The 123,916-nt window shown below is 34.7% G+C and overlaps 1 protein-coding gene across 5 annotated transcripts; it reads left to right on the forward strand.

The window, feature by feature from the left end:
• The first annotated feature begins 9,212 nt into the window (after positions 1 to 9,212).
• On the forward strand, positions 9,213 to 116,251 carry LOC149805273 (uncharacterized). Of its 5 annotated transcripts, XM_089949010.1 has the most exons (11): positions 9,392 to 9,524; positions 19,553 to 20,880; positions 33,814 to 33,897; positions 46,464 to 46,621; positions 69,235 to 69,283; positions 71,210 to 71,312; positions 74,727 to 74,850; positions 86,314 to 86,434; positions 93,416 to 93,528; positions 108,778 to 108,929; positions 111,038 to 116,251. In XM_089949010.1, the coding sequence occupies exons 3-11, from the start codon at positions 33,843 to 33,845 to the stop codon at positions 111,153 to 111,155; spliced, it is 993 nt and encodes a 330-aa protein (XP_089805136.1). In that variant the 5' UTR covers positions 9,392 to 9,524; positions 19,553 to 20,880; positions 33,814 to 33,842; the 3' UTR covers positions 111,156 to 116,251. The 5 variants fall into 5 exon arrangements, with proteins under 5 accessions (XP_089805134.1, XP_089805148.1, XP_089805136.1 ...); XM_089949008.1 differs by lacking the exon at positions 19,553 to 20,880 and having other exon boundaries at positions 9,213 to 9,524; XM_089949014.1 differs by lacking the exons at positions 9,392 to 9,524; positions 19,553 to 20,880 and adding an exon at positions 11,074 to 11,367.
• Positions 116,252 to 123,916: the final 7,665 nt, after the last annotated feature.

The following is a 123,916-nucleotide window of genomic DNA, read 5'->3' on the forward strand; positions in this document are numbered from 1 at the left end:
AAGACATTGATTTCTCAGAAATTCCAACAATGGAAAGACCCAGTGACGTGGCAATTTTGGCGGCATTGGCTGCCAGAGGAATTAATTCCACAAATCTGGAAACATTTTACAACAAAGCGAGGGGAATCTACATCCTCTACCCCAAAAAGAAAGAACTTCTATTAAAAAAAGGAAACATTATGATAGGAGACAAGGTGGCAAGGGTGTCATCACCACCCCCAATCACAAGATTGGTGGAGAAGAAATTTACGGAGATAATTGTCTCCAAATTTCCTATAGAGATCCCCTTGGAAGTATTCCAAGTGGGTTTTCATAAAAGAACAGGAATAAAACCCATAGGGATAAGAAGAGACTCATATAAAACCTTCCCAGGACTATACAATGGCAAGATAGTGGTTAAGGTAGAAGCTAAAGATACTCCGAAAATACCAGAAATATTTAAAATGTATGGCATTTTAGTGCAAACCTGGTATTGTGACTGCCAAATGTCCAGGGCTTGTGGAAAATGTGGCGCAATGGGCCATAGAACATGGGGATGCAAACGACCTAAACAACAGCCACAACAAAACAACACAAAAACATATGCGCAAGCAGCAACACAAAACATAGAACCAGAAAACATAGAGGACATGTTTTTGGATGAAAATCCAGTATCACAAGAAACAGATACTCAACAACAGGACTTGACACAAACAACATCAGTAATAACAACAACACAAGAAACAACACTGCCACACACTTCTGGAGAAGCAATGACAACAACATCACCAGATGAACAGCCTCAAAAAGAAAAGAGTATAGAAACAGCACAGAATACAGAAGAAACGCAACAAATGACAACAACACAACTTAATGAACAGATACAAAATGAAAGAGAGCAGACATCTGAAAGTGAGGAAACAAACATCCCTAAACAACAGCAACAACAAAAAAGTTAAGAAAAAAGACAACAAACAAAGGAAAAATAGCATCACCAAAAAAAGAAACCCCAAAAACAAAAAAGCAAATTGAATTGCCTGGAACTAAAAATATTAAAGAAATGCTAAAAGAGATCACACAAATCCCACAATGTATTCCTAGTTTGCAACAAGAATCGACCAAGAAAGCCACATTACAAAGCAGCAAGAACAAAATACCCCAGGACACCCACTCTGCTACACCAATCCAAACAATCGACAAAAATGCCTCAGATAAAATGACCAAACCAAATGCACGAAAAAAGCAAAGCCCAAAACGGACAGCAAAACAAAGTGGAAAAAACAACAGCACTTACCAAAATGAATCCACATAAGAAAAAACACAATAGTGTTTAACCATACAGATAGACAGTACAAATAAATAATATTTAAATTAAAAAGATGTAAACTCAACAAAAAAAAAAAGAAAAAATGGATAAACAGGAAAAATTAAAAATCATATCAATTAATGTAAATGGTCTTGATTTTGAAAAATCAAAATCTTTAATTCAAATAATTAAATCTTATATCATTTGCATACAGGAAATACATAACAAAAACAAAAAATAATACAACACATAGAAGAACAACTCGATGCTATATTTATTATTGAGAAAGATCCAAATAACCCGTTTTCAGGAGTTGGAATAATTATTAATAACAAAACACCACAAAACAAATGGAAATTAATGCAAGTACCAACTGAATGCAAAGGTAGAGTCATACATATCTACACAAATAAAACAAATATTATTAATGTTTATGTCCCCCCCCCACCAAATACAAGCAAAAAAGAGCATTTCTTTGCAGATTGTCTAATTATATACATGCATTCAATCTAGATAACTTAATAATAATTGGAGACTTTAACACAATAACCAGCGACCTTAATAGAAAACAAGGTATCACCAGATCCGAAAAAAAATTTTACACTAATAATGAAAGGTGTTATACAAAATCACAATTTAATAGACACTTACAGATTCTTGCACCCAACTAAAGTAGAAGACACACATATGACAGAATTTACAGCTTCAAGAATAGACCAGTCATATGTAACAAAAAAATCTACAAAATTGTATTATAAATAGTAAAATTTTAGAAGAAAAAATATCTGATCAAAAAGCCATAATGCTTGAAATTAAAATATTATCCTCAACCAAATGGGGAAAGAATCACTGGAAATTAAACAACTCAATACTAAGTTTACCAGGATATCAAGAAGAAATCAATAACTTTTCTAACAATTTAAAAGGATATAATATTTATGAACTGTGGGAACAGATCAAACAAGAATACAAAAGAATTAGTCAAAAATACTCAAAAATGCAAGCAGAAAATTATAAAATTATTGAGACAGAGTGTATAAAAATAATAAATGATAACAGAACAGGAAGAAAAAGACAGAGCAAAAAAAAATACACTTGAAGAAATAAATGAAATAAGAATTAATGGAGAAAAAATAAGAGCTGGTCTCTTTCAAGACATATATAATATAGGAAAAGGTATATATAAAAGAGAAGAAATTAGGAGAATGCAAAGGAACATAACTAAGTTAAAAGATAATGATCAGGAAGTAGAAGGAAAAGAAGCAATTTTAGAGTATATAAGAGACTTTTATGTTAAACTTTATACGTCACAAAATATTACTGAAGAAACAATAACAAATTATACAAAAAATTTACAATTCCCAAAATTAAGTGAAATTAATAAAAATGAATGTGATGACATAATTTCAGAGAATGAAATAAAAGAAAGCAATTGATGAACTCAACAAAGATAAATCTCCAGGTCTTGATGGCCTAACAGCTGAATTTTATAAGAAATTCAAAGGTTCAATAACACCACTACTAAAATCATAATATAATAACATAATTAAGAAAAAGGAAATGACAAAAAGTATGAAAAATGGGATAATAACCTTAATATATAAAAGCAAGGGTGAAATAACAGACTTGAAAAACTGGTGCCCAATATCCTTATTAAACCTTGATTACAAAATTTTAAGTAAAATATTCACAAATAGATTAAAAGCACCTCTAGAAGAACTTGTTAATATAAATCAAACATGCGGAGAAAAAGGTAGGAATATTCAAAATAATATTTTGTTTATTAAAACCATAATAGAATACATGGAGTCAAATGATCTGTCAGGTGCATTAATTCTCTTTGATCAAGAGAAAGCATTTGACAGGATAGAAATCAATTTTATAATACACATACTTCAAAAATATGGATTTGGACCAGTTTTTATAAAGTGGGTTCAAACGTTATACAACAACATTGAATGTATTGTACAAACAAATGGGGCTAGAACAAAACCCTTCCCAGTAAGCAGATCAGTAAGACAGGGCTGTCCCATATCTATGTACTTCATATTGAAGTACTTCAATTAGCAATACAAAAAGATGAAAATGTAAAAGGAATAAACATACCCAACATAAAAAAGAATGCAAAACATTCCAGCATGCAGGTGATTGCACAAATTTTCTTACAACACATCAGTCCTATCAATATCTAATAAAACAATATGACCTTTTTGGACTTGCTTCAGGATCTAAAATAAATCATGCAAAAACAGAAATTGTACTCATAGGAAAATGGAAAAATAATCATCCAGAAATTCCACCAGAAAAAATTAGACAACGTGCAAAAGTTCTAGGAGTATATTTAGGGCAAAACAATAAAAGTCTAAATTTAGAACAAATTAAAAATAGGATTATAAAGCGCACAGACACCTGGAAAAACAGATACTTCAATATAGTAGAAAAAACACATATTGCTAAAACATACCAATATAATTCTATATGGTATGAGTTTGATGTAATTGACTTTGAATTATACTACATTAAAAAAATAGAAAAGTTAATATACAGCTTTATATGGAATAATGGAATACAAAAATTATCTAAAAATACACCAGAAAGGAAAACACCAAGGGGGACTAACTGTCCCTAACCTAAAAATAAAACAAACAACAAACTATATAGAGAGATTTAAAAATTTAAATAATGAACCAAAATATTACTGGCAAGCCATCTATTTATATTGGTTTGGTTTCTTAATGTCCCACAGACAAGATATATACCAAAATAATAAACTTGCCAAAATCATCAACATAGACAAGCAAATGCATTAAAAGAATATAGACATAATAAGGAAATATAGGTAAAAAAGAATAAGGAGGACCACCAAACAAAATAGAAATACAGAAACCCCACATAATATGGAAAGATGTTTGGAAAAATTTTGAAAACATTAAAGGACCAAAGAATAAAGCCAAAATATTTGAATATATTCATGATGCATGGTGGACTGGCGAAAAAGCGTTTTTAAGAAAAATAATCAGAAATAATCCACCATGTCCAATATGCAAAACACAGTTTGATAATAAAAGACATATTATATTATTCTGTAAAAAATTAGAAATACAGAGAGAAAATATAAAACAAAAAATAATAAATAAAATAGGTTATTTTGAAGATTCCATCTTACTATACACAAATTTAGTTAATGATAAAGATTTATATAAAGAAGTAACCAACTTCATAATTTTATCAATCGAAACCAGGAAAAGCAAAATATGGCTTACTGAAAATGAATAAATAAATATATACAAAATAACAGAATAGGGAAAGCTGTCGAAAGATGAGCTATCTAAAAAGAACCCATAACTGTATATTCACAACTAGAATATGGGAAAACCGTTGAAAGACAAGCTATCTAAAAAGAACCCATAACTGAAATTTCATAGCCATACTCGTGGGAAAGCTTAGGCTATCTAAAAAGAACCCATGAGTAAACACCTTTGCCACCTTAACTTCAAATAACACTCTACTGTAATAGAACTTTCCTAATGTACTCTATTCCAAATTTAATTTATCCAAAATGGAATTGATCACAAAGAAGAAACAGAAGCAGGGCTCTTTAGGTGATTAAGCCATTGATAAGATGTGCACTTTAAAAAGAGATCACAGGAAGAGCCTTGTAACTGTATTTTAGAACTTATCTGAAGCATCCAACAAGTACAACACAAAATTCAAAGCACAATAAAAGAAAAAAACTTCTCAAAAAAGTTTAATAATAAGAACAAGAAAAAGGCGTGTGACTGAATAGACATATTTCACATCATGTCTGAAATCACAAACATATAGAAGGTGCTAAGGTACCTCAGTATTGAAACTTCTAATATTAGGATGTTTTCAATCACGTCCACGCCTTTACAAATTTCAATCCATTTTTCTTATCAAGCTCGGTACTGTATAAGCATTATGATGCTATAACATTACAACACTTAAACCAAAACAATGTAGTATAACTTGTGGTGTAGCTTTCATTTTGCCAAAACTATACCAACAAATCCTTTTCTTTGATCTAAAGAATACAAGATTTTTAAATTATTAGAGCCAACAAATATAACACAAAATCCAAAACACAATAAATGAAAACTTTTCCTAAAAAAATTCTTAATAATAAGAACAAGAAAACGGCGCGTGACTGAATGTTTTCAATCACGTCCGCGCCTTTACCAATTTCAGTCCGTTTTTCTTATCAAGCTCGGTACTTTATAAGCATTATGATGCTATAACACTACAACACTTAAACCAAAAACAATGCTGTATAACTTGTGCAGAATTCAATTTGCCGAAACTATACCAATAAATCCTTTTATTTGATCTAAAGAATACAGGATTTTGAAATTATTAGTTTTGCTCGAAGGAAAAACACTTCCTTGCAATTCACTATTGCCAAGTATAACTTTCAGTTTGCCGAAACAAATAGTATCCAAACTCTGCACATAACAGCATTGAATGAGGCTCATCTTCCAAATAATTTAAAAGGAATATCCATAATAGAATAAATAATCCTCTTTATATAACCTCATATATAGATATGATATTATTCAATGACAAAAAAGCAATGATACAAAGCGGAATAAAATATGATGTTTTAATCACGTTGGCGTGATGTTGATTTTCAATCCCTACAGATGTGCTTAGGTACTTCCACAACAGAACTGAAGACTTAAACACGCTACCTACATGTTTTCTATCACGTCCGGGTGATAGAGATTTTCAATCCGTTTTGGGATGCAAAGGTATTTCAAAAGTAACTATGAAATGACTTGAAACATACACCAGAAAATTATACAACTTTACTAAATCATAGTTGTAACTAACAAAAGAATAACTTGATAATTATGCCATCATAAATGTGTACTCTAAAGAGAAATTACTAGAGAGAGATGTAGGACTAACACAGAAAACTTCAATTCCTATATCAGGTGCGAAGGCAATTTCAAGTAAAAGCTTAAAGCACAAAACAAGTCCGCGTGATGGACGATTTCAATCCTCTTTCAGGCAAAGGTGCAACAATACAAAACTAATTGGACAACAATATGCCACGGCATATAGAAAAACTAGATACAAATAACAAAATGCAAATCATACACTCATGATACAAAGATACTATGCATATAGAAACTTTATTATTTTTAACACATATTTTTGGATACGATTCAAAATTATACACCGACAGGATTAGATAAGAAAACAAACTATAGAAGATCTGACCTAGATAGAGCCGTCCATACACGAAAAAGGGGACACAATACAACAGAACACACATAAGCACACATCACATTGGACTAAAATGACTCTGGCAGAGTCACTACTCCATATTAAAACAACAGGGGAAAGGGAAGGATAACTACCCTGGGACTTAAATAGTCCCCGGGGTGGATAGTACTCCCCTAGGTTTAAAGTAAGGAAGGGTAGAATCCAGGCCCAATGCCAGCCCAGGTATAGGGAAGGGAGTACAACCGACCAAACTTTATTGTGATAATTTAAACTCGATCATATGATGAACAAAACATAGACTAACCCTGACCAAATTTTTATCTTTATTCTTTTTGGAGACAAACAAACTTATAACACCTTATGGGTGGACAGGGATACACAAAGCATAAAACATCATTAGAAAACCAGGGTGTCACTTCTAAGTCTTAACCAGTTAAATATGTTGGGGATGAGACTAAGAGGTGTCAACATAGTAGAATCCTCTACTCTCGTATCTTCAATGCTGTTCTGTACGGACTTGCTCGTGTATGTTAGATCATTGTGGACCATTGTCAAGATGACGGATACAAGTATTTGGAAGAGAAGAATTTATGTGGAGAGGCAAGGCTGTTTAAAGAGGGTTTTGATTTACGGACCAGAATTGAGACAAAGTTTGAGGAAAAGAAGGAGACCTAAGCGATGCCCTCTGTGTTAACGGAATAATGTTAATATAAACCCAAAGGCCCTTTTCAGGGCCCCGTATTTGCCTCGAAAAGAAATTGACTTTTTTGCCTAACCCTACAAAAAATATTTTCAAATGTTGTATCAGTGTTTTGTCGGTTGTCTACTGTTTGTGTTATATAAATCTCCGATGTTAAATTTCCATTGTCCCTAGACAGTCCCACCATGTTAAATTCCCATTGTCCCTAGACAGTCCCAATCCATTGTCCCTCTATAGTTAAATGTAAAAATTTCCCATGTTAAATTCCCATTGTCCCCAAAGTACAAACCACCTATTTTAACGTTAAAGTCCCATTGTCCCTAAAGGGTCCCACAGTCACTCCCTCTACACTACTTGCGACCTTAATGGATTTATTAATAATCTTGTAGTATACAACGACGTAATGCTGGACAAACAAAACAAATCCAGCTCGGATATTTTCTCGAGGTAGGCATAAAAATATAGATGTGATTTATGTTACTCAATGATACACACAAATACCTAAGGGGACGTCCATTAATTATGTCAACAATTTTTAGGCAATTTTTTACCCCCCTCCCCCCTCCCTTGTCAACAACTGTCAAACTTTCAGTGACCCCCCTAATAAAATTTTACCCCCCCCCCCACAAACTAACAATATTTTATACGCTGGCTTTTATGCTAAAAATATGCTAAAAATAGAATTATGGAAATTAAAAGGTCTACAAATAAATTTTAATACATTTTTTTACTTGTTTAACAGATTTCAAATTGACTATAACACTTTGAATTCATGAAAAAATCGAGAGTTTATATTCTAGCTTCTATCATCTTCCCATAGGGAAGCCAAATGTTCCTCAATTGTTATAATGGGCATAGTGGCTGATTTTTTGTAAAAAAAATAACACTGTTGACGTCAATTTATCTTGAACTCCCCCCCCCCCCATGTAAACAATTGTCAAACTTCTTCAAACCCCCTCCCCCCATTTTGTTGACATAATTAATGGACGACCCCTAAAGTGATCAGAGATAACTAATATTTTAGTTGTGTTTAATGGAGTCGATACACATAATCTGCGAAATGTTCATCAGACTTTGTGTAGTGGGGATATGAATATGATTAAGTTCAAAACCTTCTTTTCAAAAGCACAATCTACTCCACACGGATTTATAACAATAAATTTACACGATCCCATACCAAGATATCGTCTAGGTCTTGACAAAATATTGGTTGATATAATAATGATTTAATTATAGCAGCAGAGAGGGTGTGACCTCAATGAAACGTCCGGTGGGTAAACAAAAACACACATACAAATCTAGAAAAACACTAACGACAAAGATAAAGTAAAAATAAAAAATAAAAATAAAATAACCCAATTAGAGAAACTCTCGGCAGAGTTAGAAGCTTTGGTTTAGCGTTATTACGCTTATATATTTTTATTTTCGTATGAGGTTTTAGTTTTCAAAATGACGTTTCAGCAAAAGGTCTGTTCACCCTCTCTGCTGCTTGGGGCAACTGCTACTGACTTAAGATATGTCAGAAAATCTTAAGAAAATCATTTTAAAGGCCTGTGAGAACATAAAAGCTCATACAGTCCCCCCCCCCCCAACCACTCCGCACCATGCTACGTGAAGTGTGGTCTCCCTACCAAAAAAAAAATAAAAAAAATACCGCACCCCACCTCCAAAACTGTTGATCACAATGAAAACAATAATTTAGTAAGGCAAGTTTTATGAAAGCCATTTGAGCAAGATAAGTGTGTACTGATAGGGCACACAAATCAAAATAAAAAGTGTATTCTATGGAATATGCTTAAGTTTGTTAAGTTAATGGCATCAGGCGTGAACCTTGTACGCTACAATCTCTAGTATCTCTGCAATACATCTTATCTACAATACCTCAGGCACGTAGTTATTTATTATGAACGTGGCTGGACTAACTGCGCACGCATCTCATATATTGTGTTTGTCCAATCAATTTACTCATAGGGCAGAACATAAAAATTGAAGTTGGTAACATTGTAAAAGGCAGTATACTATGACAATGCAGATATGGGAAATACGTCAGTATTAACAGCGGAGCGCGCGTGACCATAGTATTTACTGTAAGAGTCCGAATCATAACAAATAATTCGGAAAATCACATCGTTGGAATGGAAAATGTGCTTAGAAAGAGGACAGGCGGCAAAATAGAACCAGCGATGGAAAAACCTGCAGACGACACTTCGTTCATGTCTAGCGTGATAAAACTGGGTGTTAGTGCTAGCGCTGGAGTCGCGTTCGGTGTTTGCACGGAAAAAGGAAAGGGTAAGGATACATTGCAGTACTTTTAAAAAGTATTGTGTTCTTGCATATATAATATGCAAAAGAACAAAGTCAATAGATGATATATACAAATTGTGAATTGGATTTGCCTTCGACTTTTTGGCATCTGAATGCAAGGGAGGTAACTCGTACAATCTTAATGGTTACACAGTCAAGGTCATGTTTCTAAGGGCAGCGTCGCATTTTATGCACAGGTGGTTGTTGTTGTTCTAGGGTTTAACGCCATTTTCAGCACAAGATAGGCTATAAATGGCGGCCAATATAAATGGTGGAGGAAGAACCCTGGAAAACCCAGGTAAGAACCACTGACCCACGAGAAGCTACTGGCAGGCTTTCTCACGTACCCACGCTAACCGAGCTTTGGACTCGAACCCACGCAGACAGAGGTGAGATGGCAGTGATCCGGAACGGTGCGCGCTTTAGACCACTCGGCCACTCGGGGCCTCTATGCACAGGTGGTCGACGCGAGCTTGATGTTGAGAAGAAAAAAAAAAAAAACACAATGATCTGAAGAAAAAAAAATAGAGTGTGAAAAAAATACCTTATATTACCCCCATGACCTGTTCTGACATTGGACCCTCTCTATCATAATATATGAGAGAAGGTATGTAACTTCCAAATACTTCGTTCCACCCATGACCCGTGATTTCCTTCTGCTATTTCCGTCTTTAAAGGCACACGACCATACTATATAGCTTGTTTTACTCCTGAGATATTTTTTTATTCATCAAGCACTCATTCACTTTTCTGCGTTGTACCAAACTGATGTTACGGGCTCCGAAACGTGCGATTTTCGCAGATTGTTTACTGCTGAGACAAAGTGCATGCACATGTGAAAACTGGTGAAAAGAGCCATAAGTACTGTGTTTGCGATTCTACCATGCATCCCTTTTTGATGTTGTTGTTGTAATGGGGTTTACTGCCATTTTTCAGCACAAGATAGACTATACATGGCAGCCAGTATTAAAGGTGGAGGAAGAACCCGGGAAAATCCTGGAAAGAACCACCGACCCCTGAGAAGCTAGAACCACCAACCCATGAGACGCTATTGGCAAGCTTTCTAACATACCCACATTAGCCGGCATCCCTTCTTGAATTACAGAACAGTGCAAGATGCAAAAGTAAGTTTTTACTTACCATTAACTCGATTCAACTTTAGGAATTCTGTTCCAATATATGCAAGAATTAGACATTGTCTTCTTCACTGCACATACATTGTATACATGTTACTCTATTTTCAAAATAGGTAAATCATGTGGCACACACATCTATGCCAAAATATGATTGGCTCAAAAGGTTATACTTAATATCACATGAGGTCGGACTTGTCACAGCAGTAAAAATTCTCGAAAATCGCACGTTTTGGTGCCCCTAACTTTAGTTTGGTACAAAGCAGAAAAGTCAATTATGGCTTCATGAATAGAAAAACATATCAGGAGTAAAACAAGTCATATAGTATGGTTGTGTGCTTTTAAAGATGGAAATAGCAGAAGGAAATCGAGGGTCATGGGTGGAACGAAGTATTTGGAAGTTACATACATTCTCAAGGGCCCCAAGTGGTCTAAAGCGCTCTCCTTTATGGTTCACTGCCATCTCACCTCTGTCTGCTCTGATTCAAGTCTCGGATTCAGCCAATGTGGGTATGTGAGAAGGCTTGCAGTGTGTCGGTGGTTATTTCCGGGGTTTTCCCAGGTTCTTCCTCCGCCATGTATAACCTATCATGTGCTGAAAAATGGCGTTAAACCGCACAACAACAACATTGAACAACATACCATCTCTCATATATTATGATAGAGAGGATCCTATGTCAGAACGGGTCATGGGGGTAATCTAAGGTTTTTTTGTCACTTTGTATGATCTTTTCCTTGAGATTATTTTGTTTTTCTTCTCTCAACATCAAGCTCATGTTGAGCACCTGTCATTTTATGGGTTAGGGGTGCTCAACAGATGCCAGGCCAAAAGATACCGACGCATTATTTCAGATGATTGTCAATTACAAAATTCTTTGAATAAATTATGAACTTATTTCCCAAATAGAAATTATCCTACATATATAATTGATTCTGCTCTGAACAAAGCCCGTAATCTTACTCAGCATGAGGCTTTAAACACAGCAGAATGTAAAATAGAGAGAGATGTAATTCCTTTCACAATACAATATAATCCTTCATTACCTAATATAGGTCATGTAATTAATAAATATTATAGTCTCCTTATTTTATCCAATAAAACCAGCGTCAAATTACTTTTCAAAATTAAACCAATTCTCGCTTATAGAAGACCCAAGAATTTGCAAGATTTTTTAATTAGAACTAAAGAGACAGAAAATAAAAAAATACAGTTTTCATCATCTAAATGTAACAGACACCGGTGCTGTCAATGTGCAAACATAAGAGAAAGTACTTCTTCCAGTAGTGCCAATACAAAAGAGGTATTTTGTCTATGTGATAACACTAACTGCGTATCAACTGATGTGATTTATTTAATAACCTGTAAAAAATGTAGCATGCAATATGTTGGACAAACACTACAACAAGTTTCTAAGAGAATGAATAATCATCGCTTTCATATAAAAAAATTTATAGAGATCTTAAGTTTTCCTCTAGTATTTCAACACACTTTAACACCAATAATCACTCTCTACTTGATTTTTCTTTCATGCCAATAGATATTGTGCATGGTGACATGAATAGACTCATAAAAGAAACTTATTGGATTCAGAAGTTAGATACTCTGTATCCTAATGGACTTAATGCTAATGCACTATATTAAATTGTATAATTTAAATTGATATATTGTATATCCTTTATAACAATATGATTATATGTATGACTGTTTGTCTCTATTTTATTTTATTATTTTACTAATTCAAGTTTCATTAGAGACTTGTGTATCTTTTAGATCCTGTCATATGTAATTGTTATGATGATGCATATCATTTATGATGTTACTTAATGACGTGATTGTTGTTTTAAAATAAAAGACGTCATCCGTTACTTTCAAAACATTTCGTGGCTGAAGAAGCATATATTAAATGCTAAACTAGTTGCACATAATTTTCGGCGTTTGTGTTGTTTTTTTATCACAACTACAGATATTTGGAACTTCTAAGAGAGTAGTGGATGTAAGGTCAAGTTGCAACATGCACATTGAAGAGAACATGGTATACTTCTATGTTACTTTCATGTACTGTGGCTGAAATTTCTTTGGATATTGTACTTGTGGAAATTGTACACAGTTATTTATTATGACTGGTCCCTTGTGATAAAATCGGCCTTAGGTGGTGCTCATGAGTTTCGTATTTTGCATATGATAGGGTTAGAATTTCAAAGAAAAATTTCCTCTAGTGTCCTCACTGGTGTACTTAGACTAATTCAGGCTGATTTTTTAGCACACAGGAGCAGTCATTTTAGTTCGCTGTGTGCTTAGATCATTTACAATTTCCACAAGTGCAATATCCAATGAAATTTCAGCCATAGTTCATGAAAGTAACATAGAAGTATATCAAGATTCTCTCCATTGTGCATGTTGCAAATGTAAACAACTTCACCTTACACCCACCACTTTCTCAGAAGTTCATAATTTCTGTAGAGCACCCCCTTAATCAGTTTAAAGTAGACAATCTTTACCAGGTATTAAAATAGGGAAAATGAAATATGCTGGACTAGACAATGCCAGCTTTTGAAAGTAAAATGAATGAATTATCAAATACAAAAATGTATTAAAAAAAGACTTATCAGCTGTTTTTTTTTTCTTATATAATTTACCTCTGAAGTCCATGATGTGAAAATAATCAAGCAGAGCCGGCAGTTTTTTGAGAGGTGCACATCTGAAGTAAGACCAAGTAGTATACATTATAACCCGACAATTACACTCATCAATCATACACCAAAATAAAGGGAATTAACTGTTCTTTGAACAGTACCTAAGATATACAAGATCTTTTTTAAATAGCCAGTATAGCCATTGAGGAAAACCATTGAAATAAGAAACTGTACAGCACCACTTTAGGGTGCAAGGAACAGTTTTTTTTTTACATGTACAAATTTAAAGATTTTGCTTTCTTTGAATTGCATTTTTGGCTTACTTTATCTGCTCAGTGAATTTCAAAAACAAACTGTCCATTGAAGAGGTACTTACAAGACAAAGCCATGTCCAACATTATTATCCCAGATTCAGTTATGGTTAAAATCTTCAGGGTTTTCCCAGGTTCTTCCTCCACCACTTACACTGTTATGCAGGCTGACATCTATAGCCTATCCTATGCTGAAAAATGGCCTTAAACCCACCATAACAAAAACAACAACAATAACTGTCTATTATGTCAATGTGTTTTACTTTTGTCACTCAAAATATTTAGTGACAACCGCTCTCATGGCCTAGTGGTTAGAGCGATTCCACCTCAGATGCTGGAGGTTGCTGGTTTTGAACCCCAGCAGAGTCATAACAGAGACTTATAAAAATGGTACTAACTGCTGCCTTGCAAGCCACTCAGTATTAAGAGGTTAGTGTTAGGACTAATGTGACTGGGTGGGACATGATGCTAATTAGTGTCTGCAACATGGTACCCCTAGCTAAGACATCACTATAAACTGCCACACTGCAGACATAATATGACTGTCAAATTGATAAAGCTTTGTTTAAACTCTAAATCACACACACAGACACTCAGAATATTTAGTAAATGTTGAATAAACTGCTGTAATTATTTTTATGAAAGAAAGAAAGAAGATGCAGAGAATAAAGTTGTTAGTTATTGTGCAGATAGCAGCTCCCACACCAAAACTGCCTACCCTTCTGCACATGAGATCTAACTCGGGTTAGTCTCGTGCATTTTAACATGCAAATTAGGTAGAACTCACGTGAGCAAATAGATTCTAATAAGAAAATCACATGTGCAGGAATTGTTAACATGGGTAAGATCTTGCTTACGTGAGCAAGTCTACACGTGAAAATTCCATACTTATGAGCAAGTCTGCTCATGTGAAAATGGCATGCTTATGAGCAAGATCTCACACATGAGCAACATCTTGCTCACATGAGCAAAAACAACAAAAAACAACTATAGTATTTAGTTTTTATTAAATACATACAACCTTTACATGAATTAAATAGTGGAAGATAATATTCAAATCTGGTAATCATAAGCATATTTGAATTCAGTTATTGATCTTTTAATAAGGTTTCTCACAAGAAAAAAGACAACTAGTGCATGTGTGTATGTGTGTTTTGGTATACTTGCGAGGACCCAAGTTGGGATGCACACCAACGTCTAGAGACTACATTCTGAGGACTTACACACCAGCCCTCGAAATGATTTTGTGGAAGATAATTGAGAATGATCATAAGAGGTGAACTATGTGTTATTTTGAAAGTCCTCACAATGTTGGTAATGTCTGACAGGCAGTTACACTCCGTGTTTATATTTCGCACAATTTGCGGGCTTCCTCTGGTGGTAGCTTGGAGTGCTAACGCTAAGCCAGTCAGAAGATGTGTGCCTTCTGATTGTTGATCATCCAGTCAGAACATTGCTTCTGTGCATTGTCACTGCAAATTTTGTATACCAATAAATACATCTTATAAAAATAATTACTAGTATTATTAGTGATTTTTAAAAAGAAATGTTTTTGTAAAATGGTAAACTGGTGATACTAGCAGAAAGTGTGATATTTTAAGCCTGGTGCGGCTGATGTAGTGCAGTATTTGTGGCGCGTGATTTGGTGTGTACATGGATTTTGCTGCTTCGAGACTTAATGCACCTAACTCTGGGAAGATGGCAAGATGTACTGGATCAAACTGGTAAGAAACAAATAGATTCTTTATAAAATTGTTTATTGTATTTGTCCAAAAGAGCTGTTTGTTCTTTCATTAGTTATCATCTGTGACAACTTGCTTGTAACCCGTTCTACCAATGCTGCACAAGGCCTCATATCATTGCTTATATTTAACTATGTCATACACATAGGATAAAAAAATATTATGACAGTGAAATTGTAAGCAATGATACAAGCCCCAGTGCAAAGGTCTTGATTATTATATTCCCATGTCAAAACAGTTCACATTGATGTCAAGAGTTGGTAAATGAAGAAGCGGTTCTCTCTCTCTCTCCCCCTCTCTCTCTCTCCATTTCCTTTTCAACTTGGTTGTTGAGAGAGAAGCAGAGCAAAACGAACTTTATAGTACAAGAAGAATATTGTGCTTTTTGTTTTTTTATTCTGAAAATGAAAAAGAAAATTTAAAATAAAGTTAAATAGGCAAGGAAATAAAAATGGAATATCCCTGTGTCAGTACCTGATACCCTTGAAAAGTAAATGGTTGGTCCCTTTCAAATTAATACAGTTTTCATTCTTGATGAAATCCCCCAATAGAAAATAAGGCTCTGTACATGACAGACTCGTTGATAAACAAACTTGGTTACTATAGTCTGAATCCTGACTTGGTATCTCACAAGCAGGAGTGTTCCAAAATCACATTCTAATGAACTAGTCAGCTACAAGTAAGACCTAGTGATTCTCAGGGCTATGCCAGTTGAGGTTCCTTATCTCATTGCTGCTACGGTAGCCGGATTGGTCTGAGTATTAAGGGACGAAAACATACACTGGCACTCTTCTACTAATTTCTGCCCTTCCTATCATTAGTCTTCTGACTGTCATATCAGTTCCTTCTTTACTTTATCTTTGACCACACACCACCCGTTGCTTAATAGTCAAGTGTGACTGTGTAGGCATATTTATAGATAGATACAGCTTCCCATTTGTTTGTACCCCGCCACCAATTTCAATAGCAAATCTTTATTGTAATAAACAGTGCACAGAACTTAGTCATTTCATTCATTGAATTTCTAACCTGACTGTGACCCGAGTGGCAATAACACCGGCATCCTCTGCTTAACGGTCTTTCCATACTATCCCAGCAGCATATTGTATACACTATGGGTGAGTCTCTTTTCCTCAGAGAGCATTGTGATGTAGTTTATCCTATTCAGTAGCTGCTGGATAATTCCATAAAATTACCATAATGTTGAGAGTTTAGTTTTATATCTCTTTCCACTCATGAATATAAACATTATACCACTTGTTAAATCAACGGGAAAGGCAAATTTGTATTTGTAATTTTTTGTGTGTGCTTGATTTGACATAAATATCGGAAGCAGTATTTTTCTTCTGTGTACATACATGTGTAGTCCCGCATATACCACTTCGCTAAAGATGGAATTGTCCATGAACCGGAAATGACTGACAAGCATGGCCATCCTTTAAACTGAAAATTCGTTTGAAGTGAAATGCTCAGATGATAACTTTTAGGGCCACCCTGGGCATAATCAGGTTTGAAATTATTAATCAGTAAATGAACTGATTAAGTTCTGAGCTTCTCTGATCTCATTTGTGCCTTTTGCTTTTTAAATTGGGGGAGGATTTACAAACAAACGGAGAAGTATATTTAGACTATAGTTTAAGCTCAATTTAGTGGAACTTGATGTTGTTATTGAATGGGATGGCCATGTCCGCATGTGATATGTCAGAGCACTTTCACATCAGCACGTATATTCCTGCAGAAAATTAATTCTCAAATTTGGAAAACTCTGCTTATTGCTATTTATACTTCTACACTTCCACACTAAAACCTAACAAACTTTATTTGACCTTGGACTATCCCATACATATATATGGTAGTCGGCAGCATTGCCATTGCTATGAGTCAGCTGTGAGACTGCAGAGTTATGGACTGTTATATGTGCTATTGCCCTGCTATTATATATATGATTAATAGTTGGCCTAGATTGGAAATGAGAAGACGTCAGTGTCCTGTGCCTTAAACATATACACATATTATCCACACACAGAACTAGGTGATATTTGACCATAAATATATAGTTCCCACATACAAATCTTGGTGACATCATCCATAAATGTATGGCTCCCAAACTACCCAAGTTAAGATTTGTTGAACTCCGCGCCTTCACACAAGTCTATTACTCCCCGTGTCACCGTTGTAATATATGCTCCAGTAGAAAACAGTGTTTTAAAGGAACAACAGTAGTACATAAAAAACTCACTTTAACATTCCTAAAGATTTTCTTATATTTATTATAATTTTTATTAGGGAGAGATTTTGTCTCGAAAGTAAAAATAATAAAATTTGGGGAAAATCATGATGGTACATGTATTATAATAAAATTGCTTAATTTGTAGTTAAAAATAGCCTGTCAGATTTAGCTTGTGACCTGTTTTTAAAAAATTAATGGGCTGTGTGCATATGCATTCATCATAACTCATTCCTCAAGAAGTGCAGATAATCATAGACAAAAGACAAAGTTACAGGAGAAGATGTTGATTTTAATTTATTATCATTCTTACCATTATCTTGATTATCTTCAAAGAAACTAAATTATATAGGTCAGATTAAGTTAAATGTTTAGATTCTGTTAAGGGATTGTTGGAAATTGACTTTTAAAATAAAATTGCTTTTATCATCAGATGCTATACATGGCAACCAGTATAACTGGTGCAGGAACTACCATGGAAGAACCATTGACCCACGAGAAGTTGCTGGCAAGCTATCTCAAGTACCCACATTAGCTGAGTCTGAGACTCAAACCCATGCAGACAGACGACTCAAGGCCCCTAAAACAAATATAAAGGACACTGATACAGCTTTGAAATGTATTATAAAGGTATTTACAGTAGCAAAGAACCACCTGAGAAAATCAGTTACAACAGCTCCTCATGGAACTTGAGATTTCATTACAGTATTCTGAACAGTGTTACTGATGTAGGTGTCCACTGTCTGTCACATTATTGACACATGTTCAGTAGCTGTTTTAGGCAGAGGTTGGTTTGCCTCATTGAAATAGTTACTAAGGACTTTGATGAGAACATTACAGATTCAAAACAGGATAATTAGTGTAATAGATTTTTTATGGCAAGTAACTTTTTGTCATTGAGAGATTCATTCTCATGAGAACTGGGAGTTTATGACTTTGAGTCAAAACAGTGCATCATCAGAATGGGGTAGGATGAAACTGTTGTATCTGCTGTTTTTAGACCATGATTTCTTGTGTATAAAGCACATTAATTTAGCTGCAGTATTGAAACTTATACAGCATAGTGTTAGGAACGATTTAAATTACAACCTGTGAGAAGACATAATAAAATGCCCTTGAGATTTTGGAATTAATTGTCAAATGACTCTTTAGTTTGGAAATCTGTTGAGAACCCTGCCTCTGTGATTAAGGAGGGCATACTTTGTCAAAACGGTAGCATGATTGTTTCTTTCTTGAGATTCCTTATCAATGCTTTCTACAGAATCAAATGAATAGTGTTATGATTTAAATCCCAATAATCTAGAATTACGGACAATTTAAAGGCCTGAATAAGTTAAATCCAAAACTGAGGGTGTTGCTGTGTCAGCAGTAGTTTGTAGAGTGTTCACATTCCAACAGTCTTTTGTTGAATCACAGTAGTATAATTCCAGGTTTGAATTCACTATGTATCCGAGAGATGTTAACAATTAAACTTGTTTACTTTCTTTTACTGGAAAGAACTCAAAAACATTATGGCTGTGATTCTGAGGTTAAAACATTTACATTTACTATGCTTGTAGATCATCTGGTAGCTGTTGCTGTTAAAACAAATTAATAGTATGTTACAATAATATATTTGTCAATGTGAACTCAAGACCCAAATGTTAATGTTTCCTATTGTCAGTATTGGTTTCTTTACATTGTTTAGAGTTGTTCCATTTAAACATACATGGTACCCGGGTAAGGCAGTGTTATAAAACTATATGCCATGGTACTTTGATTTCACAGAGTTCATATTAAAATGATAAGAAAATTCTAAATTGTATCTTTGGGCGAGTAACCACTTTAAAAGTGCCTTCCCTGGGTTCCATGTATGTTTTAATGGAACAGCCCTTACATGGTAAACAGTTGAACAATTCTTATTTCAAATGGTATCAATGTTTGGGGAATGTAAGATCTGAAAGTGAAAGGGAATATTTTGTTTTAGGTAAAAACTGCAAGTCAAGTGTGAAAGCAAAAAGGAAGAAAATGACTAGAATACCATGGTCTTAGGAGGAGAAGGCAGCTGTAGAAAGACAGCTGGGACAGTTTATAAGAACTGCTTCACTACCAGGAAAAGCAACATGTAAAGAGGCAAAGAAGAAGGAACCTATTATGGCAAGGTGTTCATGGAGCCAGATTAAAGTCTATTAAAATTCAAAATTTAAAGCTATATTAAAGCTAAAAAAACCTATACCTGCAAAATTCAAACAGATAAATATTTGCTGGCCTATAACTTGGTACTTTTGGAATAGAAAGTCTCTGCTTTGTCATGTACTCCAAATCAGCCTGTGTATAGATTATGTAATTCAAATTGTGTTATCGTTCATCGTGTAATTTTTTGTTACAAAAAAATATATATATATTTCTTCAAAAGAATGGAAAATAATGCATCAAATAAATATCATTTTGGAAAGAGATCGCATGATAAAAAAATTTGCAGCCGACATTGAGAGCGATTTTAAAATATCTATATGATTTTCTATATTAAATTCATGTGCATCAGATGTAATTGTGCTAAAACAGTATGCACTAGTACTATATGTTGTTTTAATTTGATTACATATATGTGCATTAGAAAATGACTAACCATGACAAAGACAGGTATTCCAACACATTTTTCTTCTTGCACCACATGATCAAATAAAATATTTCCTGATATGAGAGAGAGGTTTGTGGACAATTGAATTCTGTATTAAGTTATTTGTCAATATTGATCATACTCCTGTACAAAGGCAATGCTATATTTTATTCTCACTTGATACCACTGTGTCAACAATTCTTTCTAGTTTTAATTATGATATCCATTGTCTCAGGAACAAAACAGCTTTGCAGTGTTATTTACATGCTAATTAAATACACTAATGCTTCAGTCTAGTCGTTCCAGTTAAAACCTGTTTCAGGTTAATGTTCTGCAGTTCTGCAGACTAGGTCAAATCGGGAAATTAGAGTACCCATAGGGTATTATGAATACAATACCATGTAATGCCAGGTGCTTACTTGTGCACATTTCTGAACCAGTGACACATTTTGTACTAGAAGTCAGAAATGTCATTCAGACTAACAACTAGCCTGAGCAAAGTTGAAAACCACATGCCACTTAACTACAGGAAGTGTACATGAACATACACTTATTCGTTGGGAAAGGAGAGGTCATTGTGCATACAAAGAATCTTACACAAAATGATTCAATTGTTATTTTCCGAATTTGACCCATATGGAGTCTATATGGATATAAATATTGTGAATATTTAAATTTGAAACTGAAGGATTATGGTATGTATTTTTGTTATACATTTAATGTTTAGTTTATTACTGTTTTCTCTTCACAAGTTTCAGATAAACAGGGCAATAATGTACAAAAATAGCATGAAATACATACCATTAATATTCATGAAAATGGAAGTTTCTAAAGTGCATTTCACAGTAATGCTAATTTTATCATATCTGTAACTCATTAAATTTTCAGGTCATCTGTAGCTAAAAGTAGATAATTTCTTTTAAATATTTTGTGTGAAACGAATTTGGTACTTTTAGTTACATTTGATGGTGCTGATCTGCAAATTTATGGAAAGCTCATGGTGCTGTGTGGAACAAACAGCAGTGAAAAGACAATTGAGGTATTGCTCTGGAATTGTCTTATACTCAGCATCTACTTATATATGGATGAAGGATAGAAACTGATCAAAACGTGCAAATTCTACTTAAACTTCACCGTGACTTATAGGCCGACAAATAGAGTAGATTTTCCAGTTGTGTTTACAATGTGTTGTTAGATTTCATTTTGGTTATTTGATTAATTTGCATTCAGGGCAAGAAAGTTTAAATTGGTGTTCAGATTTATAGTTTTGTTATTTGTACCTTTTCATATTTTTCTTAAGCAAATAATTTTCCTGTCAGTGAAGTAGTTCATATAAATTTGTCTTTCATTGAAAAAGCATTGAAAGTATTACCATGTTTCAAACATGTAAATTTGAATATTTCCATTAGAAAATAGAGTGTTGTCTCTGAAGTCAAGCTTGCTTCAGTATAATTATTCATTATGGTTTCTTAACATGCTGTTTAAATTTGCTTCATTTTACAAATATGCTTTTCCTGTACCTTTTTTCGTATTAGTCTTAAAGAAGTTTGCATTTTAATTTCTTTACCCATAGTAGATTGAGATATATATATATACTTTGGTAAGAAGTATACAACAGTTTTGAAATGGGACATTGCATACCTTAAATGCAAGTCTAGTACAATTTTATTGCTTCAACCTAAGTTTGAATGTTCTGAAGGCAAAACTTATTAAACATCTTTCAGATGAATCTGTTTATGCAACTGTTCTGTTTGTCGGATGTTTAAAATGTTAATCAGCAAGATTATGTCACATCCATATTCTTGACTTGTATTATGCACCTGTTTTAAATGTGTTCAAAGATCTGCTGCCCACGTCTCATTTTTAATAATTCTTTTGGACTTCTTGAAAAAAATCTAATCAGAATTATAGTGCAGATAACTTAAACTTTGTTTGCTTCTTTCTCTAATTATGTAAAGATGAAATTATTTAAATTACTCAGATACATTTACACTTGACAAAGGAAATTGTCTTGCTTCTTGATGTTCCTTCCAAAAACAAATTGTACAGTTTGACATTTCATCAAGTTTGGAAGGAACTGCCTTATCTGATTATAATAGAGATTGTCCATGCAGATAGTAATGATAAATAAGATGATGTTTTCATGTAACAATGCAGCAGTATTGCATATGTCTTCCTGTGATGCCATTTTTGTCAAGACTCCTTCACCTTAGATGGAAGTTGATGTCCTTTCATTCATCTGTCAACACCCTTTGATTCCCCTCAATGGTACAGTATTTTACTTTCTTTCACTTTAATACCATTGTAACCAACTTTTGAATGTTGTTCATGAGTGGGCTCAATATGCAGGCTGTGGCCAGCTTCTTGTATTTATTCAATAATGACATACATATTGAATGAAATGACTTTATTTGGGTTGCATCTTTTATATTAAACATTTTTGTGGAGATGAACATTTACTTTATGCAGTGAAATCTGTGTCATATTCATACATGCTCATCTGGCTTAATTAAATTATAATGCAATTTAACCATTTAATGTTTTTCTTTTTCTTCTCAACTTCCTACTATTATTTATTTTTAATTCTTTGGTTTCAAACAGTGTTGGATAGGTGGCCAAATTAGCTCAGTAGGTGGATCGCTGCATTTCGTAATCCAGTGGTTATGAGTTTGCTACACTGGAGAGGAAGAACAAAGCCTGACTTTACATCCTGAATAAGAACACTCTGACCATATTTTTGCCTTTGGAAAGTCTGTCTTTATTATGTTGCTTATTTTTCAATCTTTAGCAATCTGAAATAGCATGCACTTTCTTGTTTCAAAATAGGTCTATCCAGTTTCCATTTTGAAATTCCTAACCTGTGTTGATGTACGTCAGGTACCAACTCATCACCCCTCAATATACATTCTTTAACCACATCATAATTAACACTTTGTTGCAATGACAGTGAAGTGTAGATTTTATTAGCTTTGCCAATAAGTACACTTTGTGCAAATATATTTCAATGCTTTCTTGGCCATATTGATCTACTTCCTCTTCTCTAACAATTGATACTAACCTTTTATTTATGATAGCATCAAAACACATGTGTGCATGTAAAGGGAGGGTCACTTTTCACTTTTCAGTTCTAATTTTTTAATCTAAAATGCATTTCCCCTTTTTCTTTTCTCTCTGTATTTTCATCTCTTCTTTTTTATTTCCATTTGCCTATAGACCACTCCGGTGGCCTAGTGGCTAAAGCGTCAGTCCTGGATGGGGGGAGGTTGCTGGTTTGAATCCTGGCTGAGTCATACCAAAGACATAAAAATGGTACAGCTTCCACGCTAGGTGCTCAGCATTAAGAGTTTAATGTTGGCATTTGTTATCCTGGTGTTAGGATAATGTATCTTTTTAGGACAGCAGCATGATACCCCAGTGCTAGACATCACTATATACTGCCACACTGCAGACATTGTAGTAATATGACTGAAAAATTGTTAAAGCTATGATAAATATCCAATTCACACACATACACACACTCCATTTGCATATCTTCTCTATCTCTCTCTCTGTCTCTCTTTCCTCTTTCTGGAACTCCCTCTTTCTGAAATTGTGGTGGTCTTTCCTTCTTCAAACGAATTCCAGTAGTGATGCAAACAAATTCCAATACTGAACTCGATATGTCAGTAGCCTTGAATGTGCTAATGTTCCCAGTCTTCATGTATGGGGTGATATAATCCAAAACTTCTTAAATCAATTCAGTACAATTCCAAAATAGTGATTTAGTCTAAGAAGTAATGAGTACCTTGAAATTCATATGAATAATTTAAAGAAATGAATCCTCTGAATGAAATATTAACTGAAATGCAACCTAAATTGAGTCCTCAAAAACTGATGTTAAGACATGCAATAAAGAAGTTCTGTTACTTCTCCCAGTGTACACTCCCCCAATTTTTTTTTTTAATAACAGAACCAGGGTTATTTTGAGAATATTTTAAGTTTTAAACAAGGTCAGGTCTCTTACTAAATCTTCAGTTAAGAACATGTAATGCAGAAAGTACACTTGGAATTCCCAAGAGAAACACCAGTGTCCTAAATTCAAATTCAAGTAAACGTTTATCTCAAGTAATAATGATCTTAATATATAATTTAACATCATAGATAAATATTAGTTATGTGTTATATTGTTTACACAAAAATAAGAGTTTTATCAGGTAGGCATTAAACTCAATTACTGACCAAGGCCAATATCACAGTTTAGAGATACGTAACAAATAATCATAAAGGCCAACAAATACAAATTAAATAGACATCACAAGCATTGTTAAATGTTTTTAAAGTTGCATTTTTATATGTCAGCGGTATCAAGAGTCTTGGCTACTTCCCAGATTTATATTAAGAGAAAAAATCCTTGCATTGTACCACCTGTATAATACGTACAAGGATAAGCCACCACCAGTTTTGCTTTTATTGCAAAATACCGCTGAAACAATGGATCTTTTGAGAACAGTGAAAAGGAACCTGAATTTTACAGCATTATGGGGTTCCCCAGCTACCATTGGTCAAAATTTTTATTTCAGACTGAAATAGAGTATGTCTTTAATGAAGGAGAACTGAGAAAGTGAATGGAAATTTACAACTGTACAGAACTCCACTCCCTTCCTTAGTCCAAAAATGATTGGTGCATACTTTAAATCAATGAGGAGGGGAATCCCTAGCACTTGTCATATTCTTCTCAGGTAATGCCTTTTTCTGCGGTGGTACTTTACAATAAAATTCAATGAAATTGTTCAGATATTCATATGCACGATCAATTTAAGTGAACTATGCTCATTAGATTTATCATACAAAAACGTGAAGATAACACATTGTAAAGAAATATTGCCTGCTGGTATGACTCGACCTTGAGGATTGCCATGAAAGTTTACCACACTTAGTCTAATTGGTTCTAAATGAAAATGATGCCACCCAAACATTCAACACAGCATCCATCTTGACAGTATTGTTCCCTCTACTCGAGAGTGGATAGTTGCACCAATATGAGATTCTCACCAACATAGTCTTCTAATGTCTTGGGCCTAAATTAAAAGGTGCCGATCTGATGTTAAGTATGGCCACCATGGTAGGCATCTTGAAAATCATTTTCTGCCCCATAATAGAAAGTTATATAGCCATCGGGTCTTCACGGAAAAACGTATGATGTCTTGTCTGTTCTAAACGAAAATGGTGTTGATCTGATGTATAATATGGCCACAACAGTGTTCCTTTGGTCCTATTAGTTTGATCTTCTTGGAGGAGAGATCATGAACTTGTTACGATATGTGATCTGAAACTGTTTTAATGAAATATATTACATGTAAACAATTGAATATTGATAATGTCAGATGTTCAAAAAGTAAGAATAACAAATAACTGAATCTGATTTTATGCTCTCCCCCTCACCTATCTCACACAGTTTTTATAGTTGTAAATCTCGTCATCAGTTACTGGAATAAGTCATCAGTTTGATGCAGAATATAATAAACACTTGTATTATTGTTATTAGGACTTTCAGAATCTACTTGCCTGATGCCAGGAAGAAGTTCATATTAATCTCAGGCATTATCCTGTGGGCAGGGCAAAAAAGTTAAGAGAGGTCATGTACAGTTAGTAATTCTTGACGATTTGCAATTTTCATACTTTGCGATCTCCCAAAAGTACATATATCATCACCTTTGTGTATGATTACATATATCACAATCTTTTACATAAAGGTCCACATTTTCTATAATCAGTCTATCCCTGTTAAAATGTATAATTTCCATTTTGTAATCCATGACATGAAAATTTGAAGCAAGTTCTGACAACAGGTGCTATATATTTATATTTTATCTTTTCAGTTACATATATATATATATATATATATATATATATATATATATATATATATATATATATATATATATATATATATTTTTTTTTAAAAATAACATGGCTTTTATGGTGTTGGTATAAAGTAATTTGATATACCAGTACTGTTGGTATATCAATTTGTGATCCACCCATGAAGCAGTAATATGTATATATATAAACATTCTTGCAATGGCGCCTTTGCTACTGTGTTCTGTCCACTTATTAATCACTAGTGACGTATGAAAATAATGATACAAATATTAATAATCCCCGTTTTCTAAATGAATACACGATTTCATTGCTATCCTTTCTGATTGTGAGGGAGATAGAGAATTTGGGATGCATGAAAACTTTGAAATTGAACTTAAACCAAGTACCATACAAGAATATGGTTCGTTGTAACGGTATGTGTGCACTTGCCTTGGGATTTATATAATCAAAGATAGAAAGTTACAAACCCTGTCGACATTATGCAGTAAATTTCTTGGTTATGTGGTACTCATACATACTATGATGTGTGTTTGTGATCTGAATTTTTAACGTAGCCTTAGCAAGTTTTCAGTCATATTCCTACAATATCTGCAGTGTGGCAGTTTATAGTGATGTCTTGCACTGTACAATCATGCCGCAGACATGTAGCACGATGTCTCCCGCCAGTCATATTATCTGCATACTAGGCCGACCAGTCCTAACACTACCCTTTTAATGATGAGCACCTAGCAAGGCAGCAGTACTATTTTTATAAGTCTTTGGTATGATTCGGCTGGGGTTCTAACCCACGACCTCGCGCATCCGACACGGACGCACTAACCACTAGTCCACCAGAGCGGTCCATACTGTTGTGTATGTAATGTTTAGTTGTTTCTTAAGCCTATTATAATGTTCTAAAATCGGTTATTATTAATTAAATATGAAAATGTCCAACCTCCCTCTCTCTATGTCTCTCCCTCTCTCTCTCTCTATCTCTGTACCATTGTAGCAAGATACGAACAAAAATCTATGAAAAGACGAGCTCATAGGAGGATTTTTGTTTGTGTCATCCCAAGATGCCTCTGGACTTATGAAAGATGGTAAAAGTTAATTCAAGCCGACCAAAGGGTGAGAGAGAGAGAGACAAAAACAGACAGAGATAGAGTTTATTTTCGTTAGTACTGTTATAAAGGCAGAATAATGATTTAGATCAGTGGTAAATATATTAAAATATTTGAGTTACCTCTTGTTTGTTCATCATTTCGCTTGGTTTCTGTTCCACACTATTTTCATACGCTGGTCCGTGAAGGGCTGAGCGTTCATGTCAATGATTGAGCTAGTCATGTGTTTGTAGTGCTCTACTTTCTTCATTAACACTAACTTTCATTTTTAAATTATAAATGTCTTATTTTGATATTATCAGTGTAAAATGTAGAAACTCAAAAAGAAAACAATCAACTTATAAAATTGCGAAAGTGATTTTAAATAGCAACAAAAGGCACATACTGCATTTTGTTGTGAATACATTTGGTACAGATGCAAGTAGTTCTTTCGCTCGGTCAATACAGTTGCCTGTGGTCAATCTTAAACTCCATTCAAAGTGCAAACATGTATTTGCATGTCATGTAAATGAAATATATGTACAATATGTACGCTGTATCAATTATAAACCACTCGTATAAATTTTTCATTAAAAGGATATTTGACAAGCCTCTTTTTCTTTTAATGAAAAATGTATACATCTCGCATATACTTGCACACATTAATAATGTAACTCGTGTGAGATTTATTTTACAAGCATGCCTAATAAATAATTATTATAGCCATTTATATTTCTTTAAATGTCTACTCAATCAACCTAAACACTAGCAATCTGTTTGTCATCTATTGTATGATTGTTTACATGAAAATTATAGAAGGCTGATAACTCTTTATTGTTTCATAAGAAGTAAACGAATTAAAATAAGTGTACTTAACTCCTTCTCAAAAGTCTGCTTGTCAGAGAGAGTTTAAATGCATGTCGCCGACTTCATGGTGACTATATGATTATTGTTAAGCAAATGGATAAGCCAGTGTTCTCAATTCATTTAGTTCTAAGAACAAAATATTATTCCATAAAGTCTAGCTTTCATTACTGTACATGTTGATCTGGTAGCATATCTAGGCATAGAAAAGTGAATTTAATAATGGTTGCAAAAGCAAATCAGATGAACCCTTTAGATGAAAAAATATTTAATGTTTCAGTTCAGTGTATTTTAACTACCCTCCCATTTCTATCTATACTCTCAATTCTAAGTATTTCAAAACCATAATATATTTATCTGTGTATATTCACATGCATATATATATATATATATATATATGCATTCTAACCATTCCTTTCCGTCTCGCATACATATTTATCTTCATTTATTATTTACACACATCTTTTTGATAACTTTAATTATGGACATATGATTTTAAGGCATAAACAAAATAAAAATTAACTGTAAAATGAATGGAACGCAATTTCCTTAACTTTCCGTTTTATTCTGCCTAATATTTAAACTTTAGTTGTGATATATTGTCATATAATGAGTCAAACACAGATTTTCTAAAGGCAACTTCAGTTCCAGTTAATTTGCATTGGGCAAACTGTCTTATGACATTTGTGTTGCTTTGGTGTTAACCTACATTTTTTAGAACTCACATTTTTTATTTTAATAGATGAATTGGCAATTTAGATATGTTTGATATTCTTAAAAATTTTTTTGCACTATCTAGACTTGATGCATATTTCTGCTATAATGCTATTTCACATTTCCCAACTGGATGGTAATTTTTTATTGTGTCAGTAAAAGTGGTTACAAAGTTGCAAAACAGTGCCTGAGGTTTTGTTTTTGGCAAAATAACTTAAACTTATATTTTAATAAGATTTGAAAATTTAAGCTCGAGTATCGGTTTGTCTATCGTTTTAACTGCAGATAAATTAGTTACTATGGTTTTAAATAAATATCTTCTCATGTTTTTGCAGGACAGGCGCAATAATAAAAAAAAATATTCAGGTTCTCAGGTTGATGGTAGTCTTTGATTGTGTGTAATTAGTCCTCACAATGACATCCTCACAATGATGGTAAAGTAAGAGTAGTCCTTGTAATGTTTAAAGAAGTATATGGCAGAAATGAAGTGATACAGATGTTGCCTGGCTTACTTTCAAATTTCTAGCATATACTTTAATTTCTTCTTATGGTCCTCAAATTGTAGTCATATGTCAAGGTTCTCACAAGTATATGAATACATGTGTGTTTGTGTGTGTGTGTGTATGTATGTATGTATGTATGTATGTACCTGTTATATTTAACACATCACATTCATTCTACAAACTTTAAGGTCATAATGAAAGATACTGTAGGAAATTTGCTTCACATGTGACCATTCTTTACTGTTCCAGAAAATTCAAAGTAAACAGAATGTATAATTGACATTCCTGCTTCTGAATTCCATCATGTATACCCATTCATATGCCAGTCTGCAACAATATTTTCACTTTGCGATTGTTCTCTTTGAATCAATGCACTTCCTTTGACCACGAATTTAAGTTAGCAGGCTTTGTTTTGAACTGTTGAAAAATGAAACCTGAAATGGAAATGAAAAAGTTGGTAGAAGTTTTTTTCTGATCATGGCATTTGAGACATTCTGTAAGGTGGATTATTGTAGACTCATTTGACAAGGTAAAGGCAAAATATATAATTGTAGTTTGGATTAGATGGCACTTTTAACACAGTGTCTGTCTCACACTGTGAAAATAGGAACCAACCAAGGACACACTTAGGCAGCCAACTGAGCCTGAAAATGCATCCCTTGGACTATGAGTCTAATGGCTCTACCAATAGAGCTTCCATAGTTCAGTAGCAAACATACAAACTGCACTATTGATGAGATACCTGCAAGTCACATCGCAAATTCCAAACCTGACTACTTCTGGATAAAGATGCCAATGGGTACCCGGATATTTTCCCGTTGATAATAACCCAGGTAATAAAACAAACAATCAAGTACCCGTTAAAAAGGTGTTCCAAATTCAGATTGAGAAAGACTAATGATTACAGTTTGAGGCTGTTGTCATGTACGCATTTTATCATCATCATAGGGGCTCATATGGTTGCTTACAATTTACTTGTCATACATGTTCTATAAATAATACAATCCTTTCTTGAGCAACCTATTTAAGAACCAACAATGATATTGCAAGCTTGACCAGCCTAACTTCGTGCTTGTCCATGGTTCGTGCGCCAATTTTCTTGTGACTTAAGCACTCTTGTTTTGAGATCCTGATGACATTAACTGGATCAATACCTTTCGTCAACAGCGACAGTAAGTATTGATTAAAAAATGTTCGACAAAATAACATTTAAATGCAAACTACAATTCAACTAAACGAAAGCACAATATATAAATGTCCAGTTTAACTAATGCCATTTTTGCCTCCAGTTTGTGGCCCTGGAGCAAGTGTTGGCTGTTCAAGTCAGGGCCGCTGTTCACATGATTGTTTACTGGACCCATTTTATTAGCGGGAAACCCAAGATATATTTTTGGTCACAGCAAAGGCAACATAAAAACTTGGCTACCGTAACATGCACTACTTATACCATGTTAGGAAGAAAAAATGAACGAGAAGGACTTGTTCCCCACGTATGATTTAAGTATTTTACAGATCTTTTAATAACCACTCTTGTATGCAGTTTCTCTGTTACATGTACTTTGTATCTGGACTGAGTCTGGAACCCAGTACTGCTGGTATGTCACACAATGAACTTTAAAAAAATTTACTGAGATATTTACATGATAACCTTAAAATAAAAAAAAATCAAATAAAATTCATGTGTGTAATTGTAAATAAGTAAATTGTAAGTAACCTTGTTACTTGATAACCTTAAAATAAAAAAAATGAAATAAAAATTCATGTGTGTAATTGTAAATTTGACATCAAACACTTCCAAGAAAACAGACGGGTTATCGAATGTGAAAGCACTTGCCCTAGATTCATTCTATTATGATACTATACACTAGCAGACCAGCCTAATTTGAAAATAAATGGCGACAGATATCATAAAAAACCCAAAGAAAAAACAAAACAACAAAAAAATGGGATGTATCAGTGTAACTGATGGATGTTATATGACTGAAAAATGTTAGAGAATAAGGATTTTGTTAAACTTAAAAACGTGTTGCACCTGACCATCATTATGGAATGAACCATGGCAGGCCAAGGATAATACAACAATCATCATTTGTGGACTTTACAACTATTCGCGAAAGTTACTGTAGACATGTACACTAGTTGAAGTGAGTGTTTATAATGCACAAATAATTTATCAATTTATTTTGTCTATTCTGTATTAAATCAACTAATAGAACAATATGAAATTTTATTAATTAATGCATCACATTTTAATTGATGATCATAATGTTGGTGGTGATGGCCATGCTCTGGAAATCAGATAGCCTGATGACCAGGGCCCCTCTAATTTCAGATTGGATCCCACCTGTATTCTAAATGGGATGCCTATTGTGTTTGTCGAAAAAAATCTTATTTGCCTGAGAAAATGTCAAAGGTGCACAAGGAAATGAAGAGTTTTATTTTTAAGATGTTAAAAGACTAAATTATTAATATTTATCCCCACGTTTGCCTCTTACTCTTATGAAGATAGTAGTCAAATCTTATTTTTATTGAAAGCTACTTTTTACCAGTAGTTTCATAATGAGATGGAGTGAAACAATTAATCAATATATCAGTGTATTGATACCTTTTCATGTCAGTATCCATATTGATGCAAGAGGTGAAGAATTGATATAGAGTGTCCGATACTTAACTGATAAAAGTTACTTTAATCGTCAGCAGTCGTGAATAATTATTAGTTGCTTGCCTTTTTTATTCTTTTAATCAATATTTCATGTGAAACAGCCATTGCAAGCACATGCATTCATTTCTGTCACTAATGAGGAAAAATTGTTACTGTCACGTGCTTGCCATTTACAAATTATCTCGAGGTGACCAACTTGGTTAGAAATAAGCACCCACTCCACCTGAATTCCACGTTAATTATTGTGTTTCATCAGCATATTGAACATAAATAAAACATTTCAGATTCATTCCCAATATATGATTTTAGTACTTTATTATCATTTAATAACCACATTGATGTGAAGGTTATCTGTTGCTTCGCATCTTATCTACTTGTATTGAATTTGAAGGCTAAACATGGTTTGTCAAACGGTGAAAGATGTTGCATGCATTTATGACTGTAGTTATTGTTTATGTTCAGAACAAAACAATAATCATCAATCAGAACTATGCTAGCAAGTTCATTGTGTGACATACCAGCAGTACTGGGTTCCAGACTCAGTCCAGATACAAAGTACATGTAACAGAGAAACTGCATGCAAGAGTGGTTATTTAAAGATCTGTAAAATACTTAAATCATACGTGGGGAACAAGTTTGGAATGTCTTTTACACTGATATATGTAGTCAGTGACAACATGCTGATGGGATGAAAAAAATTAGCACAGAATTGGCAAGAAGGCAGATTCCATCCAAACCACATGACTCACATCAGTTATAGCCACCTTGTTAATTTGTAGAAGGGTAGTGGGTGTTTACAGCAATTTTCTTTATCATTGGCATAAACAAGTGTTTAGCCAATGCAGTTATTTTGCATCTGCAGGAAGGACAGTGTGAAGGATTTGGTTGTTAGTCATCTCCACTCCCATACATGGACTTGTTATAGATAAGATTTCCTTGCACAAGTTAATTGTACTGTTTTCTTTTATTCTAAAGATAACGCCTTCATGCATTCCAGATTTAAGCCCCCACCCCATGTGTTTCCTATTGCACCGATTTTGAAATTAGGGTAGGTAGGGATAGTTTAAAAAAAAAGTAATATATATATATATTATAATGATTACTATATATAATGTACCAAGCGCTAAAATTGTTAAAGCTATGTACCAAGCACTAAAATTATTAAAGCTAAGTTCTCAAAAATCCAAATCACACGTGATCACGTGAGTTATGTGCCTGATGAAACTGAGCAGTTTGAAATGGCTAAAAGTTTGAATAAAAAAAGTATGTTTGAATTTTATGTCTTGTCAAGGATGAGAATGGCATATGAACAGATGACATTAAGTTTCTCAGTCTGTAATCTGCATACTGGAAATACAAATATTATGTCAGCACATAAATGACACTACCCTAACTGGCAGATTTTCTTAAGATGAAAAGACCATGAAGTTCATGTGTATTGATCATGTATCATATTGTAGGCTGTGTATCAAGAAGAACTGTATTGATATGTGACTGATGTATATTGTTTCATCCCTTACAGTGAGAAAATACCAAATTCCATTGTCATCGTCAATATGCCAATAACTGTATAATCATTCTGATTCAGCACCCTGTTGAATTTCATTGGTAACTTCTCTTTGTTCAAATTTTTGTAAGGCTTTTTTTTCTTTCTTTTACATGAGCCAGTGATGAAATAAATGCTTAACCTAACCAACTAGTAACAATATCTTGACATTAATGTTTTTATGAACAATTTCCAAAATCCCCAACATAATTAAAAATACTTGGCAGACAAAGCAGGTTTTGTTAAATTTTAATTCTCCCCATTCCATATCATACTTTTAGGATGAAAGTAAGAGACGACATTTCAGAATGAGATGATCTTTTCATTCTGTACATTTTGCTGGTTTGGGGATGTTTGCTGAGATGTTATAATAATCTCTTGAATATATGTATTTACAGTGTTTGAACCGCAAGTAATACAAGAACAGATGTTGCTAAAGAGATTCATCATGCTAAAGATGTTCCTTTCTGCAGTTGTGTCAGGTGAGTAGACTGTAACTTAGAGTAGAAGCTTTCTGTAGTAAAAGACCCTGCTTCCAGGCATCTCACTTCCTGGTCCTGGTGGGAATCACACTGCTCAGTCATGAAGGTGTTTGATTTGTGACCATAATGGTGCTAGTTTGATATCCCACCATTGGATAAGTCCAGCCTGGTGGGAATCACATGGCTCGGTTGTTAAGGTTTTTGATTTGTGACCATAATGGTGCTGGTTTGATATCCCACCATTGGATATGTCCAGCCTGGTGGGAATCACATGGCTCAGTTGTTAAGGTGTTTGATTTGTGACCATAATGGTGCAAATATGATATCCGACCATTGGATGTGCCCAGATTAGCTAGGATGGTGTGTCATTGGACAAGACACTTTACCTACCTGACTTCACCAAACCCAACCTGTCTGGTACTAGACTGTTAATTTTCAAACTTCGGTCTACGTTTGTCTGTTTTACTTTGGAGTGGGGTAGGGTTGTTGAGAACAATTGCTTTTGTCTCATTCCATTTTTAAGATCATGCAGTATCTTTAAAACCAAGTCATTATGAGCTGGCTTATTAAGTTTATTATTACCAGAAGCAGTGCTATGATGACCTGAACTATTTTTGTAAGGAAATGTGTGATAAGAAAGGGAACCTTGTTTTAAAGGTGCACTTTTACTAAGTGGCATATTTTGCCACAAAGGTCACACAACTGACAACCTGTTTTAGCATGTTATCTTTGATGTAAAAGTAGATGGAAAATAAATTTTGAGGCTATTTTAAATAAATGCAAGAAAACATTTTGTATAGCAGTAATGTGGTTCCACAATTTGATTCTGGTTTGATCAAAGGACAAGGTGCATTTCTTTCTACAGAACTGTATATTATTCTTTCTACAGAAGGATTCACTGTCCAGTCTCTGGCTTTCTACTTTATGATTTCCTTTGTCCATTGTATGGTGGATGTTTAATATAATTATCGACCTTTCCATCATAACCCTTTATCTACCACTTCTACATTTATTAATCATCTGCAAATAATTCCACAACCCCCACTGCCACTTCTATGTGGTGTTGATAATGTTGTTTATGCAGTTGAAGTACCAGATGTAAGTGATTTTTAATCAGATAAGGTGAAGACCAGAGTCCCACTTGCAAAATCAATTGATACTGGTTTAGCGATTGAACTTCAAACCATTAAGCAGTGAGAAGATGTTTCTCTCAAGCTTTTTTGTGAATGGTAAAAAAGCCTATTAAAGATTATGCCAAGAAGATGTACCAAAAGCAAGATCCAAATGGTATGATACCAACACCATGGATATGCAGGTATTTCTTAGGATCTTCAATGTCATGAGCATTATGCAGATACCCAGAAATTCTGTTCTATTACTGTTTTGAGATGTACCACTCATAATTGTGTAACTAGAAAACGTGGATTTCATTCATATTTTGTATGTAAATAATGCCATTATTCGATTTATTTGGTGGGATTCAAAACAATTTACATGACTGAAATTTCTTATAGCAATATATGAAGTTGGAAATCTATGCAAGGTAAGTTTTTTTCATTGAAATCAAACAATTACTAATGGAATAATGAAAATAACTGTAACCATGTTTCTAGTGTCAGTTTCTAAAGTCTTCGATGACATTGCTTTAGTATTCAGCCCTAAGCAACTAGCCTTAGCTGTCTCAGTGTCTGGTATCATAAAACTCAGCAGTAGTCAGTTTGTACAGCAGCTGTAATAACTCTAATCAGACAAGTCTGTGCATGAGCATCCTTTCAAGATGGAGTCCACAGCCTCATGAATACCGTAAGACCTGGTGACCTTCACATTTCTGATTTTTCCCCTCAGGAAGTATCTCCCATTCTGCTTGGACAGGGAGGTTTTAAAAATGTTCACTCTATTTGGCTTAGCTTTCCATTTGCTTTTACCAGTCATTGAAGTAGTTTCCATCTACTTAACCCTTTAGCTATGACTACCGCATCTAAGCGTCACCTGTAAATAGCTCCTGAACCCCACTGATGCATATATGCAGTGTCGATAAGCCTAGTTTGCTACCCCAGCGTCGCTTATGTGCGTATAGTTCAGCAGAAATAGCGGAGAACTTGCCCCATGGAGAACTTGCCCTGGGAGAACTATCCCAGGTGTCAGGAGAAGTCGCCCCATGATGGTCGGAGAAGTCGCCCCACTTCGCCTGGAGAAATTGCCCCAAGGATCATATATATTAATTCTGCGATATTGCCACATGGTTGTGAAGGCTTTATTTATTGTTGTTTTTCTTCAACTTAGTAACTTATTAAATCTATAAAATTTTCAATTTTTCGACTTTTCCATTTGATCAACTCCGCTTCTGTACTTAACGAAAAATAAGTGTTATCTGTCCCTTTTGCTATGCTCTTCAAATCAATAGATGCATTTTATAAATTTGGATAGGTTTTCAGTATATGAATTACAACCTGATATAATGGGTCATCCTGGAAAATTTAAAGGTAAATTATGGTCAGGATTTGTATGAGTTTTGGGTAATATGTAGAATTGAGGTGTATGTGTGTTAAGAGGGAAATTAAGTATCAATTTCATCATATATGGAATTCTTATTTTTAGCGATCTGATTATTGCAAGTTGAATTTTTTAATTTAATTTCTATTGACGGGTCTTCGTTAATATGTTTGTAGTATTTTTCATCATTTAATTGACATTCAACATTAACATAATCATCTTGATTCATAATAATAATAATAATAATAATGTTTGACTTATCCTTTTTTAATTACTATACTGTCATCATTAATTAGATTATATAAAGACTTAATTTCATCCTTAGAAATATTACTGTGATATTGCTTTTTATGATTACCAGTTAATATCTCTTTTGTGGTTGCGTATATAAAAAAATCTAAATATGAATCATGTAAAAGATGATTTAATTCTGTTATAAAAAGATAATCTGGGTGAAAAGTTTTGGGGTGACTTCTCCAACCAATTGGGATGACTTTTCCAGATACTTGGGGCAAGTTCTCCATAGGGCGAGTTCTCCCAGGGCAAGTTCTTCGCATACCGTTCAGCAGTAGTCGAAACCCCAGTGTCGCATCTATGCGGATGTGACGGCTATGTTAACTAAACGTTGATTGGTTGAAAGTACAGAAGTTTACATATTTTGACTATTATGACCAATGAGAGAACTGTTTACTCAACATTTTAATACAAGTATGAAAGCTAAGAGGTTAAATTTAGACACACTGTCGGGGATTTTCTGCACATTACGAAACACATGTAGTTGAGATAAAATAAGATGGATTCCGATTCAGATATGAGCAACTTTAAAGGGTTCAGTGTAAGTGATATGGAAGAGTTTAATGGATCATTCTTAGAAAATGGATCGGATATTGATATTAGTCCCGTTTCAACACCAGATGCAAGTGATTTTTAATCAGATGACGAGACTGACATAGTCCCACTTGCACAATGGAGTTATGACCTCGCCATGTTCGAGATCAATGATTTTGATTCTCATTTGGTTCAACAATCAAGCTTGGACTAAGCAATGAGAATGATTTTTTTCTCAAGTTTTTTTTCTGAATGTCTGGTGGAAAAGCTTGGGAAAGAAACAAACGATTACGTCAAGAAAATGAGGAACCAAAAGCAAGACATGAGGCTGAAATAGTATGAAATCAGCATCACAGAGATGTGGGCGTATTTTGGAATATACATCTTCATTTAAGGGTGGATAATGACTGTTTTGAGAGGTATCACTCTCAGCTTTGTAATATAAAGTGGAAATATATGAATAACAGACATTAAACAAGGTAAGCTGTTTTTTATTTCACTGAAATCCAGCAAACACTAATGAAATAATATAAATGTAACCATGTTTTCATTGTCAGTTTCTGTAGTCAGCCTTGATGATGCTTTAGTATTCAGTCTAGGAACCAGCCTCAGTAGTCTTAGTAACTGATATGATAGCACTCAGCAGTAGTGAAACTGCACAACAGCTGTAATAGCTAAAGCGTTAAGGTAACGGGATTCCTATCCTGCAGTAATATGATGACTGGTTGTTCCACAACAGCCAGTTAGATGGTCATTAGTTACGATGACATAGTCTCAACTTGATTTGTTTTGGTTGAGGCTACGAACTGATCCCATATCATGTAATGGAGCAAAAAAAGTCATGACTAAAGTCAGAAAAACAAACAGTGTAGAAATCTACTATAAGTATGATCATGTTGTGAAAGAAGTTTGGCTTATTTTGAATATACAGTGATGCTGCCTTCCACGCATGCGTCTGAAAATTAACAAAGGGTCAACGGACGATTGAGACGCAGGTGTTCTGATGACAGAGATTATTACAGAAAATGTGAGCTTTCTGAAGGATTTAATTCTGAGTGAAAAGAAGAGGAATTTTACTTACCATCCACATACAAATGTCAGTCTTTGTAAATATATTAATTACTAGCGAGTGGCCAAAAATCCATGAAAGATAGATTTCGAGACCATGCCTCGTCTGGTATATCTCCGTTATCAGAAATGTCAACAACAAAAAAGCGGATATTTCACAACATACAGAACTCATGCTAGATGTCAGGATATGTGGATTATGATATAACAATGCACTGTTTAGATGGTTTGTCAATATGGACAAAGAATTTGTTTATGTAACAGTAGATAAATTTCAGTGTATTTTATATCCAGTTTGCAGCTTCCTTTCATGGGGCCTCTGAATTTCTGCACTCCAAACCAATGGTTGTATATAGAAGTTTAAACAACCAACAATGTCGGCAACAAATAAAAAAAGCCACATGGTATGTTTTGCAGCCAATAAGGAAAAACAATCCAAGTTTGCGACATTGGTGAAAACCTACGCAATCCCAGAATAAACTTTTTATGCATTTTTTCTTCTTCTTAGCTTTTAAGAATAAAAAAAATACTTTTTTGTGTACGAGAAAAATACTTTTTCGTGTACAAGAAAAATAAATATAAAATTTCAGGAGCCAAGTCACGATCATCTTGCATTATTCATACGTGATCTCTTCCCCAAAATGATAAGCCACTTGTTACATTTTTTTGGTACTTTTTAAGAATTTTTTTTGTGCACAAGAAAAATATATGTACAGTAGTCCCCCTCTTATAAGGCCACCCCTAATGCACCAGGAAAGTGGCCTTATAATGCGGGTGGCCTTTCTAGAGGGGGATGACAAATGTGAATAGTAAATACATATGAAAAAAGTCACAAGTGCATTTAATTTTAAATATTTAATATTTTAATTAAAAAATCACATGAATGATGTGAAATAAATATAAAACAAACTTTGTCATCATTTGCAAAAGAATGCTATGAATAACCATTGATAGTTTTAAAACTGTCTTTATAATTATGTTACAGTTCACATCATCTGTCACTTTGTTGGTATCACTCTAAAAAAAAAAAAAAAAAAAAAAAACCAGTCTCGTCACATTAAAAATACCCTTGCTGTCATATCCCCTGCATATTTTGTTTAGTCTTTTGTTCCAATCTTCGACAACTTCATTATTAACATCAGCTGATTCGCCACTAATGACAGAACTCTTGATATTGTGTCGCACTTGAAATCTGTGCAACCATCCGTTACTTGCGATAAAGTCGTCATATTCCAATTCAGCTGACAAAATTTTTGCTTTTTCTTGTCTTTCAAATCAGCATACAAACGTCTCCTGGCTCAAACAATCTTCCTTTCTCCGTCCATTTCACCTTTCCACTTCTGCAGAATTGTTTCATTATCTTTTATGATATTGTTTATCTGAGTCTTCCTGACGTTATTTTTCTGCGCCATCCCCCCCCCCCCCGTTGAATAACTTTCACGTTCTCCTCTAAACTGAGAATTTTTATTTTTCTCGATGACATATTGATCTTTTTGCAGTATGTTATTCATGTTGCGAACTACAATACTGATAAAACAATTTTGTATGGATCTAAACAAATTGCCGTGTTTTTAAAGTAAGTGATCTTGTCACGTGATTCGTTAGTCGCAGTCTGGTACCCTATTGCATTTATACATTTCTTTACACAAAACGGCTTCGATATGTACCATTAACATCACGCAGATTTGACCTCGCGGCCGCAAGGATTCGTAATTTTGACAATTATTGTCAGCAGTAATAGCCACTGATTACCAAAGTGAACAAGCTCAATATCTTACTAAGGGAAGCCATAAAGGCTATTAAACCATTTTCCTGCTGACTTGGGTATTGTACATCGATACTGCCACTTCTCAGCTGTTACTACTGTTCGATAATTGTAATCTTAACAATTATCACAGTGACTAAACCGGACATCTTATGATAACACAGCAGTAAGGCTAATTGGATAATATGTACGTACCCTTTTGTATGGATTAAAATTTGAGTCTTTCTCGGTTTTTATGGAATAAATTTGGCTTCTCGTGAGGCGTAAATGATATAATATTAACCTTAGTGGTAAATGTACTTTACTCAACACTTCTTTCAGTAACGAAAACCTGACATCGGCAAACAGAAATCGGATTACTTAACATACGTCATGAATACAATACTGGTTCTGGATACATATTCAAATAAAATGCGGCCGCTTGTGAGGGGTAAATTTTATAATTTTGCACTAATATGCTGGCCGCTGGTCGCGTTAGGCGGGTGGCCTTTCGCGAGGGGTACTTTTGAACACAAACTCGTCGGTGCCAACGGATTCTGGCCGTAAGGAGCGGGTGGCCGCTGGTCAGGGGGGCCGTTCAAGAGGGGGACTACTGTATATGAAATTTCGGGAGCCACTCCATGACCGTGTTATATCCGAATTCACATTATAACGGAGCGCGCTATAGCGGGGTCACACTGTATTAAGCCCTAACACGATAAAATAAATTGGCTAGTTTTACACTAACCTCACCATGTCCGCCATGACAGATAACACGAGACTCTCGCTGTGACCCCTATTTTAAGTAAGGCTTGCCAGACCATATTTGGATATTCTGCACTATGTTATTATCAAACAAGTGGCGAATAATGGCTTCTTGGTATAATTTCAAGGTTGCCGATAAACCGTATTTACTTTTAATGTGCAGAATTTCTGACTCAAACCGTGCCATATTTTTACTACAGTTTGTTTATGTTTCCAAATAAGGCCTCGATGTCCTTATGGCACACAATCAAATGAGGCTGAGAACGGAAGTAATCATTATTTGAACTAATATGGCAGACAATCTAAGCAAAAATATCAGATAAAAATGGTAAATGAGATTTTACAACTGTTTCTACAATGGTTTTCTATACTTCCAGTATTAAATAAGAGGACTACTCATTTTATTGGATTATCTGCTAGGAATATGTTCAAATTGTTGATATTAGGTTAAAAGAGCACCGGATGTGAATCACACCAGGCCTGCTCCATTGACACGTATATGCTCATGTTAGTACCCTGTCCACGAGGTAGGAGTAAGGGTACTAATATTAGTACTATATGGTCATCAGAAGATCTGGCTTATTGTTGGTTTACCAGACTGTCTTTTACCCGACCAAGAGAAACTGCAGCTGAATTTCCTCACAGAAAAAGGGGTTAATCCATGTCCGAGTAGACAAATCTGGCCTTGTTGGAGATGCTGAGAAACCAAAGCTCATTGTTAGCTTGTCTATATCTATTCCTTGGAACCATGAACCCTGCAGTGGACCTGGTTTCCCTTGGCAGATTGTATTAGCACCCCATTCAGTTTCTTCTAGCAAACTTGAAACCACATGAGGCTCCTGTGATAGCACAGATTTCTCTGGGACCAGATTTCCACCATTATCTGACCAGATGGGCAAATTGGGACTGCCCTGAACCCAACTCCTATCTGTTCACAGATGTGTTAAATTACAGGTTGGGTACTTATCCAGAGCCAGAAGGGCTAATTCTTCAAGGTTCATATTCCCTGGAAGAATCTGTCAATGAACAATGTATAAATGAGGGCAGTGTTCTTAGCCCTTTAGGGGTATGTTGACAGAACAAGAAATTGCTGTTCTCCACCAGCAACACATCGTTAGTAACATACCTAAGGCTAAAAGGAGGCATACATACCCCTTCTTTCTGCATGGAGTTTTGGAACCTCCTTCCCTGGCAATCTCAGAATGTATCACCCTCTGAATTTGCCACATTCCTGGCAAAATGAATATTTGGCAGATAGTCTGTCCAGGAGATGCAAGATAGTCCTCCCAGAATGTGTTTTGCAGCAATCCATAGCTGATTCCACTGTTCACACTTTTGGGATGATCAACTTGTATGCCCAGTTTGGGCTTTGTAATTCCTTTGGATGCCTCTAAAGGGAGAAGAAAGGGTGAGAAGCATCTTTTTCTTCCTGTAAAGGGCTTGACTGATATTTCAGCCTCCATTATTTTGAGGTGGATTGTCATGAAGGTCAAGAAAGTACATCAGTGAGAGGCATCTTTTGACAGATCACCAAAACCCAGCAGTCGTTAATCCATTCGGGTAGTGAAAATTACCATGAGTTGCTACCATAACAGTTAAGTGGTTGTGAATCAGAATTGCCATAACAATTAATTTATCTGTTTATTGTGACTATTGAGTACCTACCAACATCCTGCACCTGACCAGTACACTAAAAGATCCAAATAGACGGGTTTTTAACCACTCCTATTGCTCATAAAAAGTTATAGAACAGCAATTTGAGATTGTCATTGATTGTTTGTACATTTTAGTGCCTTTCTTTATTTGTTTGTGTCTTTTTAATGGGGGTGAAATGATACACCTGTGCCACATATTGATACGATTCACGATATACAGCTGTGATATGATACATATCGATACACATATAAACTTAATGGTCTTTCCATCTTTGGAAAGTAGATGGTACCCTTTTATGTATGTTGACATACTGGTTGTATTTCCAGTATGCAGATTACAGATATACATAATTGTCATATATTTATATGCAAGTCTTAGCGATGACAAGATAACAAAGATACTTTCAAACAGACTGCCTGTTGGTTGTCAGTGAGTTTGTTTCAGCATTTTAGACCATTTAATGGTGGCTTTTTTTAGCTCATGTTAGCCACCAGATCCTTTGTTTTGCATGGCATCATTGCTTTGAAACCATCTTATTACTAATTTCTTGTCTCACTTAAATTCGGAAAAGATTATGATGTTATCTTAAAAACAGAAGAAATAATGAATTTCCTCGTGCCAAGAAATCTCATCTAAAACAAATCTAGGTAATGAGGATGAATACCAACAAAATCTATCACATTGTACTTCTGCAGATATGTAAAAGACTATTGCGGCCACAGGTACTTGTATTTGTTAGTAAATTAGGAAAACTGCTGACAACACCCATTCCTATTCTATATTTATTTTTTGTAACTTACACAAGGTGATAAACTTGAGCAATTTGTAATCTGCCCTATTGCTGATTTTGTGCTAATTTTATTTATTCCATCGGCAACTTCATTCACTGGCTAAATATCTCTGCATAAAAGGAGAAATTCCAAATTTGTTTCCCATTGACAGTTTAAGGAGAGAGACTATCAGGATTTTTTCTTTAGGGAGACCTCCAATGTGTCAAAGAAAAAAGAGACAGTGAAAAAACAAGAGGGGAGGAAAAAATGGCCATAGTTCATTATTTACCCAACATTTCAGTATGTCTCTCCACCTTCTCCACTTTCTTTGAGCTCTACTGAAATCAACATCTTTAGTTGTATAAGCATTAATCCAGGTTAATTATGTATTACCATACTCTGTTCCTTATCTGTGTATGAATATTGTTCTGTGCTTTCTTCTGAAGGGGCATATATGCATAGCAAACTTTGTCAGCTTGAATATGTTGGAAACTGATCATTATGACAATTTTCCAGAGCTCAAAGATATTATCTTTTGGCTACATCTGCTCCAAAATAGGACTTCTCACTAACAAAATTAGCTTAGTAAAATCAGTAGTTTGCCAAACTACTATGCCAGATTTCTTATCTGTAACATAATGCTATAATTAGGGCTTTTAGTCCATAGATGCCATAGTATGCTTGTGCAGACATGTATTCAAATAAATATTTTTATTTCTTAATTTAATTTTTTTAACCCTTTTTTTATTCAGTTTAGTTTAATCCTGATATGGATACATGGTTTTGTAGCATTGCACACAATATTTTGAATTGTCTGTATTTTAACTAGGCTCAGTATTCTGCCCTTTCTACATTTAATTTCGAAATACCTCTGAAAGGGAGATTGACTGTCGTGCCATCTGTTTTTGTCCACCCAACATTTGTATCTGACTCATATTTAACATAATTTTTGGACTTTAAATAACTCACTGCTATCTCCATCAGCACTTTCCCAGATCCAATAGTCTGATATAGTTCATAACGTTAAACATAATTGTCATCATCACTATCATCAGCCAGTATATGCCTATGTAAATCGTAATGAACCATGCTGGGAATTAGACATTTTAGGGATTCTAGGTGGCCCGTATTTTAAACATGCATTTGTAAAACTTCATGGAAGGTTCAGACTATGCCATAATAATGTTTATTCATGGGGACTGTGTGCCAATCAAATTTAATTTAACAACCATTCATATCATGCTTTACAAACCCAGTTAGTCAACAGTTGCCTTCCCGAAAAACAGACGTTGTGAGAAGAACAGTTAAATAAAAATTGTATAATTCGCCGAGCACATTTTCATATGCAGGACTTAAAACTAATTTTTGAGTGAGTTTCACGCACATCACTGTTTCCAAGTTCATGAATTGATACAAATTTTGCATGCAATTGCACACCATGACAGCATCTCAGTTTAAGTTCATTACATATCAATTAATGACTTTCACACTAAGTTTTCTGTTGCTTTGCCAGTACTTCCTTTCTGGCACGCAGGCAGTAAAAGCTACAATAATTTTTTATTGGTGGTTATTGTTTTATACTAGATGGGAACAAGCAGTAACCACAAATAAGAATTCAGTGTATCATATGAAACTGTGTGACACACCAGGAGTTTAGCTTTCAAATCAACCAAAAGTAAACATGATACAATCCATCAAAGAAACTTCATGTAAAGTGGTATACATGTGGAACATGTTTGAAATGTATAGTATATACTGAATATGCTGAGTTAAGATAATTAGCATGGAATGGGGAGGGCAAATTACGAACCATGTCACTTTGTGTTAGTTTGTAGACAGTGAGCGAGTTTTCTCAATAGTAGTTTTTGTTTTTACTAATAAAAAGAGTGCCTGTGAATCAATGCAGATTCTGTTTTAGATGAATTCTAATTTTAAAGAATAACAAGGCAAACTAATAAAATAATTATTGATGACTACAGAAGACTTACATAATGTATATATGGTAAGTATCGTTTTGTATCGATTCTCTGTCTCTTGTATCGATATGTGTATCATTACAGCTAAAGTACTGATACATTGATATATTGATGAATTGTTTCACCCCTACTTTTTAGTGTACTTAGTGTATTCTTATTCTTCTCAGTGCTTCTTGGCAGTGTTTAGATGGCCCCGTTTCAGGCTGGTGTTGACCAGTTGATAAAGGTCTTGCTCACCAACTCTATGAATAATGAACTGTACTGAACAATGTGTTTTAATAAACATTTAATACATTGTACAATGACAGTTGTAAACATGTTAAATATTTGTAGGGTGTGCAGCCAGCACTGAAATGAGAAATTAGATGATGACAAGAGAGTGTGCAATTGCAAATATGATATAGAGAAGAGACTTAGAAGTTACTAGAAATGACTTAAAAATTAACATAAACAGCTGAAGTATGACCCAGGAGACAGTGATATGACTTTTCTGGTATTCAGAAAAAAATGAAATGTCATCAGGTACTCATTAGTTGATAGGTGCAAAAAGTGTCATAAATCATCTCTGGAATCACACAATGCAGACTTGCAACTCATAATAGCAGAGGTATAATACATAAAATCAAAGCAAAATCGATCTTCCAAAGCAGAGCAGATTGTCGTATAGAGATCTGATGAAAATGAACACAAACTTTACCTGGTGCTATTGTTAGATTCCCTCCTTCCACCCAGCACTGATGTCCCAGTAGTGGTTCATGTCCTTGACTATCATTTTGATTACCTTGAGCATCATGAACTGTACATAACTGTACAACGTGTGATGGGCTTTTTGGATGTATATTTAATGGTTTGTTTCTATATTAAAGTTTTGTCGCATTTTGATTTTATTGATCATTAGTTATGCTGATATGCATCTTATGTGGAGATGTTATGATAGTATTTAAAGAGTTTTGAAAACCTGACATGAAGCAATTGACAGTTCTACACTACAATCGATGGGATATAATGATAAAGTGTGCAAGTACATTGTGTGACATAATGTAACTGAGGATGTATCCATTACATCTTTTTAGCCTTAATGCCTGGAGTGACCGAGTCTGAAGTACACCAGTACTGTATCTGTATGAAGGCATCTCACACAATATACTATTAAAAGATGATGTGTTTGTGTATGTAAGTTGCAAGATACTTTATTCACTGTGTACTTTAAAGATTAAAACAGCTGAATTGCCCATCATGTACAAGATGAAGTTTTGTTCCTTTCAGGGATGTTTGTTATGTCCTTACTTTCCATGCTGCCATTTACAAGGAGGACATTTCTCAACATACAGCAAGCATTTGGCTCTAGTCTGCGAAATAAAGGAGTCCTGACAGTTTTCACGGGTGGACTTATCTTAGGTGTTGGGATGACAATATCTGGAGCAGTAAGTACAAAACAAACAAAAGTGTTCATATATAGAACTTACCTAGTATCAGGATTTATATTAAAGTGCAGAAAAAAATTCAGTTTTTCTGATATTTTTTGTGAAAAGTTTGAAATGTTAAATTAAAATTTTCTTGCCAAGCAGAATTTATTGTGTCACAGGCTGCCAGATAAGGGATTTGTCCAACAATGAAATGTTAAATTTTTACTGAAGAAAGTCACTTTCACCAAAGAAAATACGAATGGAGACCATTTGTTACAGCTCTTTTATAATATACTTTACTGTAACACAGTTCTGGATATAATGTGATAATACTATGGACCCCATGATGACCAAAATCATACCAATATGAAACAGTTCGATATCCACAGACAGTTTGATATCCATATCTTTTTTTATATCAGAAGTATGAAAACCAGTCTAGCATCTCAAGAGGAGAACATGGTGGCATTAAAGCATAGCCGCTTAGCGGATAGGCACACAAACTTCAGACATGATTTTCTCCATTTTAAAGTGGAATTTCACTTTACTCCTGACTTGAATCTGATTTTTCTTGATATAGTCTGTTTTTTTGTCATCTCTAATTCTGTTTTTTAAAAACAGTCTGTTCAGTCTCATTCTGCAACGACCCTTGTAACATATTCGTTACATGTATTAGTTAGCTTACAACTCTCGTAAAGAGTATTTTGAGTGGTCAAAAGTTTAAATTCATCCAATGAATATTCATGTAATGGAAACTGATGGCAATGGAAAGAAGAAGCATGCTTGCAAAAAATGGCTTTCTGAGTTGTTGAGAGAGACCATGACACAAGAAGTTAGATAAAGGTTTAAAAAACTTTTGGAAATGGGAATGGCTGGAGTGAAACGTCAATGAAAATTTAGTTGGTCAGTTTATAAGAAAACTGAACGCTAGAGGACTGGCATTTTGTGACCTCTGTTCTATGTTAATTGTGGTTGGAAGAGTTTGGAACGGTACCTACAAAAGAAGCTGCATATAGAAAAATTGAAGCTCAGAAGGCATCTGGAAAAAGTGCAGTTAATTACTATAAGAAGAAAGATTTCTTGTATGAGAGAACAGATATAGCTCTGTCAGAATATGTGCACTGCATGTCGCCAATACAAGCACCAGCTTGAAAGAAAAAAGGCTCTCAATGAGAAGAAAAAGAAACGATTGCACATTGGGCCCAAAAAGGAAGGCTAAAGAAATCTTTGCCAAAGCTGCAAAAAGAGCTCGACTGGAATGTCAACAGGTTGTGTCCATTGGAGAAAAAGACCAGTGAATGTATGGGATTATTTTTTTATAGCTGATGTACTTGGGTGTTTATTTTACAGATTTGTTATGAAAAGAGAGAAGTATAATATATTTGCTGCAAAAATTGAGAAATTATTGTGACTTAATTGCGATGTGAACACTGACATGCACATGAAATAACTTAAGCACCAATAGTATTGGAGAACAGATTCATGTGATAATAAATATTGTGAAATTATTTAAGTCAGGTTGAAAAATTTTGGTAAGTTTGGTAGTTTTTCAAATGATTATTTTGTCATCTATTATGATCATAAGTTGCGCCAGGAGCAATTTTTTATGATTGTAAAATGCACTTTTGGTCGGGGTTCTTTGGCCCCTAGACCCCCAGATCAAGGATGCTGCCCCTCGAGACCCTGTGGGGGAGGATCCCCAAACCCCCCTTGCAAATTTCAGCTTTTTTTGTGCAATACCGAAATCATGTCTGAAACTTAAACATTGTTAAATCAAATTATACCTGCATAAAATTGATATGAAAATTATATATTTTCGCAGAAATTGTGAGTATTAACCCTTTAGCTACTACAGCTGTTGTGCAGTTTCACTACTGCTGAGTGCTATCATATCAGTTACTGAGACTACTGAGGCTGGTTCCTAGGCTGAATACTAGAGCATCATCAAGGCTGACTACAGAAAATGACAATGAAAACATGGTTACATTTACATTCATTATTTCATTAGTTTTTGCTGGATTTCAGTGAATTAAAAAACAGCTTACCTTGTATAGCGTCTGTTATACATATATTTCCACTTTATATTACAAAGTTTAGAGTGGTACCTCTCAAAACAGTCATTATCCACCCTTAAATGACGATGCATATTCCAAAATATGCCCACATCTCCATGATGCCGATTTCATACCATTTCGTCCTCAGGTCTTGCTTTTGGTTCCCCATTTTCTTGACATAATCGTTTGTTTCTTTCCCAAGCTTTTCTGTCAGACATTCAGAAAAAAAATTGAGAAGAAATAAAATTGTTCTCATTGCTTAGTCCAAGCTTGATTGCTGAACCAACATGAGAATCAAAATCATTGATCTCGAACACGGCGAGGTCATAACTCCATTGTGCAAGTGGGACTATGTCAGTCTCGTCATCTGATTAAAAATCACTTGCATCTGGTGTTGAAACGGGACTAATATCAATATCCGATCCATTTTCTAAGAATGATCCATTGAACTCTTCGATATCGCTTGCACTGAACCCTTTAAAGTTGCTCATATCTGAATCGGAATCCATCTTTGTTTATCTCAACTACACGTGTTTCGTAAAGTGCACAAAATCCCCAACAGTGTGTAAATTTAACATCACAGCTTTCACACATGTATCAAAATGTTGAGTAAAGTCCTCTCGTTGGTTATGATCATCAAAAATATGTAAACTTCTGTACTTTCAACCAATCAATGTTTAGTTAACACAGCAGTCACATCCGCATAGATGCAACACTGGGGATTCGAGTACTGCTAAACTATACACACATAAGTGACACTGGGGTAGTAAACTAGGCTAATCGACATTGCATATATGCGTCAGTGGGGTTCATGAGCTATTTACAGGTGAAGCTTAGATGCGGTAATCGTAGCTAAAGGGGTTAAAATTGTTATGTTTTTTATCTGCTGAAAGGCGATAAAACTAATGCGTTGATGAAATTTGAGCTGGTACTAGTGATTTTGATTGCCAGTCGCACGAGCACACAAAATCTCACAACTGTCATTTTCAAATATTGTAGAATTTTTTTAAAAATGAAAGTCGTTTACTGGTTGTAAATAAAAATACAAAAATGAAAGAGCACAAAATTCTCTATACTTATTTTCAGACCTACTTCCAGAGTTTTGTTGTATCACATGACTATCACGTTGACGTATGCTCTCTCACACAGGGAGCATACAAAGCAGGGAACCAGACTACTCTGCTTGATGAATCAGACTGCCCAAGTTTCTTTTAGTTGTTCTCGAAATAAATATGTTGAGAATTCTGTTCTTTATGGTGTTTAGAAAAGGTATCAGACTTTCATTTAATATAATTGAAACTGTGTTCAACGACATTAAAAAGGAGTTTTTGTTGATATCATGTGCCTATTGGACTTACAATATCATTGTTTGAGAGTTGTGAAGTCATGTGACTATTAATCGCAAATGGTGAGTGCCATGTCAGGTTTCATCTATGCTGAGTTTCATCTAGTCTGTCAGCGGATTAAAGACATAATGAAAATAATACCTGCCATTTTTGAGAAAATAGATAATTTTCCTATTTCATGCAGGTATAAATCAATATAACATAATTTTAATTTACTAGGCCCGCTTATAAGCTATCTTACAGTGGCAGCAGATTCCAATTTTTTTATATATAATTGCTCTGAACCCCACACTCCATCCTAAATGTCCAAATGTGAAAAATGGGGTTGGAATATTTGGAGGAAACCCAGATTAGAAAAATGTCAAATCTCTGAGCTGAACTTTGCAGCGAAACTATTATACACTGACATTTAGCTTGAAGCATTGGTTTCAGATCTGAAATAGAACACAGGAGAAATGGGAAAGTGTCATCTCTTTTATTATGTATTAAAAAAATGATAAGAGCCCATGTATCAAAACAGGTTTTGGGACTGGTTTATTGAACTACAAGAAGACCAGTTGATTTTACAGAAAATTCAGTCATTGTTTATTCAACAATATATAATTTTGAAGGTCTGTTTTCAAAATTAAATCAACCCTTTTGTAAATGTCTTTAAATGATGGAATTTTTAACCAAACCATCTTAAGGACTTTAGGTTGGTTGCAAAATCTTGTTTGAGATTTTATTGGCAAACATAAATTCACGGTTAAACTGTTTTCGTTACAAGCTAAGATTCTAATACTTTGCATTTATTTGGTGGTTTTTTTTTATACTGTGATAAGAAATGTTTGCTTTGTATAACATGCACAACTATTGCTCTAGAATTCTTTAGAATTAAAGGTTTGAAAGGAAACATAATAATTTATGCTCATTATGTTGTTTCCATATAGCAACATAATGCGGGTCAGTAAAGTAAAGTTAGGATTTATATTCTGTACATTGAAATGGCTTTAAATGCCATTATATAGGAATATAGTCAGATTTGTTTCCTGTGACTCATTTTGTGGTTTTGTACATGATCATATTTTCTGACATATGTTTTCAAGAGTCTTGAAAGAGAAACATCTTCAGATTTGGAAAATGCATGTTTTATAATCCAAAATGTTCTTTAATTCCATTCAGTAATGGTCATATGTTAACCTTGAACAATTTAATTTCATCCTGGAAAACACCTGAAAATGACCTTGAAATTTATATTTATAAAAGCAAGCAGAACCGTGTAATTAGTTGTTGACCTTTAGGTTTTGATGATGCCACATGAAAACTCTAATCCTGCCTAAGTGTAATTTTGAAATACTTTATATATAAACACCGATTTGTTTTAAAAAATTTGCCATAATTGGAGGTAATTTATTTTGCTAATATTACTTGGAATACAGTCAATGTTTGCTGTCACAAATAACATCCTGTCAAATTTGATTTCCTTTCTTGAAACACTCCATTTAAAATTTATATTACCAAATAACAGTATTTACAAAAAATTCAAGTCATAGTAAAGAACAGATAATTTGTGGACTTATCATAGATATCATATCTACACAGTTTGTAAATTGGAAACAATGTTCTTCAGTCGATAAAAATTGGCTCCTCATCTTTGAATACATAGATTGTTAATCTTCAAGAATTTAATTCAACCTTAAAATTAGAAATTTAGAAGGTATAATTGTGATTATTATCATTGTATGTTCATGTTATAAATAATATAATGGTTCATCAAATTGCTCGTATCTTTAAACAGGGGATAAACATGAAAATTTTGCTGGGGAGCACTTTCTTATTAATTTGGTAGAAATATGAATGTCTCAAGATGAAGGCCACTTAATGATTTTTCAACATAATTTTTGACCGCTTTGAAAAAAAACTTGCCTTTACAGTTTTACCGTATAGCATATTATTTTTTATGACTACTGTGTAATTTGATAAAATGTTCTGTAATTGGAATTCAGATTACTGGTAGCTGATTTTAGCATCATCCATATTTTGGTATCATCCATTGAAAACAACAATGGTCATTATCATCATCATCTGATGAAGATGATGATAAGATTGAATTTAGGGCTGATCCAATAATATATAAGAAATTATTATTGATTATAAAATATAAAGAAGTTACTGCTGACCAAGGATTATCATGGAACATGAAAACAAGCTATTTATGTATTGTATATAAGTAGTGTAATCATGCAAGAGTTTTGCCCAGAAAGACACTGTTCATTTGTTGTTGTGTTTTTTTAAAAACAACCAAAAATCAAGATACCTGCCTTGTTTCATTGTTGACATAAAGCCTTCCCCAAATTTTAAACTGAATTTTATGCCAATATATTTTAACCCCAGTTTATTTTATTGTTAAAAAAATAGAGACGTAATAAAATGCAAGATGAAGGATTTGTTGGATCTGGTTTTCTGGTGGGGCTACCTCTCTGATTTAGGGTAAGTAACTGACTTTGATCCCTCATTGCTTGTTCAACTCTTTTGACTTGGGTAGCTAACATGAGCATATTTAACACCAACTAAAGTTTGACTGAAGTGTAAATCTGCTTATGATCAGTTTGCTTAATGATTAAAGGATGTAATGGGGGGGGCCCGAGTGGCTGAGTGGTCTAAAGCGCTCACCGTTCTGGATCACTGCCATCTCACCTCTGTCTGTGTGGGTTCAAGTCCAAGGCTCGGCTAGCGTGGGTACGTGGGAAAGCCTGCCAGTAGCTTCTCGTGGGTCGGTGGATCTTCCCTGGATTTTCCAGGGTTCATCCTCCACCTGTTATACTGGCCGCCATGTATAGCCTATGTTGCGCTGAAAAATGGCGTTAAACCATAGAACAACAACAGAACAACAAAGGATGCAATGGCATTCATTTGAGAATCACTTCTGTATTTACCATATATGTTGGCACACTATTTGTTAGGACACAATAAATTAATTTTTAAGTAAGTTTTGTGCGCAGTGTATGTTCTGAGACACATCATGTTTTTCCAGTCGTAAGTTGTGGGACACCTTTTAGATCGTTTGAAATTTGCATGTTGTACAATGCACTCCAACATAAATTATATTTTTAAAAAAATCTGAAACTGTATCTGAGATAAAACTCTTTAATCCACTGTGGCATTGTCTCTTAAACCCAACCCTTTTCCTGCACACCTAATTAAGTGACTTCCGGAAGTATTTGTTGTATTGTTGCACTGAATTAAAAGCTGACCTCTTTTGTATTACCACGTTAGTTATGTCTTTTGGATCAAATAAAGGAGGTGGAATAAAAGAAGAGTTAAAAGGTACCAAAATCTTACTAACTTAAAATCTAGCAGCCCTGGTCGTAATTGTCAGGTGAACTTGCTTCATTTGATCAATCAAACACTTATAAATGTTATTGTGTATGTAACATAAACACCTTAAATTAACCAACTCTTTCATAACTGTGATCAAAGATAACAAGGCAGCGAAGCGAAATGAATACTTTGTAAAATAAAGAGCTTGATTTCACAGATACGGACCATTGTGTGCAAGCAAGTTTCAGAGAATTCTTGAACTGGCACTTAGAGATATCCTCAAGGATGATAAGAAGTTTCATTATTACTTCCAATGAAATCATGATATCAATATTGTACTAAATGAACAGTCCAAAAATTGAGTTTTGACATAGACGATTGTCGCATGAAATAAATGTTGTGTGTTTTTGAAAAAAAGGAATCTTGTTTGGTGGTGCATCAACAGTTAGTCTAGTTCCCTGTTCTGTGGACTCCCGATTTGGCAAGATAATATTAAACACCACTAAGGGAACCAGTCTCACCAGGAAAACAAAAAGCAGTGACGTATTACAGATTTTTTCGCATACACGTGTATGTTGGGCATTTTGAAAATAAATATTATTTAAACAGAATGACGAACAACTTATTAGAAAAAACGCGTTGTTGAAAATTATTATCGATGTGATTGTAAAAAGAGGATTCAGTCAATAAACAGCCCAGTTCCTTAACGCTGCCTGCCCGCCCCACCCCCACCCCCCGGGTTGTCTCTATGTCAAAGCAATGTTTTTCAATTTTTGGAGGTCCCTCAGTAACTTGCACTTTGCTTATAGTGCAGTCTATGCTTGTGGATCCTGTTATATGCAAGTTATCGAGGGAGAGCTGTACTAGCTTTGAGTAGCAGATACTTTTGTTTTCAGGAATGTTGTGGGGAAATGAATTCAGTGGGATTCTCACTCCACATGTTTATCCTGTATGGAGTGTATATGAACAGACAGTTGTGCAGCACACCTGTAGAGGGAGAAAGAAACACCCTTCTTCCCTTGTTGTTCATTGATCCCTGGAGTGTATAAGATCTTCCTCTGCCCTAAAGAAGAGTACTGTCCTATTGGAACAGTTTCTTTTTTAGTCCTGTGTGACTTGGATTAGAACTCTCGGTCCCAGGAGAGTATGGAACTAATCACTCCTCAATCACAGAAGTATATGAAATCTGTCTCATAAAATCAAGAGCTGTGTTTCACGTGAAGAGTCACAGAACTCTGTTAGGTTATGCATTCCAGGAGCTCCCATAATCCTAAATCTGATTCTAGGGGCAGTCCCACCACTCTCCATGAAAAGCTGAGCTGAGAAGCCCTGTCTCCTTTCAAGTCTGCAGAGGAACCAGGTCAATATAGTCCCTTGGCCTTCCTTTGGGTTCTCATCCTTCTCCCACCTGTCAGTATAGGGCAGGAGGATGAAGAGATAGTCTTTTGATGAAACAGACTTGTGTCCAAAGTCTTTGGGCATGGAACACAAGAAAATCCTCTGCAGTTATAGAGACTCTTGGGACGGACACATCATGACCAGATCTCATCCCTTATTTGACAGTGGTCTGGGAGCTCTATCAAAGATTTGTTAGGGACCATTAATTCACCAGGCAACATGAGAGTTGATCTGTTTCTCCCTTTACACACAGCATCCATGATCCAGCTACATGGTTCATTCTCCAGCTTAGCATCATAAGCTTTCTCCTTGGATCCTGGGTTATTGGAAATAGGGATTTGGACGGGGTCCTGGGCTTGCCTTCTAGTCACAATGTTAAAGGCAATACAGCTTCAAAGACTGGTTGATGCACAATGTCTTCAAAGAGTACCTCATACAAGATCTGTCAAGGTGCTGGTCCATAGTGACTGGACTAGGACTCCTTCCAAATTTAGAGAAATCTAAACTAATCCCTTTACATAATTTCATGTATATAGGTATGAATTTCCTCACCAACCTCGGGCAAGTTTGTGTTCCACTGGACAGGATAGACATAATCCTGGCTGTCTTGTCAGCACTTCAGACCAAGATCTCGTTGCATTGCCTATATCTATCCCTCCTGGGGATCTTGAACTCTGATAAGTCTGGTTCCCTTGGGAAGAATGTACTAAGTTGATGGACTTGTTCATGACTTGACTAACAACTAGCTCCTGTTTTATGTCTCCCTAGTTCCAGATCAGGAGGCCTGGGCAGTGGATGCCTTCAGTCAAAGGTGGGATCATCTGATCACTTATGTCTTCCCACCTTTCAGAATGATTCTGCAATCACTCCACAAAGTCAGGACCTCCATTGCTCAGCTCATTCTTATGGCCCCATCGATTGTGGCTCAGCAATCCACTTGATCCATTGGTGGACCAGCCCAGGACATTACCTCTGAGGAAGGACCTGCTGTTGCAGCAAAGAGGGTTTCTTCTCCACAACAGCCCCCAGATTTTCCACCTTTATGCTTATCTCAAGCAATCCGTCCATGATGACAAGTTTTTGATAAAGGTTGCTAACTGCATCATCCAGGCTTGGAGACTGTCCCTGTCCAAGGTCCATGATGTATTGCGGAGAATCTTTTGTGATTGTTGCTGTAGGAAATGCATTAATTCTATATGTCCCTCTATGAGTGCAGTTGCAGGCTTTTTCCTGTCAGAAGACAGCAAATGTTTGGTTTCTACTATTAAAAGCTATTGGTCAGACCTGTCCAACACGTTTGAGTTCTCCAAGGGTTATTGGTTCAGACCCTCATCTTCCTGATCTTGTCAAGTATTTTGAGCTGCAGAGACTGGTATCCCTGCTCACTAACTTCTAAATGGAATCTCTTGTTTCTGTTGTGTGCTTTGTCAAAATTTAAAAAAAAAAAAACACTGGATGAAGTTTCTTTCTCAAGCCTTACTGGTAAAACTGTTTTCCTGTTCTCCTTTGTGACTGTGAGAAAAAGGATTGAGTTTGATGTCTTGTCTTTAAAAAAAGTTGTTGACAGTTGAATGGCAATCTGAGTCTCTTTATCTCCTTTGTCAATGGGGGATTTCTTGGGTGAAAAGCCTGCTTTCTTTGGTAGCCCCATGTAGACAGACTGGTTTTGGATTCTATCTGTTGTAGATTTCTAGAACGTATCTATGGAAAGTTTTGATTGTGAGCTCGAACAACGGGACTTGGTAAACAAGGCAGTAGTAACAGGTAAGTATTACTTGTTAAAATGAATTTTATTGCCCCCACCATTACAAATTTGGTTATTTACTGTATAGACGCGCGTATAAGCCCATTTGCGTATAAGCCAAACACCCACCTCCCAACTGAACAGGTATAAACACTAAAAAGTGCATGACCCACATATAAGCTGACCCACAACGCAGAGACATCACTGTGGCGGCAACATCAAATAATTGTATTGCAAGATTGAGACTGGTATTTTTATTTTTTCCATTTGCTGAGTACGTTTTCATAACAGTCGGTGCTTCAAAGGTAATCTGTTTCCTTTGAAATTTCAGCAACCTATTTTATCTGGGTACATTTTTAAAAAGGAATTGGCCATCGTTTGGACTATTCTAGTTACTGTCCCTCCATGCCTATTGAATAAACCAATAAGTAAGATGTATATTTTTTTTTGTTGACATTTGTGGTAGCAGCATGATGCTGCCTTCCACGCATGCATCTGAAAATTAACAAAGGGTCAATGGACGATAGAGAAGCAGGTGTTCTGATGACAGAGATTATTACAGAAAATGTGAGCGTTCTGAAGGATTTAATTCTGAGTGAAAAGAAGAGGAATTTTACTTACCATCCACATACAAATGTCAGTCTTTGTAAATAGAGTAATTACAAGTGAGCGGCCAAATGTCACATGAAAGATAGATTACGAGACCATGCCTCGTCCAGTTGATCTCCGTTACCAGAAATGTCAACAACAAAAAAGCGGATATTTCACAACATACACAACTCATGCTAGATGTCAAGATAAGCGGATTATGATATAACAATGCACTGTTTAGATGGTTTGTCAATATGGACGAAGAATTTGTTTATGTAACAATAGATAAATTTCAGTGCTTTTTATATCCAGTTTGTGGCTTCCTTTCATGGGGCCTCTGAATTTCTGCACTCCAAACCAATGGTTGTATATAAAAGTTTAAACAGCCACCAATGTCACCAATAAAAAAAAAGCCACATGGTATGTTTTGCAGCCAATAAGGAAAAACAATCCAAGTTTGCAACATTGGCGAAGACCTATGCGATCCCAGAATAAACTTTTTATGCGGTTTTTTTGTACTTTTAAGAAGAAAAAAATACTTTTTCGTGTACAAGAAAATACATATAAAATTTCAGGAGCCAAGCCACAATTGTCTTGTATTATTTATATGCAGTCTCTTCCCCAAAATGAATACAAACATTTTACTGGGTTTTTTTCGTACTTTTTAAGAAAATTTTTTTGTGCACAAAAAAAATACATGTATATGAAATTTCTGAAGCCACACCACGACCGTGTTATATCCAAATTCGTGTTATAACGAAGCACGCTATAGTGGGGTCACACTGTATCTCCAAAATACAATAATGAAGTTTCAGAAATAGTCCTTCAAAAATTATCCTAATACTGTTAAAGCCGAGTTGTAGTTTGCTTTGATGTAAGCGACCTTACACCATACCTGTCAACTCTCACACCGGGTGACAACAAAAAATAACTCCCGAATTTTAGGGTCACTCCACGCCTACCTCCCGATTTAATAATATCTCCCGAGATTTTCAGAGAACTCCCGATTATTACATTATGTCTTCAACTTTAATTTCTTCTAAAGAGAAAAGTCCTACATAAATAGATATATCGTACGCAATCCATGGAAAGCATGTTCTCATATCACCTGTGAATATAGTCCTACATGTAAGACGTATAGCATGTTATTTATATTTTAGTGCTATGACACTGACACCCAAAACATAAATATCAGCGTCGAGGTCTTGCATGTATGACTACAGTGAATATTATCGTGACCAAAATAATTACTTTACCAGAAAGAATTGACTTCTTCACTAAATAGGATGTTAAGTTTAAACATTATTCACTTAAATTTATGGGGCCCTGAGTGGCTGAGTGGTCTGAAGCGCTCTCCGTTACGGATCACTGCCATCTCACCTCTGTCTGTGTAGGTTCGAGTCTCGGATTCGGCCAATGTGGGTATGTGAGAAAGCTTGCCAGTAGCTTCTCGAGGGTCAGTGGTTCTTTCGGGGGATTTCCCGGATTCTTCCTCCACCATTAATACTGGCCGCCATGTATAGCCTATCGTGTGCTGTAAAATGGCGTTAAACTCTACAACAACAACAACAACAACGTAAATTTATGATTTTTTTCATCTACAACAATACAAAAGTCAGAAACTAAACCAGAACAGAAAATAAGCCACAACAATAAAATTGTCGGCAATTAATTTCAATCCAAAGAATGATCACCGTGAATGCCGTAGCTCCATTCCCACTAAAGAAACTTACATGAGTGAGCACCTGTCATTTTTATACTGTATATATGAACGTTAATTACCACTGTTAACTTGAAAGAAAGAAAGAAAACATATACCACACAGCATGTGTCCTCAAAAAATTAATTCAAAATATGTATGTTTTATAGTAGACAATACTAAATGCTTTGCGAGTTGACAATAAAGGAATAAGGTCAGATTTACGAGGGGAAAATAGTTATCACATGTACGATACCGTGAGGCTGCCTATTTTGGTACCTTTAGTTCAATAAAATTGGTAATCCTTTATTTCTCAATCAATTGTTGATGCTTGCATAACACAAGGTAATGTAGAACATGGTTTCTTTGAATCGTCACAGAGGGCCAGTCATTTTCACAAAACAGTTGCATCAATAAGGATTAACTTTTAATTAGTCACGCTGTCTTTTTAATTAGTCATGCTGTCTTTCATGCTTGATTATTTAAGACTAATCTTTAGCTATTGTGCAGTATGGCCGCAGCTGACCAGAATGTGAAAATAGGGCATGTCCTGTTGGAAAATAACGCATGGCAGAGGGAGAAATCGCGCGTCCTTTGCGAAATTTCGCCTATATTAGACTCGCATACATTGGACACCATAGATCCCTGGCAAGGATCACACTCTATAAGTAAGTTCTGAAACCAGCTAGGGTTGAAGAGCTGTTATAGCAATCAAATAGGAAGGTGTACAAAACCCTAATCAAAATTCATAAACCATTTTCAAAATTTTGTTTCAATTTTTACAAACCCGATGAACATTATGGGGGAAACAGGTACTCATAAAAACCACTTAGCTTTTGGCAATAAGGGATCCTCTCTATGATGGAATCTGAGAGGGACCACACCAAAAAATTAGACTCGGAAGATGGATCAATATTTAGTAAAACAAGGCTTTAAAAATGCCACGAAAAGCCTCCCTATTTTTGGCAATTACACGTCAATGTACTGGTATAGTTGCTGGTCAAAATTCCCTTTTAACACAAGCAAATTTTGGGGTTTTAATGATTAACTGGCCTGTATTGCTGTCGGAAAACGAAAGATTAATCCACCAACTATCAACAAAGGAGATACCAAGACATCAAGCTTTAAATTGTTTGGAAAGTTTGATGTTGTTCGGCCAAAACACAAAACTAACATAGATCGGTGATGATCTTAGTTGATCGATAATGACAATTTTAGACTTTATTATTACCACTCTTCGTGAACATGTAAGTTATGCTGGTTATGTGCCTTGTACAATTAAACATGCGTACCTTTTCATAAATATTACCTCAGTTTCTATGATCACTTATATCACTGAAAATGAGTAACTCGTGAGCACATGATTCAACTTAAATGAAACAACTATTAAGGACTTGCTGAAATGTTATCTGGAAGAATGCAATTTGGTCAAAACAATGATTAAAACAAAACCTGCGTCTAATTTGTTTGAGACGGATTTAAGTGGTGCTATGCACACTTTGCGCTGTATAAGTACTGTACATTAGAGTTCAACGTGGTCTCAACCGGCCCGTGAATTTTGAAGTCGTGCTGGAGAAATCAGAAAATATGCACATGCAAAATAATAACAAAATCAATCATAGTACTTGATAACAGTTCAGTAAGTGTCATCGAACATGATTTTTTTTTACATGCATATGTATATTAAGAGTTAATGTGTTTTTGCGTATTTTGTGTCACAAGATTCATATCCTTTACAGTAGTCAACAAAAAGACGTTAAAACTGTCAAGTTTAGACACTGGCCTGCAGATAAGCTGACCCCACCCCCATCTTCGAAGCCTTTAATTTTTCCTAAATTATTCAGCTTCTATGCGAGTATATATGGTAGTCAGTTTTAGTGTTGGTAAACTTTAATGTACACAGTACACTATGCATATGTAATGTCAGAACAGTGACATCAACCCCACCCTGATTCAGATGTGTTCATTCAATTAGCTGACTTCTTCCTTTTCATGTATGATGAGAAGACATTAGCTCCTATCACAATTGGAGTGTTGTTCCATGATTCCTGACACATTCAGACATCATGGGAGAGAAAATGGTCACAGCATTAAGGATCTTTCTGACTTGTTGCCCAATTTAAACTAATCCCAGTCCCATATTGTTCACCTTGTTTCCCAGATGGATCCTTTCCTGGGTCTTGACCTTTCTTTGGTTTGAGCCCCTTTTTTTATCTTTTCTCAATCTTTTATAATATAAAATTTGCCTCATGATAGTTAAAACTTCAGCATATGCAGTAAGCAAGCTGCATGCCTTGTCCAATGGATCTGAATTACTTGCAGTACTGTTTCATTGGTTCAATTATAATGATGATGGATCCTGGTATTCATCTCCAGGAACAAGTTGTCATCTACAGGCAATCAGAAAATAATCATTCAGCCTCTCATTTTGATCAGTCCATCAAGAGTGGTGGAGCAGCAGGGTCTGGTTCAAGACTTGGGTGCTATCTGAGTTACATGGAGAATTCTTTAGTACCTGCCTATGGCTCATCCAGCTTATCAAGATGGGAAAGCAAGACATAACCTCTCATGCACAAGATGCATGTCTGTAGTGGGTATGCAATTTGTGTATTCTGAGGTCTCTTGGGATCAGATATGCTTCATAAACATTTCATGACATTTCAAGCAATTTCAGTTAGTCTAGCATTAGAATATAATGTTTCCATTCATGACCTCTTGGAGTCACTTGGCTGGCATGCACAGTCTATCTTCTGCAACTTGTATGTGATATGGCACATATGTGATATCACTATAAACTGCCACACTGCAGTCATTGTAGGGATACAACTGAAGTTTTTTGAAAGCTACATTAAAAATACATCACACACACACATATGTGATTCCCTAATGATTTTTCTTGATATGTACAATCTGTTGTATGATAGACAATCAGGCTCTTGCCCAATCATTCATCTGAAACTATTCTTGCTAGTATAGTTGAAAAATGGCTCAGAGCTTTAGATAATGGAGAACTGTTAGATTTGTGATGGTTAATTTTAGGAAATCTTTCGATCTTGTTGATCTTTATATTTTGCTTGAAAAATTGAAACTTTACAAGATCACTACAACTTGTTAAATTGGTTTAAGTCATATTTGAAATGAAGAAGACAGAAAGTTGACATAAATATTCTCATGTCATACAAAAAGCTTGTGAGATGTGGAATATGTCAAGGATCTATTTTAGGGCCACTACTATTATTTATTATGCTTAAAAATATTGAAGCTTATCTCTTTGCTGATGATACCACCTTGTATGATATTAGCTAAAACTACTGTTGAAAGAAACATAATGCTCATGTAAAACTATCTGAATGGTGCAATCATAATGGAATGGTCATTAATTTAGACAAACTAAAGTGATGCTGATAACCACTCAACAGAGACATGACATAAGTAAAGATAATATTCTCCACATCCATTTTAATGAAGCGGAACTGAAAATTGTTACACAAGATACACTTTTAGGAGTTAAGTTAGTGACAGTATGTTATTGTCGGAGCATATCAATAATATTACCAAAAGATGGCTAAGAACATCTGGTGGTTATAAAATAAATTTAAAAATTTTTAACCTTAAACCACAGGATAATATTTCACAAAGGTTGTATGCAACTGCATCTGGACTACTGCAACATCATACTGGGTAATGCTTCAAAAACAATTTTGTTAATAGTGGAAAGACTTAAAAAAAAAAAGCAGTCAGAATTTTCCATAACAGGAGTTAATAATGTCCACGAATGTATCAAGGATTTGAAGAGCATGACTGTGTATGAACTAATATATTTAAGAAAAGCTAAATTTATGTATTAAGTTTCTAATCATTGTATGCCCGACTTTGTAAATTATGTGTTCAGTAACAGGACAAATAATACAGTTTATAATCTATCGTTGCTATGCTCTATGTCATCTAATGACTTTCTTCTTCCTAAGCCCACCCCCAATATTTATAAAATTAGTTTGGCTTTCATGGGTCAATTCATTTTGGAAGAGTTTACCTAAAGATGTTAAAAGAAGCATCATCATTGCCCTCCTTTCATTACCAATGATTGAATTGGATGCAGTCCAGATATTGTCTATAACTGGCCAACTTTGTGGTATATTTGTATCATGTATATATTATGTAAAATGCATTTAGGTGTTCACTCTATGTGTGTGTGTGTAAAAAATTTTGATCATGCTTGTTGGTGTACATAAGGCTCTGCATGCTTAATAAATACGTAGTATCATCAATTTTCGTGGGGAACGAATTTTCATGGTTTTTGTTGTTGCCCCGAACAACGAATTAAATCCCCAATGAAAAATGAGCCACGTAGGATGATTACCCCCTCCCCATTTTCTTACAGAGATTATTTCTAGAGATTAACACAGCTACTGGTATTTGATAAACCAAGGTCAATACTGTAATCTGGTATATAAATATTAGCTTTTACATGTTTATTTTATTTTTTATTTTAACCTTTTGAAACAAGAATTATAAATCATTTTATATTGTTTCAATGCACACGTTCAATAAGGTATCCGATAGCTGTAATTTTACACTCACTGCCATAAATCAATATGAGAGGTAAGTAAGGATGGAGAGAAAATAGAGAAAAGCATAAGCTATTCAAACAATAGTAATCCTGAAAATGAAAGAAAAAATAATAGAAAATAACAATATATGAAAATTAAATTTAATACTTATTCAGATTGATCCTTCATTCGAATACAACTGTTGTTGAAATGTTTAAATCCTTCTGAAAGCACATTTTATTTTATCCATGCATTTTTAATCCAAAAGAACAACAATCCTGTAAAATATACTATAACTATTTCTTGAAACACTATTCTTAATGAAACATTATGTATATACACTTAACTACGGCAGAGTATTAAAGCTCACACTTCACAGATTTTTGGACAAAGCCACTGTATCAGCATCGTGTCAATCAAGTCTCATGGTACTCACAAATGCTTCTCAGGTAAATAATCCCCAAATTGCTGAGTTAAAGAAGTCCAGCTTTCTCAAAACCACTGATAATTAGGTCCGATCTTTCATCTGTCTGGTGCCCCCCCCCCCCAAAGATCTTTCACTCAGTGTCGCATGAGCTGCAATTATCCATTCAGCGTGAATTAGCTTGATTTATTAGATTACAAGATTTACTAATACTGTGCACTGATAATCACCATTAACATCTTCTGTAATGGCATCCATGACATGTTTAGCATACTGCTCGTGGAAGTGTGACTTTAATTCTTCTTTGTACTCTTTATTTACCGTCAAGTCTAGTGGTTGAAGTTGGTCTGTACAAGAGGCAGTCACAAATATTAGCTGCCTGGTAAGCAAGCGCATGCACCGTGTTCGTAGCTTCTAATCTGTTAGGAAGTCCAGGAATGGGGGGGGGGCTAAGTTGAATTCTATGATTCTTAGGCTTTATTGGTGCGGTCCCTCTCAGAATCATCATAGAGCAGCAGGGAAGTTGTACAGACCAGTGGTTCCAGACCAAATAAGCCTTCCTACGAGAACATTTCCCGTAGAAGCCTCAGATTTCAAAAATAAGCCTTCCTACGAAAATTAATTTGCGTAAATTCACTCCCGACTGCAATTTTTTGTGTGCAAATTCAATGATTCCAAACAAAGATTTTAGGGGGGGGGGGGAAATTTATTCCGTCGATGAAGTTTGCAAGGTTTGGCTGCCTTTTCATGAATAAATTTGATCGAGACCGATTCGATATCTACTACGCGGATCATGAAGATTAATCGTGATAAAACCATGCGGTATTGCCTGGGCGCGGCTGAAGAAAATTTTAAATTTGTTTATGTCCATATCGCCGTTGCACCAAGTCTGATGAATATTTCTCAACGTGTGAGTATCAACGCCATTGAAAACGGATAAGATATTGCAATTGTCCCTAATTACCTTTGGAATTTGTGTATATCGCTGCGTCACGTAAATCACATCGGTGTTCTTGTGTCGGCCACGCGAGAATATCCTAGCTGGATTAGTTTGCTTATCCAGCATAACATCATCGAAAACAACAAGATTATTAACATCGCCATCTAAATTTTCCACGGATGGGGTTTCATTGATGTCTGTGATGAATTCGATTGTGCCTTCGTCGGTATTGTCGCTGATTTCCTTTAGCACTTGATAACAACGCTGATCATCAACGGACGGTGCAACCAAATACAATTTGTCCCATTTTAGCCATCGCATTATCAAATTTAGCAACAACTGCGTCTTTCCAGAACCAGACGGGCCAATAATTATCATCCTTATCGAATTCGGTAACACCGCGTTGTGTTTCGCTTGCTCGCGTCGCTTCGTGGCCGAAAAATCAATTACATTCATGTTACTAAAATACATGGATCTATATTGTGTTAAGTGTCGCACTCACACAGCTACGATAAATCCAATCGAAATTGTCACACGCAATAACAGGAACGCAATTGCAGGAGAATGCGAAGTTTGTAAGACACGCAAGTTTAAATTTGTAAAAAAAAAAATAGAAGAACCGGAGGAGACATTACCGCCTCCATGAAAAATCTACCCGGAACTCCCTGGGCGAAATATCCCGGAGAAAAGCATCTGCCAGGATGCTCATCTCTCGGGATATCCCGTCTTTCTTTGGGTGAAAGTTCCTGTGGTTTCCAGTTTGTCGATGTTGGTTCTGGAGGTGGGGGGCGCCAAATGGGGCGTTCTGCAGGACTCCCCCTTGGATATAATGTAGGAGAGAGAGGAGGATGGCGAAGATCAAAAGAGGAGGAAGAAGAACTATCACTCTTAGGTAATTGTTCTGAAGGGAGGTAAAAGGAAGGGGAGGGGATTATGGGGATTAACATGTCACTCGCCAATGTAGGTGACTGAATTGTACTTCTCTTCATTGCTTTATATTTATTAACATCCAATAAAAATTTTGCAAAATTTTCATCATAATATTTTATTAGTTTTCCTGAACCACCAAAATAAATTATCGCCATCCAATCAATTTCTTTGACTTTATCGGCAATATCCTTATTCAAAAAAAATCTTTTATTTTCCGGAGAATCATCCGCAGCCATCTGAATTTTTGAATCATAGTTACTGAGTAAATGCAACAAGTTCTTTTTCAAATAATTATCAGCGGATATGTTAGGATTAATTACAAACGAACTACTACCCACAGATGGTTTATATTCGCTTGGTTGAGTTACTGATTCCTGATCACTCTGATCTTTTTTCTTTTTTGATTTTCTCTCCTTTTTCTGAGGTGTAATTTTTTCTTTTGGTCTAGCTCCTAATTCTTGTGGTTGAATATCTTCTTCCTGTGGTTGAATATCCTCTTCCTGTGGTATTACTTTTCTTCTTCGTGTTTTAGCTTTTTCTTCCTTCTCCTGTTGTTTTCTTTCCTTCTCCTGTTGTTTTCTTTCTTCTGCTACTTGCTTATTATATCTTTGTGTGTCTTTTGCTGCTTCTAAAAATCTCCTGTAGCGCGGATCCGTTACCGTACTCACATGTGTTTTTCCCGAGTAAACTTTATATACCATGTTGTACCAATTATCACGAGTTCCGTATCTTTTTTTTCCTATTGCAGTCAAATATTCATTTCGAATACTAAACATATCTTCCGCAAATTGACCAATTCGATCTATGGAATACAGTGTCGAGAGCGGTCGTGATATTATTTCCCATCCCTCATCGGTGAAATTTTCTCTTAAATTCTCGATACTAAACTTCCCCTTTTTTACTCCCGGTTTTCCTCTTCCAGGTTTTCCATTACTTGCTCCAGAATCAATTGCAGGTTGTTGCCCTTGTGCTGCTGCTGCTATTGCTAATAGCTCGGGTAATGTTCGTGATTGTTCCTCAATACCTTTCAACATGGGAAAAATTCCCTTTTTCCTGGTATCTGGATCTTTTTCGTCACCAAATACAACTTGCTCGATTGTTCCGGTAACTGGCTTCAACCATTTCGATGATTCCTCGGCAATTCCATGTTGCACATCTTCGTAACCACGAACATTTCTCTTAAATAATTGTTTTGTCGGGATAAGCTTCTTTAATGCCGCTAATTGCTCTCGCGCTAATCTAGCAGAATGAGGCTCTCCAACTGTACTAGCTTTCGGACTCATATTATTTTCAAATATATTGTTTTAATGCGAGGTAAAATTAGGATCCGCAGCCAAACCTTGCAAACTTCATCGACGGAATAAATTTCCCCCCCCCCCTAAAATCTTTGTTTGGAATCATTGAATTTGCACACAAAAAATTGCAGTCGGGAGTGAATTTACGCAAATTAATTTTCGTAGGAAGGCTTATTTTTGAAATCTGAGGCTTCTACGGGAAATGTTCTCGTAGGAAGGCTTATTTGGTCTGGAACCACTGGTCTGTACAACTTCCCTGCTGCTTCATAGAGAGGACCCGCTATTGCCAAAGGATTAATTATTTTTATGTCTGTATGTTGTTCCATTAACTGTGGTTGTGCATGTGTGAAAACAAATAGAATTTAGAATTTAGATAAATTTTTATAAATTTTGGATTAGGGTTTATGCACTGTCCTAAACTAGTTGAATTCTACCATACTTAAGCCACTGTGTTAATGCCATGATTGTCAGAAAGTACTGATGGTGAAACTTGATGGATAGTGGTTTAAATAAGAGATCATTCATATGTACTTTAATAACCGATTGACCTAGTTATTGTTGGCTGCATCAGCTTCCTTTGATGTTGAGCACTCAAATGAAAACATGGTGAAAGTGATTAATCTTGACAGATGTTTTATTTGTGCTTATAGAGATGGAGGTATTGTTTTAGTGTTATTGGCTGCATCAGCTTCAACTGACGTTACTCACTTGGTCGGAAACACGGTGTAAGTATTGAACTTGCCAGGTCTTTGATTTGTGCTCATACAGGTGGTAGTATTGTTTTAAACATTAAAGTGACTGCCGTTTGCATCTGCATAGTTTTATTCTTTTGTATTCTTTATTTTGGGTATTTGTGGAGGTTAAACCATGAAATTAAATACCTACTAATATGCAGACTTTTACAGGCAAAACCACGAATTTAAGTACCTTTGAAAATGCCTTTTTTAAAAATACTAAACCACGAAAATTGAGCCCAATGAAAATAAATGATACTACAGTACTTGGTTCCTCTTGAATGCACTAATCTATTATACCTTTTCTGTACGATGTTTATTTCCCAGCTGTATTTTATATATTTGCCTCTACATACATAGATAATTCAGGGCCACATAGGAAATTAATTTTTGTACTGATTGCATCACCCTCGTAAAATGCTTTATTATTAATATTATATTAAAAGAATCCTATTGATTTCATGTTCCAAAGGTTAAAAGTCAAGGTTACTTTGACACAAACATGATAAATGGCTTATGTAGCAAAAATTAAGTATTTGACATGTACCTTAACCAAAGTTTGTGAATGCTTATACTCTGAGTAAGAAAGAAGCCTTTTGATTTTGGGATAAGTGGTCAAGGTTGTTGTGACTGAAAGAAGACAAAATGGTGTTAACTTGGTACCTTTTGTTCTTGACTAGACAATTTGACCAAGGTTTATTGAGGATTTCTCGTTAAGGTCAGGAAGAGGCCAGATGAGTTGGTGGTCAAAGGTCTTTGTCATTATGATTATAAGAAAAAGGTGTTTTGCATAATGACTTGTGTTCTAGAATAAGTTCCTTGTCCATTAAACTTTGTGAATGGCTTGCATTTAGATAAGAAGGAAACCTATTGATTTTGAGTTCTAAATGTCAAAGATCAGTGGCATGGTGCAGTATGTATTATTAGTAAATGTGGCTTCTCTGCAGCAAGTTTAATTCAAGACAGCAAATACCTCATCCAAAGGTGAAAGTCAATCTCCAGAGTCAACCATGCCCAACTAGTTCATACATTGGGGACAATGAAATATGGGGTAGATTTATACTTTACCAATCATACTAATCTTGATGCTGTGGTGAGGGAAACAAAAATACATGGAAACATTATATGGAAGTTGATAATGCTACTACTACTACTACTACTACTGCTACTAATAATAATAATAATAGTCATAATAGTAATTGTGAGGGAATAAAGTGAATACAAAAAATTTCTTTCAATTTCTTATCAAAGAAATATATGATTACTTACAAAGACAGTCTGATTAAAATTGAAATCTGACATAATGGAGATCTGACAGGAACCGATAAATGTCCATGCTTAGCTGACCATTGGCATTCCCTGTTCAGTTATATTTAGCAGTCTATAAGATAAAGATTTGCATTTTTCAATTGATAGCATTGTCATAAGAAAAAATGTTTTTGAACCATATTTTTCTCCTCCAGCACTATGAAAGCTGTGAATCTAATTGGTGAAATCAAAGATCAGCAGAACTTGACTTTGTATCAGATCTACTTATTGACAAGTCAGTCTCAGCTTTAATAAATTTTTCATAGACAAAGAATAAGCAAAAATTATAGCAATTTCAATAATATTAATTTTCTGCAGTGTCCAGGTATGGTGTTGTCACAGGTGGGAGCAGGGACAAGCAATGCAGGTACAGTACATGTAAAAATAATCTCTATTGGGTCTGTAATAGCAATGAGGGAATTCTGTGGAGGTTTTACAGTATTTGACCTCTGCAAGGCCATCTCCTAATAGAACTCTTTGACTGAGATTTACTGGATTCAGTGCCAGTCCCTAAAATCGTTATTCTATAAATTCTTTGATTGTCATGGGTATAAATTTTCATTGTTTGGCATAAAAAGACCATATTGTTTATTATTGTAATGTATTATTATTATAATATGAATTATTTTAAATATAACATGAATGGCCTCAATGACATAAAATTGACATCAATTGACTGACTGGTCTAAAGTGCTTGTCTTTACAAATCAATGCCATCTCATCTCGTTCCTCTTGGGTTCGAGTCTTGAACTTGCCAATGGGGGTATGTGAGAAGCCTTGCCAGTAACTACCTGTGGGTTGGTGGTTCTTACCATGTTTTTCAGGGCCTCTTCCTCCACCAGTTATACTGGCTACCATGTAGAGCCTATCATGTGCTGAAAAATGGTGTTAAACCCTCAATGTCAACATAATCATGCTCTTAACCTAAACACATAATTGCCACATGGTAAACTTGTGTATACTAGCTTCTTGGAGACCAATTAAACAGCAGAAAAATTGTATTACTATTATATAAATCTTAGTTCATTTTGTCAGTGGTATTCATTGTGGGGACTTTATCACAGTATCAGAGCTTGATTTCATGTATGTTTGTGTGTATCATGTTTGTCAGTTCTTCCCTAATTGCTTAAAATACCAATTTGCTTTTGTGTAGCACCTCGGAACTGTAAATAACATTGACTTTATCAGATCATTGCAGTATATCTCTCAGATCAGTTCCTGCACTGTTTGTCCTACATATTATTTAAATGGCAGCTTGGGTTCATACTGTTTGTAGTTGGATGTTCATTATGTATAGGAAACATATAGTAGAGGTCTCTATCAAATAGGTTAGGGAACTCAGGTAGCTCAGTTGGTAGAGTGTTTGACTCATAATCCACGGGTTATGGTTTCATTACCGTACAGGCCAACCAGGGTCAGCTGCCCAGTTGTGTCCTTGGGAAAGACTTTGTTGTTTGGTTTTGAGCACATCATTGGCTTTATTATGCCATGGAAGGGGAGCTAAGTGCCTTTCCCAAGTAGGCACTTAGCTCCCATTTCTTTGGCATAATATAGTCAATAAAGATCTGGAAATGCCATAAATCAAAGGTCACATTTTCACAGGTAATATGAACTCTGCCTTAGAACCTTGCAACCTGAATTCCATCTACATCCACTGAAAGAGAGTGTTCATATATATGGTATGTTTTATGAGGATGAGTAGATGGCAATGAAGGTTTTATACAGCGGGGATCAATCAGAGATTAAAATCTGCAGATATTTGCTGCTGTTTCCATCTCTAGTCAGCTGATGAAAGTTTGACAAGAACTTTCAAAGGTGGACACATTTGCTATACACAACAGACTTTAGGGTTAATTTCTTGTGAAATTTAATAAACAATTTAATTATGTTTCTAACAATGTGTACGTTTTGTGAGCAAAACTTTCACAGGATTCAACAAGTTTTGTTAATTTCATATAAAGTTAGCAGGAGTTAAATACTTTTTGTTGACAACACGTTGATAGGAAGCTAGACACATCAGTCACTTTTGTGCCCCTGTCACTGTCATCACCATATAAGGTTTTGGTTAAATTTCTCCAGCAATGCATGACCATTGACTTGACTTGCAGGTCCTGGCCTTCTCGTTATTATTCATACTTTAATTAAATTCTTTTATCAAACTCTCAACAGGAGTCAGTAGATTGATGCCTTTAGTATTATACAGTAAGACATGTTAGTAAAATGTTATACTGATGTCACGGTATGAGTTATGATGTAAGCATAACATCTTATATTAATTATTTTGTCCTTGCAGGTTACACTTTGTTAGGCTGCTTTGGTGGTGCACTACTATATGGAGTTGTGGAGCCACTAATTACTCGATTACTATCAAGTTCTCATCAGCTGAGACACCAGTTGTAAGTTCTGCTTCCAAAGATAAACTAAGTATGATTCACTTAACTGAGCCTACCCTATATAAATATCCCTGAACCTACACCATGTTATCTTGTAATGTCAACAAAAAATATTGGTCCCAACTGTACCCTATTTTCACAGGCTGGCTAAAAATGTAATACAAATTTGTACCAGTTTTCCTACCCTTTTTTTAAGTTTTGTTCACTCCATTCCTGGTTTCTTCCCCCACCAAATATACAGTCTGCCATGTATAGCCTATTGTGCAGAAAAATAGCATTTAAACTCCAAACAAAACCAAAAACTTCTACACACATTCATCCCAAGGTCCAGTTGATCCTGAATCAAAATGGTGCTACACAGACATGCACTATGGCTACCACAGCAGCCATCTTGAAAATTTTGTTATCACCAATCCACCCGAAGCAATAGTCGTATCAAAGTGGAGTTTCTCTAAAAGAATTCTTATAATAAATGTAATTCTGACATCCAATATGGCTGCTGTGGCAGTCAGTTTGAAAATCTTGTAACCACTACTCCTACATGGAAAGTCATATCAACATGGGGTTTTCGCCAGAAGACTTCTCATGATGTCTAGTTGGTCCAAAAATGAAAATGGTGCTGATCTGACATCCAGTATGGCCACCACAGCAGCCGTCAGGAAAATCTTGTTATTGCAACTCCTCCAGAACTGAAAGTTACATCTTGGGGTTTGCACCGGAAGACTTCTTTTGGTGTCTAGTTTATCTTCAGTAAAAACTGTGACAGTCTGATATCTAATTTGGCTCCCACAGCAGCCAGCTTGAGCATCTTATTTCTACTCCAGTTCTGTTTCTCATTGCCAACCATAGTACTTTTTCCCCACATGGTAAAGAAAACAAAATCACACAAAAATCACATTAAATATTTACAATATTACCCTGATATTAAAACAAGTGCATAGGAAATGTTTTCTGGGTCCTAATTATTTACAGAAGAACAAAAAAAAATATAGGTTGAAATGACAAAACAATCAAGACACTAAAGCTGCCTACACATGTTGCATTCACTCCTTTTGTAATATTATTAGTTGCTTTGTAACTAAATTGCGTACTAACCATATTATAAAATAAATAATGCTTACAAACAGTGTTTTTCATCCTCATTTCATTTCAGATTACTGTGCAGCTTTTAGCTCCATGACATGACCAGAAAAATACATAACTTGCAATGCAAAGTACTACATTGCAGCAGAACAAATATGATTACCATAAGTTTGAAATTCAATAACTGTTTATCTAATAAATGTTTCCTTTATTTATTAATTTCTTTATTTATGGTTGAATTTAAATATTTAGAATTCAAAAAGTGTTCCTTTTCTCATCAGAACACATTTAGAGGACATATATTTCCATAATAATTAAGCTTAATATATGTTGCATTTGAGTGGTGATATTGTGAGTACCAGGACTTAAAGCTTATGTGAATTCATCTTTATAACAGTTCATATCTGCAGTCTTAAGCTCTTTAAGTACCATAAATACATGAAGATTATTTCATCTTCTCTACAGAGCCCACATTATACTCCACCATCATTTCCTTGGTCCACCTCTTAATGTATTTATTTTGAATTTCGTTTTGTTTTTTGGGTGGGTGGGGACATGTCCTGCTTGGTATATATTTCAATCTTTTATTGTTTCATATATATATATATATATATATATATATATATATATATATATATATATATATATATATATATACAGTGTAATGACAGGTAATTGCTAACTACTGTCAGTTTCTTATCTCGTGACACCTTTGTATTCCCAATATTCCCAACATAAGTGTCAGATCTTTGAATTTAGAGTAATAGCCATGTTTAGCAAGAGCAAAGATCAGACCAAATGTAGTCAAACTACAGGAAGTGCACATGCACTTACTGACAAAGGGTGATATTTTAATGGGAATGGAGACATTATTTTACTTGCAAAGAATTCTTGTAATTAAACCAATTGAAATGTATATAGATATAAATATTGTGAATAATTAACTTTAAAATGCCTTTTGCATAAGCACATGGTAAAAGACCCACTTAGTGGAAGTTCAGTATAGCAACGTCTTCTGTCAAGGAGTGGAGATTATTTCTGAGATTGAAGTTTTAAGAAAAAGACTGAAGTTCTATATGTGACTCCCTGTTATGCGTTGGGGTGGGGTGCTCCCAATATTTATTTGAATTACTGTGGAATTTCCACCCTGGCTCGTTTTTGTAGGAAGTGAAATTAGTGATAGAGAGAGGTAAAGCTCCAAGCCCCCAGTCAGCAATACCGACAATTAAATTAAGAACACAAGGGTGAAATCCAAAAGAATAACAATTTAATACATAATACAAATTAAACGATATTAAGTTCTCAACCAATCTGCTTCCTCTCGACCATGTGACAACCTATTTCATCACGTGATTTTAGTGTGAGATGGCTTTCCCCTGTACTTGGTTTCTACTCATCTGAGTTTACTACGCCAATTGCTTTCCTCCTTCCGGCGTTCTCCGATTCTTCCTGTCCTCCTCCCCTTTTGTCTTCCTTTCTCCTCCTCCTTTTCTTTCTCTCTTTCCTTCAACGAGGCTTGTTCCCCGCCTAATTCTATTCTCTATTTCTCCTTCTGGCATTAACCGCCTATTTCTATCCTGTTTGAGACTCGGGATGTCACTACTCTGTCCCCAAAAGCTTCCTTTATGAAGCTTTCTGTCCTTAGAATGTACTAAGAGTTTTCCCGCCAAATCACGAGTGGCTCCCTCGGAGTGAGTATATTCTGCTTTACCAGTACGATGGCTTACAAATCACTAATTCATTATCAGTTCAAAGGACTGTTAAGTTCTGGTTCGAATTGATGGCCCCACCCTTCCTCAGTTCTGATTGGATATCAATTCTACCCCAGTCTGTCCAGCTTAACAGACGAGCCTCAGGCCATCTGTCAAGCGGAGAGATTTACAATAGCATCGAGGGTCCTTTGTTCTTAGAATAAAGCTTTTAACATCCATATGCTAGTGTTAACACCTAACGAAGGGTGCTTGTACAAACAAAATCGCTGTAACAGTGCAGGGTCGACAAACTCATTGCGCTAACCCATTCCTTTGTTCCTGACTTACGTAATCGCGGGCAGGCAAATGTGACAAAGACATTTAGTTTTTAATCGAATGCTACATACTTTTTCTTCCCCACATAAACATATGTATCATTTGTCACATATCAATCCTACTGCATTATCATCTTTGTTAAAGCTCTTGTAAGTTTGGCTTCAGTATATATTGTAGGTTGTAGCAGGGTTTGTAAGTGAGATACCATGTTCAACAATTGTTAATCTATTTCTCAATGCTGTTGTAATTTTTATATTAAAATTTTTACGTGCAATTAGTGAATGTTTTCACTGTGTCCATTTTTCAGTTTGGACCATGCGTACGGATCTCCATACTTTGTGACAGTCATGCCTATAGCTGTGACTCTTGCAGCAGTAGTGTTTGGGCTGGAGATTTATTTCCCTTGGAGGATGGAACTTGTTGATCATCAGGTGGGTAATTTTTAGAGTGTGCCACCAGTATAATAGCATGTGTTTTATATAAAATACACTTAATTTTCAGCAAGGGTATTGCCAAAATTAATTTCCATCAATATGTTCCTTTGCGAAAACCACAGAAATTGGGCACTACAGATTAAGTGCTCAATACAGCAAATACTGTAATGAAATTTATTTTTGCATCATTCTATTTTCCCTAGTTGAGAGCATTTTTTTTATTTATGATTGAATAATGACTTTAAATTTTGATACTTGATTTGATAACTGGATATGTGCAGAATAAATGTTATTAATACAGCACTATTCAGCTGTCAAATCCCATAGATAAAATATATATAATCTGTATTATCTAGTTTTTATTCAGATATTTTAATTATGTATTTAATGCATGTTTTTGATTTGATTTGTCTAATGAGTAGACAAAATTTGCTTACGTATGGCACATCATGACACCCATGTCCATTCAGTCCTGTATAAAACAAATGGACTCTTCCATATCTCCAGGACCATCATGGAGGATAACATGTACATAGTGTTTTTTCTGCATGTTTCAGATGAGTAGTGTTGCTGAACTTGTCAGTACACATGGTTGTCAAATCATTTGTGCATGAAATGAATTAGGCAATTTTATCTACATTTTGAGATGATCACGTGAAAATTTAATGAACTACGGATGTGAATATCATTTGCAATGCAGAGCTGAAGAAACTATAGTTGGGTCTAACTGAAAATGGTTCCACGCCTCCTAAATGGGTGGTTAAATCAACATGGGGTTTTGACTAAAACAACTTTTTATGATATCTAGTTGATCCCAGATGAAAATAGTGCTCTATCTCACAGCAAGATGGCAGCCACTTTGAAAATCTTATTGCTACTCTGCTTAAATTAAAGTAATAGGAACATGGCTTTTCAGAAGTGGTCTTGATATGATATCTGGTTGGCCTTAAAGGAAAATGGTACCAATCTGATCTCAGATATGGTGATGACGGAAGCCATCTTGAAAGCTAATCACTGCTTCTCATAAAATGGAAAACATTGAGTTTTTACCAGAAGACTTGTTATCATGTTAAGTTGGTTCTGAATGAAAATGATGTTGATCTGATAACCATTATGACAACCATGGAAATCATCTTGAAAATCTTATTATAGATACTCCTCTAGAATTGATAGTCATATCAGCATAGGGTTTTCATCAAAAGACTTACTATGCTATATAGTTGGTTCTTGTTGAAAACCATACACGCAGACATCCATTATATCAGCTACAATGAACATATTGAAAATCTTGTCACAAATTTCACCTGAATAGATAGTCATATTGGCATGGTGTTTTCACAGAAAGTCTTTTAATGGTGTCCAGTTTGTCCAAGTGAAAATGGTGCTGATCTTAATCCACTATGGCTGCTACAGTGGGTAATTTGAAAATATTATCGTTCAAGAAAATCAGAGATGGTTTCAACACTTGACAGTTTAAAAGAACAAATGGTCTTGTCTAGATCCACTATGGCTGCCACAGCAGGTAATTTGAAAATATTATCATTGAAGAAAATCAGAAATGGTTTCAACACTTAGCAATAAAAATGAAAAAAAATCTTGTCTTGAATTCCTGAAAATACTTTTCAGACAGTAGAATGTCAGTCCTGATGAACTTTTGGTTCTCACACACTTTAGCATCTGGTAATAAAAATGTATCGTTGTATTATCAAGGAGGGTATTCTTATCTCGGGCAAAAGGGATCATTGATGTTTTCTTGCTCCAGTGACTTTGATGGGTATTTCGAATATGCTTCATAGGGGCAGGCAAAACTTGTCATTTTTGCAGAATTTGTTTTAAAGAAGGGTTTTCACGTTGTACTCTACATATGAGATACTATCAATCATCAAATTGAAATTTAAAGCTATATAAAATAAGCCCGAGTATTAAGAAATCATGATTGAATTCTTTGTACAGATCTTTGTGAAATCATTATTGTTTGTGGGTACCAGTTATGGGATTTTCTTGGGTCAGCTGGACCATGACTATAATGTTGCAATGAAAGTTGGACAATGTTGCCATTTTACTCCTTTCCTTTTTAAAATGCAACCTTTATGTGATGGAAAAGAATCTCTCAAATGTGCTTTTTCCTATCAAGGCTATTTAAAGGGCCATGTGTGTATATTTACAAATGTATATGAAGAATTCTAGATTATTGCTTAATTTTCTCTGGGTTTGTTATGTTAACATTTTTGAGGATATATTTTCATAGGTCATGTCCATCCAAGCATCCCTCCATTCCCACTTTCACTGTTTTCTGTCAGATCAGAACAAAAACCTACAATAATTGAGGAAATGTGATCATACTTGGTATAATGCTACATGATGAGTAGATGACCAGATAAGTTTTGGACTCCTGATGCAGCCCCCAGTGCAAGAGGTGATGGGGGTTAACGGTCTGATTGTCATAGTTAATACAGACTGTTCTTGTAACCTCAACTCCATCTACCCTGATTGAGGGAGGGTGATCAGCTTAGGTATGATTTTCCAGAGATGCTACCATGGCATGTAAGTGCACAAATCATGCAAATATTGTACAGATTTGTGCACTTGGAAAGTAGTGATGCAAGAGAACTCTCACAAATTAGTTCAAAGTAAAAAAATATAAAAATGCACCCTTAACAATATACAATTTTTATTTAACTGTCAAGATAAACTGAATTAATAAGAATCTTACAAAAATTTAAAAGTTAGGATATTTATTTGATCAGAATGTAGATGTTAAGTTAATACAAAAGGATGCTTGGAAATCCTGCTAATTTTTTATAACAAATTTTTTATAACAGAAAAACTTGTGTTCTAGAAGGGTTCTGCAATAGATGCCCTTTCGTCTTAATTGTGTGTATGCAAACTTTGGTCCATTTTTGGAATGGGAGACTACAATCAACTATGGTTGAATGAAGAATTACTGAGACTTCTCAACTTCAAGTCTGTGCTGGCACAAATGTTCATGGTGAATGACAGAATGAAAAAATTGAAGGATGAAGTGTAGTTTCTTGACAAATGGAGGATGATAAATCTGAAAGAATGTTAGAAACCAAGTTGGATGAACTGCCTAAGAGACCAAAATTTGATGTAAAGTTTCAGAAATCCTTGCTTTTATAGTAAAAAATGGTCGCAACACAACACTAAGATGGGAGATATGTTGTATAATTTTTGCAAAAATTATAGGAAAAACAACTTGTTTACATATGAAATCAGTGTTTGAACTTTATAACACCAATGCATGACATACAGTCACCAGATCACATGCATTTTGCATCCATAAGACATTGCCAGCAAACTGTACAAAACAACCATAAAGAACAGTTTCCCAACTTGTTGAAGCTGATTAAGATAGCTATGCTTGGACTCCTTCAAGATGGCAGACTGTAAGAGCTTAGGCCCCCTCCAAAACAGAAATGTGTTTCCTGTTGCAATGGTTTTAAAATTAGTGTAGGCAGGTCTCTCTTTTGTTAACATAATACATGTTACCGGTAATGTGATTTTTTGTGATTATTTTAAAAAAAAATTTTTTTGTTGTTGTTGTTGCCATGGTGGGGAAAAAAGGGCTATAGTTGGCAATGAAAAATATGGATGGAGAGCCAACTGGGAAAACACATTTTGTTTGCCTTATACAAATGATGATGATCTGCCATCAGATATGGTAACCATTAATAAAAACGTAAACCTGTTAATCTTTTCCCAAACCAAACTTCACCAAATTTGTCAGAAAAAGCATCCTTACATAAATGTTTTCAGGTTTATACAAATGATGCCAGTATGCCATCAAATGTGACCACCATTACTAAAAATCCAAAACTGCTTAACAGAATTTGTCCACATTTGACATAAAGCATCATGGCATAAAAGCTTTAAAATTTGTTACAAAATTGTGCAAAATTGTGCAGATCTGCCCTTAAATATGTCTGCATTTTATTTACTTATTTAACAGGATTTGGCCATATTTGTGAGCATCCTGACAAAAAAGTCCTTTACATTTCTTGCAAATAATGCTAATTCACCATCACATATGGTTACAGTTATTAGAAGTAGATAAATCTTGAAATGGCTTTTTCTCAAAAACCACTCAACAGAATCAGACTAAATTGACAGAAAGTATCATGGCACGACAGGTTTTCAAGTTTTGTAAACCAGTTTACCATCAATTATAGCCACTAGTACTAAAAAAATAAAAACCTTTAAACTGCCTTTTTGCAAGAACCACTTAACAGAAATTGACAGAAAGCATCATGATATAAAGAACATTTAAATTATGCTCATCCAATATCAAATGTGGCTGCTATTACCGTATTTTCGCGCATTTAAGACGCACCTAATTATAAGACGCACCCATATATAAGACACGGGTTTTGACGATTTGTGTAAAAAATATTTTACATAAGACGCCCACGAATATAAGATGCACGCGGCCTAGCCATCTGCCGCACTGAGCAATTTATCTCCAGTGGTTTCCTTTCCTTTATCATAAATGAAAATTTGTCCAATGTTTCATCACCCGTCGGATGTAAACAAGGCTTCATTACCATTTTTAGTTGAGATCAAAGAATTGTCTGAGGCAGGACCGCAACGGTTATCGCTTATTCTTATCTTCCGCTGGGCCAATAGCGGATGGGTTGAGTACCTGGTATCTAGATTCTAGAACAATAAACGCCAGATGTAAAGGCGGCTTCATTGATCTGCTAGGCCAAGTCTTCACCGGGTGGGATTAGTACTGTACATAGACCAATAAATGCCCGATGTATGTGGTTAGCATATATACCGGTAAACGTGGGAACAGTCTCTTATTACCGGTATATATAAATGAGTGATCAATTTGCTTAGCATTTTTAAAATTTATAAAATTGTCACGATGCCGAAGTGAAAATCATATATGGCCGACTTTAAATTAGACGTCATCAAGTTTGCCAAGGAGCATGGCAACAGAGCTGCTGGAAGAGAATTTAGCTGCAGCGAGAAGAATGTACGTGATTGGAGATTGGAGGAAGAGGAGATTAAGAAGATGAATCCAAGGAAACGAGCTCGTAGAGGTAGAAAGGCAAGATGGCCGAACTTGGAAGAAAATCTAGCCAACTGGGTGCATTTGCAACGTGACAGTAACTGTGCCGTTTCAACGATAGCAATCAAGCGATTCAAGTTTCTATGAATTTGAAGCCGAAACTGATGACGATGAAAATGAAGATGAATAGAACAATACAGTACATTGATTTTTGATCAAGTCAAACACTATTTAGTAACAGTTTATTATATTGTGTTTAATAAAATTTTTAAATATATGGTAGAACTGATTTTCATATTTAAGTCGTATATTGAACAAATTCTTGTCTTGTTTTCTAACTATTTAGTCTTGTCTTGTTTTCGAATGCACCCACCAAAGGTACTGAAAATTTAAGTATCTTTGAACCCAACCAGATGTATAGGTAATATAGCCACCGTAGTTTTTGCTGTGATAATTAATAACAATAAACAAAACTATTTAAACATACTATAGTATATAAATTTAAAACATTTACTCCTACTAAACTTAGATCTGCAATAATTATACAAAACATTGAAATGAAAGGATTTGAAATTTGAAGTGGCCTGCATTGGATTGGTACACGTGGTAATTACTGAACACTTACCCAATTGTTTTTACAACTAGGAATGAAAATCGTGAAACGTGAATTTCGACCGCAATAATCGTCCTTCAATATCACACACTGTACCGTTCGTTCGTGTTAAAAAATACTTAGATAAGACGCCCATTAATATAAGACACACCCTGGGTGCGGGGTAAGTAAAATTTTGTATAAGACTCGTCTTATATACACGAAAATACGGTACTGAGAATAGAATAACCTTTAGCAATATCTCCATAAGTTCTCAAAAGAATTTGTTTAAATATTTGCATAAAGTCGTAACTTAAAGGCTTTTCAAATTGATGCAAATCATGCTGTTTCAACATCGTACACCTCTCTCTTGATAACTCGTGCACAACAGGATCCTAAAAACAGACTGCAGTTAAAGCAAGGGTGTGAGTTACCGAGGGACCTCAAACAATTTAAAAAGGGATGCCATCAGTCTGGACATTGATGTCAAGAAGAGGAGGGTTGGGGCTGTAAATTGGTTTAATACTTGTTATATATTTGGGAATACATGGTGAATAAATGTCATTCTTTTTCTAATGAAGTTGTTAACTTTTCTGTATAAATTACTTTCATCTTCAAGATAACCAACATTTGAAAGATTGTTAAAAACATGACTCCAAGAGGTTTTGAGACACATCATGTGTACCTCCAAAAAACATTGTGTATTATGTGACAGCTTTCACATGTTAATGTGGATATATTCAACTGTTATTGTTGATTTTTCTTTTTAGACTTTCCTTTTATCAAAAATTAGGGACATTTAATTCATGAAACAACAGCAGTCAACATCAAAACTTGATATTTAAAAAAAAAAGTGTTATATGAGTAAAATATTGGTTCTGTGATTTCAGTGCAAGTAACAGTGAAATTTCTGCTCAACCTTGAGCAAGCCTTCGAGTGCTGATTTTAAGTTCACTACAAACTTTGGAACTGTCTTCTCAATAATGAATTGTATTTGTGAAACAAAGCTTTTTGTGCACTAAATACTCCTTTTGTTTTGCTTCTCCTGCTGCCATTGACCACATCTGCAAATTATTAGGATAAATTGCTGATTAACGTTAGATAATTGAATTACCATATGCTACTTACATGATAATATTTAAAACAGTGTAAAACTAGTTAATTAGAGTTATCTGGCTTGACACACTATCGCGACCTAGCTATATGCAGGTATGGTTTGCATGCCTTTCAAATTTGTTTTTTATTATTACGGTAAACCGTATTTCACCCCCTTTATATCAAAAGACATAATTAATGTGATAAAACAAAGCAGGTCTCCTCTTAATTGAATGTAAAATATGACAAACACTTCCACAAATCAGAGATCAAATCAGAGTTGGCACTTGACTTAGGTTGTGAAAACAGTTGCAGACATAGCTGTGAGGGTAGATTGTCACTTTTTACAAACATAGCACTGATGATGATTACACTGAAACTAATAAAAAGATAGAAGTGAAACATGCATTTTACTTGACACAGCTTATTTGATTGCCATTTATTTCTGAAAGTGCTGCCTATAGTAGGCATTACTGACATTTTCATGGATCAAAATATTGTCAAATATTGTTATTTACAGTGTACTGATACAAAAAAATTGTTTTAGAAAATTTAACAAAATATGTGACTTCCTATTAAAACTTTCAATATTTCATGATGTTGAATCAGATTTCTGGGCGCTAACTACCATTTTCATTGATAAAATGAGCAATATATTAAAGTTATATTTACCAGTTTTAATCATGATTTTCTTCATTTTTAACAAATGGGACAATTCTGTTGGTATTTTCTAGCAAAAAAATCTTATTCACACCTGACTGAACATTATACACAGGTTTGCAGGTTATCAAGAGATAGGTTTATATGGCTGCTGCAGCTAAAGAGGGAATGAACTTAAACGTTAGGGGCCATCCATTTAGTATGTATAAGAAATCTGGCAAAGCTTGACCCTCCCCCTCCCTGTACACATGCATACTTTTTACACACCCCTCCCCCCATGTACGTATGCTTGACACAAACACCCCCCCCCAGAAAAAATCTATAGAATGGCCTATATTTAATCCACGCAGAAACGATTAAGGAATAATAATATTAACATATTTAATAAAACAGATAGTTTACCGATGTTGAATGTCTGGTTGCTTCAAAGAAATAAACTTCATAACTTTAAAAGTTTGTCTAGTGTCTGCTAAAATTCAAATGCCAACTGAACACAGTTGAACAGGTTATGTATTAGACAAATTATTATCAAGGTTTAACCTCCCCATCCCCCACCCCATTTCTTATGCGTATGTACATTATCAGTAGACCCCCCCACCATAAGCAAGCGTATGCATTTGGGTTAAACCCCCCCCCATGCGTACATACTAAATGGACAGCCCCTTACTAAAAAAAAGATTAGTTGGACTAGACTTAACTTTTTCAGAAAACTTCCTGGAATAAAGGCCTTTCAATATAGGACAAATGATGCTAATGTGTCATCAAATCTGGATGAAGATACAGAAAACAGAATAATTTGGAATTGTATTCATAACAAAAAATCAACAACATATGAAAATATTTGTTCTAAAGCATCATACTGACTCAGATTTTTGGGCCAACTACTCTTGCATGTGATTATTAGGCAGGTGTCAGCCATGTGAGTGATCTCAGGCCCACCTGCATCTAGTGGGGTTGTTTTTAATTTGTTTACTTGTTACAAAATTAAGTACCCATGAAAATTTCTTTGTCAGCCAAAGCTAGAGAGGCCCACGGATATCATAATAGGTAATCAATGGCAGATCAGTGGAAATCCAATAATTAACCTTCAATTTTGATGGGTTGCCCGTGAACCAGAATAATACAAATTACACCACTATCTTGCTTTCTTTCTATTCTTTATCTCTTGAAAATTTTATCATTTTCCCTTTACAAATAAAGTAATTAGGACGAGTTTTAAATAGGTACTCAGCTGTTTTGTTTTCAGTCACTACGACTGTCCATTGTGGCCGGGTCATTGACCCGCTAATGCACGGTATTGATATTTCACATTTCTTAAACAACGGACAATTTGATTTGCTCTGTGCGTGGAGGTGTGTTAGTTTTAACAAATAAAATTTGGTTTAACATATAGCTGATGTCATGACCTTTCTCACAGTATTCACACTAAGAAGAACAAGCAAGAACAAAGAAATGGGTAAGTTTTTTTCTTTTTACTCCAGTATTTCTTGATATTTTAAGGAGTGCGCTGTCAGATAGATAAAACTATTCTTTCTGCATTAAATGAGCCCCAAATCATGTTTCTTGCAAGTATTAATATGCTGCACTTCGAATTAAAGATTCCAAGATAATCGGGCACCTGGAGTAAAGTGGTCGCTATGGCTCATCACGTGTGTACGGTAGATCAGTGATAATAGGTTGTTACGTTACACATTTTCACTGGGTATGTAATTCAGCATTTATTCAATGGAAACAATTCACACAAATCTTAAAAAGTATGTTTATAATAACGTTGTTTCTAAACTTTAATTGGGGATGCGACTTTACCGGGAAAATGCAATACACGTTTCACAATAAATTGACATAACCGTGAATAATCAACCTGAACGAAGGTTCTTCTATTTTGTTGTTGTTCTTGTAGGGTTTAACGCCATTTTTCAGCACACGATAGGCTGTACATGGTGGCCAGTATTAATGGTGGAGGAAGAACCCGGGAAATCCCCGGAAAGAACCACCGACCCTTGAGAAGCTACTGGCAAGCTTTCTCACATATCCACATTGGCTGAATCCGAGACTCGAACCCATGTAGACAGAGGTGAGATGGCAGTGATCCCCGTAACAGAGGGCGCTTTAGACCACTCGGCCACTTTTATTTTGTGGTCTTTTGTCATGATATTTACTGTCAATTTAATTAATATAATCAGTTATTCATTAGTTTATAGTTTTAAAACCCGGTATATATACCAGTTTAAGTATTTGAAGGTTTGATGCCATTTTGCAGACCCTCACCCCTCTGCTTTTATCTAAATTCATGGCAGTAGTACGTGTTAATAAGCATTACTGGTTTATTAATGATGTTGTTGTAGGGTTTAACGCCATTTTTCAGCACATGATAGGCTATACATGGCGGCCAGCATTAATGGTGGAGGAAGAACCCGGGAAAACCCCGGAAAGAACCACTGACCCTCGAGAAGCTACTGGCAAGCTTTCTCACATACCCACATTGGTCGAATCCGAGACTCGAACCTACGCAGAGGTTTATTAATGAATTTTCAGTGAGTATGATATAAACAAAATTGAAAATGTCTTTGTATTTAGAGCATTTGCTATTAAAATAATTATAAGGACTTGGCATTTGTCCCCAACCTAGTCCCTAATTTTTTCTTAAATGGCTAAAATAATGTTAAAGCCCTTTAGAAATTGAAGAAACATATGAATATCAACATCAGTTTCAGACATTCATAAATTCAATTATCGACAAAACTCAAATGTTTAAAACGTGTTTGATACAGATTTATATTTACTAATTCCATACAGTTGAATTAATTTTTGAGCTAAATTGTCTTTCAGATGTGTATGCACAGCTAGTGTTTGTAGAAGGTGATATTCGGTTTGAAGACACGAGTCATCCGATTCCAAACTGGCCATTTCAGTCTCTGTAAAGTCTGCTCACGCTTGATCCACCTGTGTCGTCTGGAACTTTGGATTATTTTAAGAATATATATGCATAGGTTTAAGATTGTAACTGGCATCATCAGATTTTATGACCTTTTCAAAAATACAAGATTGTAAATTATTTCACAAAATGCTGCATTGTACATTATTTAATATACATTTTCTAAATTGAGTGAACTAGCACATGCATCTTTTTATGCTTGTGTTAAGAAATATAAGTATAATAGTCTGTATTATTCACAGAAAGAATATTAAATTACAAGAAAAGTTAGGTCCATATTTTTGGATTATCTCCCTATAAAATTCTGTTATTTAATTATATAGGAAATGTAGATATTTTTTAAACATGTTTTTGGTGTTTTGTTATTTAGGTAAGCGGTAGATCACTTTGAAACAGTGCTTACTCTGATTAACAGTGTCTTTCTATTTTCTGATGATGGACACTTGGACTTTGAATTTTTGATAGAACGAAAAATGCTTAATGTAGCATTTTTAAGACCATCTTTTGTATTTGTTTGCAATGCAGTACATCATGAAAGTAGTATTTTCTTTAGCAATGAGTGCATAGATGAAACTATGTAAAGATAACCTACAAAGGTGAGACAATTGGTGAAATATTTTGGTTGATGAACATGAGAAAATGCTGTATGTTTTGAAAGATTTCATCATTTTTCAGATTTTTAACACCATTTGTAAATAAAATTAAAGTACCAGAGTTGTACTTTTTGCTCAGATATATAGTACTGCATATTAAGATTAAACTAAGAGAAATTTATAGATTTTGGATAAAGTGCAAAGCTCTAACAAAGCAAAAAATATATCAAAAAAGCTAAATTTTGCATATTCCTGATTCGTTTTTTAATGAAATATATCATTTTTAGGAAGCATTATCTAAAAAAGTACAAAAGATAATGCTGTGATTTTTTCACATGAGTTTTAGAATGTTGCATAGTTTGTAGTTCTTTATCTATTTGAAAGAACTTCATCAAATAAAAGAAATTTTTAAAATGAAATGGGCTTTGTATGCTGTTTTTACTCATGGCAATGGGCCTCCTTACCAAAGCAGAAATTTGATATGACGAATTGTAGGACAGTATGTATTCTTTTTCCATGTAGCAAATGAAGAACTTTTACTTGATTCTAGATTGTATCTGATGACTCAACGAGCAATCTCTTTGCCTACAAGAACTGGCCGCCATTTGTATGTGGGGCTTTGATAGGGATGTTGCAGCTGCCCATGATCTTTTTTGTCAGAAGTACACTAGGTAAAAAATTTTTTTAAAATAAACATTTTAACATATGTATTTTGAAATATCATTTTTTGGGTTGTCCTTGTGTAAAAATTGGTTTTCACTCTTTATTTTTTGAACTTTTAGAATCAAACCTGTCCTTATAGTTACCTTTATATATAGTCACCTGGTCTTAACCCTTTACCTCATACAAGCGTCTTTGGATGCCATTACTCCATTTGCATGGAAGTGCCTTTTGACGCCTCTACAAGATTCGCATGGAAGCGCCTTTTGACGCCTGCTGTAAACATCAGCCATTTTGAGCTAGTTTTCGTAGCGCCACCTCCGGGGAAAACCCCCCTATTAGATACTACATTCATTTCTGTGAATGACAATTACGTCAGATCACGTGGTCGCTATTCATGCACTGGTCGATATCTGCTATTTAAAGTAACTGGGTTGTAATCTCCACTCTCCAAAATGGCAGCCGCGGATTTCATTCAGTACGTACGAAGTTTTCACGATTAGAATAACAACCACAAAAGATTCAATAAATTAGGTAAAGTCTCTGATATTGATGTAGGCAGCAATTAGTTTTTATAAATTATCAAATTCAGATGACTTTGTGATATAGACGCACACGAAAACCTTGTAAATTTCGAGTAACGGAAATGGCAGCTACGGTTGGTCACGCGGCCTCACTGACATGATGGTGAACGAGTTCTCTCAAGATTTTAAAGCACATAAAAAAATTCTTCTGTGAAAAATAATTACACAGCTATAACAATCGGACTTTACTCTTAAATTTGTTCACATATAATATATGTGTACCAAAAATGTAAAATGGTTAAAATTGCTGTTAAACGTAACATACACTACATTGCTTAACAGTTCACAGGCAGGATTTCATACAGTACTTACGAAGTTTTCACAATTAGAATCACAACCACGAAAGAATCAATAACTTAGGTAAAGGCTCTGATATTTATGTAAGCAGCAATTAGTTTTTATTGATTATCAAATTCAGATGACTTAGTGATGTAGACGCAGATGAAAAACATGTAAATTTCGAGTATGGGAAATGGCAGCTACGGTTGGTCACGTGGCCTCACTGACATGACGGTGAACGAGTTCTCTCTCGATTCTAAAGCACATAAAATATTCTTCCGTGAAAAATAATTACACAGCTATAACAATCGGACTTTACTCTTAAATGGGTAAAACTGCTGTTAAACGTAACACCACTACATTGCTTAACAATTCACAGGCAGGCCTATGCATATGCGGTCGGCTAGGTAACAGGTGTTCTATTTATAGTGTGCTGCACTTTGTCACTATGCTCTATGAGGTAAAGGGTTAACAGCCATTCCCACCCACATTCTCCAGGAAATTTTCTCTGTAAACATCCTGAATAAAATGGTCACCAACATTCTGCAGTTAGTGGCCAGGTTTTCATAACCAAAAAGTGGTTTCTTACTGCTTAACCCTTTACCTCATGCAAGCATCTTTGGATGCGTCTACTCCATTCGCATGGAAGCACCTTTTGACGCCTCTACTCTATTCGCATGGAAGCGCCTTTTGACACCTCTAGACGCCAGCTGTAATTATCAGCATTTTTGAGCTGGTTTTCATAACGCCACCTTCAGGGAAAACCCACCTATTAGATACTACATTCATTTCTGCGAATGACAATTATGTCAGATCACGTGGTCGCTGTTTATACACTGGTCGATATCTGCTATTTAAAGTAACTGGGTCATAATCTCCACTCTCCAAAATGGCGGTTGCGGATTTCGTTCAGTACTTATGAAGTTTTCACGAATAGAATCACAACTATAAAATATTCAATAACTTAGGTAAAGGCTTTGATATTGATGTAGGCAGCAATTAGTTTTGATAAATTATCAAATTTAGATGACTTAGTGATGTAGACGCAGATGAAAAACATGTAAATTTCAAGTATGGGAAATGGCAGCTACGGTTGGTCACACGGCCTCACTGACATGACGGTGAATGAGTTCTCTCAAGATTTTAAAGCACACAAAAAATTCTTCTGTGAAAAATAATTACACAGCTATAACAATCGGAATTTACTCTTAATTTTTTCCACATATAGTAGATGTGTACCAAAAATGTAAAATGGTTAAAATTGCTGTTAAACGTAACATTAAACGTAACATACACTACATTGCCTAACAGTTTACAAGCAGGATTTCATTCAGTACTTAAGAAGTTTTCACGATTAGAATCACAACTATGAAAGATTCAATAACTTAGGTAAAGGCTCTGATACTGATGTAGGCAGCAATTAGTTTTTATAATTGATCAAATTCAGATGACTTAGTGATGTAGACGCAGACAAAAAACATGTAAATTTTGAGTATGGGAAATGGCAGCTACAGTTGGTCACACGGCCTCACTGACATGACGGTGAATGAGTTCTCTCAAGATTTTAAAGCACATAAAAATTCTTCCGTGAAAAATAATTACACAGCTGTAACAATCGGACTTTACTCTTAAATTTTTCCACATATAATAGATGTGTACCAAAAATGTAAAAAGGTTAAAATGGCTGTTAAATGTAACATACACTACATTGCTTAACAGTTCACAGGCAGGCCTATGCGTTGTTTGTGGTTGAGATAAATACTTGAGGTAAACTGCTACTCTTATAGCATCTCCCTGACCTTTGTTTGTTGGGGGCAGGGGATGATGATTAAAGCAATTAATAGAGATCCAGTTTTGCCTTGAATTTGCCTTTTTTAAAATCAGATTTGATCCATTGAACAATTTCTATCAGTGTTTAATGCATAATAATAGTTTCCGGATCAAGATCTTTGTGAGCTCTTCCTTTGTATTTATTGTTTATAATGTGAAAAATCAAATTTAATTTTCAAACACTGTTGACTCAATCAGATTTATGTAACTATTGTTAGTTTTTTTTAAAAAAACACAACAGCTAAAGTATTATAATAGTAATGAAAAGTATGCATAAATCTGTATATGCAAAATGCATTGTGGTCTGATAAAAATGAATGTACACAGTCACAGTGTATATTCCAGATCCTCAGTAAATATCCATCCTTATTTCAGATAAAAATATTAACAGGCATTTAGTCATTAGATTACTCTTTTGAAACCAAGAATAGATAATGGACCAACATTACTTATTAATATATTATTAGATATTCTCTTGCTTCAAAACATTTTCAGTGAATGTTGTTTTACCTAAATTCTGCTTAAACGCAGAATCTGAGGGCAATAAAATCATGTATATTTGATAGTAAATGCAGTATGGAAATAATATTTCAGCTTCAAAGACATCACAAGTTTTGAGCAGAGGTAACCTGTCAATGAGTGTGTAACAGATGGAGTTTTTCTAGTCATTCCAGTATTTGATGGAAGCTTGTGAAATGCTATAATCAACGACATATAAGATTACCACAATTACTATACTAAGCAGAATTTTTTTCAGCAAATATATTTTTCAGATCAGAAGAAAATAAGTTACAGTTAAAATAATAGTCGCTAGAACTATCAGCTGATTACACACAATGTGTACATGTACGTTTGACCTACTGATGATTTCGAAGGTTGCATTTTGCAAGTTTGACATGATAAGGAGAAGTTTTATAAATTGGGAGCGATTGTGGAGATCATGTTCAATCCAGAGATTTTATTTAATAGATGTCATCAATCCTTTTAGAAAAGACTGGGCTTCATTTGATCCATCACTAAGGTTAACCTTCACATATGTCGCTGCTATTGCTGTTGAGCTCACTGAACATGTGCAGTCTAGTATAGTACACCTATATGGAGTTCAATAAGAGTTACCAAATTATGGTTCAGCAATGGATTTTGGGTAAATTTTTAATACAGAATTTTCCCTTGATGATAATTTCAACAAATATATCTTTTTTGTTGGAAATATTTTTAGTTTTGTGTAGATTTCTTGTCTGGAGACTAGTTAGGGTTTACCAACATTTTTCCAAGTTCTCCAACGTGCAACACTTTTACAACAGTCTTCCAACTTTCAACAGTTTTCCAGCAAAATTTCAACTTTATGGTATTTAAGACCCAGGAAAGTTCAAATCAGTAACCAAAAAGCTGGTGTACAAGCAACGAAAGAACATGAGTGTCTGAAGCCCAAATTCTTTGGGCATGTACAGCAGCGTGTAGCATTCGGGTTTAAGAGTCAATATAGCAAGACATGAGTATTTTAATTATAGATTTTAATTACTTCTTTAAGTTACTTAATATTTATTTTGGAATTATTTTTATCACATTAACAATTTTGCTAGTTTAAGAATTTTAAATTATATAGCTAATGCTGTAATTTCAGTATTTAAGTAAAACTTCATTTTCCTTTATATTCTAAAATAATATTTTCTTAACCTCTAATATTTCATCAAGGATCCATTTTCGTAAGTTTGAGATATTTAAATATTTGACATTTGATTCCTGTTCTTTTAGAAGAATTGTTTGCAAATCCCAGCTGTATAAATGTAAAAGAGTTCACCTTGATGTTGGGATACATTGCAGTTATAAAATTTTGTTTAGGTGATCATTGGTGCCATTTTCTCACCACTTATTGCTCCTTTCTTATTAATTGTGTTTGGTCATTGAATGAGTCCAATTTCTCTTCACAAAACACACTTTTACTAATATTAATTGTGCATGGTCATTGAATGAGGCCATTTTCTCTTCACATACTAGTAAAAATGTGATCATTGGATGAAAATAATTGTCTCATATCACACCTATTCAATTCTATAAATGTATTTGTGATCATTGAATGTATATATTTATCTTCAAATATCACACTTTCTTAGAATGAAACTCTCAATCTGATGTACTTATTTGTGTTCTTTGGATGAACCTAATTTTCCTACCACACCCAACTTACCAGTAGTCATCATTTAGGACCCTGTTGAAGATACTCCAATCTTTCTATGTTTGAAACAGTCGCAGACTATAAATGACAATTGTTATATTGCGTGAATCTCCCATTTCACTATTCGATGCCTCAGTTAAGAACATGCCCAAGTTAGTCACTACTCATAGTTTGCTTAGCAAAACAATACCCTGGTCATTTGATGTACCTAGATCAAACTTTGGTATTTTTTTTTATCCGTTTGAACTGGGAACCTGTCTTCAGTTTTAACAAAATGAAATAAAAATAATAGATACAAAAAATTTCAACTAAAACAATGATTTTGTCTCTTATTCCTAGCTGTAAAATTTAAAGGGCCGTACTTTTTTTTTATCACTTTGGCAAAAGTAAATCTTCACAGTAGATCGTTTTATGTACGAAAAATAATAGGATGACTGACAAAATAAATAAATTTGTGTATAAAACAATATGAGAGAATTAATTAATTATTATTTTTATGGCTAGATGGTGTACAAAAAATTAAAGGTTACAAAAAAAACCATGAAATACGATATACATATACTGGATAGTCTGTGGTTTTTTATTTGGATTTGGGTTTCATAGTGGAGTTGATCAAGAAACCAGGCTAACTTTACAGGAGTTCCTCAGATGCTTTAAACTCCATCCTTTTTATTTCTTCATGCAAAATAGCTGAATGATCAAGCTGTTGCTTATGAATCTTCAAAAAATGGTGTTCAAGACAAATGTGAAAATAAGCCTCCTAAAAAGTGTTAATAGTCAGTACAGAATAATAAAAAAGGAATATTTAGTTACTTTGAGGAAAATCAAGAAGGGCAGAAGTTAAGTTTATTGGACATTTGTTGATTATGTCTCATAATAAGAGATATGATTGCTGTCATTATTTGAAATCTATTTAAAAAAATCATAGAATTATAAGAATTATGTCAGGTTGATAGCATAAAGCCATGGAGTTCCATAGGGATTGGAACTACAGTTTGTGAAACTACACCGGAGGTAATTACTGTCAAAATGTAACTTACACTTTTTTACTTGAACATAATGTATACTGTAGCTGTATTAGTCTTAAATATAACTTTTTAAATGCACGTTTTCCAATTTTACAATATTAGTACATGATATTTTCTTACACTTTACTGAAATTAGTCTAAACAAAATCAACTGCCTTATTGAGAAGGTCATGCTAGGGTTGGAAGGTCTGTTTTATAAATGTTAATGCTTATTGCAGACTTGGAATAATCCATGATGTGAGTGTCTGTGATAATGATAATGATATGATTCCAATTTCTTCAATAAACAAATAAAGGATAAGGGTATTTGCAACTTTTTTTCTTCTTCTTCTTAATGACTTCATTTTTTTGACCTGGTAGGGGTCAGTGGGCCCCACTTTTCCATTTTTGGAATGAACAATGTAGATAATCTGTGAGCAAATGCCAGTCTAACCTTTACCCATTGGTGGCTGCAACTGACAGGTTTGATTGTACTTGCATATAATTGTGATACAACTGCTGGCCACAGAGAACCTGATAATGCATCAGCAGATTGGGGTCTATGATGTTTGTTTTATTGATCATTCCTACCAGATTTTGTAGACTAAGACCATTGTCAGTTCTGGTTCTTTGTTGTTTGCAGTTGGATTTGACTTCTGCATAAATATATACCATACTTGGAACACTTTTGAGATATCTTGAACTTGTATTATTCACAAAATTATGTCAACATGCTTTGCATCATTTGGGATCTTAACATTTAAATGTTAAAATTTGTGTTCTGTATTATCGATGGTGGGGGTTACCAATTTTGGCAGTTTCTTGGTTGCTACAAGCCACATATATATAAGTTCTAGTTGTGGCCCAGAGAAGGTGTTTTTATACAAAACTGTTTACATCAAGACTTCTCATTTTTCTGGCTACAAGCCATATAAAATTATTCTCCTTTGTGTGGTATTTAACTAGTAATATTTTATAAAAATGAGGATGAAGTCAAAATATAACACATAAGCCTGAATTCAACATCAAGTAGTGCAGGCACAGAATTTGTAGACATTGTACATCAGAATAAGAAATATAATTAAGATGATCGTTGCTGGCATTTTGTATTCACAGGTGCAAGCAGTAGTTTTTGTACTCTTATTTCCCAACTCCAAGTGACAGAAAAGTTGCAGAAGATGTCACCTTATCTCTGTAAATATAGGTCTGGAATTGGTAATTGGTCAAAGGTAAGTTTTTGTGTAAGCTGAGAAACCTTAAGATCTTATTATTTCTAATGGTCATAGACCAGGAGAGCTTATGGAATGGTTTGCTGTTTGTCATCTATCATATGTCCATCCATTAAAACAAGTTTGTTATTGCTACTCTTCCTAAACAACTTGTAGGATTGCCATGATACTTTACATAGACATTCATCCTATCATCTGGTTGGTCATAAATGAAAATGTTGCTGCTTGGACACCCATTATGGCTGCCACAGTAGCTATCTTGAAAATCTTCTTATCACTACTTCTCTTGAATGGATGATCATATCAGCATGGGTTTTTTACTAAAAGACTTCTTAAGATGTCTCATTGGTCCCAAATGAAAATGGTGCAGACCTGATGTCTAATATGGCCATCACAGTAGCCATCTTGTTATTTCCACCAGAATGCTTCTTATGTCATTTTGGTCCTAAGTGAAAATGATTCCAATCTGACATACAGTCCTGATGTCTAGTTGGTCCTAAATGAAATGATGCAAAGTGACCTTCAATATTGAAATTATTTTTTGTGATTTTGATTAGCATCCCAGTATGGGATAGTCAAGTTATAAATAGACTCATCAGGTAATGCGATAGGTCATTTGGTATCTAATGTATATAAAGGTCAAAGCAGAGCAGATTGGAGATTCTGATGTGTATCATCCTCAGAGATAAAGCAAGATGGTCAGTGGTAATATCAAGGTAACTATTCTAACAATTTTTTTATAGCAGTAATGAAGGCAATAAAAAGGAATGATTATTTTATTTTCACTGCATAGGTAAGCACCAGGGCTTAAGAAGATTTATGAGCACCAATTTAACCACTCTCTGGAAATCCAGAGTAGGAACGGCAATGGGGAAGGTGTGCTACCAAAGCTGTAAATATTTGTTTATATACACTCCTTACATGTCACAGTATTCTGAGATGCTCCCAGGGTGCATGATCACATGAGCCACACAAAATATTTACAAATTCGCTCAGTTGTAAATGTGGTGATGCACAAGAATTCCTGCACATTAATTTCAAGTCACACATATAAAAATGTACTCTGTGCAGTATACACCTTTATTCAGCCATTCACCCTTTAAGTTCTTGTAGAAATAGTAGAAACATTGTTGCGATGTTTATTTTTTCATAACTCTTTACACATTTGGATTTTTAGCTTGACCTGAATGGATGATGAATTAAATTTATTGGCACTTTGAGCCCTGTAACAAACATTGTGTCAATGTTTGAACCTTGCATCAAGGAAGTTTTACCAATGTGCTTTATAATATGGGCAATCTAAAAGACCCAAAACGGCCAATTCCCAGTGCTGTTCATCTTAGGTCACAAGTTAGTTCAGCAAATACTGACAGATCATAGTAATAAAGGCAATTTATTTTTAATGTTAGGAAGTATATCAGATGATAGAAGCTAGGAAAATGTTAATGGTGAGTGATTTTGAACGACAAAAAAACACAAAATTAAATACAAATACAAATTCAATGTACATGTTGGAATGACAAAAACAAATGGCATGCTGGTGAATCCCACATCTCAGATATATTTCAAAAGTAGAAAAGGCAGACAAGCAAGTCAAATTCAATTACAGACAATTCAAAGATAGAGAGCACTTTTCATTTCTTTTTAAATCTAATAAATAAGAATCTAAAAATGAAATTAAAAAGTAAAGATATTCATTTGATAAATATACCTCTGTTTGAACAAGAAGACTATGGCATTAATGGACCTAAAATCCTAATACAGTATTTTTGGAATAGTAAATCTGGAATAGTAGTCAGTTAGAGTGCTAATTCAAGAAAGTTAAACTTTGGCAGAGCTTATATTTGTGAAAAATCTTATTTTCAAGCAGAATTATCCAAAAGACGATACCTGCTAGCTGTGAAATGGGGTTCTCGGTAAAGAACAATATTCATACATAGATAAGAGACAGATTAAACCAAGAAACAATGAATAGATTAATGCTTATACAACTACAGGCAACATCTTTTAAAGATTTTTATTTCATTAGGGTTTTTACAGAGTAGACCAGGAAGTAAGAGATGGATATTGAAGTGTTATGTAAATATTGATCTATGGCCATTTCCTCTTCCCCCTTATTTTTATGATAAAATCCTGGGAGCATCTCTGAATATTATCTCTACTCCTCCCAAAAGGATGGCCATATCAACATTGTCTTTTCACAAATAGACATCTTGGGATGTCGCAGAATAGAAACCTAGTGAGTCTTTGGACTAAATGAATAAGATAAACACAATGTGAGAAAGATGGAAATTTATGAATGAATTAGTAAAGATAAATATATGATGTAAAAATACAATGATTCTCTCATGCTCTCAACATACAATTTACTCAAATCACTCTACACAACATTCACACATCGAAAATAAACCAAAAATATTAAATCAATATGAAGTACACATCCAAGAAACCTCATGGACTGCAGATACGCTTCAAACAGTATTTTACACTATAAGAGAGATTCACATAATCTCGAACATGAATTCTATTAAGATTCAAAATAATCTTATGAACACAACTAAGATTCAAAATAATCTTATGAACATAACGAAGATTCAAATTAATCGTATGGATATAAAAATGCAATGGAACAACAATTGATCCAAACATATGCTTCTAGACCCCTTGTACAGTCGCACAATTCCTTGAATTGGCCCACACTCTTATCGGCTGCTCGCATCCTTTATGAATCCACCATGAGTACAGTCATACGTTACACGTACAGACAGCATACAGCACCTTTTTTAATTTGCTACGTCTACGTCCGTGGCACAGACATGTACATACATACGTATCGACAGCATGCAGCATTAAATATTCTGGAAACTCCAGACAGCTCTAAACAACTTTAGATGGCTTCAGACAGCTCTAGTCAATTTCACAGTCACATTGACAATCACACTTCACAGCGACAGACACAATCACAGCTACAAACACAGCTACAATAACAGTCAGCTACAATAAAACCAAATTGGTCATAATAATAGTTTCTGTATAATCTCTAGATATATGATAATACTTTAACCTCTAACTGACTTGTAATTCAGTACTTTAAATCTGCGTTGTAATAAATGCATTATTATGCAATAAGACATTACAAACCAAATAAGCTTCGCATATCAAATGAAAATGTAAATTTAACACTTACCCCTATGGCTGGAGAACAATGGAGAGTGTACACTCCTTGACGTGATCCAGAAACGACCAGTGTGGTTTTAGAAATTGATCTTACTTAAATCCATAGGAGAGTGAGTACAAGTCAGGGTAGAATACCCGTGCATATCATGTTAGTCATGTTACCTCGTCACAAGTAATCTCTGGCTAGGTACATGTTAATACAGTCGCTTACCTGGAAAAACATTCACTCTAGATAACGTTGTACGCATGTACAACAAGAAATAGTTTTAAAGACAAAACCAAGTTGTTTCTTTGCCTAATTCTGTGACATGGGATACCTAGTTGTTCCTAGATGAAAATTGTGCCAATCATACATACACTATGGCTGCCATGATGGTCATTTTGAAAATCTTGTCACTTCTTCCTCTGAATGGATTTCACTCTCCTTAAGAGGGCCTCAAGGGAGAATAGTCCTTGACTAATGAGTCCCCCTCTATAAATAAAGTATTATTATTATTATTATTATTGACATGTGGGTTTCAGCAGAACACTTTCAATGAAGTCTACTGGGTCCTAGGTGAAAATGGTGCTAATTTGACATCTGATATGTCCACCACAGCAGCTAATTTATCTTTATTTTGCAATTTTTCTACTGAGGGCTGTTCCAGTAAAACATATATCCCCCCCCCCCCCCGGGGACGGCACTTCAAAAAAAACTTATGTAGGAGGTTGTGTTTCGAACTATTTTGATTCTGACAGTGGAAGGTTGGTTAGGAAAATCACTTCTGTTGTGGGTTGTGCTAACAAAATGAGAAATCGCTGGTGGGGTTGTCAGAAAGAAGAAAAAAAAAAAAAAAACGAATCTATATTTAAAATCGCATCTACCCCCCTCCTAGCGGTCTAACGTGAATAAAACATTGGGTCAGAAAATGATGCCAGTACACGCGAGTGCACGTAATTTGTACGAATTCGCGTACTTTTAAAGCAGTGATACGCGTTTGGCAAATTACGTCAACGCCGTGGATATAAAAAAAGAATGTGCTTTGCGCAGTATGCAATTTTTATTAAACTTTTAACTTTAACTTTAAAAGTGCATTTCGCGACGCAACTTCATCACAGCGCTTGATGCGACATCCAGATATCTGGATACTTCGGTTCGACATGAATGGCTGTTAAACTAAATTTGATTCGTTCATTGGCCCTGAAATAGGCATTTTATGGAGTTTTAGCCTTACTTTCATCGTGCACGTTTTACAAATGCGTGTTTCCAATAAGGGCCACACAGGAAACCAAAATGGTTGAATCACAACACGGTTTGCCTTTAGACGTTTTCAGTCGGCAAATACTGGCTGGTGATAGCTATGATGACAATGAATTTCATGTATATCGGTCTGTTGGACATTGGAAAAATGTCACTGGAAATACCAATGTGTGATTTTGAGCCCAAAATTGATGTTGAGTGCGAGTCCGATGTACGTTTTGGATGGACAATATGCCGGTTATATTTATTAAATATACCCAATGTCTAAACAAGCAGACTATGGGAATGTTGGACTTAAAACCCTAATACAGCATTATGGAAGACATAGACCTGGCATAAGAGGCAGCAAAACACTGATTCAAGGAAGTGAATCTTTGGCAGGGTTCATGTTAGTGAAAACTGACAGAGGTCTCGGAAACGCTTATAATCACGCGCATTTGGACGCCAATTTTTTTTTATTTTTGTTTTTAGGTGGGCGGTAAAATTCAAAGACTTGCCAGTCCTGCTTCAGTCACCTGCATAGTGGGAGAATGTATTGATCAGTTAGCTGTGATGATATTTACAATGACAGAATTTAGTGGTTGAAAGCCCCCCCCCCCGTCGTCACCATTATAAGAGTACATCAAAAGAACATGCTGCAATAGCTAAGCGGCGAGATCAAAGGCTTTGACTGGCAGCTGGGTGGAAAAATCTATTGATATTTACAGTGCTTTTAATTCAGAGGCAGAAATACCCAGAGATGTACATGTGGTCATTTATAACAGTACATCAAATAAACAACTTTTGCTGTTATTATTGTGTTCATTTCCGAGTGTAACGGAATAAGCAGTGAACGTGACCTCGGAGCCTTGTTGAGACAGACTTGAATGAGTATTTTGGAGTTCAACGGCAAACTGACGAAGATTGTGAGATTCAGGAGAGGGCTAAAGTTGCTAGAATTGATAGTTTGAAAGGGACATTAGCCAAGTGTAAGAAAGTGTGTGATGCCTAGCTTAGTGCTTTGAATAAGACCTTCTTTGGATCGAAAAAATTCAGACTCGCTTGATGAACAAGCAAGAGCTATGTCAGTGTTATACAAAATGTAGAAATTAAACTCTGGCAACCAATAGTTCTTATAATTGGCATAGTTTTCTGAGAGGGGACTGCAACTTTTCCTGATGGGACTCGTATTTTTACCAAAACGAGACTTCTGGTTCAAAACTTTTCTTTTTGGGGCAGAGATATCCAAGAGAGAATACCCATGGGGCTATACATGTGAGATGTTGAAAATTGCACAACCATAAAGAACAGTAACTTGTTCAAGCTAGTTATGCATATGCGTTTCAGACAGCAGGCAATGAAAGGAGTTCACAGCACAGAATAATATTCGTACAGAGAGGAGGAGGATCATATTAAATTCAGATACAATTAACAGATTAATGCTCATAGGGAACATCAGAGAATCCCCATACAACATAATTAAGTGTGTGTAGATCTCAAGTTGGAAGAACCACTAAGCAACAAAAGAATAAAAAGAAAAACTTTTGTATCATGCAGATGTATGACCAAATGATGTAATGCAAAAATTAAATGACATTAAATATAAGAGACTGATCTGTTTAAACTCAAAGCAAGATGGATAAAATTTGTCCTGTTTGTGTTCGGTTCTTCCTATGTATATTTTAATCACGGTGGTATTTTCTGCAGACCTTTTGGCACTTAGTTCCAAGCCATCATTTGGTATTTGTATTGCAAAATGGACAACTAAAAAAGTCTATTATCTAGTACAATACATTTTTAAGCAGTATCATTAACTGATGGTGAAATTGATGAAAAAATACTTGATGTCATTCTGATAAATGGATTCTTTACTACAGTACTAATCTGTTCATCCTGATTCTTTTTTTTAAACATCTCCTTTAGTTTTACTGATACCAGTGCTTTTAATAAAATTGTAACTTCTATTTTCTTGCAATCTAAATATTTGTAATGATGTATTATTGTCAAAAGGTAAAATGTGCTTAGTGTTGTAAAATCTAAAACTATTAATTAGCAAGGGACTAAAGTAAAAATTTGACAGAAATTACTGCCATATTACAGTGCTGTTAGAAACAACAGAATAGTCGTACAAGATGTATTTTGCACAAAGTTGTAGAACTAGTGCTCATGTTGTCACCATATATTCTACTTAAATAATTATATCATTGTTTCTGTATATTCCTTTCATTATTTTCCCAGTGGTAGTAATTTTCTGATCTGATGTTGTTCATTTCTTGCACAATTTTTACACATCAAGAATTCTCACCGTATCATTAAAAAACAATGTAATCTGCATCAAATTGAGTTGTTTGAGAAGAAATTAATTTTTTAAACCCAACAATCACTGAAGCTACGAGTTCTTGCATTCAAGTCTCACATTAAATAACATTTGAAGTAGCCACAATAGTAGTTTAGGCTGCAACTGTACCAATTTCACCTTTGGTATATCCAAATCTTGAATGTGATGGAGGAACATAGCTCCAAAATAAACACATCAATTTTAGAACCTGTTCATTGACTATGAATCAAGTATCCGAGTCCAATTGAATAGCTAGAACTTTTTTAATTCTTTTGACAACATCATAATTAGCTGTCAAATATGGAGTAAGCCTATAGTCCTTATGCCAACCCAACCAAGACCCCACCACAACCACGTGACCATGCCCAATGACATCACAGTAATAATCGCTATACAACTAGAGATGACATCTCTTCGAGAATTTTGATTTCAGTAGAGCTGTAACAGAGTGGAACAGTAAGAAAGAGTGACAGATATTTAAGTGTTAGGGAGATATTTAACAATGGCTATTCCCACCACCACCACTTCCTCATTGGAGATCACACACACACAAAACTTAGAGTATATCCTGAAATCCTGGCAGCATCCTGCAGAGGAGATAATTTGACTATTCAGTTTTATTGGTCTCTGGTTATCCCATGCTATTTCTGTTACTTGAACATTATCTTACAGTGTGGTCATTCAGCATGGTCGAAAAAGGCTTACAACCATTGAGAGTTGTTCAAAGACTCACATTACTACAGATGTGAAATAATGAGAACCATACTATAAATCAGTGAAGATAAAGTATATATGTGTTTGTCCCTGATGGTTGATAATGAAAATAAGATTTTAGTTTAAAAAATCTTTTGAGAGCTTGTCCTACTTGTAACTGAAAAAAGTGAGGGACATTGTTTTATTAACATAATTTCCATCCCTTTACAGACCAGAGTTTGGACGACTCATTACTGAAATCAGCAGCTGACTCTTTGGTGCAGTATTGAAAGCACACATTTCAAATTTGTAACGATCCAGAAAATGGTGCGGCTGTTATGTTTTCTTGTCTTCACAAAGCTGTCGTCATAGATGTGTCTGTACTGATATAAATTTGATCATGAGCACTCAAAATTTTAAGTTACTGAATTTTAATATCGTGGTGTTTGCACAAATTTACAGTGGGAACTAAATTAGTGCAGAGTCCTGAACTCTTGAGTTTTGAGCAGAAATATGGAATCCAAGCAGAATACATCCAGAAATGTAGAGGTTTTCAATCTTGGATTTAGTCTCCCCATTGTGTTTCACACTGATATGCATTTTCACAGAACATTTGTATAGTAGTAGGAAAAGTAATTGAGAAATTTAGATACATATTCTAAACAAGACAAACTGTATGTGGGGGGAGAAAATCATAAGAACAGACTGGGATGGAGAAGTATAATAAAAACAATAATGAGTAGAAGTGTGCCTCTTTTTTTATGTGTGCAACATTATTTTCTTAGCTTCAGTAAGAAATTTCATCAAAAGGAAGACAATAACGGGTGTACAGTTAACTAAACCAATATGAATTTAGCTACTTAAAAGATGTATTAAATTGATTTTAACCTTCTGGTCTGTTTCTGCCCATTCTGGTCATATGTCCACTGAATCAGTAAGGTTGGAAAAAATATTTGGCAAATTTAAAAAATTAAAAATATTTTGGCAGATTATGATTATGCCCTACATCTGCCTGAGAGATGTGAATAATTTTATTTCTTGGTTTGTTGATTATGGTTGTTGTTCAGTTCAAATGCATCATTGAAAAACATTGATGCATTCTCATACTTTGTTACAAATATTTATTACAGATGCATATCATCAGATATTGGTGAATATAGCTTGAATAAGTTATAACCGTTCTAGTTAGAACAATGAACATTGTTAAGAGAAAATTTAAGTGAGCTAAAATGTAAACTTTTCGGCAGTGTGGGATGCAGGATTGCTGCAGACTTTTCCATCTCATATGCTCACCATGAAAATTTCATTTGCACCAACTGATGATGACGTTTAGGTAACTGTCAGAAAGGCATAATTGACAATATTCTAAGGTCTACAAAAATTACCAGAGTCAAAGGTTATAAACTCATACAGCTGTGGCAAAAATGATTGACTAGTACCTTTGCTGCTGTTGCCACAGTTGATTAGTTGGTTGATTCAGTGTGGTTTGATTTGGGGTTTTTTGATGATTTTTTTTACAATATATTAGGTGGAGGAAGAACCCCGAAAGACTATATATGGCAGCCAGTTTTACTGCTGAAGAAAATCCAAGTCCTTTTGAGACACCAAACACCACTTATGTAGAACCACTGACCTTCCACAAGTAACTGGCAACATTCTCATTAGCACACTGGAGGCAAGTAATCACATGACAAGCATCTTGTACCACTGCCATGGAAGCCCCTCAGTTCTGTATCACAAGACAAGCATCTTAAACCACTCTGCCATGAAAGCCCCTCAGGCCATAGGTATAAGTCTCATATGAAAGACTAGAAGTGGGAGATAGAACCAGTGACAACTGGATTGAAAGTGCAGAATGTTACTGCTAGGCCATCAGTGATGATTATGATGCTGTTGACAATACAGTTAACTGCAATGACATTGATTTTATGAGTGCTCTGGGAAAAATGATTCCTCCACTTTCATCCATTTTTTAAAATCTGTGATACAAAAATGTTTGACTTGCTGTATTTTTTTATAACTGTATATTAGTCCTGCAACAAGGCGTAAAAATAAGACATCGGTAACTGAAAAAGATGTTCTTACAAGAAATGATACAGTGTAAAAGTAGACAAATGATGCAACATCACTTCCACAGGCATCATTGTTTTTTTTCTTCTGACAAATCATATAAGTCTACCAAAACATTTATTGGAAAATATAATGACAATGAATCATAGAATCTGACCACACATTTAAAACAATACAAGATTTAACTATTATTCTAATCAAAAGCAGCATGCCTGAGAACAAAGAAAAATAGCAGGACATACTGATCACTTTAGGAAACACAGTTTAGTAAGGATACAAATTCATGATTTCTGTATTAGAATAGAAATATCTATTATAAAATCTGTATTCATGGATGTTAAATTAGTAGGTATTAGGGACTGATCAATGACGTCTACAAATAATAAGCCACCATGAAAATCTGTGATTTCACAGTATCCGAGATATACCTGGCTGACAGACAAACAAACAAAAGGACAAAAGACTGATTATAATGAGTGAATACAAATAAAAATATGCAGTAGATTATATGAATTCAGTAGATTACCTACAGCCAGCTGTCATTTAAATCGCTTCTGTCCCCAACTCAATATTAAAATCGCTTCTACCGCCCACTAACCCATAGCCAGAAATTATGTTTAAAAAATATACTTCTGTAGGGGGCAGTGTTTCTCGATTAAAACACATCTGACGGTGGATCATAATTTTTTAAAATTGCTTTTGTTGTGGGTTGGTTGAATTTGAAAGTGCCTTCCCCCCGGGGGGTATATGTTTTACTGGAACAGCCATGAAAAAAAAAAGAAATAAAATTTTAATACCACTCTTTAATCATAATAAGTAAAGACTTAAATTGCTGCCTACCAATGCTTTTTGTATTTAAAAATAGAATGTATGTAATTAATTGGGTTATTAACATGCTATTATTGTGCTTTTCTTATTTTCATGTTATTTATAGTTTGGTTATATAGTCTAGCGTGGTCATAATTAACATAAACAAACTAAAAGATTGAGAAATATAATAGACTGAAAGTCAAAGGAGCCAGCGTTGCTGCATTAATAAAAATGAACATATGCAACAAGTCTAGAATTGACATGAAAGGTTCACATTAAATAGGAAATAATTTGGACTAACAACTTTTGAAGCCAGCCATGTGCAACCTATGTTCCATCTATCATCTACCCAGTCTATGCCCTGGAGGGAGTTGCACATAACCTGTTTGAAGCCAAAGCCTCTTCTACCTACAGTTCATTGTAGATAAAGAAATTCCACCAGGGATAACTGTTCAAAGCCATTAAAAATATGAAGCCATGTATTAATAGTAACCAATGCAGTTAGAGATAAGATTTTATAACCTTAGCAACCTTATCTTAGTAATAGATATGATGCAGAAATTCTACATATATGAAGATAAAATGAAACCAACATACAAAAAGTAGAGGCTGTTTTTTGTTCAGTAATTACAGTTGTATCTACAGCAGATATTTATTTCACAACAAAGTTTGCATAATAGTAGATATTGCTGTTCAATTTCTTAACACATTAACCCCTGGAGCCTTTTGTCATTTTCGCCTGAAAATTGAGTAGGAAACACATTTTGAAAGCTATTTCTGAATAGATCCGAAAACACCAAATCCCCGGTGATCTTTCAATAACATACTGCCTAGTTGTGTTAGAAACATTGTTTTTCATTGGCAGAAGAGTAAAAGTTGGATTTTTTTTTTTTTTTTTTTTTTTTTGCTTGACGGAGTCATTATTTTTGTATGGAGACCACTCTTTATTCCAAATGCCCATCTTATCCTACTGTTTGCAAAGGCTCATCTGTCTGTTTGCAGTTCATACCGGTTTGCCTTAGTTCTGAGACCAAAAAGTCTAAAATCCGGACATAAAATCGCATTCCGACCATAGGCAAATTTTGGGTAGAAAAAAGTCTGGTCCAAAAAATGAGTTTTTTTTATCTGTATTTTGTAGTGCAACTAGATATTCCAGATTATTTGGTATCATTGTAGAGCTACATCTGTCTGCCTTTCTATAATACCACCCACTTTAGTGTATCATGCATGACCATGGCGCTACAGAGCTCGGCAGTAGGCTACTACCTCCTGCCCCATTAAGTCGTTGCTAAGGGTTAATGTGTTAAGATGATATAATGGTGTCTACTACCAAAATTATTTAAGTGGTCATGCTTTTTTTCATTACCTGTTTTTTTGTCAGTATTAAACTTGACAGTTGACTAAACCAGGAATCTTAAGAACATTTGTTTGAGCTCTTGGTTGATGCATAATTAGCGTTGTGTATAGTAGAGTCTGAGTACAAATTAAAGGACTGTGGTAAAGCAAACATGTATCAAGATCTTGAGAACACTGTGCCTCATGGATGTGTATATGGTCAAGAAGTTGTATTTTGCATAGCATTACATACATTTTCATTGTGTGGAAATATATCAAGCAAACAATTTAAAAGTGACTAGGGAAATGACCCCTCTCCGAGCAAATCACACTTTTTATCACATTGTTTATTTTAATAACTGATTAAAAAGTCTGTAGTGAGTCATGTTACATATTATTTCAACATCTTTCTTTTGACACTTTCTTATTGTTTGTTTGAAAACTGAATCTCAGTCTTGATTATTAAAATCACAGTGTCACTAAGCTTTTATATTTTGTGAAGGACCTAAATATTCTCATGGGATTCCTTGCTTAGAAATTTATCTTTTTTCTCTCACAATACACATATGTGAATGCATTTTAGTGGGTGATTCTTGCTTAGAAATTTATCTTTTTTCTCTCACAATACACATATGTGAATGCATTTTAGTGGGTGATTCCTTGAATATTAAACAGCATTATGTACTGCTTAAAAATAGCATTCAGCACTGTCAGCGGTGACTGACAGCTGACAGGTAAGTTCCACAATGACATAATCACTATGACTTTCTAATTGGGGCAGTAAAACTTTATCTAATCCACTATAAGTCACAACCACTATAGTTTGCCTATGGTGGAAAATAGTGTGGATGGATTAATTTCCATCATGGAAACATGGATTTTCTGTCACCTGTGATACATGTACAGCACCTTAGCACTCAGTAGTTAAAATGTTGAAATGGTATTGTCTTGAATTCATGGAAATTCTTTTTGGCTAGTAGAGTGTCAGTCTCTTCAGAAGACTCATGTATATAGTACATGTCAGAGTTTTTTAAACAAAAATTCACATTTTAATTTATAAAGTTTTGTCTTTCTTGTGTATTAATTTCTATGGAAACAGTAATAATTGTCATGGAAGAAGGTCAGTGTGTTGAATAGTTGTGATTCTGGTTTTCCAACAATATTTTTAGTTACAAGCTACAGTGATATGTTATGCTTAAGATCAATATAAAAATTTTTTGAAAATCAGAGTTGTTTTTATACTGTTTGATATCTAAGGTGGGAGATTGTTTTTGCCAAGTTGCCAAAAAGTTTGTGAGTTGTCTACACCAAGCCAACAAATCCACAAGAGATATCACACAAATGTTTATTACATTATCTAATTTGCAATTAGCACAAGCTACCAGATCCCACGATATTATCAGTGTCTAACAATGTCAAACAAATTTCAAATATATAAATACATATACTGTTTTTATTACTTACTATAAAATTTTATCATAACAAGCACCATCTTCACTAGCCAAGTTCTGATGTGATAACCCTATCTGTGCATATATTTCTGTGCTTCACGTCTGTGAATTTTGTTGGATGCAGCTGCAAGCTACTGCATCCAATCAAAATTAAGTTGTTCAAATTTGAACACTGTTCCTACATGATTGAGACAAGGGGAGCACACAACTTGAATGGACTGATGAATAAACAATTTTTCAGTGCCAGTCCATGTTTGCACAAATACCTCTCACTCAGATACACCTGTAATGGCTTCCCTCTGGTACATAGTCATATTTTCAATGTTAAACTTCCAAAGTATCCTCTTTTGGTCAATTACCCCCACCATTTTTAGCTGATGTACAATGCACCACACTATTGGTTAGTAGGCATTACATGCTAAGGGAGGCAACTCATGAAATCATATATATGTCACTAGAACAAAGCACCATATATGTTCAATCCGCCAAGGTGTAGCTAGGATTATTATATCAGAACCTTTGCTAGCAAAGATGAATCGGCATGAATATATGGACAAAGTGGATGATGTAAAAAAAAAGTTGGATACATCATAATGGCATGACAGTATATACTTCTTGGTGATGAAATATATATACAGGGGTTTCACTGAGAAACAAAGTTGCAGTCTAAATTGGAAAAGTAGAAGATTGAGGGCTGTGGTGGTGGTGGTGGTGGGCCTGCTGATCTCTCGTGAAGTTGAAAGGGTGTGGATGCATGAAAAAAAACTGATTTTTATGAAGATTGGTAAAACAAATTGAAATGAACATCCTAGGTACACAGCTGATTTTAAACATCTGAAAAATGAAATGTGGAACAATTGGCTGGAAAAATATTTATTTATTATTGATTTCACTTGAAAATGATTACATGGAATGATTGTCACTGAAGATTAATATCTGTTTTCCAGATTGGGTTGGTAGAGAAAATGCAAGTTGCCAAGTAATACATATAGAATACCAAAAATCTGAAATAGAAGTAAGACAGATTTTTTAAATATTTCTTGCACTAAAATCCATGCTAAGATAACTTATAAAGAAGAGAACACTATTACAAAATGGTTGATATGTGTAAAATATATGTGCAGAAACTTTTATATATAAATTATTTCACATTTAGGAAAAGAATAAATAATTTTCATGCAAATTAAGAAATGTTGTGATTTAATTTGGTCAGATTTAGAAAGTGGTCTTATGTTAAGTTTATAGGAGAACAGAGAATATGCAGTAAGTGAACATTTTGATAAATCAATATTTTTATTAACAAGAAACCATTGTATTATTATGTTTGGGAATTAGGATTTTGTTTCAGAAAATTAAGCTTAAATTATTCATTAGAATATAGTTGGAGAAGAAACTTTAGTTGCAGTCAGTTGCAGAAACTTTAAACACTGACAGTATAATACAGCAGCAGTTACATTTTGTTCTCAAATTTTTTTCTTTGAAAATCATTGAGTCTTTTTGTAATTAAATTCAGGGTTAACAGTCTTTTGAGGATTTAAGGTTATTAGTAGCTGTTATATTGATACAGTAAGAGTTTAACTGGCAAATGGAGACTGTATAATGGATAGTAAAACCTTCATTAATGTTTGCACATTCTCAAACACAGGATTATTACATCCTTTCTAACACATTTATATATGTTCTCAAAAACCCATTACAGTGCACCATATATACTCGCTTATAAGTCAAGTCCAACTGCAAACAATATGGCCCTAATCTGACATCCCATTATGCACTGGGAGAACAGCAGCTGTGTAGATTGCAAGAGTAGATTTATCTGTGAGTATATTCGGTAAATCTTTATGTTTCTACAAGGAAGCTTGTGGCATCACCGTTTTTGATATATTGTGCAATTACAGTAGCAAATTTTGACACTTGGTCAGTCAAAAAGAGTGTTATATTCATGTGTTTTAAAATATCCATTGATAGTGACTGGTTTGAAGCTGCTTACTGTTTAAATGGGCTACTTAGAGTTTTAAAATGTTGGTAGTTACTCCAGTCATTGGCTTTGCAGTTTTGTAAAGACTACATTAGTTGCTTCATCAGCATACTTAAAGCACCTATCAGATTCAAAAATTGCAAGGTTGATAAGTGATTCTATAATAACATTTTACCAGGTGTTCTATGTGGGGAGTGCCATTGTTGGATCCTATCTCTCCACACAAGCCTCTGATTCATATGGTGTAGTGACTGGTGTTTCTCCTGCAAGAGCCTTCTTAGGAGGACTGCTGATTGTGTTTGGTGCTAGGATAGCTGGAGGATGTACAAGGTACATTAAAAATATAATAAATAAATATTTGCATTTATGGTCATGGCTTTCCATAAATTTTAAGGAGGAAGTGGAGGATCAGAATACACTTGTTGTAATTATATAATAATGGTGTTTAATCATTTATGTTTACCAGTCCAATTAACATTTGATGGGTGGTGGAATGTTTGAAAATGTCTTTCCAAACCATCTGAAGACCACCTACCATCATAATTCTGGAATGAAAAGTGAGTTGATAATATTGGTTAGAGAAACATCGATTTCACCTTTCTAAGAAGGCAGTAGTATTGAGATTGTGTGTTAAGGTTTTTGAAAGTACAGTTTACAGACAATACATAGCTGTAGAACTCTTGTTCAAACCAGTGGTCCCCATCTTGGGGGCCACAGGTTTATTCCAAGGGAGTCTAAAAGAACAATTAGCATGTGGGAATCCATGAAATATTTTAAAGTTAAGAAGAAGGGGTCCTCATGATCGAAAAGTTTGGGAACCATTGTTATAGACTATATATTGTCTTAGAAAAAAGTAATTACCTTAAATATCTTACAAAAATGTTGTGGAAAAAAAGATCTGCAGTTAGATTGTTTATTTGTATGTATTCAATGTTTGAAATTGCACCTCCATTGGAGTCTCAAACAAAAGTTTTCAGAGTGGACTACAACTTCTAAAGAATTCTTTTTATGTTTGTTTCAGTAGCTGCTAACCTAAAAGGACAGCAAGTTTTGAAAGTTAATTTTGAACCCTTTAATATATGACTGTGTTATTTATTATCTTAAGAAAAGGCTTTTTAAAAAACACCTTCTTTTGGGTATCTATTCAACACTAACTAAAGATACTGTAACCACATGGGTCTGGAAAATTACTCAGGATTTTAGTTTTCTTTTTCAGACCTTGAAGCTACAAGGGTTCGTCTGACTTTAGCAATAGAGATAAAATCAACAATAAAGAAAGATTAAAAATCCAGGACAAATTTATTTAATCATTTCTCATCTGTGAAACAGAACTATACCCTTTTTACCAGTTTACAGATTCAAGTTTTACGTATAAAAATATACCAGTAGATAGAACCATAGTTTATATATCTCAATTAGCTAAAACCAGTTCATAATTTACTAAAACTTAGCCTGAGTGTTAAAATATATAATATTGTGAGCAAATTATGTTGTTTGAAATAAGTTTTGAATTTTGAAATCTAAATTTGGATTCCGAAATTCATGTGTAGAAAATTCGTCTGCTTATGAGAACTTGTAGTTTAAAGTCTAAGTTCCAAATTATTCTTCAAAATTTAAATTATTAAATTTTCCTTTTCAGAAATTACCTCTCTCATTTTTCCTGACTTAAACACTCTCTATTCAAGATCTTAATCTTCACCAACCCTTTCCTCTATCCCTCTGCTACCTTATCTTCCTACCCCATCTGTCCCCAACTTGGAACAACGACGCTCTTTATATACAAGTTTGGCACGTGTAAGCATTGTGGTAAACAAAGCATGGATTGGTGGGTATTGCAATCGATCAGCCAATCCAAATTGACCATGCTGTCAGAACATGACCTCACGACAGTAATACACACAACTCGGTGTTTTAATTCCTCTAATTTAACATAGTATTAGACAATATGATCAGTCGTGACAAACCTACTCAAATATATTATTCTCATCTTCTAATGTTTGTACAGGTAATTTAATTTTAAAACCTTGTATTGTTGTACAAAATACACGAATGGGTAACAAGCATTGCAATGTACAAGGGGACATCACAAAATGGCCACGCTCGACTACAATACTGACTAGTATCACAGTGATAGGGTATCTTGACAGCTCATGTTTACCAAAATCCTCGTGGTTTTTTTGCATGAAAGTTTCGGCTTGCATTCCATTATATATAATCACTGCTTCTATGACACAACATGAAACATAAATATTGAAAATCAATATCTGACAGGTGTTAGAGTTACAGGCAATTTTTTTGATGTAGAAGTGTTGTTTGTATTTGAAAGAAACTGGTCAAGACATGATAAAGCAAATATAGTTACAATTGATAATCCAAACAAACTGTAATGTAATCTTTTTAAACATAATATTCTTCAGATTTTATTTCTTTCATTGCAGTGGTCATGGTCTGTCAGGGTTTGGTCTGCTTTGCATCTTGTCCATTTCTACAACAGTTGCCATATTTGTTGGAGGAATTGCAACAGCTTTCATGATGAACTTAATGGGAGCTTTGTGAAGACAAAATGTTGCCAATATTGCCATGTATATACTAGAGTTATCATATGTCTGTTCACTTGATGAACTCTGTTTATGCCTAATATGGGAATTCCAGAGATAATGGATGTTTGGTACTGAAATGGGGCATTATTTTGTTTATTCAGGGGAAATATCCACATGTGCCATATTGCAACGTCACTTCAAAACTCCCACAAAATGAGAACAAAATTTGAATTCTGTTCACACTGCACCTATTAGAATTACTTTATAAGTCTCTAAATAAATCTGTTGTGAATTTTTTTCCACTTTAAATCTGTTGAAGGAGTTAATGAATCAAATTCAATGTCAGAGTCTTTATTTTAGAAGGACCCAATTCAAATCTCATTTCCATCATTTTCTGGCAAAATTCTAACAAATTGTAGCCTTAGGTAGACTTGAAACTCTGCACTCACCTACTGAATCTAGTTTACGTGATATTGGGTGGGGTATATGTGTCAAATTGACACATCTTGTGAACAAGATTTTGTTTAAAGAAAGAGAAATGTAAGTAAATACATTGTGTAGTTATGCTGACCTAGTTTAGTAAGATATTGTAAATGGACTTTTTCAGTAGTTGCAGATATATTTGATTGTCAACAGATCACAAAATTTGATGTTGAACATGCAGTTCTAAAGTCTTTATAATTATTGCCATGTTTAAAAAAATTAAGTGGGGCTATGCCTTCATATTAGATATATCATAATTGATTAATATGGTTGTGTCATTTAAACATGCATGATACCCAGGAAAGGGATATAAAAAAAAACATTTAAGGGTAATCTGGTACTTACAAAATAATATGAAAATGCACATCTAAATTGCGCCTGGGGGTCTGTATTTGTTGCTTTTGTTTCTGATCTACATCTTATGTGAGGTTCAGGGATGAACAATGGTGCAACTATGATCTTTTCTTTGATGACGTATCATGTATCACAGTAATGGTTTTCTTTTCAAAGCAAAAATCAGTTTCTTCCCCATTTCAGTACTTTACTATAAAGTCCTTTGAGATGCACACATGAAACTTGGATAATTTTCATGTCTCTCGATTAAATCTGCAGTTCAGTCACAAGGGGCACAGTCAGATTTTATCACTGTATGCATTTAAAAACCTTAATAAATGTGTAAGACAGTTGTTTTTACTGTCATTGCCTGGAAAATGTTCTTACAATAGCATTGTGATTCCTGTATCATTGTAGCATTTACCCCATCTTTTGTAGTTACTATACCATTTATCCTTATTGTATCCATGTCGAAGCTTTTCTCAGGGATTTTTCTTAACTCTAGAACCATATCAAGCCATGGTCAAATGCTGTGAAATCTGGATATACAGTAGTCCCCCTGTTGAACAGCCCCCCTGACCAGAGGCCACTCACTTCTTATGGCCAGAATCTCTTGGCAGAGACGGGTTTGTATTCAAAAGTACCCCTCAAGAATGGCCACCCCTCAGCATATTAGTACAAAAATGTAAAATGTTCCCCTCATGAGCAGCCACTTTGTTTTTCAGATGTATACAGAACCTGTAATTAATTCATATTGTTACATAAGGTAAATAATCAGATTATCTCTACTGTCGATACCTGTCCATAGCTGCCAACCCTCACGAATTTGGTGTGAATTTCACGACTTTTTCAGCGATTCACGGATTCATGCCACAAGCCAAAAATTCACGAATTCTCCAATCCTCAATTATTTTATATCTTTAATAAAATAACTGATTTCCCGTTAAGCGCTAGTCTTGATATTCGCAGTTGCTGAAACGGTCCGGTACTGCTGGTCGCGATATTAGTAGAGCTACGGCCGATTAGTACAGTTGGCCGGGTAGCAAGCATTTTAGCCTATTTTAATCTATATGTATAAGAGTAGCTTTACAAATGCTTTTGAGAGAAACTGAGGACCTAACTGGAATTTTGATATATTGTAGTATTGACGGTCAGAGTGGATGGAGTGGTCAGAGTGGATGGAGTTATTGTCATGGTATTTTTCACTAATTCGTGTCGAAATTTACGACTTTTTATCCCTATTTTCACTAATTGTGAGCCTGGAAGGTTGGCAGCTATACATGTCTCTCAATGTTAAGTTTCAGTTACTGAAAGAAGTATTGACTAAAGTGCATGTAACAATAAGATTACTATTGTATCATTGTCTATAAAAGCCGACATTTACAGGAAATGGGCTTAACAATGTTATGATAGAGTTTTGGGCTTCACATATCTGTCGAGTTCTTCTCTTTGATGGTTACAACCAGACATAATTGTCATCATAACAGGGTAGGCATAGGCTAAAATTAGATTTTGTGCATTAACACACACAGAAATTAAGCTTGAACAAACAAAGTACAGACAAAACCGAAAAATCACGTGACAACACATTTATGGCTTCCTTTACAAAGAATGCATTTTGTCCAATTAACAAAGTTTCATCTGCATAATTGAATCACTTACAGTTAGCAACATCCAAATAAATCATTACCAAACATTAACATGTCATCACATAATCGGAAACTATTATTTTAGAAGAAGGTCTGTTATTCTACTCAACGACATTTGGGGAGGGGGGACTTGCCGAACAATTGTATGTAGAAAAGACTCGGACGAAACAATTTTATGTTTAAAAGACTTGAATAATCTTTGAATGGTTTTACAAGGTGGATGACAACAATACCCCCTCGCATATCACACTTAAGTCAAGAATAAGAACTATTAATGTATATTCAGTTGAAATAAGTCTATTATTATAACAAGAAGAACCTTTTAATAATTAATGTTACTTTTAAATGAAGACATTAAATGCTTTTAAGTATGTAGCTTTCTTACTACGTACTTTACATATACTTCTCACAAAAAAAATTTTCTCTCTCTCGGGGAAAGTCCATCCATTTTATAAGGCCACTTTCCCGGTGCAGAAGGGGTGGCCGTATAAGAGGGGAACCACTGTATGTATACACCTGTACAATATCTGCTTGTAATAAGTTGATCCTTTTTGCTGAAAATTTGATTCAAGCAGAGTAGGGAACATACAAAAAAATAACTGAAAAATCTAGGGATGATATTGGAAACGAGGTGTCAGAAGTACACACAATATACTGTGAATTTAGATATTTTTATGTTTTTATGCCACTTTTCCCATTCATAAATGTATATATGGTATGCAACATGTTTATCCATTTCATTACAGTACAGTAGTCCCCCTCTTATAAGGCCACCCCTAATGCAGCAGGGAAGTGGCCTTATAATGAGGGTGGCCTTTCTAGAGGGGGATGACAAATGTGAATGGTAAATACATATGAAGTCACAAATACATTTAATTCTAAAACATTTAATATTTTCATTAAAAAATCACATGCATGTTGTGAAATAAATGTAAAACAAACTGTGTCATCATTTTCAAAAGAATGCTATGAATAACCATTGATATAGTTTTAAAACTGTCTTTATAATTATGTTACAGATCACATCATCTGTCACTTTGTTGGTAACAGTCTAAAACACGAACCAGTCTCGCCACAATTAAAAATATCCTTGCTGTCATATCCCCTGCATATATCGTTTAGTCTTTTGTTCCAATCGTCGACAACTTCATTATTAACATCAGCTGATTCTCCACTAAGGACAGAACACTTAATATTGTGTCGCACTTGAAATCTGTGCAACCATCCGTTACTTGCGGTAAAGTCGTCACATCCCAATTCAGCTGACAAAATTGTTGCTTTTCTTGTCATTCCGATCAGGATACAAACGTCTCCTGGCTCAAACAATCTTCCTTTCTCCGTCCATTTCACCTTCCCACTTCTGCAGAATTGTTTCATTATCTTTCACGATATTGTTCATCTGAGTCTTTCCGACATCAGTTTTCTGCAAGGATCGTCGACCCCCCCCCCCCTTCAGTCAGGTGAATTAATTTCACTTTCTCTTCTAAACTGAGATTTTTTCTTTTCCTCCATGACATGTTGATCTTTTTGCAGTAAGTTATTCATGTTGCCAACTACAATACTGATAAAACAATTTTGTATGCATCTAAACAAATTGCCGTGTGTTTTTAAAGGAAGTGATCTTGTCACGTGATTCGTTAGTCGCAGTCTGGTACCCTATTGTTTTTATACATTTCTTTACACTAAGTGAGAGAAGCCAAAAGGGCTTCGATATGTACCATTAACGTCACGCAGATTTGACCTCACAGCCGTTAGGATTTGTAATTTTGACAATTATTGTCAGTAGTAATAGCCACTAATTATCAAAGTGAACAAGCTCAGCATCTTACTAAGGGAAGCCATAAAGGCTGTCAAACCATTTTCCTGCTGACTTGGGTATTGTACATCGATACTGCCACTTCTCACCTGTTACTACTGTTCAATAATTGTCATCTTAACAATTATCAGAGTGACTAAACTGGACATCTTATGATAACACAGCAGTAAGGCTAATTGGATTACATGTACTTACCCGTTTGTATGGATTAAAATTTCAGTCTCTCTCAGTTTTTATGGAATAAATTTGGCTTCTCATGAGGCGTAAATGATATAATATTAACCTTAGTGGTACATGTACTTTACTCAACACTTCTTTCAGTAACGAAAACCTGACATCGGGAAACAGAAATCGGATTACTGAACACACATTATGAATAAAATATTGGTTCTGGATACATATTTAAATAAAATGCGGCTGCTTGTGAGGGGTAAATTTTATATTATTGCACTAATATGCTGGTCGCGTTAGCCAGGTGGCCTTTCGCGAGAGGTACTTTTGAACACAAACTCGTCGGTGCCAATGGATTCTGGCCGTAAGGAGCGGGTGGCCGCTGGTCAGGGGGGCCATTCAAGAGGGGGACCACTGTATTCGTTGCACAATACTTCTGTCTACAGTTATTTGGATTTTAATAATTTTAAAATATTACAGGGAAATTAAATGCCATCAACCACAAAAATGAGGTGTCTGTCAATGCTGTTTACCTTGGATGTTTACTAGCAGGTATATAGTTTCTATTTTCATGCAAGTTCTAACAACCTGTATTTGTATGAATTTTTGTTTTTTTACTGTATAAACACTGTATTTAATGCAATAAAAGTTTTGATTTAAGTTGTATTGTTTTCCTTTTCCATAAGATAGATTTTATTTCCAAGAGATCTTTCCCATGTCTTCCAATGAACTTTTAACCTTAATCCTTTTAACTTGTAAAGGCAACACCCTCTTTAATTTCCCATGTGACAACCCTTTGTTTGTGCCACATGTTTGATACTTGCTCAGTGCCAGGTAATAGAGGGTGGTTATTTGAACTTCCTGGGATCTTTCCGCACAAATGACATGTGTTCAGCTGAATCATTTAATAGATTTCACATATTGTACAATCAAAGTGTTACTTATAGAGCCCAAACTCAATCTCTGCATAAGCACTCGCATATGACAGTGAAGCCAAGAAAATGGAGTAGAACAGTTTTTATGATTAGACGATAATTTGCCATGAGTAGTTGATGATGGAGGATTTAAGAACTTTATCAGACAATAAGGATGAATTCTTGGATTTAGTACAAGTTGACATTGGATAGTGACATTTATTGGATACTGTCAATCACAAAAATGTGGACTTTCATTGTTTATTTCTGCTAGACAAAAATGTAGACTGTCCGTTGCTTATTTGTACAGGATATTGTGAGTCAGATTATTCTAAACTATTTATATACCGGTATGTTACCTATAATTGAATTCATAGATTTATCAAGTAAATGGATTTAAAATGTCAAGCATTATGGATTTGTTTAGAACAAATTGTATGTTGTCAATTTTTGTGTGACATGTATAACTATTTTACATTGGTTCTGTTATTTTTCATATCTAATCCATCCAATTGGGCTTGTTTAGTTAATTGTATTTTACATTGGTCTGTTGTTATTTTTCATATCTAATCCATCCAGTTTCGCTTATTTAATTTTCCAAAGTGCAACTCTGACTCACTGAGGACAAGTCGCCCCTTCAGATGAATTTGACTTGCAAAATACACCCCGATTTATAGGAGGGCCTAAGAAAAGTTTTTGTGAGTATTTTTATGGTATTGTGCCACATTTACAAAACTTCATGATGTTAATGAAGGGTGTTTGCGCTAATTATATTTCATGTGCATTTATTGATAGCAAAATTATAATTATTTCAAAAGTTTTTTAATCATACAGTGAGAAATTAAGGAGGCATAACCTAAGCATATGCATTATAGGTGGATAATTAAAATTAATAGTATATCATGACATGAAGCACTGAACAGTTAACTAATGTTGCATACATGAGATGATGCAGTTTTCATGAATCTGCATACTATACTGATTATGCTTTTATTATACTCCTTTAAAGAATAAAAATGTGTTTTAATTAATTATTGGAAATACTTTGAGCTCTACTGGTCACAGAGCAGAAGTGCTTATATGTTGGCATGACATCCCTTGTCCATCTGACCATTAGCACGTTAATGGTACTCCTAAGCATCTTGGAAGATTGCCATGAAAATTTACATGCACTTTTTTCCCATGGTCTATTTGGTTCTTAAATAAAAAGGTGCTTGGACAATATGGTCACTACAGTGGCTGTCTTGAAAATCTTGCTGCTTCTTGCTGAATAGAGGGTTATATCAACAAGTTTTTACTTAAAGACTTTTTATGATGTCTAGTTGTTCCTAATAAAAATGATGATGACAGTGGTCATCTTGTGATTCTTATTATCACTCTTCCTTCTGAATGGATAGTTGCACCAGCATGAGATTTGTTCCTTGAAATATTTCTTGCGATCTACAGTTGGTGCTGTTCTGGCCTGCACTATAGCTACTACAATGGTCTTCTTGAAAATCTTATAACTACTTTTACCAGATGGCTGATCTTATCAACATTTGTACTTTTACCAAAAGACTTCTTATGATGTAAATGATGCAATTCTGTTAGCCAGTATGACCACCATGGTAGCCACCTTAAAAATCGTATTACTCCATCAAAACATTTTTTTTTTATCAACATGGGGTTTTCAGCAGAAGACTTCTTGCAGTGTCTTGTTGGTCCTACATTACACTCAAATTAAAATACTGCTGATGTTATGCCCAGTATGGCACCCATCATGGTCATCTTGAAAATCTTAATTGCTATTCCTCTTAAATGGAAAATCATTTTGACATGGGGGTTTTCATCAAAGGTGATGTCTAGTTGGTCCTGAAGGAAAATGAAGAAAACTGACCCTCAGTATGGCCACCATAGTGGCTATGTTGCATATATTGGCATGTCTGATCCCGAATGGCTGGCTATATCAACATGGGGGTTTCATCAGTTGACTTCTTATGATGCTTAGTTTCTTTTAAATGAAAATGGTGCAAATCATACATCCATTATGGCTGCTACAACGGCTGTCTTGAAAATCTTGATGGCACTACTCCCCCTGAATGGATGGTTACACTGACATGGGCTTTTAACCAAAAGACTTTTAATGCTGTATCCTTGGTCTTAAATAGAAATGGTGCCACTCTGACTTCCAATGTGGCACTATATCATCTAATTTGAATTTTTTTTTATTGCTGAATATTATCAGAGATGGTTTCAACACTCGGCAGTTTAATTCTTTTATGTCAGTAGAGCATCTGTCCTTTCAGTGGCCTCTTGTTATAGTGTAAGGTGGTTATTAATTGGTTATGAGGTGCTGCATAATGTATTCTGTCCTATTTCAGAACAAACAATACATAACACTATATAATGAATAAATGTCTGCACTGAGAAGGTAATCTTTCAAGACGTATTTAACCATATTATATTGAATTTACTCTATCAGTGTCATTAATCTGAAACCTTATTTCTGAGAATTTTGTTTGGTTGACTGATGTTGCAGCTCATCAGTATTGTGCACATTTCACCAATGTTACTTGTCAGACTGGATGCAGATGATGTGAAACTAAAAGATGGCATGCAGCTACCATGTGACAAGTGGTGGGTTGTTTAGTTTGCTTTTAAATGTTGCAATAAAGAATTTTGCTTTTGTTGCTGTGAGAAATTTAAAACTATGCATAGTTAGTTGAATAATACTAGTTTCTAATTATTAGCTTAATTTATTATAAAATGTGTGTGGTTTGGGTCACTCATGCAACTTAATCTATTTCAGCTCCAAAGACGGGTAATTCTTAATCAAAAATGCTTGTAGATGAGATTGTTGGAAAGTGAGAGTTGAAGAGCTGTATATAGATAGATAGATAGTCTTACCAATCAACTAATGAGCAAAATATGGCATCAGAAAAGCCAACATTTCTGTCATAAATTTTGTTTCTATTTTGCATGCATATGTTTGCTTAATTTTGCTTTAAAACTGAAGGAAAGCCTGTGTTCACTTGTTTTCACTTTGCACTTATTTTCATATGTGCTCTCATTATACAGTTTTTGTATTATCCAGGTTGATCATTGCTAGTACACTGTCTACCTCCAGCAATGTTTTAATTTCCTGTAAAATCAGAATCATGTAAATATTCTTTTGACTGATTTATTTTCCCTTTACTTACCATAAAATTCAATTTTATTCAAATCTGGACTCTCCTGAAAAATATCACTGGACTCCTATTTTAATTTATTCTTGGAGTTAAAGTTGTATAATACTTCAGGACTTTTTAAAGCTGTTAAATTTCTTGCTCAGTACTTCAAGATATGACAAGCATTTTGGAAAATCACATCACAGGTGTTACACAGCAAGTTTAACAACAAATGGGCAACATGTGATTGCCATCTACCGAAGGTTACTTGTCAGATGTGCATGCGATTGTAATGCTGGCCCAGCCATTTCACCAGTTCACCCACAGGAAGCACATGGTTGCTGTTTTAGACTGGGTAATCCCTATTATTTGGCTGTTATCTTTCTTTATGGGCAACCAGTTGTGTTTGATGCATCTAAAATTTATTATAACAAAGAACATTTTAAACCTCCAAGTTTAAAAATTAAAAAATGCCAAATGCCCAAGTTTCTTCTTGCATTTCAGTTCCAGTATGCCAACATTTGTTGTTAGATTTGTCATGTGCTTTTCACCCATTAGTTTGATGGGCATTTGAGGTACATCATTTCATATCCTTAGTTTATCACATACTAGATACACTTCTTACATAGTTTGCTGTTTAATATTTGTGTTATTTCAGCATGTTACTTATCTGAATCTGATTGGTCCAAATAAGCCCATGAAGTAATCTGATTAAGTTTCCTTGCATAGCCTTTTGGAACATTTCTATTTTGCTACTACTATCAACTTTATGGCATCCATCTTTCCAATTGGTAACCAAATGGGAATTATTTTTTTTTAAATCAGTATGTAGGAATATGGCCAATTTATCCTAAATAGAATTCTCTAAATGCCAAACCAGACAATAAGTACATTCCTGCTTCCACGTGGCATGGATCTTGCAACCCATCCCCAGGACAGAACAAGCATGGTTTAAATAAACCTATCAGTTTGTTTTTTTTAAATTCCTCTAACTTAAGGAAGAACGTAACAAAATGCTGTCTCCAAACTGACAGAAATTTAGCAAAATACTACTGTAGTTTTTTGAGATGTGAACATGCATCTCCCCAATCCTTTTCTCTATTTTTATGTTTGAAAATTCTTTAGAATTTTAACACAAAATTCTTAGAGACTATATTACTAAAGCAATAGTAATTACTTTGTAGATACTAAATTGAAAGATGCAATGAAAATGAAATTGCCTTGAGCATTAAAGTCACACTCGTAATTTTTAATTATATTATCTTCCGAGTACTGAATGCCATTTGTTGCACACATAATTTGTATATTTTTGCAGAACTCGAGTGTTACCAATCCAGTAAAAACTAAAAGTTTGTTTCCAAGGCTGCCATAAAGGGCAGGCAAATTGGGCAACTGCCCGAGTACAAATTATGTCCTTTTATTCTGCAGTTTACTTAAATAAAAAGTATAGCTGTTTCATTAAAATACCTACATTTAGTTACTATTCTCATGACTATTTTCCTGACAGTGGGTGGCACTGTTTCATCCATTTCAGATTTGCAATGGCCAGTTTGTTTCTGTGTACAGTACTCAATTATAACAGGGCTGCCACTTATCCTGATTAGGGATCATTCTAGATTTTTCTTTAAAAACCAGAAAATTCCAATTTTCGGATTTTTACCCCAAATTCAGACTTTTCAATACACCAAAAAAACAAAAAGCTAATCTGATAGTGAAATAAAATGGAATTGATAAAGAGATAAACAAATCAGAATAAGAAATTTTGGCTATTCAGAGTCAATATGAATTGTACAGTTCTCATGCGATTCCTAAATTTTGTAAAGTGGGATTTCCACTTTATCACAAAATAACAAAGTGGGGGGGGGGGAGAGAACAAAAATGAGGATGAAATGGCCACAGTTCCAAATTTTACATAATACTTTATTATCTCTCTCTCTTCCTGCTCCACTCTGTAAACCCCCCCCCCCCAATTGAAATCAAAAACTTTAAAACATGTTGCCTCTAGTTGTGTAAGCATTAATCTGTTTCTCATCTGTGTATGAATATTGTTCTGTACTGAGAACCTCCATTCAGTCTGCTGCCTTAAGGATCATATTCATAGCTTAGCCCACTGGAACAAGTTTGAAAACTGTTCTTTATGGTTGCTGTGTACAATTTTCCACAGCTCACAGGTTGTCTTTTGAACATTTCTGCTCCAAACTAAGATTTTTCGCTAAAATAAGCTTGCCAAAGTTCAACTTTTTTGCATTAGCACTCTGTTGACTACTATAACAGATCTACAGCTCCATAATGCTGTATTAGGATATCAAGTCCATTAATGCTATAATCTACTTGTTCAGACAGGAATTTTGATCAAATACCTACCTTTACTTTTTAATTTCATTTTTAATATTATTTTTTTATAGGATTTATCGCAACCTTTATGCTGGGGCTATATGGTTTTTTAGCACATGATCCTGCGGACTAAATTGTAATGAGAAAAGAAAAGTGTTCTACTTTTACACTGTCTACATATTAATTTGGCTTGTTTGCCTGCCTTTTGCTACATTTGGAAATACTGCTGAAATCAGGATTTGAAGTCATGCTGTGTTTTTGTCCATCCATCATGTACATCAGATTCATATTTAGCACCATTTTTGGGTTCAAAATCACTAATATTGCCATTAACACTTTCCCATCTCCAATAATGTGATGTATTTCCTAACTTTATAATATGCCGAGCGAAAAAAGTGGCCAAAGATGAACCCTGCTAGGAATCAGCCATTCTGGGTCTTCTCGATTGTATTATAAATGCACACTTGTGAAATTTCTTTTTGCAAGGTTCAAACTATGAAATAATGCGTGTTACAGGGTTTAATGTGCCAATCGAATTTAGTTTAACCACCATACAGAGTGAAAGAAACCAGATATGTAAACAACAAAAAATACACATCACAACAAGAACTACATGATTTCTGTTTGACTTTTGTATTGACAAGCACTCTAAAGGTAAATGGCCGAGTATAATTGTATACTGTGCAGAGTACATTTTTATGTGCACGACTGGGAACTAAATTGTAGGAGTTTGCATGCTTTCCAAGTGCATGAATTCGTACTAATTTTGCAAAAATCACACACCCTGGAATATTTCTGATGATTGCTATTTAGCCACTTTTTGTAAATCATCATTCTCATCATAACACACGACAGTAAACATTGCTATGGTTTATACCTTTTCATTCATGATGCCTGCACCTCCTTCAAAGAGCGCAAAAGTGATGCAGAATTTCCATGAGGACTACTCAAGTCATATTATGAAAACTGAATTAACACACTTAATATCAGCATAATGAAAATAGAAAAATGATACTGTAGCTTGTTTTCACATTAACATCACAAAACAGTGAAAATGACAATTTCTTCTTAAGTTTTTGTAAATATAAGGTCCCAAACACTTATCCTGGTTTTTCTGTGTGCCTCCAACTCTAGATTTTTTCCTTTGGCATCTTGAATTTTATTCCACAAGGTGGCAGCACCATTATAACTTTGAAATGTCTATATGTGTTAAGGATGTGTTTGCTGTATTAGCTTTATCTCGATTTCATGAAAGTTGGACAGTCAATCAATGAAAAAAAATTAAATCACCATTTCAAAGCTTCATATAGTTGACTATAAATATGAGGACCCAGGACAAAGCCATGCCTCATAATTATCTTTCCCAAGAGTTGTAGAACTACTGCAAAAGAAATATGGTACTTTTATTTATATCCAATATGTGCTGATTTTCCTCTGTCAGATAAACAAGTATTTATGAGGTACCCAATTTAATCTCTTGCTTTAAATCAATATTGCTCACTTTGGTATAAATAACTAACATAAGCAAAGTTGTTAAAGAAGCAATAGATTAGACATGTGGTCTTTTCTGATCTATAAAGATTAGACGAATTTATTGTGGTAATGTGTGCCACTGCATGTACAAAGGTGTACAATTTTAAAACTTGGTATATATGAAAGAAATCTTTTTATAAGGGAGTTAACAGACTTTTTGCCAGTTTCAACGTTTCAGTCTTGAAAGTTGTAAATATAGGAATATCCAATTTTATCGAATTTATATGGATAATGACCTGTAAATTTCACTCCTCTACTTTGAAAGAGTTGTATTGTTGCTGGGTAAAACAAATATTGAAAATATAATCCTTTGGCTTTGGCCAGGTTGTCCAAGAATATAATTTTAATAATAGAGATGAGATATAGCAAGTATTATCACCATCTCAAATGGCACACAT

Source organism: Sinohyriopsis cumingii, chromosome 2, assembly GCF_028554795.1.
Source record: "Sinohyriopsis cumingii isolate HCF-2022 chromosome 2, ASM2855479v2, whole genome shotgun sequence".
In the NCBI taxonomy this organism is placed as follows: domain Eukaryota; kingdom Metazoa; phylum Mollusca; class Bivalvia; order Unionida; family Unionidae; genus Sinohyriopsis; species Sinohyriopsis cumingii.

What these genes read in the sequence shown, in the direction of transcription:
- LOC149805273 (XM_089949008.1), top strand. Translation starts at nt 9,371, where the DNA reads ATGGAAAATGTGCTTAGAAAGAGGACAGGCGGCAAAATAGAACCAGCG. An exon ending in GGATGACAATATCTGGAGCA is followed by an intron (nt 46,622 to 69,234) that starts GTAAGTACAAAA and finishes AATTTTCTGCAG; the next exon opens with TGTCCAGGTATGGTGTTGTC. An exon ending in TTTTGTCAGAAGTACACTAG is followed by an intron (nt 86,435 to 93,415) that starts GTAAAAAATTTT and finishes TTGTATTCACAG; the next exon opens with GTGCAAGCAGTAGTTTTTGT.